The sequence below is a fragment of the Engystomops pustulosus genome, chromosome 6 (genome assembly GCF_040894005.1).
Source record: "Engystomops pustulosus chromosome 6, aEngPut4.maternal, whole genome shotgun sequence".
Lineage (NCBI taxonomy): Eukaryota > Metazoa > Chordata > Amphibia > Anura > Leptodactylidae > Engystomops > Engystomops pustulosus.
The window spans coordinates 42337263-42481441 of NC_092416.1; the positions used below are offsets into that span (position 1 = coordinate 42337263).

The 144179-nt window shown below is 44.3% G+C and overlaps 1 protein-coding gene across 2 annotated transcripts; it reads right to left on the bottom strand.

Annotated features, from left to right (window-relative positions):
- Window positions 1–3379: 3379 nt before the first annotated feature.
- Window positions 3380–117910, bottom strand: TTC12 (tetratricopeptide repeat domain 12). 2 transcript variants are annotated; one of them, XM_072155862.1, is made up of 22 exons: window positions 117731–117910; window positions 105304–105366; window positions 103386–103558; window positions 100932–100947; window positions 99300–99377; window positions 94354–94475; window positions 92147–92206; window positions 85409–85480; window positions 84389–84449; window positions 71099–71287; window positions 69229–69298; window positions 62529–62617; window positions 62243–62411; window positions 59821–59913; window positions 54685–54748; window positions 45060–45200; window positions 44067–44171; window positions 42499–42567; window positions 39742–39843; window positions 14017–14116; window positions 10701–10926; window positions 3380–3641 (listed from the first exon to the last, which is right to left on the bottom strand). In XM_072155862.1, exons 2-22 carry the CDS (start codon window positions 105353–105355, stop codon window positions 3572–3574), a joined length of 2121 nt encoding a protein of 706 aa, XP_072011963.1. In that variant the 5' UTR covers window positions 105356–105366; window positions 117731–117910; the 3' UTR covers window positions 3380–3571. The 2 variants fall into 2 exon arrangements, with proteins under 2 accessions (XP_072011963.1, XP_072011962.1); XM_072155861.1 differs by having other exon boundaries at window positions 100932–100950.
- Window positions 117911–144179: the final 26269 nt, after the last annotated feature.

Genomic DNA, 144179 nt, shown 5'->3' on the forward strand with positions numbered 1-144179 from the left:
ATTACAACTTTTCTCCCCTATGCCACCTTCATGCCAAACAAGCGTGGCAGGGCGGGATTGGGCAGGGCCAGGATAGATTATGCCTTAGGATTCTTGCACATGTTCAGCTGGAGAGGCGGAGGGGTGAGCAGTGCTCACCTCTCCCTTCTTCATAGGAATGCATGGTGCCCGGCCGTACATACAGGAAAAGATAGAGCAAACGTTATCTTTTTCCCGGCAACAGTATGTTAGGCTGACATACGTTGTGCTCACCGTACCGTGACCGGCACCAGGGGCGCCTATAGGGACAGATATCCATCCTGCATGTGAAAGGGGCTTTAGGCCATACCAAAATTCTGTGCCAGACAGGCAAGAAATTCTTAGTATATCCAGAACATTGTGCACGTGCAAAGGATGTATCAACTGGGAGCACCGTGTTATAACTTTCCTCCAATATTTACAAGCTGCTCAGCACCTGCTCTATAACATGCTACTTGCAGATAGGACACTATGTAGAATCTGCTCAGCTTTTCCTGCTCTATAACATGCTGCCTGCAGATAGGACACTATCTACAATCCGCTCAGCTCCTCCTACTCTGTAACATGCTTCCTGCAGATAGGACACTAGGTACAATCTGCTCAATTCCTCCTGCTCTATAACATGCGGACTGCAGATAGGGCACTATGTACAATCTGCTCAGCTCCTCCTGCTCTATAACATGCGGACTGCAGAAATGACACCATTTAGAACCTGCTCATTTCCTCATGCTCTATAAAATCTTGCTGGTAGACAAGACACATGCTCCTCCTGATCTTTAACAAGCTTCCTTCATATGGGACACTATGTACAATCTGCTCAGTTCCTCCTGCTCTATAATATTTTGCATTCAAATAAGACACTATATAGAATCTGCCCTTTATCCCTTCTCTATAACATGCTGCCTGCAGATAAGATGATAAATGCAATGTGCTTGTCTCTTCCTGATGTATATTATGTTGCCTGCAGAAACATCACAATATTCAATCTGCTCATTTCATCTTACCCTATAATCTGCTTTCTGGTGATATGACACAATCTCCTCCGTTTCTCCTGCTATTCTGATTGCACAATCTGCTTACCTTTGCCTGCTCTATGACATTCTACCTGCAGATAGGACACTATGTACAATCTGCTCAAATCATATTGCCTACAGATAGGACAGTATATACATTGGGGCACATTTACTAAGGGTCCATGGACCGCATTTGCGCCAGGTTTCCTGACTACAGGCAGTCCTCGGGTTACGTACATGATAGGTTCTGCAGGTTTGTTCTTAAGTTGAATTTGTATGTTAGTCGGAAATGTATACTTTATTATTGTAACCTGAGTCAAAATTTTTTATGCTCTGCGACAATTGGATTTCAAAAATGTTGGGTTGTCATAAGAACCAGGATTAACAATAAAGCTTAATTGCAGGCACCTTTCATGCGACACAAATCGGGGGGGGGGGGGGGGGGCTGATTCGGACTAAGCGCAGGATTTTAAATTCAAATTGTGTCGCAAGATTATGTATGCACTCACATACACCGGTAAGAAGAAGGTGAACTCCAGCGGACCTCAGTGGGGAAGCGACACATGCAGGATATCAGGCACACGATCTTAGTGAATCGCCCCGGACTTCATCCTTGTCGGACAACGCACCTTGGGGATCGCAACAGGACCGGGTAAGTAAATGTGCCCCTATGTGCTAAGAAACTCCTGCTCTATAACATGCTGCCTGCAGATACAACACTATGTACAATCTGCTCAGCTCCTCCTGTTCTATAACATGATGCCTGCAGATAGGACACTATGTACAATCTGCTGAGCTCCTCCTGCTCTATAACATATACACCTATTTATGATAACCCTGTATGATATGCAGCCTGCAGATAGGACACTATGTACAATCTGCTGAGCTCCTCCTGCTCTATAACATATACACCTATTTATGATAACCCTGTATGATATGCAGCCTGCAGATAGGACACTATGTACAATCTGCTGAGCTCCTCCTGCTCTATAACATATACACCTATTTATGATAACCCTGTATGATATGCAGCCTGCAGATAGGACACTATGTACAATCTGCTGAGCTCCTCCTGCTCTATAACATATACACCTATTTATGATAACCCTGTATGATATGCAGCCTGCAGATAGGACACTATGCAGAATCTAAAACACTCCTGCTTGTTTGACTGTGTTTTTTACATGACTGGTTCCCCTGCTCAGAAGAGACTATAATTGGGCCTGGAGGCAGTGACTGGAATACTTTTTCAGTGTCATAATTTTGTAGGTGTTGAAAGCTATTACTATAATGACACTGCTCAAAGCTCCATGTAAAATCCAAGCCCATCGGGCTCAGTGTTATTCACCCCATACTAGCAGGACACATTTATTATGCATATTCATTGATCAGTGTAGTGCACAGAATATTAATGCACTCATGTATTATGTCTGTATTGTGCAGGACACCATTGGAACATGAATATGATTTAGGAAGCATATTGAGATCAGTTACAATGAATGTATTGGAACAATGGTTGCCTAGCAACAGTAGAGAAGCCAATAAAAGAATCATCTGATATGGACAGAATGGAAAAAATAAATACAAAACTGCAGTTTTTCTATCACAGAAGAAAGAGAGGAGTTTCACTTCTCATAGAATATGTTCATAAATGGATTCGGAGCTTTATACTAAATTATTGTATAGGGAACAATAGGAAATAGTTACTAGTTAATGTGTGTAACAAAGGTTTGCATGTGTTCTCATCTATTTGTGCAGTACCAAAACATTTCCAGCAGCTCCTTTTGTAAACCTATGACAAGGTAATGCTCATATGGTGGTCAAAATCCACTGTCAGATAGAAAATCCATGTCAAAATTCACTATGAGATACAATGCCGCCATTAGGGGGAATATCAGGAATCCTGTAATGGGTCCAGCTATAAGAGGGGCCCACAATGTAAGGAGAAGGAAGGGAGCAACAATGTATGGAGGAGGAGGGGAGCATCAATGTAAGGAGGAGGGAGGGGGATGCACAGTGTAAGAAAGAGGAGGGGGGGGGCACAATGTGTGGAGGAAGAGGGGCCACAATTAAAGGAGAAGGGACTCAATGTTAGGAGGTGGAGGGACAGAATATAAGCAAGAGGAGGGGAGTCACAGTGTAAAGAGGGGGAGGGGAGAAGTCATGTAAGAAGGAGGAGGGACATAATGTAGAAAATAGGAGGGGGAACACAATGTATGAAGGAAGGGGGGGGCACAATTTAAGGAGGTGGAGGGGGCCACAATGTAAGACAGATTAATAAAATACATATTTAAATACTGTAGTCCAGTTTATATAACAGGTTATCAAAACTTTTATTGGTTTTACAATAGTTGTAACAAAATGTAACAAAATGAAAGAACAGTCAATAAATACATATAAAACACAATATAAAATACAGCAGCAGTGGTCTAATTAAAGAAAGGGTCCTATAGGCAATGGACCTATGCCACAACAAACTATAAACTGTAGTCTTTGCCGGCTAACACTGTCATGGTCCTTGTATAGGGAGAATGTGGCAATCACTTGATGTATTTCATGCAAGAGTTTAGAATCTCAATCCCGTGAAGTTGTCGAAGTTGCGTCATGAATCTAAAATAGTACAAAGAAAGAATGAATGAGAAGCGTCACCACAAGACGTCATTGCTTGAGGCAAAGAATGAATCAAAATCTTTCTTCTGTCTTGATGGCCGGTAGTTCTACCTGGTAAGAGTCAATTACTACTAAAAATGTAATGTATTACAAAAATGTAGGAACGTTTCACCGTACACAATACTACCGGTAACTACATTTTTCTTGATAGACTTTGTATTCTTGGTTACACATTTATGAAAAGGACCATAAAAGTCTATTACATCTACATTTATGACCCCAAATTAAGCAATTTTACCTTTGTGATCCTATCCTATTAAAGGGGTTTTCCCCTGAAGGCAAGTTACTTGCTGTGAGACACTGAAGGGGTTAACTGTGGATGGGCGGTATGTTTCCCCTAGGTTTGGCTTCTATGCAAGGCCTTAGTGCTGAGGTGGGTTTGTCCAGCACCTTGGACACAGGTGATGGGAACAGCCTAATCAGCCTGGATATAATCACTCAGCAGATCTGAAGTTGTTGTCTCTCTCTGGCAGGAGGCTGGAGGGCACGCAGCCTTGTTCTCTGGGCCTGGAGCAACAAAAGTGTTTTTGTTAGCGGTGAGTTAGAGAACCAATGTTTAGTTAGCACCCTGACGGGTAGGATATTATTTTGTTTGGATGCCTGAATGTGAAGGCTGTTTTATTTTACTTTTGCTGCAATAAACGCAGGCGAGACCTGTTTTGGACTGTACCTTGGTGTCACTGTCTTGAACTGCATCACAGCACCCCGTTACCACAGTCTCTACTGGGCCAAATCTCCACATATGGTGCTTCGGATTGCGGGCAGTTCAAAAAGACACACACCTGAAAGGCTCGCTACATCCTGCAACATTGCATGGCCTGGGTGAAAGCAGCAGGCAAATTGCAGGATAAAGCCAAGATGGAGGACATTATTAAAGCCATGTTCCAGCAGCAGGAGGAGAGGTCCCGCCAGCAGCAGGAAGAGTCCCGGGCTGATCGGCAGCTGCAGCAAGCCATGCTCCAGCAGCAGGAGGAGAGGTCCCGCCAGCAGCAAGCCATGTTCCAGCAGCAGGAGGAGAGGTCCCGCCAGCAGCAGGAGGAGAGGTCCCGCCAGCAGCAGGAAGAGTCACGGGCTGATCGGCAGCTGCAGCAAGCCATGCTCCAGCAACAGCGGGAAGAGTCCCGAGCCATGTTCCAGCTGATGATGGAAAAGTTTTCTGGCGTTATGGCAGCACCGCAAGCGACGACTTCTGAGGGGTCCCATACTGGTTTGCAAGGGTACCCGGTTGTCCAGCATTCCGCACGGGCTGCAGTGCAGAAGGCTTTACAAAAGATGACGGCGACCGACGACGTGGAGGCGTATCTCACTGTGTTCGAGCGAGTAGCTGAGCGAGAGGAGTTACCGGCTGAGCAGTGGGCAGATGTCCTGGCACCGTTCCTGACAGGCGAGTCGCAGAAGGCTTACTACGACCTGAGTGAAACGGAGGCCCGTGAGTACCCCCAGCTAAAGGCGGAGATTCTGGCTCGTCTTGGGGTCACCGTTCAAGTTCGTTCCAGCCGGGTCCACCAGTGGGCTTACTCAGAAAAACTACCCCCACGCTCCCAAATGCATGACCTGATCCATCTTGTCCGGAAGTGGCTCCAACCAGAGGACTGCACCCCAGCACAGATGGTGGAGAGAGTGGTTCTCGACAAATTCACCCGTTCTCTGCCCTCTCGGCTCCAGCGGTGGGTTGGACAGGCCGGTCCCACAAAAGCTGAGGAACTCGTGTCCCTAGTAGAGAGATATCGGGCTACGGAGGACTTTCTACTTACCTCTCCCACACGAAGCAGGGCCAGTGACAGGGTCACCAAACCGTTGGGTAAGGCTACTACTGCGGGAAAGGGGAGGCATGTCAGGTTGGGAGGGGGTTCATTGGGGGGCGTGGATACCCAGAAACCCAGTGAGGCTCGTGACCGAGGTCATAGCTGTATCCAGTGTTGGCGATGCCATGAAATGGGCCATATTGCTGCCAACTGTCCCCTGTCAGTGGAGCCAATGGACTGCAACCAGACCCGGCGAGTGTCACTGTTTGCCCGGCCGGCTCTGGCAGCCGAGTCAGTCACGGATGCAGAACCCCAAGTGTGTATGGTCACAATCGGTGGTCACACGGTGGAAGCCTTGCTAGACTCAGGGAGTCTGGTCACCCTGGTGCGGGGAACTTTGGTTGATCCTGGACTGTACAGTGGGCGGAAAGTGGGAGTGCTATGTATACATGGGGACACTCGCGAATATCCCACTGCCGTCATCAACCTACATACACCTTGTGGTACTGTCACCCATGAAGTGGGGGTGGTGGGGACCCTGTTTCATGAGGCTATTATTGGCAGAGACTTACCGGTGTTTTGGGACCTCTGGAGACGAAGACCCACCTCAGGTGCTGTTGCAGATAATGGGCATCAGGTATGTCCGGCCTTGGCCCCTGAACCCTTTGAGGCCGATGTACCCACACCAGCAGTAGGGGTGACCCCATGTGATGAATTCTCTCCCCTAGAGGTTCTAGCTGGTGAGGTCGAGGGCCACGAGGAGATGGCCGACATGCCGGACCTTGAGATTTCCCGTGAAAATTTTGGGGCTGCACAGCTACAGGACCCTACCTTGGTTAAAGCACGGGAGAATGTTAAGGTGATAAATGGGGTACTCCAAATACCAGGGGCTGATAAAATATACCCCCGAATGGTGATTGTTGGGGAACTGTTGTACCGGGTCGACCAGATACGGGGTGAGGAGGTTGAGCAACTTGTAGTACCCCAATCTCACCGTAGGCTGGTGCTAGAGTTGGCACACAAACATGTGCTGGGAGGGCACTTAGGTGCTGAGAAGACCCGAGAGAGGATCCTGCAGAGATTTTTCTGGCCCGGGGTGTGGGAGGAGGTAAACCGGTATTGTAGCTCCTGCCCTGAGTGTCAACTTACTGCCCCGGTGTCCCACTTCAGGAGTCCTTTGGTCCCACTACCAATCATAGAGGTGCCATTTGAACGGATTGCAATGGATCTGGTTGGCCCCATAGTCAAATCCTCAAGGGGGCACCAATACATGCTGGTTATCCTGGACTACGCTACGCGGTATCCCGAGGCGATTCCATTAAGGAACACCTCCTCCAAAAATATTGCTAGGGAGCTGTTCCAGGTATTCTCACGCACTGGCCTCCCCAAGGAAATCTTGACTGACCAGGGTACCCCATTCATGTCTAGAGTAATGAAGGAGATGTGTAAGTTACTGCAGGTAAAACAGCTCCGCACCTCTGTGTATCATCCTCAGACAGATGGCCTGGTCGAGAGGTTTAACAAGACCTTGAAGGGGATGCTAAAGAGGGTGGTCAGCAAAGATGGGAAGGACTGGGATTGTTTGTTGCCCTATTTGATGTTTGCCATACGTGAAGTTCCCCAGTCCTCTACGGGTTTCTCACCCTTTGAGCTGTTATATGGCCGTTCCCCACGTGGGCTGTTGGATGTAGCCAAGGAGACCTGGGAACAGGAGAGGACCCCCCACCGTAGTGTGATAGAACACGTCTCCCTTATGCAGGACCGCATAGCGGCGGTAATGCCCCTTGTAAAGGAGCACATGACAAGGGCACAAGAGGCCCAGTCTAGGGTCTACAATAGGTCAGCCAGACTCAGGACCTTTAACCCAGGCGACAAAGTGCTAGTTCTGGTGCCCACCGTGGAGAGCAAGTTCTTGGCCAAATGGCAAGGACCATATGAGGTCATGGAGAGAGCGGGGAAGGTAACCTACAGGGTATCTCAGCCGGGGAGGAGGAAACCCGAACAGATATACCACGTGAACCTCCTAAAGCCATGGAGGGAAAGAGAGTCCCTGATGGCCATGGGAGTAGAGGAGGCGTCTGTCTCCAAGAAGGGGACCCCGGAGGTAGGTGTACCCGATGCCAAGGTGCCTGAAGTACGGATCTCGGAGTCCCTCTCCAGGGCCCAGATTCAGGAAGCGAAGGAGTTTGTGCTCCGAAATGTGGATGTGTTCTCTAAATTACCGGGACGTACTTCAGTCATCAAGCATGACATCATAACCGAACCCCACATCCGGGTACACCAAAAACCCTACCGGGTCCCTGAAGCGCGCCGGCTTGCCATATCCGAAGAAGTCAGGCAGATGTTAGACCTGGGGGTTATCGAGGAATCTAAAAGTGACTGGTCGAGTCCTATTGTGTTGATTCCCAAACCGGATGGTTCCCTACGGTTCTGCAATGATTTTAGGAAGTTGAACGAGGTGTCCAAATTTGATTCCTATCCCATGCCCAGGGTTGACGAGTTGATAGAACGACTTGGACAGGCTAGGTTCTTCTCCACCCTTGACCTGACGAAAGGGTATTGGCAGGTCCCCCTGACTGACAGGGCTAAAGAGAAGACCGCTTTTGTTACCCCTGATGGGCTTTTTCAGTACGTGGTACTCCCCTTTGGGCTACATGGGGCTCCTGCCACATTCCAGAGGTTAATGGATCTCGTGCTAAAACCTCACCGGAGTTATGCCTCGGCCTACTTAGATGACATCATAGTCTATAGTAACGACTGGGGGAGTCATCTAGCCAAAGTACAAGCAGTGGTAGACTCCCTGAGGGCAGCAGGGCTGACAGCGAACCCCCAAAAGTGTGCACTGGGACTGGAAGAGGCCCGTTACCTGGGGTACCGTATTGGGCGAGGGGTCATCAAACCCCAAGTAAATAAAGTAGAGGCGATCCAGCAGTGGCCACGACCCTTGAGCAAGAAGCAAGTGAGGGCTTTTCTGGGTATAGTGGGCTATTATCGCCGATTTATCCCCGATTTTGCGACAATAGCGGCACCCCTGACTGACCTGACCAAGGGTAGCAGGGCGGTGATGGTAAAGTGGAGTGAAGAGGCTGAGGGGGCGTTTCAGCGACTTAAGACGGTTTTGTGTGAGGGACCGGTACTGATCACCCCTAACTTCACCAAGACCTTTATTGTGCAGACTGACGCTTCTGACGTGGGCTTAGGGGCTGTCCTGTCCCAAGTAGTGGAGGGTGAGGAACATCCCGTGACATTCCTGAGCCGCAAGCTCACACCTCCTGAGAAGAACTATAGTATAGTCGAGAGGGAGTGCTTGGCGATAAAATGGGCTCTGGAATCCCTGAGGTATTATCTGGTAGGGCGGCAGTTTACACTGGTGACCGATCACTCTCCCCTAACCTGGATGAGTCAGGCCAAGGAGAGGAACGCCAGGGTCACAAGGTGGTTCCTAATGCTCCAGAATTTTAAATTCACGGTGGAACATCGAGCAGGAAAGCTGCATGGGAATGCCGATGCCCTATCCCGTACCCACTGTCTGATGGCCAAAAGTGTTCGTCCCCACAGGGTCAAACAGAGGGGGAGGGTATGTGAGACACTGAAGGGGTTAACTGTGGATGGGCGGTATGTTTCCCCTAGGTTTGGCTTCTATGCAAGGCCTTAGTGCTGAGGTGGGTTTGTCCAGCACCTTGGACACAGGTGATGGGAACAGCCTAATCAGCCTGGATATAATCACTCAGCAGATCTGAAGTTGTTGTCTCTCTCTGGCAGGAGGCTGGAGGGCACGCAGCCTTGTTCTCTGGGCCTGGAGCAACAAAAGTGTTTTTGTTAGCGGTGAGTTAGAGAACCAATGTTTAGTTAGCACCCTGACGGGTAGGATATTATTTTGTTTGGATGCCTGAATGTGAAGGCTGTTTTATTTTACTTTTGCTGCAATAAACGCAGGCGAGACCTGTTTTGGACTGTACCTTGGTGTCACTGTCTTGAACTGCATCACAGCACCCCGTTACCACAGTCTCTACTGGGCCAAATCTCCACATTGCTTATCAGTGTCTCAGTGCTAAGACCCCCACAGACTGCGAAAATGAGGGGTCCGACTTACTCCGCTCCTCAGACTAATAAAGCAGTCGGCCGTGCATGACCATTCTGCTCCATTAATCTCCATGGAGCTGACGGAGATTGGCAAGCGCGGCGCTCACCAATCTCCACCATCCATAGAGATTAATGGAGCAGAATGGTCATGCACGGCCGTCTGCTCCATTAGTCCGAAGAGTGGCGCGGGGTCAGTCGGGCCCCTCACTTTCGCAATCTGTTGTGGTCTCAGCACTGAGACCCCCACTGATCAGCAAGTTAGGCTCTCTATCCATACATCAATGAAAGCTAGTGATGACTTTACAGACAGTCGCTTGTGTAATTTGAGAAAATAGTCCTTAGGCATCCAAAAAGATAATCTTTAGCCTTCGTATCTATCAGAGGTGGACCAGCTCTGAATGCTTTTCGATGCACTACTCACTACAGAAGAGAATGGTACAGAAAAGCCATTTTTTTTAAAGAAGAATAGTAAAAGGTTTACTATTCATCTACTCCATTCATTTCCGAAATAAAAAGAAACTTCAAAGGCTTATTTACTCAGTAAAGGAAATCTATCAAAATCCATCATGATAAACCAGAGGCACTTACTCATAGATCCAGGCACCGTGACTGTGGTAATATTCCTACATTTGTTATCAGTGCCCTATTTCCTTCAAAAATCAACTAATAAAATTAAGCAAAATTAGTCTGAGGGGCTACCCTAGCCCCCCCCCCCCCCTTCATGATCTGGTGTTATATGGTCTCATCCTCTCCCATGCTCCCTCACCGAGATTACAGCAAAAAGTGCTCACTGCACAAGTGCTGAGGGAGCAGGGGGGAGGGTGAGACAGAGTAACAGCCTGTAAATCCAGATCACAGAAGGGCTACAGTAGCCCCTTGGGATCATTGACATAATTTTAAAAGTTGATTTTAGAAGGAAGAAAGCCATGGATAACAACTATAAGAAGATTAGCACAGTCAAAGAGTCTGGATCTAAGTGTCCCTGGTTTAATCATGCTTGATTTTAATGGTAGATTATGCAAAATGACATAACTTGGACTGATTTGGCAAGCTGCATGGAATTAATTAGGGTTTTGCTATCCATGCTATTTATTACACTCTCTGTGAAGCAATCCAGAACATGCACAGATACCCAATTGTTGTTTTTGTGAAAGTACAATGTACTACTTACCTTGGCTCTGCAGAAGAGAGTTTACCCAGTGCTATGGCAGCGTTCTGTATTACAGCGGGTGCCCTGGAGTCCCCACCGGCATGGATCAGAAGAAGCCTTAGGATATCAGACTGCAGCAAGGTCGAGGCTGCTCCAGGTATATCAAAGCAGTTTCCCAAACACAGAGCAGCGTTCCCCACTGTTATCTCATCGTCAGAATGTAGTAGGTTAACCAGGGTGCCAAAGTCTAACAAAACGCAGGGATTCGTGTTTAGTAAAAAAAAATATGAAGTCATTGTGCAAAATGCTTTGTTGTTTTGTCTGACTCTTTATATATCATCTTATAAGGATGCTGCTTATGTTACATACATGAACCGACATTCTATCAGGTCATAATACTAAAACCAAATCAGATATTTATGCATTGATCATAGCAAAAACTTCATGGTCGTTGCAGTTAGAAAAGGTTTCTTAGCCACAAGATGAAGTAATTTGTCCTCCACATCATGGGGCTTTTGCCTACCTGTAAATCCCCACTTCAATACAATGGGGCACATTTACTTACCTGTTGCGATCCCGCTGTGCATTGTCCGACGAGGATTCGGGTCTGCCGCGATTCACTAAGATCGGCGTCCAATTTCCTGTATGTGTCGCTTCCCCCGCTGAGGTCCGCCGGAGTTCACCTTCTTATTCCCGGTGCATGTGAGTGCTGATCTTGCAACACAATTTTCTTTCTAAATTCCACGGTTTGTCCGAATCAGTCGGGATGTCCGACAACAACGCCCCCCGATTTGAGTCGCATGCTGATGCGACACAATCCAATCACGTGCGCCAAAAACCCGGGGAAATTCAGGGCAAAACAGAAAAAAAATGAGAAACCCGACGAAAATGCGAAATGCAGACCCTTAGTGAATGTGCCCTTATAGGTTGTACTGGATTATAGGGAATGAAAAGAGCCAGGATTGCACATCTACCACTTATGTCCCTGCAGTAACAAAAAAATGTACTCAAGATTTACCCCCTGGATTCATGGGTGCGGGGCAGGTGTGGCAAAATTATCAACGTTGAACAAATCAGTTATCAAAATTGATGGACCCACTTCTGATAATGAGTTGCTTCCTCAGTCCTGGGAACAACAAAGCAAGTGACTTCCTACGTTCAGAGGAAGAAATGTTCTGTGCTCCGAGGAGGCCCTTCCTTTACCATAAACATGTCAGATGACACCACCCTGAAACCCGCAGGTGGGGACTATTCCTGGACAAACAATTATAAGGTGGTTGGCCACTTTACCTCATGTTCTTTGTGTTAGGGCTCATTCACACAGGTGTGTACTAGCCCAGACCGGATCATGGGTGAGCACAGGGCCGTGAGGACGAGTGAGCACTTGTCACCTCTCCTCCCTCCATAGGCAGAAGTGCAGCCGACACAGTTACAGTGTGGTGAAGTACTGTATGCTCACCGTGCCGTGACCTTGAGCCATTGAGATCTGTGGGGCCATGATCTGGTCGCAAATCATGCAACCGGATCACAGCCCCCATTGCGGCCATGTGAATGTACCCTAAGTGTAGGGGGCAGGATATTAGGTAATTTACCAATATACATCTATTAGAAGTTCTGCTAGTCTTTCCTGATATGTAAAGTGAAGCCACCAGTCTAATAACTTATTATACCACAGACCTGACCATAAAATGACCGCAGGAGGGTCATGTGATGTCTCTAAATGTCCATGAGCAATCCCCCTGCCAGGACCTTACTAATATCATAAGGTCCTGGTAGGGTGATTGCTCCTGGACATATTGGTAAATTACCAAAGTGTACCACCACCTTACAGTGGTTTTCCAGGAATAGCCCCATGTGGAGGTTTCATGGCCAACTCTCTTAAGTTCATCAAATATAGTCCTCCTTTTACATCTTCAATTGTTCACTTAACATATGAACATTCTCAAGGCTCATTTCAACTATATTGGTAGAAATATAAATGAAAGGATTATATATATTCTCTCTTTCTCTTCTGCTTACGGACAGTAAAAGTGCAAACATGGTTCACTTCACATATTTATATTTAGACCAACTTCACAAGTCATGATAAATCTTCCCATAATGCTTGGGCAGTCAGACAATATGTTTCCTGTTGCTATACAATCCAGACATGCAGAACATACTGCCAATAATAATAACACTAACATAGCAGTAGTGTCACATGACAGAGCATGCTGGGAAATATAATTCCAAACAGCTGGGGGGTCACAGGTTCCCATACAACCATGACAGGAAGCATTATCACATACATTATATATGTCTCCCGTTACATTCCAGGTGATTTTCAACCCCACACCTGCTGGAAAGTGGTATTATTGTCATATAAGGGGATACGTTTCTAAAATTCTATCAAAAACAAACCATTCCACTAGGAATTGGTTAAATGTGCAGTTTCTAATCTAATGATAAATAAATGAAGAGCTGATTAAACTCCCTCATGTTCAATAACTAATTAGGAAATAAGCCACGACTTCGTTTTGTACAATTGCTTGGACGGAATAGATAGTAAATTATGTGCGGTGAAGACGGATGAGAGATACTGTCTGCATCAGCATCAGATCTCACAGATTTATAACTTTTTATAGGACAGGTAGTCTCTATAGGGCTATAAAGGGCTGAGGTAAAGAGGATCCATCAGCAGACATCGATACTATACAGATTGTGGGCCCTCGCGAGCAGGGGCGGATTAGGACTAGCATATGCCCTGGGCTGTATGAATATTATTGCCCCTACAAGTCTGGAATCACTTCCTACATGTGGTACTACAATCAGATTCTTGGTGAACGGAGGATGTGTCCTTCTGCTGCTATTAATCTGCGGTTTCTAGACCTTTGGGGGACCTTCAAAGGTCCTGAAATGGCTCTTGTGTACATTGTATTAAGAGCAGGAAAAGATGTAGGAGATTTCATGGTTGATGGCCCTTCTCTGTATCAAATTTGACAGGTGGAAGGCTTGACCCGTAGAAGGGTTGGGCCCCAGGCTACTGCCCAAATGGCCTATATAAAAATCCACTACTGCTCTTGAGTAGGATCCTTCTTCTACTTTTGTCTTTTGTAAATATTTCTCCTTGAATTTATGTAATGTATGTGAACCCCTAAATTTATATCATTGTGAGATTAATGCTGCTATGAATAATAATGATATTAATAATAATAATAATATTATTAATTGTATTTGACATGAAAAGTTGCAAAAGTTGTAAACTGTACAATGTTTTTTTGTTGTGTAACTGTAGATTACCCCACACGGAAGAAGCAGGGAGCACAGTTTAGTTTCCTATTACTCAAGTTCCACTTACTTTTATCATACTTGAAAATGTCTTTCCTCGCTTGAGTCTGCTCTTTGGTACACACAGCAAGGACTTTTACCGCATACAGTGAAGTCTTCTTTCCACCGGCCTATTTGGATGAAAATTTAAAAAAACAGAAAGCACATGGAATTATTATACAATTCTCTCACATAATACCCATAGGCAGAAGGTCAATGCAAAAGCATCAAGCAAGGTTTTACAATTAGTACATACAATATCACTTTATCCATAGGACTGGCGACTCTCAATAGTCACAAGAATAGGTTCCTCGTCTCCCATTAAAACGGTGCTCAATGCTGCGCTATACTGTATAATTGAGGCATAGGACAGGAATGTCTAAAGTGAAGGACATCTTTGTATTTTGGAGCCCTACAATGATGTACAGTGGTTACATGTGATGTTGTACATACAGCAATTACTTATCTATTGCTTTGAGATTACTCATAGGGGCAGATTTACTTACCCGGTCCATTCGCGATCCAGCGGCGTGTTCTGTGCGGAGGATTCGGGTCTTTTGGCGATTCACTAAGACAGTTCCTCCGACGTCCACCAGGTGTCGCTGCTGCGCTGAAGTCCATCGGAATGCACTGAACTTCACCAAGCCGGGCTGGGTGCAGGTAAGTGCGTGTCAAGCGACACTCTTTTTTTTAAATGCTGCAGTTTCTCTGAATCCGTCGGGTTTTTGTTCGACCACGCACCGCGATTTCCAGCGCGTGCATGCTGGTGCCAATGCGCCACAATCCGATCGTGTGCGCCAAAAACCCAGGGCAATTCAGGGAAAATCGGCGCAAAACTGAAAAATTCGGGTAACCCGCCGTAAAAACGCGATTTGGGCCCTTGGTAAATGACCCCCACAGTTTCCATCAAGATGTAATGTTGACCAAGTTGTTTCACACAAGGGATATTCTTCCGCCAATTGCAAGAGAAGTCGTCAATCAGTAAATTTCTGCGCTCACACTGTACATTGGCAAAACTGTACGTCGGGCTATACAGTTTTGATGCCTGATTTTATAGGTTTTATAATATGTGCATTTTTTAGCTCTTGTGAGTATTTTGGAATTACATTTTTTCATTAATTAGGGTTGGAGACTCGCAAGTTGTACCAGCCTTGATTCATTTACGAGACCATACGTGCATCAAGGATCCCTGTACCATGTGTGAGGATTTTGGGTGATATTTTTTGTGATCCTGAGATCTGTATCATGATGTGAGCCACATCCTGGTTGACCACTATTACTATTATTTAACTAAGCATTTGGGGATTCTTAAAGCTCCTCCTGGATATGTCCATTTAAATATTATGGGGCAGATACTACCCGGTCCATTCGCGATCCAGCGGCGGGTTCTCCGGCAATGATACGTGTTTTCCGGCGATTCACTAAGGTAGTGTGCCCGATGTCCACCAGGTGTCGCTGTTGCGCTAAAGTCCGCCGAGGTCCACCGGAGTTCATTAAGCTAGGCTGGGTGCAGGTAAGTGCGTGTCAAGCGACACTTTTTAAAAAAAAAAATATGCCGGTTTTTACGAATATGACGGGTTTTCCGATGGCCACCCCCCCCAATTTCCGTCACATGCATGCAAGCACCGATGCACGACAATCCAATTGCGTGCGCCAAAAACCTGGGGCAATTCGGTGCAAAACGGTCATTTTCGGCCAATCTGCCATAAAAATGCGATTTGGGCCCTTAGTAAATGACCCTCTATGTCCTTTTTATGGTTTTCTATATGACATTTTCTTTCCTTTTATACTGAAGCCATTATGGGGTTTGATAGAGGTTAAAGTTTCTTTGTGACTTCAATTTCAAAGATAACTATAATGCAGGCTCTGGTAACAGTCTAATAACAGAGACATAGATGATGGGCTCCAAGACTAAACCCCCTTCCCAGCTGCCCTGGCCTACCCTAGGAGGTAAAAGACAACTAGTTGTCGTTCTCTTCCAGCACCAAATTGCAAAACACAGAATAAAAGACAAGACAATATAAATATAGAATAGTCTCCAGAGCTAGGTCACAACAAAGAGGCAAACATAGTACAAAACTGCAAGGCAGGAGGATAGTCTGAATAAAGACAAAAGATCGGAATACAGAGCACAGAAAAAAAAAACGGATATCTGGAGCTTATTACAAACTAGATCTGTAGCAGGCACAGAATACTACCTAGGAAGAGCTTTTAATATAATAATGTTAACAGTCTGGAAGGTGAGAGTAGAGTAATAGTGTCAAATACTGAAGAACCAGTGCATAGCTGCAGGAGATGGACGGGTGTGGTGCAAAATCAAGGTAGCCAGTAGGCATAAACCAGTGTCCGCATCAGTAATGTCAGAGTGAAACACAATGGGGGTCATAGGGTGCTAAGTGCTTGCTCATATATTTATGAATAGAGATGAGCGAACACTAAAATGCTCGGGTACTCGTTATTCGAGACGAACTTTTCCCGATGCTCGAGTGCTCGTCTCGAATAACGAACCCCATTGAAGTCAATGGGAGACTCGAGCATTTTTCAAGGGGACCAAGGCTCTGCACAGGGAAGCTTGGCCAAACACCTGGGAACCTCAGAAAAGGATGGAAACACCACGGAAATGGACAGGAAACAGCAGGGGCAGCATGCATGGATGCCTCTGAGGCTGCTTAAACGCACCATTATGCCAAAATTATGGGCAACAGCATGGCCATGACAGAGTGACAGAATGAAGCTAGATAGCATCTAAAACATGCAATAATTGACCCTGACACTATAGGGGACGGCATGCAGAGGCAGCGGCAGCAGGCTAGAGAGTGTCATGGCGACATACCCTAAATGGACTCAGGCTTCAAACCAATGGGTGGCAGAGAGGAACCAAAGGAGGTGAGCAAGAAGTGCTCAAATAATATCGGTACATGATAAAAGTTTGCCAGTATATTTTGTGGATTACACAGCAGGGTGGCGACAAAGTTAACATGGAAGCCATGAAAACAACCCAAAATTCTGCCTGACACAGCTCGTTTGATAAGGGGACCATGTATGGAGGCAGTGAACTAGTAGTAGATTAAAGGTGCTGCAGTTAAAACTATGTTAGTTGGATCTTGGCATGGAGCTGGCGCTCCGCTGCCAGGCGAGCTTTCGCCAATCCAAGCCCCTGTCTCTAGGCTACTCCCCAAACAGCACTTCTAAGAACCTTTTGTATAAGATCAAGTGTAGTAGCGTTCTTATAAGTTTAGGATATGCCGGGTGAGGGGAATGTAAACAGATGCGCAAGAAGCGCATGATGCGCATGGAGCTGGCGCTCCGCTGCCAGGCGAGCTTTCGCAAATCCAAGCCCCTGTCTCTAGGCTACTCCCCAAACAGCACTTTTGTATAAGATCAAGTGTAGTAGCGTTCTTATAAGTTTAGGATATGGCGGGTGAGGGGAATGTAAACAGATGCGCAAGAAGCGCTGAAATAATATCCCTAAATGGTAAAAGTTTGCAAGTATATTTTGTGGATTACACAGCAGGGTGGCGACAAAGTTAACAACTTTGATGTGGAATCCATGAAAACAACCCAAATTTCTGCCTGACACACCTCGTTTGATAAAGGGACGATGTATGGAGGCAGCTATATGGACGACTTTTGGAGGTAGGAATGGAGACAACGTGTGGAGGCTGCTATGGAGACAATTTAATTTGGATAGTGCCTGTATGTGGCAGTCCCAAACATTTTTCAAACCAGAGGAGCAGGTAGGTGGCCCTCCAGTAAAATGGGATAGATTGAGTGCCTGTATGTGGCAGTCCCAAAAATTGTTCAAACCAGAGGAGCAGGTAGGTGGCCCTCCAGTAAAATGGAATAGATTGAGTGCCTGTATGTGGCAGTCCCAAAAATTGTTCAAACCAGAGGAGCAGGTAGGTGGCCCTGCAGTAAAATGGAATAGATTGAGTGCCTGTATGTGGCAGTCCCAAAAATGTTTCAAACCAGAGGAGCAGGTAGGTGGCCCTCCAGTAAAATGGGATAGATTGAGTGCCTGTATGTGGCAGTCCCAAAAATGTTTCAAACCAGAGGAGCAGGTAGGTGGCCCTCCAGTAAAATGGGATAGATTGAGTGCCTGTATGTGGCAGTCCCAAAAATGTTTCAAACCAGAGGAGCAGGTAGGTGGCCCTCCAGTAAAATGGAATAGATTGAGTGCCTGTATGTGGCAGTCCCAAAAATTGTTCAAACCAGAGGAGCAGGTAGGTGGCCCTCCAGTAAAATGGGATAGATTGAGTGCCTGTATGTGGCAGTCCCAAAAATGTTTCAAACCAGAGGAGCAGGTAGGTGGCCCTCCAGTAAAATGGAATAGATTGAGTGCCTGTATGTGGCAGTCCCAAAAATTCTTCAAACCAGAGGAGCAGGTAGGTGGCCCTCCAGTAAAATGGAATAGATTGAGTGCCTGTATGTGGCAGTCCCAAAAATTGTTCAAACCAGAGGACCGGGTAGGTGGCCCTCCAGAAAAATGGAATAGATTGAGTGCCTGTATGTGGCACTCACAAAAATTGTTTCAAACAGAGGACCGGGTAGGTGGCCCTCCAGAAAAATTAAATGCATGAAGTATAGCAAGAGCCAGTGGGCCCTGTCAAAAAATAGCCATTTTCCTCTGCTTTACTGTACAAAGAGGAGGAGAAGGAGGAAAATGAGGAGGAGGAGGAGGAGTGGATCAATTATTCAGGTTGAGCTTCCTTCACCTGGTGGAGATTGGAAATTCTGAGAAATCCAGCCTTTATTCATTTTAATAAGCGTCAGCCTGTCAGCGCTGTCAGTCGACAGGCGTGTACGCTTATCGGTGATGATGCCACCAGCTGCACTGAAAACCCGCTCGGACAAGACGCTAGCGGCAGGGCAGGCAAGAACCTCCAAGGCGTACAGCGCCAGTTCGTGCCACATGTCCAGCTTTGAAACCCAGTAGTTGTAGGGAGCTGTGTGATCATTTAGGACGATGGTATGGTCAGCTACGTACTCCCTCACCATCTTTCTGTAAAGATCAGCCCTACTCTGCCGAGACTGGGGACAGGTGACAGTGTCTTGCTGGGGTGACATAAAGCTGGCAAAAGCCTTGTAAAGCGTACCCTTGCCAGTGCTGGACAAGCTGCCTGCTCGCCTACTCTCCCTCGCTACTTGTCCCGCAGAACTACGCACTCTGCCGCTAGCGCTGTCAGAAGGGAAATACTGTTTCAGCTTGTGCACCAGGGCCTGCTGGTATTCATGCATTCTCACACTCCTTTCCTCTGCAGGGATGAGAGTGGCAAGATTTTGCTTGTACCGTGGGTCCAGGAGAGTGAACACCCAGTAATCGGTGCTGGAATAAATTCTTTGAACGCGAGGGTCACGGGATAGGCAGCCTAGCATGAAATCTGCCATATGCGCCAGAGTACCAACGCGTAAGAATTCACTCCCCTCACTGGCCTGACTGTCCATTTCCTCCTCCTCCAACTCCTCCAACTCCTCTTCTTCTGCCCATACACGCTGAACAGTGAAGGACTCAACAATGGTCCCCTCTTGTGTCTCGCCAACATTCTCCTCCTCTTCCTCCTCATCCTCCTCCACCTCCACCTCCTCCGATATGCGCTGAGAAACAGACCTCAGGGTGCTTTGGCTATCAACAAGGGAATATTCTTCCCCCGTCTCTTGTGACGAGCGCAAAGCTTCCGACTTCATGCTGACCAGAGAGTTTTTCAACAGGCCAAGCAGCGGGATGGTGAGGCTGATGATGGCGGCATCGCCACTGACCATCTGTGTTGACTCCTCAAAGTTACTCAGCACCTGACAGATATCAGACATCCACGTCCACTCCTCATTGTAGACTTGAGGAAGCTGACTGACCTGACTACCAGTTCTGGTGGAAGTTGACATCTGGCAGTCTACAATCGCTCTGCGCTGCTGGTAAACTCTGGATAACATGGTCAGTGTTGAATTCCACCTCGTGGGCACGTCGCACAACAGTCGGTGAGCGGGCAGTTGGAGGCGGCGCTGCGCTGCCCTGAGAGTGGCAGCATCTGGGCTGGACTTCCTGAAATGCGCACAGATGCGGCGCACCTTCGTGAGCAAATCAGACAGATTGGGGTATGTCTTGAGGAAACGCTGCACTATCAGATTTAACACATGGGCCAGGCATGGCACATGTGTCAGTCTGCCGAGTTGCAGAGCCGCCACCAGGTTACGGCCGTTGTCACACACAACCATTCCCGGCTTGAGGTTCAGCGGTGCCAGCCACAGATCAGTCTGCGCCGTGATGCCCTGTAATAGCTCTTGGGCGGTGTGCCTTTTGTCGCCTAGGCTCAGCAGTTTGAGCACCGCCTGCTGTCGCTTAGCGACGGCACTGCTGCTGTGCCTAGAGCTACCGACTGATGGCGCCGTGCCCACGGATGGTAGTTCGGAGGAGGAGGTGGAGGAGGGGTGGGAGGAGGAGGAGGCATAGTAGGCCTGAAACACCTGGACCGAGGTAGGCCCCGCAATCCTCGGCGTCGGCAGTATATGAGCAGCCCCAGGGTCAGTCTCGGTCCCAGCCTCCACCAAGTTAACCCAATGTGCCGTCAGCGATATATAGTGGCCCTGCCCGGCAGCACTCGTCCACGTGTCCGTGGTCAGGTGGACCTTGTCAGAAACGGCGTTGGTCAGGGCACGGATGATGTTGTCTGACACGTGCTGGTGCAGGGCTGGGACGGCACATCGGGAAAAGTAGTGGCGGCTGGGGACCGAATACCGAGGGGCGGCCGCCGCCATGAGGTTGCGAAAGGCCTCGGTCTCTACTAGCCTATAGGGCAGCATCTCCAGGCTAAGCAATCTGGAGATGTGCACATTAAGGGCTTGGGCGTGCGGGTGGGTTGCACTATATTTGCGTTTCCGCTCCAGCGTCTGGGGTATGGAGAGCTGAACGCTGGTGGATGCTGTGGAGGATCGTGGAGGCGACGATGGGGTTTTTGTGCCAGGGTCCTGGGCAGGGGGCTGACTAGCAGCTGACACAGGGGAAGGAGCAGTGGTGTGCACGGCCGGAGGTGAACGGGCTTGTTGCCACTGAGTGGGGTGCTTAGCATTCATATGCCTGCGCATACTGGTGGTAGTTAAGCTAGTAGTGGTGGAACCCCTGCTGAGCCTGGTTTGGCAAATGTTGCACACCACAGTCCGTCGGTCATCCGGTGTTTCCTTAAAGAACCTCCACACTTCTGAAGATCTAGCCCTCGCCGCAAGAGCCCTCACCACGGGAGCTTCACTAGTTGACAGTGGCGCTGATGCACCAGCTCTGGCCCTGCCTCTCCGTCTGGCCCCACCACTGCCTCTTCCAACCTGTTCAGGTCGAGGACTCTCCTCCGTCTCAGAAGCACTGTGTTCACCCGGCCTCTCAACCCAGCTTGGGTCTGTCACCTCATCATCCTCCGATCCCTCAGTCTGCTCCCCCCTCGGACTTCCTGCCCTGACAACAACTTCCCCACTGTCTGACAACCGTGTCTCCTCATCGTCGGACACCTCTTTACACACTTCCACTACGTCAAGAAGGTCATCATCACCCACAGACTGTGACTGGTGGAAAACCTGGGCATCGGAAAATTGCTCAGCAGCAACCGGACAAGTGGTTTGTGACTGTGGGAAGGGTCCAGAAAACAGTTCCTCAGAGTATGCCGGTTCAAATGGCAAATTTTCCTGGGAGGGGGCAGACTGGGGGGGAGGAGGCTGAGGTGCAGGAGCTGGAGGAGTGGGGATTTCGGTGACATAGGTGGACTGCGTGGAAGACTGACTGGTGGTGGACAAATTGCTCGAAGCATTGTCAGCAATCCACGACATCACCTGTTCGCACTGTTCTGGCCTCAACAGTGCTCTACCACGAGTCCCAGTAACTTCAGACATGAACCTAGGGAGTGTAGCTCTGCGGCGTTCCCCTGCTCCCTCATCAGCAGGTGGTGTCTCACCCCGCCAGGACCACGGCCTCTGACCCCTGCAGTAGTTGGACGCCCACGTCCCCGCCCTCGTCCTCTACCCCTAGCCCTGGGGTTAAACATTTTTAAAATGAGAGTTATAACTTTTTTTTTTTTTTTACTTTTTTTTTTTTTTTTTGTGTGTTTTTTTTGTGTTTTTTGTTTTTTTTTGTGTTTTTTGTTTTTTTTTGAGTTTTTAGAACCAAACAATCCTATCCTATTGCTATGGCTATTTTCTAGCCAAGTATCAAAGGAAGCACACTACTATGCCAGATGAGATGACACTGAGTTATTGCCTAATAGAAATCCAACCCCTACTGAATTTTGCCACTTCAGCCTTTGCTATGGATATGTGCGCCACTAAGCGCAGAACACAGCGGTCGCAAGTCTCACTACAAATTGCTCAGAATTGGCAAGTACATGCACTGCAGAAACTACAGCCACCAGCAGATCAACCAGAAATCAAATATATAGAATGCTACTGTAGGCTTCAAGAAGCTATTTGTATTCTCCTATGGCTATTTTCTAGCCAAGTATCAAAGGAAGCACACTACTATGCCAGATGAGATGACACTGAGTTATTGCCTAATAGAAATCCAACCCCTACTGAATTTTCCCACTTCAGCCTTTGCTATGGATATGTGCGCCACTAAGCGCAGAACACAGCGGTCGCAAGTCTCACTACAAATTGCTCAGAATTGGCAAGTACATGCACTGCAGAAACTACAGCCACCAGCAGATCAACCAGAAATCAAATATATAGAACGCTACTGTAGGCTTCAAGAAGCTATTTGTATTCTCCTATGGCTATTTTCTAGCCAAGTATCAAAGGAAGCACACTACTATGCCAGATGAGATGACACTGAGTTATTGCCTAATAGAAATCCAACCCCTACTGAATTTTCCCACTTCAGCCTTTGCTATGGATATGTGCGCCACTAAGCGCAGAACACAGCGGTCGCAAGTCTCACTACAAATTGCTCAGAATTGGCAAGTACATGCACTGCAGAAACTACAGCCACCAGCAGATCAACCAGAAATCAAATATATAGAACGCTACTGTAGGCTTCAAGAAGCTATTTGTATTCTCCTATGGCTATTTTCTAGCCAAGTATCAAAGGAAGCACACTACTATGCCAGATGAGATGACACTGAGTTATTGCCTAATAGAAATCCAACCCCTACTGAATTTTCCCACTTCAGCCTTTGCTATGGATATGTGCGCCACTAAGCGCAGAACACAGTGGTCGCAAGTCTCACTACAAATTGCTCAGAATTGGCAAGTACATGCACTGCAGAAACTACAGCCACCAGCAGATCAACCAGAAATCAAATATATAGAACGCTACTGTAGGCTTCAAGAAGCTATTTGTATTCTCCTATGGCTATTTTCTAGCCAAGTATCAAAGGAAGCACACTACTATGCCAGATGAGATGACACTGAGTTATTGCCTAATAGAAATCCAACCCCTACTGAATTTTCCCACTTCAGCCTTTGCTATGGATATGTGCGCCACTAAGCGCAGAACACAGCGGTCGCAAGTCTCACTACAAATTGCTCAGAATTGGCAAGTACATGCACTGCAGAAACTACAGCCACCAGCAGATCAACCAGAAATCAAATATATAGAACGCTACTGTAGGCTTCAAGAAGCTATTTGTATTCTCCTATGGCTATTTTCTAGCCAAGTATCAAAGGAAGCACACTACTATGCCAGATGAGATGACACTGAGTTATTGCCTAATAGAAATCCAACCCCTACTGAATTTTCCCACTTCAGCCTTTGCTATGGATATGTGCGCCACTAAGCGCAGAACACAGCGGTCGCAAGTCTCACTACAAATTGCTCAGAATTGGCAAGTACATGCACTGCAGAAACTACAGCCACCAGCAGATCAACCAGAAATCAAATATATAGAATGCTACTGTAGGCTTCAAGAAGCTATTTGTATTCTCCTATGGCTATTTTCTAGCCAAGTATCAAAGGAAGCACACTACTATGCCAGATGAGATGACACTGAGTTATTGCCTAATAGAAATCCAACCCCTACTGAATTTTGCCACTTCAGCCTTTGCTATGGATATGTGCGCCACTAAGCGCAGAACACAGCGGTCGCAAGTCTCACTACAAATTGCTCAGAATTGGCAAGTACATGCACTGCAGAAACTACAGCCACCAGCAGATCAACCAGAAATCAAATATATAGAACGCTACTGTAGGCTTCAAGAAGCTATTTGTATTCTCCTATGGCTATTTTCTAGCCAAGTATCAAAGGAAGCACACTACTATGCCAGATGAGATGACACTGAGTTATTGCCTAATAGAAATCCAACCCCTACTGAATTTTCCCACTTCAGCCTTTGCTATGGATATGTGCGCCACTAAGCGCAGAACACAGCGGTCGCAAGTCTCACTACAAATTGCTCAGAATTGGCAAGTACATGCACTGCAGAAACTACAGCCACCAGCAGATCAACCAGAAATCAAATATATAGAACGCTACTGTAGGCTTCAAGAAGCTATTTGTATTCTCCTATGGCTATTTTCTAGCCAAGTATCAAAGGAAGCACACTACTATGCCAGATGAGATGACACTGAGTTATTGCCTAATAGAAATCCAACCCCTACTGAATTTTCCCACTTCAGCCTTTGCTATGGATATGTGCGCCACTAAGCGCAGAACACAGCGGTCGCAAGTCTCACTACAAATTGCTCAGAATTGGCAAGTACATGCACTGCAGAAACTACAGCCACCAGCAGATCAACCAGAAATCAAATATATAGAACGCTACTGTAGGCTTCAAGAAGCTATTTGTATTCTCCTATGGCTATTTTCTAGCCAAGTATCAAAGGAAGCACACTACTATGCCAGATGAGATGACACTGAGTTATTGCCTAATAGAAATCCAACCCCTACTGAATTTTCCCACTTCGGTCTTTGCTATGGATATGTGTGCCACTAAGAGCTAAACACAACGGTAGCAAGTCCCCCTGCTAATTCCTCACAAAATGGTAAAAGATGCAAATTAAAATAAAAAAAGTAGAACGTTATTGTAGCCCTAAGAAGGGCTGTTGGGTTCTTTGAGAATCACTCCTGCCTAACAGTAAGCTAATAGAACACCCTAACGCTTTCCCTGACCAGCAGCAGCTCTCTCCCTAGCGGCATCCAGAGACAGAATGATCCGAGCAGCGCGGCCAGCGGCTAGTCTATCCCAGGGTCACCTGATCTGGCCAGCCAACCACTGCTATCGACGTGTAAGGGTACCACGTCATGCTGGGTGGAGTGCAGAGTCTCCTGGCTTGTGATTGGCTCTGTTTCTGGCCGCCAAAAAGCAAAACGGCGGGAGCTGCCATTTTCTCGAGCGGGCAAAGTATTCGTCCGAGCAACGAGCAGTTTCGAGTACCCTAATGCTCGACCGAGCATCAAGCTCGGACGAGCATGTTCGCTCATCTCTATTTATGAAGTATCTGCGTCAGTTTTGTGGAATGCCTGCACTACGTCCGCCGCCCCACAAAATCCTTTACCTAAAGGGGCGCTCTGCTGCCAATTCAGACCGTGCACTTAATTTATTACAGCAACTTTACAGAATTGTGTCGCACAATCTATGTTAAAGATGAACATTAAAAAAGATGGTCCACAATTCCCGAGCAGTGCAGGTGGCTCCAGAACATTGTAGACCATGCATTCAATAATCTGGGGCACCCTGTACACTAGGAAGGCAAACTGTGCGACTTTTGATAAATCTGGCTCGATATGCATATTGAGGTATTGTCCCCAGAAGTAAGAATATACATTTGGTTCTCAGAAGAGTCTATGCAGCAGTACACTATCAACTTAGGCATTTGTCTTTGCAGCCATGAATACGAGCTCTGCATATTAGTAAATTTATGCAAATAATCAAAAATTTGTACTAATACAGTCCATATGAATAATTAAGTCATTGCTGTAACACGAGATCATGAGTTTTCCCTTTTCTAGCAAAAAAAATTATAAAAATCATGAATTTTTAATGTCCAGACATTTATTAAACATTCATTAAAAAAAAGAGAAAATCTGCAATAATTTTACAAATTTTTGCTGTGTTTCTGTGGAAAACATTAATGCTGCTTGTCATGCACATTTCTGCGCTGCGATTTAGCTGTGGGCTCATACATTGTTCTTCCTTCCCTATTACTGTACCTACTGCGCCACAGCGTTACAGCTTCCTCCCTAATGCTTAGATCTGCAGTGTATGGTATCAGTAATTACTCTGATGTAAAAGGTCCCTGGTCCTCTCCAGGAATGACATTCTGCTATATAGTTATTATAATGAGATAAAAGTATCAGGAAGACTTAATCCGGAGAAGCCAATTCCCTCCTACAGAGAGTCTTGTTATGTTCCTCTAATGGAATACATTTTATATCTATATTTTGCTCTTTACAGCATCTACAGGTATTCTATGTATTCAAGGTAAGAGAATAATAGATTCGAGATGCAAGTTTAACTTTGCTGAAACTTTGCCAAATTTTTCAAAGATTCTATTCTGATCTAAACTGATCTGGCATTAATTGACCTGGAAATTGGTCTATAACCCCCTCTAAGGACCCCCTCTAATCCTCAAAAATGTTTTTTTTTTAATAAAAAGTTAACAGAAGCCAAACTGATGTGGTGCAAACGGTTAATAATGGAAACAATTAAAGGTCCACTTAAATCAATGAATAATTTAACACATTCGTTAGACTTTTGTTATTATTATACAGGCTGTCCCCGGGTTATGTACAAGATAGGGTCTGTAGGTTTGTTCTTAAGTTGAATTTGTATGCAAGTCGGAACTGTATATTTTATCATTCTAACCCCAGCCAGAATTTTTTGGTCACTGTGATAATTGGATTTTAAAAATGTTGGGTTGTCATAAGAACCTGGATTAACAATAAATCTTCATTACAGACACATGTGATAGCTGTTACAGCTGATTATTGTAGCCTAGGGCTAAAGTACAGTAAATTACCAACATCCAGAGGTTCGTTTGTAACTAGAGGTCGTCTGTAAGTCAGGTGTTCTTAAGTAGGGGACCGCCTGTATATATAAATGTCTGAAGCAAATCAAAAAATATTTGGATTCCATTAGCTGCCTGAAAATCCCCATATACCTACCAAATCTACTAATCAACAAATAGATTTGCTCATCTCTAGGGAAGACCTTTCATGTACTCACAACTTGTAGTGTTTGTCAATTTTTTTGTGTATTTTTGGCAATGATCTTGGAATTTTGAAAAAAAACATCATGTATACATCCAGCTTTTTGGAAATATTATAACATCCAGGAACACTCCGCCAAAAATGTTTATCCATGAAAACTATTAACCCTTATGTTTTCCCAATGCTGCCATTTTAGAGGCTCCCTATCATTCTTTACCAGTTTAACTGAAGCATGCAGAGGTATGTGTCTGCTGTGGGGTCATTGGAGACTGTGGGACAAGCCATAGCTGGATCTATTTCTGTTCTTGTGTTTCCTACCAGGTAGGCCAGGTAGTTTTTGTCCATGCTGGCGTAATCATCATGAGTAAAGTATCACCAGACTGATAAGCAAAGTGAACTTTTATAATAATTCTAGACATAAGACAAAACCTCAAATGTGTAAAGGACTGGGCCAATAGCGGATCATTGGGAGAAAGTCAGTCCACAAGCAATGTCAATACATTTCCTAATTTACAGTAGAAGACATATGTTGAAAGTGGTAGGACAAGTTTTTGAAAAAACACCTTGGCCCGAATTTATTATAGTCCCTGCACCAGTTTTCTGTCTGACTTTGCACGTTCTTTTCAGTGCAAACTGCTTTCACATGTATTTACAAATGTGGCTGCACTAAACCCGAGGCAAAACAAAATTCTGCACGTAAAGGTCTGCTCCGGTGCACAGTCGGACCATACACCACATTTATCATGCAGTGTCCTATAGAATTGTGTTGCATGCTCTATGTTAAAGGCGCACCAAAAAAAAAAGTGGGTGCACTCTGTCGGAGCAGTGACAATGAATTTTATATGAGCTTTTGCAGACCTTTGGTAAAGTACAGTTCGAAAGATCCTGCTTTTTACTCCTTTTGACCTCCAGTCGGTTCCTTCAGCATGTTTTAGCAAACAGAAGGGAATAGTAGTCACCTAAAGCTAAAGTAGGTCAGTGTATGGCCTAACGCCTGTTACTGGTGGCTCATCTGACAGCAACGAGGTAAGCAGCACTCCATGGGAAGTGACTGTCAGTGCCTCAAAGATGGTCCAGTATAGGAACTGCCCATCTTTTGTGGTGCGGGCGGGCGGCATGATCACTGTGCCATGTCTCTTTACATTGTGAACATGCCCAGTAGATGGCTTTAGGGCTGTGAGATTGTAGCTCAAAGCTTTAGCACACCTTTGTGTGATGTTTCATCTTCTCAATCCTATGGGGGTCATTTACTAAGGGCCCGAAACGGCGGGTTACCCGAATATTTCCGATTTGCGCTGATTTTCCCTGAATCGCCACGGGTTTTTGGCGCACGCTATCGGATTGTGGCGCATAGGCGCGGACGTGCATGCGACGGAAATCGGGGGCGTGGCCGAACGAAAACCCGACGAATTCGGAGAAACCGCCGCATTTAAAAAAAAAAAAAGTGTCGCTGGACACATGCATACCTTCACCCGGCAACGGATCGTGACCTCTGGCAGACCTCGGCGGACTTCAGCGCAGCAGCGTCACCTGGTGGACGTCGGAGGAACTGCCTTGGTGAATCACCAGAAGACTCGAATCCACCGCAGAGAACGAGCTGTTTGATCGCGAATGGACCGGGTAAGTAAATCTGCCCCTATATGTCCTATTTAAGTCCATAGATCTGTCATAAGAAAGCTCTGTAGAGGGTTAACCATTTAGTTTACAACTAGAAGGTGGTTCTGAGGAAATCACAGCCTGATTAAAGTAAAATATGGTAATTCTCCTAGAAAAAAGTCCTTCTCCAGTACTGGCATGAGTATTAATATTTGTGAATGAGCCAGACTTCACCTTTAATTTATTTTTGTAGGAAAAAACATAATTTCTTAGATTGATCTGCTTATAACAATATAGGAGACACATTGTAACTAGAGATGAGCGAACATGCTCGTCCGAGCTTGATGCTCGGTCGAGCATTAGGGTACTCGAAACTGCTCGTTGCTCGGACGAATACTTCGCCCGCTCGAGAAAATGGCAGCTCCCGCCGTTTTGCTTTTTGGCGGCCAGAAACAGAGCCAATCACAAGCCAGGAGACTCTGCACTCCACCCAGCATGACGTGGTACCCTTACACGTCGATAGCAGTGGTTGGCTGGCCAGATCAGGTGACCCTGGGATAGACTAGCCGCTGCCCGCGCTGCTCGGATCATTCTGTGTCTGGATGCCGCTAGGGAGAGAGCTGCTGCTGGTCAGGGAAAGCGTTAGGGTGTTCTATTAGCTTACTGTTAGGCAGGAGTGATTCTCAAAGAACCCAACAGCCCTTCTTAGGGCTACAATAACATTCTACTTTTTTTATTTTAATTTGCATCTAGTACCATTTTGTGAGGAATTAGCAGGGGGACTTGCTACCGTTGTGTTTAGCTCTTAGTGGCACACATATCCATAGCAAAGACCGAAGTGGGAAAATTTAGTAGGGGTTGGATTTCAATTAGGCACTAACTCAGTGTCATCTCATCTGGCATAGTAGTGTGCTTTGATACTTGGCTAGAAAATAGCCATAGGAGAATACAAAGAGCTTACTTACGCATACAGTAGCGTTCTATATATTTGATTTCTGGTTGATCTGCTGGTGGCTGTACTTTCTGCAGTGCATGTACTAGCCAATTCTGAGCAATTTGTAGTGAGACTTGCGACCGCTGTGTTCTGCGCTTAGTGACGCACATATCCATAGCAAAGACCGAAGTGGGAAAATTTAGTAGGGGTTGGATTTCAATTAGGCACTAACTCAGTGTCATCTCATCTGGCATAGTAGTGTGCTTTGATACTTGGCTAGAAAATAGCCATAGGAGAATACAAAGAGCTTACTTACGCATACAGTAGCGTTCTATATATTTGATTTCTGGTTGATCTGCTGGTGGCTGTACTTTCTGCAGTGCATGTACTAGCCAATTCTGAGCAATTTGTAGTGAGACTTGCGACCGCTGTGTTCTGCGCTTAGTGACGCACATATCCATAGCAAAGACCGAAGTGGGAAAATTTAGTAGGGGTTGGATTTCAATTAGGCACTAACTCAGTGTCATCTCATCTGGCATAGTAGTGTGCTTTGATACTTGGCTAGAAAATAGCCATAGGAGAATACAAAGAGCTTACTTACGCATACAGTAGCGTTCTATATATTTGATTTCTGGTTGATCTGCTGGTGGCTGTACTTTCTGCAGTGCATGTACTAGCCAATTCTGAGCAATTTGTAGTGAGACTTGCGACCGCTGTGTTCTGCGCTTAGTGACGCACATATCCATAGCAAAGACCGAAGTGGGAAAATTTAGTAGGGGTTGGATTTCAATTAGGCACTAACTCAGTGTCATCTCATCTGGCATAGTAGTGTGCTTTGATACTTGGCTAGAAAATAGCCATAGGAGAATACAAAGAGCTTACTTACGCATACAGTAGCGTTCTATATATTTGATTTCTGGTTGATCTGCTGGTGGCTGTACTTTCTGCAGTGCATGTACTAGCCAATTCTGAGCAATTTGTAGTGAGACTTGCGACCGCTGTGTTCTGCGCTTAGTGACGCACATATCCATAGCAAAGACCGAAGTGGGAAAATTTAGTAGGGGTTGGATTTCAATTAGGCACTAACTCAGTGTCATCTCATCTGGCATAGTAGTGTGCTTTGATACTTGGCTAGAAAATAGCCATAGGAGAATACAAAGAGCTTACTTACGCATACAGTAGCGTTCTATATATTTGATTTCTGGTTGATCTGCTGGTGGCTGTACTTTCTGCAGTGCATGTACTAGCCAATTCTGAGCAATTTGTAGTGAGACTTGCGACCGCTGTGTTCTGCGCTTAGTGACGCACATATCCATAGCAAAGACCGAAGTGGGAAAATTTAGTAGGGGTTGGATTTCAATTAGGCACTAACTCAGTGTCATCTCATCTGGCATAGTAGTGTGCTTTGATACTTGGCTAGAAAATAGCCATAGGAGAATACAAAGAGCTTACTTACGCATACAGTAGCGTTCTATATATTTGATTTCTGGTTGATCTGCTGGTGGCTGTACTTTCTGCAGTGCATGTACTAGCCAATTCTGAGCAATTTGTAGTGAGACTTGCGACCGCTGTGTTCTGCGCTTAGTGACGCACATATCCATAGCAAAGACCGAAGTGGGAAAATTTAGTAGGGGTTGGATTTCAATTAGGCACTAACTCAGTGTCATCTCATCTGGCATAGTAGTGTGCTTTGATACTTGGCTAGAAAATAGCCATAGGAGAATACAAAGAGCTTACTTACGCATACAGTAGCGTTCTATATATTTGATTTCTGGTTGATCTGCTGGTGGCTGTACTTTCTGCAGTGCATGTACTAGCCAATTCTGAGCAATTTGTAGTGAGACTTGCGACCGCTGTGTTCTGCGCTTAGTGACGCACATATCCATAGCAAAGACCGAAGTGGGAAAATTTAGTAGGGGTTGGATTTCAATTAGGCACTAACTCAGTGTCATCTCATCTGGCATAGTAGTGTGCTTTGATACTTGGCTAGAAAATAGCCATAGGAGAATACAAAGAGCTTACTTACGCATACAGTAGCGTTCTATATATTTGATTTCTGGTTGATCTGCTGGTGGCTGTACTTTCTGCAGTGCATGTACTAGCCAATTCTGAGCAATTTGTAGTGAGACTTGCGACCGCTGTGTTCTGCGCTTAGTGACGCACATATCCATAGCAAAGACCGAAGTGGGAAAATTTAGTAGGGGTTGGATTTCAATTAGGCACTAACTCAGTGTCATCTCATCTGGCATAGTAGTGTGCTTTGATACTTGGCTAGAAAATAGCCATAGGAGAATACAAAGAGCTTACTTACGCATACAGTAGCGTTCTATATATTTGATTTCTGGTTGATCTGCTGGTGGCTGTACTTTCTGCAGTGCATGTACTAGCCAATTCTGAGCAATTTGTAGTGAGACTTGCGACCGCTGTGTTCTGCGCTTAGTGACGCACATATCCATAGCAAAGACCGAAGTGGGAAAATTTAGTAGGGGTTGGATTTCAATTAGGCACTAACTCAGTGTCATCTCATCTGGCATAGTAGTGTGCTTTGATACTTGGCTAGAAAATAGCCATAGCAATAGGATAGCATTGTTTGGTTTTAAAAACTCAAAAAAAAACAAAAAACACAAAAAAAAAAAAAAAACACAAAAAAAAAAAAAAAAAAGTAAAAAAAAAAATAAAGTTATAACTCTCATTTTAAAAATGTTTAACCCGAGGGCTAGGGGTAGAGGACGAGGGCGGGGACGTGGGCGTCCAACTACTGCAGGGGTCAGAGGCCGTGGTCCTGGGCGGGGTGAGACACCACCTGCTGATGAGGGAGCAGGGGAACGCCGCAGAGCTACACTCCCTAGGTTCATGTCTGAAGTTACTGGGACTCGTGGTAGAGCACTGTTGAGGCCAGAACAGTGCGAACAGGTGATGTCGTGGATTGCTGACAATGCTTCGAGCAATTTGTCCACCACCAGTCAGTCTTCCACGCAGTCCACCCATGTCACCGAAATCGCCACTCCTCCAGTTCCTGCACCTCAGCCTCCTCCCCCCCAGTCTGCCCCCTCCCAGGAAAATTTGGCATTTGAACCGGCATACTCTGAGGAACTGTTTTCTGGACCCTTCCCACAGTCACAAACCACTTGTCCGGTTGCTGCTGAGCAATTTTCCGATGCCCAGGTTTTCCAACAGTCACAGTCTGTGGGTGATGATGACCTTCTTGACGTAGTGGAAGTGTGTAAAGAGGTGTCCGACGATGAGGAGACACGGTTGTCAGACAGTGGGGAAGTTGTTGTCAGGGCAGGAAGTCCGAGGGGGGAGCAGACTGAGGGATCGGAGGATGATGAGGTGACAGACCCAAGCTGGGTTGAGAGGCCGGGTGAACACAGTGCTTCTGAGACGGAGGAGAGTCCTCGACCAGAACAGGTTGGAAGAGGCAGTGGTGGGGCCAGACGGAGAGGCAGGGCCAGAGCTGGTGCATCAGCGCCAAATGTGTCAACTAGTGAAGCTCCCGTGGCGAGGGCTCCTGCGGCGAGGGCTAGATCTTCAGAAGTCTGGAGGTTCTTTAAGGAAACACCGGATGACCGACGGACTGTGGTGTGCAACATTTGCCAAACCAGGCTCAGCAGGGGTTCCACCACTACTAGCTTAACTACCACCAGTATGCGCAGGCATATGAATGCTAAACACCCCACTCAGTGGCAACAAGCCCGTTCACCTCCGGCCGTGCACACCACTGCTCCTTCCCCTGTGTCAGCTGCTAGTCAGCCCCCTGCCCAGGACCCTGCCACAAAAACCCCATCGTCGCCTCCACGATCCTCCACAGCATCCACCAGCGTTCAGCTCTCCATACCCCAGACGCTGGAGCGGAAACGCAAATATAGTGCAACCCACCCGCACGCCCAAGCCCTTAATGTGCACATCTCCAGATTGCTTAGCCTGGAGATGCTGCCCTATAGGCTAGTAGAGACCGAGGCCTTTCGCAACCTCATGGCGGCGGCCGCCCCTCGGTATTCGGTCCCCAGCCGCCACTACTTTTCCCGATGTGCCGTCCCAGCCCTGCACCAGCACGTGTCAGACAACATCATCCGTGCCCTGACCAACGCCGTTTCTGACAAGGTCCACCTGACCACGGACACGTGGACGAGTGCTGCCGGGCAGGGCCACTATATATCGCTGACGGCACATTGGGTTAACTTGGTGGAGGCTGGGACCGAGTCTGACACTGGGGCTGCTCATATACTGCCGACGCCGAGGATTGCGGGGCCTACCTCGGTCCAGGTGTTTCAGGCCTACTATGCCTCCTCCTCCTCCCACCCCTCCTCCACCTCCTCCTCCGAACTACCATCCGTGGGCACGGCGCCATCAGTCGGTAGCTCTAGGCACAGCAGCAGTGCCGTCGCTAAGCGACAGCAGGCGGTGCTCAAACTGCTGAGCCTAGGCGACAAAAGGCACACCGCCCAAGAGCTATTACAGGGCATCACGGCGCAGACTGATCTGTGGCTGGCACCGCTGAACCTCAAGCCGGGAATGGTTGTGTGTGACAACGGCCGTAACCTGGTGGCGGCTCTGCAACTCGGCAGACTGACACATGTGCCATGCCTGGCCCATGTGTTAAATCTGATAGTTCAGCGTTTCCTCAAGACATACCCCAATCTGTCTGATTTGCTCACGAAGGTGCGCCGCATCTGTGCGCATTTCAGGAAGTCCAGCCCAGATGCTGCCACTCTCAGGGCAGCGCAGCGCCGCCTCCAACTGCCCGCTCACCGACTGTTGTGCGACGTGCCCACGAGGTGGAATTCAACACTGACCATGTTATCCAGAGTTTACCAGCAGCGCAGAGCGATTGTAGACTGCCAGATGTCAACTTCCACCAGAACTGGTAGTCAGGTCAGTCAGCTTCCTCAAGTCTACAATGAGGAGTGGACGTGGATGTCTGATATCTGTCAGGTGCTGAGTAACTTTGAGGAGTCAACACAGATGGTCAGTGGCGATGCCGCCATCATCAGCCTCACCATCCCGCTGCTTGGCCTGTTGAAAAACTCTCTGGTCAGCATGAAGTCGGAAGCTTTGCGCTCGTCACAAGAGACAGGGGAAGAATATTCCCTTGTTGATAGCCAAAGCACCCTCAGGTCTGTTTCTCAGCGCATATCGGAGGAGGTGGAGGTGGAGGAGGATGAGGAGGAAGAGGAGGAGAATGTTGGTGAGACACAAGAGGGGACCATTGTTGAGTCCTTTACTGTTCAGCGTGTATGGGCAGAAGAAGAGGAGTTGGAGGAGTTGGAGGAGGAGGAAATGGACAGTCAGGCCAGTGAGGGGAGTGAATTCTTACGCGTTGGTACTCTGGCGCATATGGCAGATTTCATGCTAGGCTGCCTATCCCGTGACCCTCGCGTTCAAAGAATTTATTCCAGCACCGATTACTGGGTGTTCACTCTCCTGGACCCACGGTACAAGCAAAATCTTTCCACTCTCATCCCTGCAGAGGAAAGGAGTGTGAGAATGCATGAATACCAGCAGGCCCTGGTGCACAAGCTGAAACAGTATTTCCCTTCTGACAGCGCTAGCGGCAGAGTGCGTAGTTCTGCGGGACAAGTAGCGAGGGAGAGTAGGCGAGCAGGCAGCTTGTCCAGCACTGGCAAGGGTACGCTTTACAAGGCTTTTGCCAGCTTTATGTCACCCCAGCAAGACACTGTCACCTGTCCCCAGTCTCGGCAGAGTAGGGCTGATCTTTACAGAAAGATGGTGAGGGAGTACGTAGCTGACCATACCATCGTCCTAAATGATCACACAGCTCCCTACAACTACTGGGTTTCAAAGCTGGACATGTGGCACGAACTGGCGCTGTACGCCTTGGAGGTTCTTGCCTGCCCTGCCGCTAGCGTCTTGTCCGAGCGGGTTTTCAGTGCAGCTGGTGGCATCATCACCGATAAGCGTACACGCCTGTCGACTGACAGCGCTGACAGGCTGACGCTTATTAAAATGAATAAAGGCTGGATTTCTCAGAATTTCCAATCTCCACCAGGTGAAGGAAGCTCAACCTGAATAATTGATCCACTCCTCCTCCTCCTCATTTTCCTCCTTCTCCTCCTCTTTGTACAGTAAAGCAGAGGAAAATGGCTATTTTTTGACAGGGCCCACTGGCTCTTGCTATAGTACTTCATGCATTTAATTTTTCTGGAGGGCCACCTACCCGGTCCTCTGTTTGAAACAATTTTTGTGAGTGCCACATACAGGCACTCAATCTATTCCATTTTACTGCAGGGCCACCTACCTGCTCCTCTGGTTTGAAACATTTTTGGGACTGCCACATACAGGCACTCAATCTATTCCATTTTACTGGAGGGCCACCTACCTGCTCCTCTGGTTTGAAAAATTTTTGGGACTGCCACATACAGGCACTCAATCTATTCCATTTTACTGCAGGGCCACCTACCTGCTCCTCTGGTTTGAAACATTTTTGGGACTGCCACATACAGGCACTCAATCTATTCCATTTTACTGGAGGGCCACCTACCTGCTCCTCTGGTTTGAAAAATGTTTGGGACTGCCACATACAGGCACTATCCAAATTAAATTGTCTCCATAGCAGCCTCCACACGTTGTCTCCATTGCTACCTCCAAAAGTCGTCCATATAGCTGCCTCCATACATCGTCCCTTTATCAAACGAGGTGTGTCAGGCAGAAATTTGGGTTGTTTTCATGGATTCCACATCAAAGTTGTTAACTTTGTCGCCACCCTGCTGTGTTATCCACAAAATATACTGGCAAACTTTTACCATTTAGGGATATTATTTCAGCGCTTCTTGCGCATCTGTTTACATTCCCCTCACCCGGCATATCCTAAACTTATAAGAACGCTACTACACTTGATCTTATACAAAAGGTTCTTAGAAGTGCTGTTTGGGGAGTAGCCTAGAGACAGGGGCTTGAATTGGCGAAAGCTCGCCTGGCAGCGGAGCGCCAGCTCCATGCGCATCATGCGCTTCTTGCGCATCTGTTTACATTCCCCTCACCCGGCATATCCTAAACTTATAAGAACGCTACTACACTTGATCTTATACAAAAGGTTCTTAGAAGTGCTGTTTGGGGAGTAGCCTAGAGACAGGGGCTTGAATTGGCGAAAGCTCGCCTGGCAGCGGAGCGCCAGCTCCATGCGCATCATGCGCTTCTTGCGCATCTGTTTACATTCCCCTCACCCGGCATATCCTAAACTTATAAGAACGCTACTACACTTGATCTTATACAAAAGGTTCTTAGAAGTGCTGTTTGGGGAGTAGCCTAGAGACAGGGGCTTGAATTGGCGAAAGCTCGTCTGGCAGCGGAGCGCCAGCTCCATGCGCATCATGCGCTTCTTGCGCATCTGTTTACATTCCCCTCACCCGCCATATCCCAAACTTATAAGAACGCTACTACACTTAACTTGGTGCAGGCTGGGACCGAGTCTGACCCTGGGGCTGGTCATATACTGCCGACGCAGAGAATTGCGGGGCCTACCTCGGTCCAGGTCTCAAAGGCCTACTATACCTCCTCCCACCCCTCCTCCACCTCCTCCTCCTCCGAATTACCATCCGTGGGCATGGCGCCATCAGTCGGTAGCTCTAGGCACAGCAGCAGTGCCGTCGCTAAGCGACAGCAGGCGGTGCTGAAACTGCTGAGCCTAGGCGATAAAAGGCACACCGCCCAAGAGCTATTACAGGGCATTCCACATCAAAGTTGTTAACTTTGTCGCCACCCTGCTGTGTAATCCACAAAATATACTTGCAAACTTTTACCATTTAGGGATATTATTTCAGCGCTTCTTGCGCATCTGTTTACATTCCCCTCACCCGCCATATCCTAAACTTATAAGAACGCTACTACACTTGATCTTATACAAAAGGTTCTTAGAAGTGCTGTTTGGGGAGTAGCCTAGAGACAGGGGCTTGGATTGGCAAAAGCTCGCCTGGCTGCAGAGCGCCAGCTCCATCCCAAGATCCAACTAACATAGTTGCAGCACCTTTAATCTACTACTAGTTCACTGCCTCCATAATAATAATAATAATAATCTTTATTTATATAGCGTCATCATATTCTGTAGCGCTTTACAAATCATAGGAAACAAATACAAATGTAATGTAACAGAGCACAACATTTGTATGGAACAACAGGAGTGAGGTCCCTGCTCGCCAGAGCTTACGGTTTATGAAGATGATGGGGTAACACGAGGTAAAAGAATATTTAATGGTCAAGCCATTCTTCTTAGGGAATAGAAAAAAATATAATAAATGGAATTGCTGTCGCTTGAACCACTCAGCCGTCATCTTATATACCAGGTCCAGGGTGAATGGGACTGCAGAGAAGTCTGGTGCCTGTTGGTTGCTGGATAACAGATGGGAGGACGACACAGGACGGGTTAGTAGAAGAGTTAAAACTTCATGCAGTTAATGAGTGTTATAGGCTTGCCTAAAGAAATGGGTTTTAAGAGCACGTTTGAAACTTTGGAGGTTAGGTATTAGTCTGATAGTCCAGGGCAGAGCATTCCATAGAATTGGTGCAGCTCTAGAGAAGTCTTGGAGACGCGAGTGGGAGGTCCGCACTAGGGTAGAGGTTAATCTAAGATCACTGGCGGATCTAAGAGCACGGGTTGGGCGATAGACTGAGATAAGAGAGGAGAGGTAGGGGGGTGCAGCATTATACAGAGCTTTATGGATGAGGGTTATTATTATTTTAAACTGTATTCGAAAGGAGACTGGCAGCCAGTGCAGCGACTGGCATGAACTGTAAGCATACATGGTCCCCTTATCAAACGAGCTGTGTCAGGCAGAATTTTGGGTTGTTTTCATGGCTTCCATGTTAACTTTGTCGCCACCCTGCTGTGTAATCCACAAAATATACTGGCAAACTTTTATCATGTACCGATATTATTTGAGCGCTTCTTGCTCACCTCCTTTGGTTCCTCTCTGACACCCATTGGTTTGAAGCCTGAGTCCAATTAGGGTATGTCGCCATGCCACTCTCTAGCCTGCTGCCGCTGCCTCTGCCTCTGCATGCCGTCCCCTATAGTGTCAGGGTCAATTATTGGATGTTTTACATGCTATCTAGCTTCATTCTGTCACTCTGTCATGGCCATGCTGTTGCCCATAATTTTGGCATAATGGTGCGATTAAGCAGCCTCAGAGGCATCCATGCATGCTGCCCCTGCTGTTTCCTGTCCATTTCCGTGGTGTTTCCATCCTTTTCTGAGGTTCCCAGGTGTTTGGCCAAGCTTCCCTGTGCAGAGCCTTGGTCCCCTTGAAAAATGCTCGAGTCTCCCATTGACTTCAATGGGGTTCGTTATTCGAGACGAGCACTCGAGCATCGGGAAAAGTTCGTCTCGAATAACGAGTACCCGAGCATTTTAGTGTTCGCTCATCTCTAATTGTAACACATCTATCACTTTACACCATAAACACAATAAATTCCATCATCAATGACAAGTGGATGGAAATTTTTTTGCCCACCTCATATGACACAGCCGGCGACTCACCTCTTTAAATAATCATCATTATGCATAGAGCTAAACACAATGGGGGTCATTTACTAAGGGCCCGATTCGCGTTTTCCCGACGTGTTACCCGAATATTTCCGATTTGCGCCGATTGTACCTGAATTGCCCAGGGATTGTGGCGCACTCGATCGGATTGTGGCGCATCGGCGCCGGCATGCGCGCGACGGAAATCGGGGGGCATGGCCGAACGAAAACCCGACGTATTCGGAAAAACCGCCGCATTTAAAAACCGAAAAAGTGTCGCTTGGGGAGCGCTTACCTTCACCTGGTCCGAGGTGGTGCATTCTGGCGCGATGAGATGACTTTCAGCGCAGCAGCGCCACCTGGTGGACGGCGGAAGAACTACATTCATAAATCCCGGCCGGACCCAAATCCAGAGCAGAGAACGCGCCGCTGGATCGCGACTGGACCGGGTAAGTAAATGTGCCCCAATGATAAAAACGTTCAATTATCTACAATTTCACCGTTTTATATCAGCTCCTGCAGACCTTCTCTACGGCTTCCCTACAAAGCCTGGTTGAAGATATCACAGCCATTCTAATGATCAATGCTGACTTCAGTATCCCAATGTCCCATGATAATAGATCGACTTACCCTAAGCAGTTTAATTAGTTTTTTAACAATACCCTCTTTGACTGACAGGTCTACTGCTGGTGTGCATTGTGGGAGAACTCTGCTAAGAACACCCACGGATCTCTAGAAAGGAAAAAAGAGACAGGATTTAAGTGGCAAATTACTTACAATAGGTAGTAGTATCAATATCTAATATATCTAATATCTAACTAATATCTGGTACTATAATTCATGAAGTTACTACATAATAATGACATTGCACTAGTGATGGACCTGTTAGAATTCAGGACCCATTAGAATGTAGAAATTTAAAAATATCCTATTCCGCCTAAATATTCATAGATAAATTGACAACTGGGTGTTACCATTCCATAGGGGTGGATCACTTCTTAGCTTGACAGTGCTAGAACTGACAATACACTGTCAGTGTGGGTAGTAACACAACCCATACCATTATAGGTGTTGTCTGGGATTGGACATGTTGCTTTAATGGGTCCAGAGGCTCAGTGGTGATGTTGTGTTGACACCTCACACTGTGGTTGTATAACCCTCTGTATACCAGCAGAGCTTAGTGTGACGGGAGGTGCCAGGCTGGGCAACCCCATTAATGCAAAGTCGTCAGTTTAACCACTAATATCAAGGAGTAACATGGGACAATACAAATTTACAATACAATAAAGAGTTGTACAGAGCTCATAAGTAAGATCAGTTAGATTTCACAAAAAGTACTGTATTTACAAAAGATTGATATGACAAAAGAGCTTAAAGGGGTATTCCAGGAATCAGCATAATTCATGTACAAATGGGTACTCAAAATATTAGCTAATGTGTAATTAGTTGTTATTTAAAATTTTGCTCCCCTATGCTATTGGCCCTATAATCAGTCCGTTAATTTCCTCCGCGCCGAGTCGGACACAGGACAGAAGATGGCCGCTGGTCAAATGTCCACATCACATGTCCTTCATCTGCCTGGCAGGTCATGTGGTCACCACTAGGTTTGGCTGTAGTCGGTTGGTTGCAGAGCATCCAGTATGGCCTATGTTGTGGTGATGTGCAGGGATGGCAGTTACTCATCATTACTATGGTAACAGAGCAAGAAAGTCTGTTATATCATCACTGGGAGCACAGCATAAGAGGGAGGAGCTGTTACTGAGAACTAAAGGATCATGGGACTTGTAGTTTCCACTGGCAGCCATCTTAGTGATAACTCAACCTACTTTAAAGAGGCCATACATTTTGTAAATCATAAAATAAAACTAAGCTCCGTTTTGTGACTAATGACGTTCAGTATTGTTGTATTCATTTATTTATATCATCATGGGTTTTTCTGTCAGACATTCATATTCCCGGAATACCCATTTAAACATCTACTTTAAGAGTTGATATTGAACGATGAGTTGATGAAATGCACTGGCCAACCATGTAATGAATGGACAAGGCAAGCTCTCTAGAGTCAACCAAACGAGATAAACCAAGCAGTGGTGGCGAACCTATGGCACAGGTGCCAGAGGTAACGCTCAGAGCCCGGTTTGTGGGCACCCAAGGCTTTGCCCCAGCATCTCATTCAATGGACAGCTCGTGATGTGCAGGAGAAGCGAAGAGGTGTGGACCATCATTATCATTACTATTATCATTCTATCATTCATACCAACATTCTTCTTTTTCAGGGGGACCCTGGAGGAGTACAATGAAAATCCAAATTTCTCCTTCTTTCAAAGGCAATGGTTGGGCACTCTGGTGCATATTTATTAGGCCTTCTGTGCCACGGCAGTGGCATAGAAGCCCTAAAATAATCGCAAATGCTAACTTAGTGCTAGCACTTGCAATTATTTAGCCCAATCCGTCACCTTCGCGCTAGTGGGGCGTGAAAAGGGGAGCGCAGCCAGCCGAACGGAGTGGTATTACTGTCCCAACGCCTGCACACTCGCTGCAGCTGGCGACTTTTAACATGTGAAAATATGCCGGCTGCGTATATTTGTATGCCAGGCAGGGCCTGTCGTAAAAATAAGCGCTGCGCAGGACCCGCCGGATACATCAAGAGGCTTCAGCGCTGTGCAAGAGCAGTGGTGGGGCTATCATATGCCGCACACAGACAATGGCGTATGAGAAATATACCCCTCTGTCTCTAGAAGGTTAGCAATCACTGACCTATAGTATATGTATTTATCTCTTTAGTGCCTCTCTTGTACAAAACTAAACCTAAAGGAATTGTGTCACTCTTAAACTTAATTCCCTGAAATCTCACCATGAATCACAGAAAGGGGGATGGCTGGACCCCTGACCTGCTCCATAAATCCATTAAGCTGATCTAGAAGTCTCATAGAAGTCAATGGAACTCTCTGAATATCTATTGATTTCTATGGGACATCTGAAACCTGACATGGAGCAGGTCAGGTCGCCGCCATTCTGCAGATCACAGGGGATCTAGGTCGGAGCCTGCGCTTATAAATGTATCTCCTGTTCTGATCAGATGTCAGATTTGCCGAACACTCACAAGTTCTATCTTCTCAGTATCCGCTTTCCAGCAAGCAGGTGGAGTCATTTAGTGCAATAGCGCATACAGCTTGCAAACCTGCTGTTTTATTAGGCAATATAATATCTTCCTATTAATAAGGCCTATGAATTAGACTATTGCGTATAACATACCGGTAGTTGTATTGACTTCCAGTGCTGCAGATAATTAGAGTATAAGTCATTTAGTATCGCAGCTGTGGTTCTGCTACAGTGGAAATACATTTCTAATTGACGTATAAATATAAGAACAATTAAATTACTTACAGTTAGAACGATTCCCTCTTTACTGCTAAGCAGAGACAAACATCTTCTACTAATATCCACCCCGTGCTCCTGCAAAATCAAATCACAGAAAATTTCTAATAGTTTTTATGGGGAAACTATTCTAGTGTTGCCACAGATATGGCACAGGCTTTACTTTCCGCTCCACTATATGAAAAAAACCCATATAGCTGGTATTACCTAATATCTGATAAGGCAACCAGTTAATTCATTTAACAGGAATGGAGAATTTGATAAAAAGAATGGGGTCAATGTTTTGTGTGCTAGACATCAGCTAAGGGCAGTGAGGCCAGAGAACTGAGGGCACTCATGTGAATGTGCAAAAACAGCTCAGCCAATCAGGACACAGAATCAGTGTTAAGGATCAGCCAATCAGGGAAGACACAGAGCTGACAGCATATAGCACTGGAGCTCTGCATCATAGTAAGAAATGAACATACAGTAACCTACTACATCACAAAGAAAAAGATACATGTTCAACTACACTATAAAATACCTACAATGAAATAAGAAGATGACACATCGCAGTATATGTAGATACTGTAGATAGATTGATAGTAAGATAGATACACACACAGTGAAACTTCTCCAGAAGACCAGCTCTTTGAGAAGACCCTCCCTAAAAGACTGTTTTTTTGTCAATGTCTGATTATTTATTTTTTTGCCATTATACTCTATGAAAGCTGCCCCCTTTCTTCAAACCACCCCTTTCCTATGAAAAAAGGTTGCACTGTGCAGTGTGTGCAGGATCTGATAAGTATTCATTAAAATTGATAGGGAGCCTAAGCTCTGTCTTTATTTGACCATTCCAAACTCATACACACATTTCTGCTACATTAAAACTTTCAAACACACCCAGCTCTGCTATATTCCATTCATGTAGCAATGTACAAAGACTTCCTCTTTATGATTGGATGACCTGAAACATGTAACGTAAGTCAAGGTTCTGGAGTTCTTTTCATATTGCAAGCAAGTATCAGGAGTCTGCACATCTGCTTGTGCCCCTCGCAACAAGGTCCACCCACCTTCTGCTCCTCCCCAGCTACAGATATACGGTTTCCCATGGCCACCAACAGAAACAAAGGCAGAGAGAGCAGCCTGGGGGACAAGATAAAAGCCCTGCTAGCAGGTAATGGCTGCAGATAGCTAATGAGTGTAAATTAGAGAATTGCTCTAAGGCTGGTGCAAAAGATATATAGAAAAATTGTTAAATGCTTCCTAAAGGTAACTGCACATGGGCACAGTTCACTCCAGGTACAACAGTAAGTCTGCATTCAATAAATGTGAATCTGCAGCAGACTTTTGTCTTTATATTTCTATGTATTCACAGAGATTTTTTCTATCATTAGAAAAAGTTAAATCTGCTGCAGCATATTGTGCCTAAAAAAATTAACTTGTACTTGTCTCTCTGGTCCCTCCTGGTGTCTTGTGCCGCTGTCATTCCAGGCCGTGCCCCTGTGCTCAGACCAGATTTAGGCCTGCCGCTTGCCTCTCTGCCCCCCCCACCGCCACAATTTTGCTTTTTGTAGGTCTCGCCCCTGATGTCTTACCTTGATTTCTGAATTTGCTTCAAGTGAAGCATTGAACATGAGTCCAAGTATTGTTGCCAGAATATCCCAGTGCCCCTCTCCAAGCGCAGGTATGTTGCACTCATCCTAAGAAGACGAACATTGTGAATATTAAGATCTGTGAAAGGAAACCTGATTAAAAATCCATCATGATAAACCAGGCGCACTTATAGATCAAGGCAGTGTGACTGTGGTAATCGTTTTATATTTGTCATCCATGGCCTTTTTCTAAAATCAACTTTTTAAATTATGCCAATGAACCTGAGAGCTACTGGGGGACTGACCAGAGCCCATCTGCGCTGCAGTTTCACAGGCTGTTACATTGTCTCTACCTCCACCTGTTCCTTTAGCACTTCCTCCCTCCCACTTTGTGCTGCAATGAGATTATATCAGGCAGAGTGAGGGAGGCATCAGCAGGCATAAAATTATAGAGCAGGAGGAGCTGAACAGTTTGTACAGTGTCCTATCTGCAGGTAGCATATTATATAGCAGGAGGAGCTGAGCCGATTGTACATAGTGTCCTCTATGCAGCCAGCGTGTTTTAAAGCAGGAGGAGCTGAACAATATGTCATTAGTAAAATTATTCAAGTTAAAGACTTACAAGTAATGAAAAAAAAATAAAAGTTGCTATGATATGTAAAGCAGTTCTTAAGTTAAAGAGCAAAACAGAACTGTAAAAATTGACCTGGACATTAAGGCTCCAGTGACTAGTCAGGATGGGGTTATACTCATACATAGAAGGGATTTATACCTCTGTATGATCTAGTATATCTATAAACACCACGCTCTAGCATTGATTTCATACAGAGACATATCAGGTATTGTCAGATTCCATCAGTAGGAAATTGTCGCCTAATAATGACGGGAATTCGCAGCATTTTATAATTCTTCTGTCTGTGGATCTAGTATTAACAAAGTAAATGCTGACACATAATGTATAAGTGTTATAAAAGCAAACCCTCTGGGGTCACTTACCACACCTAGTAAGCAGGAATCCCAGAACTCAGATGAGGCGGCCATATGCTTCCTAATAATTTCATCTTCACTAAGTTGCCCCATTACAGAGATGCAGCGGAGACCTTCTTCCATATTTACTACAGCTAAAGGTTGCTTCTTCTGTGACAGATAAAATAACAAATGTAGAGATGACAGAAGATGTGTGCTGTTCCACAGCTTTGTATCCTGCAATCCATGTGTATGTAATCCTGGACAGTCCCTAAAACATAACTGGGGCTAACAAGAGAACAGCTATGGGACAGTTGAACAATTGTTACAGTGATATTGGAGAGGGGCAAAATAAGAGGTAACTTTTATATGAGGTGGAGCTTGGCGCACATTATTTAAGGGGCTACAATGTGACAGAGCCGGGGGGACACAAAGTGAGTGGAAGATGGTGGGCACAAATGGGAAAATGATACTGCGTGGGGTTAGCATGGGGCAGAGCAAAAAGCATGGCTTAGCACAAAAAAATAAATATATTGTTCCTCTTTCTCTAATACTTGGAACTGGCGCTTTTGTGTGATAACTAATTGAGTTAATAAATGTTGGGGGGGAATTTTGTAAGATGTATCTTATAGATACAGGTACAAGTGCTGCATTTCAGAACTAATAGCAGGTCTGATATTGCATCCGGTGGAGACTATACTAATCCCGGGCTGGGTGTTTACTCACTTTTCTCTCTTCGCTCCCTACCTGCTCCATGACATGTCCAAAGTGGTGTGTGGGTCTGGGAAGCCAGGAAACCAAAGGAGAAGGCATAATGGATCTTTCCCTATATGTCATGTTAAAAAGTACTACATCTGTAGATGCTCTTTGGATTCAATAAATAAGGAATTTTCTGTCTTATAATTATTTTTGTCAAGATACGGGATGTCAGGAATCTCCTGATCACTGACTGGAGCTGATTTAGGTTCAGGAAGGCAGCCTGCCTGGTCTCACTGGACACTGTTCTGACAGCTCTCCGCCCTCCAAAAACCTGAGTGATTTTAGCTGCTACCATACACCATATATAGGCTGTCGAGACACCTAGAATATATTATGCACCAATATAATATTACTTTCACAAACGAAGCAATCAATGTAGGTAACGTCTCTTCAGAGTTATGGAATTGTTAGAACACAAGAAGATTCTTATTAAATGGAAGTTTAATATCAAAAGGGCAGTGCTTGCAATTACAAAGGGTTATTATTAGAGATGAGCGAGCACTAAAATGCTCGGGTACTCGTTATTCGAGACGAACTTTTCCCGATGCTCGAGTGCTCGTTTCGAGTAACGAGCCCCATTGAAGTCAATGGGAGACTCGAGCATTTTTCAAGGGGACCAAGGCTCTGCACAGGGAAGCTTGGCCAAACACCTGGGAACCTCAGAAAAGGATGGAAACACCACGGAAATGGACAGGAAACAGCAGGGGCAGCATGCATGGATGCCTCTGAGGCTGCTTAAATGCACCATTATGCCAAAATTATGGGCAACAGCATGGCCATGACAGAGTGACAGAATGAAGCTAGATAGCATGTAAAACATCCAATAATTGACCCTGACACTATAGGGGACGGCATGCAGAGGCAGCGGCAGCAGCGGAAGGCTAGAGAGTGGCATGGCGACATACCCTAAATGGACTCAGGCTTCAAACCAATGGGTAGCAGAGAGGAACCAAAGGAGGTGAGCAAGAAGCGCTCAAATAATATTGGTACATGATAAAAGTTTGCCAGTATATTTTGTGGATTACACAGCAGGGTGGCGACAAAGTTAACATGGAAGCCATGAAAACAATCCAAAATTCTGCCTGACACAGCTGGTTTGATAAGGGGACGATGTATGGAGGCAGTGAACTAGTAGTAGATTAAAGGTGCTGCAGTTAAAACTATGTTAGTTGGTTCTTGGCATGGAGCTGGCGCTCCGCTGCCAGGCGAGCTTTCGCCAATCCAAGCCCCTGTCTCTAGGCTACTCCCCAAACAGCACTTCTAAAAACCTTTCGGATAAGATCAAGTGTAGTAGCGTTCTTATAAGTTTGGGATATGGCGGGTGAGGGGAATGTAAACATCTGCGCAAGAAGCGCTGAAATAATATCCGTAAATGAAAAAAGTTTTCCAGTATATTTTGTGGCTTACACAGCAGGGTGGCGACAAAGTTAACAAGTTTGATGTGGAATGCCCTGCAATAGCTCTTGGGCGGTGTGCCTTTTATCACCTAGGCTCAGCAGTTTGAGCACCGCCTGCTGTCGCTTAGCAACGGCACTGCTGCTGTGCCTAGAGCTACCGACTGATGGCGCCATGCCCACGGATGGTAATTCGGAGGAGGAGGAGGTGGAGGAGGGGTGGGAGGATTTGGAGGTATAGTAGGCCTTTGAGACCTAGACCGAGGTAGGCCCCGCAATCCTCTGCGTCGGCAGTATATGACCAGCCCCAGGGTCAGACTCGGTCCCAGCCTGCACCAAGTTAAGTGTAGTAGCGTTCTTATAAGTTTGGGATATGGCGGGTGAGGGGAATGTAAACAGATGCGCAAGAAGCGCATGATGCGCATGGAGCTGGCGCTCCGCTGCTAGGCGAGCTTTCGCCAATCCAAGCCCCTGTCTCTAGGCTACTCCCCAAACAGCACTTCTAAGAACCTTTTGTATAAGATCAAGTGTAGTAGCGTTCTTATAAGTTTAGGATATGGCGGGTGAGGGGAATGTAAACAGATGCGCAAGAAGCGCTGAAATAATATCCGTAAATGGTAAAAGTTTGCCAGTGTATTTTGTGGATAACACAGCAGGGTGGCGACAAAGTTAACAACTTTGATGTGGAATCCATGAAAACAACCCAAATTTCGGCCTGACAAACCTCGTTTGATAAAGGGACGATGTATGGAGGCAGCTATATGGACGACTTTTGGAGGTAGCAATGGAGACAACGTGTGGAGGCTGCTATGGAGACAATTCAATTTGGATAGTGCCTGTATTTGGCAGTCCAAAAAAGTTTTTAAACCAGAGGAGCAGGTAGGTGGCCCTCCAGAAAAATGGAATAGATTGAGTGCCTGTATGTGGCAGTCCCAAAAAATTGTTTAAAACAGAGGACCGGAAAGGTGGCCCTCCAGAAAAAGTGAATAGATTGAGTGCCTGTATGTGGCACTCCCAAAAATTGTTTAAAACAGAGGACCGTGTCGGTGGCCCTCCAGAAAAATTAAATGCATAAAGTACTATACCTAGAGCCAGTGGGCCCTGTCAAAAAACAGCCAGTTTCCTCTGATTTACTGTAGAAAGAGGAGGAGAAGGAGGAAAATGAGGAGGAGGAGGAGGAGTGGATAAATTATTCAGGTTGAGCTTCCTTCACCTGCTGGAGATTTGAAATTAGGAGAAATCCATGCTTTATTCATCTTGATAAGCGTCAGCCTGTCAGCGCTGTCAGTCGACAGGCGCGTACGCTTATCGGTGATGATGCCACCAGCTGCACTGAAAACCCGCTCTGACAAGACGCTAGCGGCAGGGCAGGCAAGAACCTCCAAGGCGTAGAGCGCCAGTTCGTGCCACATGTCCAGCTTTGAAACCCAGTAGTTGTAGGGAGCTGTGTGATAATTTAGGACGATGGTATGGTCAGCTACGTACTCTCTCACCATCTTTCTGTAAAGATCAGCCCTACTCTGCCGAGACTGGGGACAGGTGACAGTGTCTTGCTGGGGTGACATAAAGCTGGCAAAAGCCTTGTAAAGCGTACCCTTGCCAGTGCTGGACAAGCTGCCTGCTCGCCTACTCTCCCTCGCTACTTGTCCCGCAGAACTACGCACTCTGCCGCTAGCGCTGTCAGAAGGGAAATACTGTTTCAGCTTGTGCACCAGGGCCTGCTGGTATTCATGCATTCTCACACTCCTTTCCTCTCCAGGGATGAGAGTGGAAAGATTTTGCTTGTACCGTGGGTCCAGGAGAGTGAACACCCAGTAATCGGTGCTGGAATAAATTCTTTGAACGCGAGGGTCACGGGATAGGCAGCCTAGCATGAAATCTGCCATATGCGCCAGAGTACCAACGCGTAAGAATTCACTCCCCTCACTGGCCTGACTGTCCATTTCCTCCTCCTCCAACTCCTCCAACTCCTCTTCTTCTGCCCATACACGCTCAACAGTGTAGGACTCAACAATGGTCCCCTCTTGTGTCTCGCCAACATTCTCCTCCTCTTCCTCCTCATCCTCGTCCACCTCCACCTCCACCTCCTCCGATATGCGCTGAGAAACAGATCTAAGGGTGCTTTGGCTATCAACAAGGGAATCTTCTTCCCCTGTCTCTTGTGAGGAGCGCAAAGCTTCCGACTTCATGCTGACCAGAGAGTTTTTCAACAGGCCAAGCAGCGGGATGGTGAGGCTGATGATGGCGGCATCGCCACTGACCATCTGTGTTGACTCCTCAAAGTTACTCAGCACCTGACAGATATCAGACATCCACGTCCACTCCTCATTGTAGACTTGAGGAAGCTGACTGACCTGACTACCAGTTCTGGTGGAAGTTGACATCTGGCAGTCTACAATCGCTCGGCGCTGCTGGTAAACTCTGGATAACATGGTCAGTGTTGAATTCCACCTCGTGGGCACGTCGCACAACAGTCGGTGAGCGGGCAGTTGGAGGCGGCGCTGCGCTGCCCTGAGAGTGGCAGCATCTGTGCTGGACTTCCTGAAATGCGCACAGATGCGGCGCACCTTCGTGAGCAAATCAGACAGATTGGGGTATGTCTTGAGGAAACGCTGAACTATCAGATTTAACACATGGGCCAGGCATGGCACATGTGTCAGTCTGCCGAGTTGCAGAGCCGCCACCAGGTTACGGCCGTTGTCACACACAACCATGCCTGGCTTCAGGTTCAGCGGTGCCAGCCACAGATCAGTCTGCGCCGTGATGCCCTGTAATAGTTCTTGGGCGGTGTGCCTTTTATCGCCTAGGCTCAGCAGTTTGAGCACCGCCTGCTGTCGCTTAGCGACGGCACTGCTGCTGTGCCTAGAGCTACCGACTGATGGCGCCATGCCCACGGATGGTCGTTCGGAGGAGGAGGTGGAGGAGGGGTGGGAGGAGGAGGAGGCATAGTAGGCCTCAAACACCTGGACCGAGGTAGGCCCCGCAATCCTCGGCGTCGGCAGTATATGACCAGCCGCAGGGTCACACTCGGTCCCAGCCTCCACCAAGTTAACCCAATGTGCCGTCAGAGATATATAGTGGCCCTGCCCGGCAGCACTCGTCCACGTGTCCGTGGTCAGGTGGACCTTGTCAGAAACGGCGTTGGTCAGGGCACGGATTATGTTGTCTGACACGTGCTGGTGCAGGGCTGGGACGGCACATCGGGAAAAGTAGTGGCGGCTGGGGACCGAATACCGAGGGGCGGCCGCCGCCATGAGGCTGCGAAAGGCCTCGGTCTCTACTAGCCTATAGGGCAGCATCTCCAGGGTTAGCAATCTGGAAATGTGCACATTAAGGGCTTGGGCGTGCGGGTGGGTTGCACTATATTTGCGTTTCCGCTCCAGCGTCTGGGGTATGGAGAGCTGAACGCTGGTGGATGCTGTGGAGGATCGTGGAGGTGACGATGGGGTTTTTGTGGCAGGGTCCTGGGCAGGGGGCTGACTATCAGCTGACACAGGGGAAGGAGCAGTGGTGTGCACGGCCGGAGGTGAACGCGCTTGTTGCCACTGAGTGGGGTGTTTAGCATTCATATGCCTGCGCATACTGGTGGTAGTTAAGCTAGTAGTGGTGGAACCCCTGCTGATCCTGGTTTGGCAAATGTGGCACACCACAGTCCGTCGGTCATCCGGTGTTTCCTTAAAGAACCTCCAGACTTCTGAAAATCTAGCCCTCGCCGCAGGAGCCCTCGCCACGGGAGCTTCACTAGTTGACACATTTGGCGCTGATGCACCAGCTCTGGCCCTGCCTCTCCGTCTGGCCCCACCACTGCCTCTTCCAACCTGTTCTGGTCGAGGACTCTCCTCCGTCTCAGAAGCACTGTGTTCACCCGGCCTCTCAACCCAGCTTGGGTCTGTCACCTCATCATCCTCCGATCCCTCAGTCTGCTCCCCCCTCGGACTTCCTGCCCTGACAACAACTTCCCCACTGTCTGACAACCGTGTCTCCTCATCGTCGGACACCTCTTTACACACTTCTTCCACTACGTCAACAAGGTCATCATCACCCACAGACTGCGACTGGTGGAAAACCTGGGCATCGGAAAATTGCTCATCAGCAACTGGACAAGTGGTTTGTGACTGTGGGAAGGGTCCAGAAAACAATTCCTCAGAGTATGCCGGTTCAAATGGCAAATTTTGCTGGGAGGGGGCAGACTGGGGGGGAGGAGGCTGAGGTGCAGGAGCTGGAGGAGTGCCGATTTTGGTGACATTGGTGGACTGCGTGGAAGACTGACTGGTGGACAAATTGCTCGAAGCATTGTCGGCAATCCACGACATCACCTGTTCGCACTGTTCTGGCCTCAACAGTGCTCTACCACGAGTCCCAGTAACTTCAGACATGAACCTAGGGAGTGTAGCTCTGCGGCGTTCCCCTGCTCCCTCATAAGCAGGTGGTGTCTCACCCCGCCCAGGACCACGGCCTCTGACCCCTGCAGTAGTTGGACGCCCACGTCCCCGCCCTCGTCCTCTACCCCTAGCCCTCGGGTTAAACATTTTGAAAATGAGAGTTATAACTTGTATTTTTTTTTTAACTTTTTTTTTTTTTTGTTTTTTTGTGTTTTTTAGTTTTTAAAACCAAACGATGCTATCCTATTGCTATGGCTATTTTCTAGCCAAGTATTACAGCACACTACTATGCCAGATGAGATGACGCTGAGTTATGAAAAAAATAAACGTAAAATAAAAAAGGAAATGGCAGACTGTGCCTAGTTGAAATACAACCCCGGGCCCTAATAAATTTTCCCACTTCGGTCTTTGCTATGGATATGTGCGTCACTAAAACACAGTGGTCGCAAGTCTGACTCCAAATTGCTCCCAATTTGATAGTAGATGCACTGCAGCAAGTACAGCCACCAGCAGATCAACCAGAAATCAAATATATATAACGCTACTGTAGGCGTAATTAAGACGTTTGTATTCTCCTATGGCTATTTTCTAGCCAAGTATTACAGCACACTACTATGCCAGATGAGATGACGCTGAGTTATGAAAAAAATAAACGTAAAATAAAAAGAAACTGGCAGACTCTGCCTAATTCTACTCAAACCCCTAATAAATTTTCCCACTTTGGTGTTTGAGGTGGATATGTGTGTCACTAAGAGCTAAACACAACGGTAGCAAGTCCCCCTGCTAATTCCTCACAATATGGTACTAGCTGCAAATAAAAAAAAAAAAAAATTATAACGTTATTGTAGCCCTAAGAAGGGCTGTTGGGTTCTTTAAGAATCACTCCTGCCTAACAGTAAGCTAATAGAACACCCTAACGCTTTCCCTGAGCAGCAGCAGCTCTCTCCCTAGCGGCATCCAGACACAGAATGATCCGAGCAGCGCAGGCAGGGGCTAGTCTATCCCAGGGTCACCTGATCTGGCCAGCCAACCACTGCTATCTACGTGTAAGGGTACCACGTCATGCTGGGTGGAGTGCAGAGTCTCCTGGCTTGTGATTGGCTCTGTTTCTGGCCGCCAAAAAGCAAAACGGCGGGAGCTGCCATTTTCTCGAGCGGGCGAAATACTCGTCCGAGCAACGAGCAGTTACGAGTACGCTAATGCTCGATCGAGCATCAAGCTCGGACGAGTATGTTCGCTCATCTCTAGTTATTATACAAATAGGGTGACACATAAACATACAATGCAAAAATAATGTTTTGGTAAAACAAAAAGGGATAAAGAAAACTGAACTTAATACATTACGTGACAATATAAGTCTGGTGCCTGGGGAATCAGAAAGGCCTGTTAAAACTGACCATGAGGGACCCCCAAAAAACGACCATTTTTTAGATGGAGACTTTTATCTAAATAGATTCTAAGATTCCCTGTGATGACACCAAGAGGCCTGGCATAGAATAATTGACTTTTGTCACTATGAGGTGTAAACTAACATTGTCTGACTCTTTCTTGGCTGATATCTTGCCCTGTGGGCATCCTATACTCTTTGTTGTAATTCCAGCTTCTTCCTCATACCCTGCACGCATACATACTATGCATGAGGATTTTAGTAGTAATAGTTTAGGGGTTATGTAATTGCTCCCTGTTGTAGTAAAGCCACCTCTCAACAGGTAACATAGTTACTGTAGAAGCCTGCTTGTAATTATTAAGGACATTTGTGAAATATGGATTATGCCACATTTTCCTTTGATCTATAAATCAAGATGGGGACTTATACCTCTGACCTTTAGTGAGTAGGCCATAACCTACAGAATGAAATGCAGGTGCAAGTGCTTGAACCACACTGCATTCTCTACTAAGGGACATTCAGGACTTTGCCTAGAAGTTAAATAAAGACAAGGGGGGACTTACCAAAGTGAACCTAGTTGCAGACAGCATGAGGAGCTGAGCAGATTGTACATAGTGTCCTATCTGCAGGCAGCACATTATAGAGCAGGAGGAACTGAGAAGATTGTACATATTGTCCTATCTGCATACAGCATGTTATAGAGCAGGAGGAGCTGAGCAGATTGTACATAGTGTCCTATCTGCAGGCAGCATATTATGGAGCAGGAGAAGATGAGCAGATTGTACATAGTGTCCTATCTGCAGGCAGCATGTTATAGAGCAGGAAGATCTGAGTAGATTGTACATAGTGTCCTATCTGCAGAGAGCATGTTATAGAGCAGGAGGATCTGAGTAGATTGTACATAGTGTCCTATCTGCAGAGAGCATGTTATAGAGCAGGAGGAGCTAAGCCGAATGCACATAGTGTCCTATCTGCAGGCAGAAAGTTATAGAGTAGGAGGACCTGAGCAGATTGTACATAGTGTCCTATCTGCAGAGAGCATGTTATAGAGCAGGGGCAGCTGAGCAAATTGTACATAGGGGCTTATTTACTAAGGGTTGCACTGCTCACTTTCTTTGGACTGTTCACAGTTTTCAGGATTTGCGCAGCTTTGACATGTATTTAACAGGGTTTGCGCTGGGATTGTGTTGCACGTGATAGGATTATGGAGCGGCTGCGCTGGCTTTCATGCTCCAGAAATCTGGGGACGTGCCGTCGGGTGATCTGACTGATTCAGGCTGAGCGAGGGATTTATCTTTCAAATTGTGTCGCAAGACAATGCACTTACATGCACCAGGAAGAAGAAGGTGAACTCTGTCGGACCTGAACGGGGAAACAACACATTCAGGATGTCGGGGGCACAATCATAGTGAATTGCGGCAGAGTACATGATCGTCAGAAAATGCACTTTCGTGAACTCCGCGGGACTGGGTAAGTTAATGTAGCCCCATAGAGTCCATACATGTTATAGAGCCAGAGGAGATGATCAAATTGCATGTGTTGTAAAGGACAAAGTCCATAGCATTAACCATTGCCGCCCATATTTCTTATAAAGGTAAAGAAGGTGACGTATTATGTACTGCATATTGTACAATGTATACTCCATACTTACAGTATACGACTTTGACAATTTAGGTTCACAGGATGAAACTATTCACATTAAAACATCAATAACGTATAGTAGTTTATCTCACCAATAAAGAAGTGAATGAGGGCAGTATTTCTTCTGTAAAGTTGACCCTGAAATGTGACCTCAACCTGCAAAAAACAAATCAAGAAAGACAGCCTGAGGAATGAAGATGGAGGAGCGTCTGACGTCTGAATCAGTGGGGGAATTTATCATTGGTTTTTTTTGTCTATAGTTGGCGTTGTTTTGGCGCAGTTGTGGTACAAATGCAGTTTTGCGTCTTTCCATTGCACCAAATCAGATAAGACTCTGAAATAGACCCTGTGTGCACCAAATTCATTATTTGCACAGACGTGTTTTAACCCCTTAAGGACGCAGGGTTTTTCGGCTGATTTCTCGCTCTCCAACTTCAAAAATCCATAACTTTTTCATTTTTACGTGTACAGACCTGTGTGAGGGCTTATTTTGTGAGTAACAAATTTTACTTTCCCGTGATGTTATTTATTTTAACATGCCATGTACTGCGAAGCTGAAAAAAAAATCAAAATGTGGAAAAATTGAAAAAAAAACACGTTCTTATGGGCTCAGTTTTTACGACTTTCACTCTTCGCTCCAAATAACATGCCTACTTTATTCTTTGGTTCGGTGCGATCGCGGTGATACCAAATTTATATAGGTTTTATTGTGTTTTAATACATTTTCAAAAATTAAACGATTGTGTACAAAAAAGAAAAAAAAATGTTGCCATCTTCTGACGCTAATAACTTTTTCATACTTTGGTGCACGGAGATGTGTGAGGGGTAATTTTTTGCAAAATGAGGCGACGTTTTCATTGCTACCATTTTGAGGTCTGTGCGACATTTTGATCATTTTTTATTTCATTTTTTATGTTATGTAAAAAGGTGTAAAAGTCGCATTTCGGACATTTGGGCGCCAATTTCCGCCTCGGAGGTCACCGCCGGTCGTAACCGTTTTTATATTTTGATAGATCGGGCATTTTGGGACATACCTAATATGTCTGTGATTTTTACTGTTTGTTATGTTTTATATCCGTTCTAGGGAAAGGGGGGTGATTTGAACTTTTAATATTTTATTAATTTTTTTTTATTTTTTTTAAACTTTTTTTTTTTTTCTTTTTTTTCACTATCTTTTAGACCATCTAGGGTACATTAACCCTAGATGGTCAGATCGCTCCTACCATATACTGCAATAATACAGTATTGCAATATATGGCATTTTTGCAGGTCATACATTACACTGAGCCACTGGCTCATTGTAACGAACCTGCATAAGCCATGTAGCCTCGTGTCAAAAGAAGACCGGAGGCTACCGATCGCCGCCCCCCCCCCCCCGATGACGTTCGGGGGCGTGGCGATCGGAAAAAGATGGCGGCGCCCGGCGGCGTTTAGAGGGTTAATAGCCGCGATCGGTGCAAGCACCGACCGCGGTTATTAGCGGTGGGGGTTTTGTGCAAAATGCAAAAACCCCCACCTCTGTATGAAGAGGACTCAGCCCGTGAGCCCTCTTCATACATCCCTTATACCTCTGCGCCGTAGAGCTACGGCGCAGAGCGTTAAGGGGTTAACAATACTGAATGCGATTTGGCACAAATTTACGTTTAGGTGCATGTTTTGGCGTAAAATGACTCCAGTAACCCCCAGGCGCAAAGATACAAGAAAAAACACAACCAAATTTATGAAGACCAATTGCTCTTTAAATGGACTTGTGCGCCAAAAAAAAAATAACATTATGCGAAAAAAAAACAATATTGTGAGACAAACAAAAAAAATAAAAAACAAATACTCACTTGATGAATTCATATGAAACAAAAATGGAATTGACAAGGCATAGACAACAAAGTCAAAGAAATTGGAATGATAAATTCCCCCGTACCCAGCTCTTACAAGTGTCAAATAATAGAATTGATATCTCTGAGTTCATATCAGGACAATTATTTGAAGTGAATTTGTCTCTCCAGTAAAAACCTACATCTCTGACTCCTGAGACAAGAGACTGGACTGTTTTCTAGTAAGGCCAGTTATAAAATCGAGACTGACATTTATAAAACTGTTTTCATTTCTCGCCTCCACAATACACAATAGTCGATCCGTCTTATTAATTGGATGGAAACCCGGAGAATCAGACACAGCATTAGAAACGGAAGGCAAAATTTTTCAAAGTAACAATCTGTTCCATTTCTCATAAATAGGTTCTTTTGGACTCTCTGGTATTCTTTCCAACAGAATTGACTTAGGGACCTGTTACTGAGTAAAAATAAATCTTTCATCAAAATCAAGGGTGTGTGGGTGTTACCAGTGCTACTCTGTGTTGCAGCTTTGTAGGCTGTTTGTTACACTAGGCAGGAGCACTTCCCCCCTTTCACTGTGTGTTGAAATGTCCTTTGCTGCAGTAAGATTACATCAAGCAGAGGGAGGGGGGAGTGTAAGGGAGCAGAAGAGGAGAGGAGACAGTGTAACAGCCTGTGAATCCACAGCACACAAGGGTTCTGGTAAACTTCAATGTAATGTAATGTAAGACCTCATGCACACAACCGTATATGGAGGTCATTGACTTGTATTATGCACAGTCACAGTGCAGTGAGGACACCATGTCTCACTACAACCTAACTGAGCCAGGTCACCAGGAGGGGTGAACAGCGCTCCCCCTGCCAATCTCCCCTGGCCAAAAACAGGCCACAAACTTTCTCCTGTTTGCGGTCTATTTTGGACTCTAATATCATATAAGCTTCTAAGAATTCAATGTCTTAAAAAGGCATGGACCCACACCAGAAATTGGGTAAGTATACCTAAAATAATGGGGCACATTTACTTACCCGGTCCTGTCACGATCCCCGATCTGGACTGTCCGATGAGGATGAAGTCCGGTGCGATTCACCAAGATTGTGCGCCCGAGATCCTGCATGTGTCGCTTCCCGCGCTCAGGTCCTCCGGAGTTCACCTTCTTCCCGGTGCTTGTAAGTGCTTGTCTTGCGACACAATTTGACATGCTAAATCCCGCGCGTTGTCGGAATCCGTCGGATCGTCCGCCCGCCCCCCCGATTTGTGTTGCGTGAAATCTGCGGCCGATGATCCAAAATCTGATTGTGTTCGACACAATCCCTGGCGCGATCCCCGAAAAAGTTGGAAAACCCAATGGAAATGCGGCCGCGGGACCTTAGTAAATGAGCCCCAATGTTTAAAAGTACTGCTGTAAAGTAAGAATGCCTTTTCACTATGCGCTCTTAATGACATGTCTCCTTTATTTTTTAGGTCGGTACTATCATAGGGATACCAAATTTATACATACTTATATACATACTTATAAAAAATGTTAACATTCCGTACAAAAAAAAAATACTTGATTTTGCCATATTCTGCTGCTTATAACATTTTCATACTTTGGTGTGCGGAGCTGTGGGAGATGACATTTTCATTGCATCCATGAGGATTGTACGGCCTTTTTATCCCTTTTCATACACATTTTTATATATTGCAAGAGGGAAAAAAGTAGAATATTGGGCACTATTTTCTGTTATGGGGTTAAACGGCGTTTATGGGGTTAACATTATATTTTGATAGATCGGTGTTTATTTTTATATCAGTTCTAGGGAAAGGGGTTAACATGAAATTTTAGAGTTTCTTTATTTACTTAGCCAGCAGTGATCATAGAGTTAACACCTGTAATCGGTGGCAACCAGTAGGTGTTTGCTACAACATGCAGAAAACACTAGCCTTGTATGCATAGGGCTCAGCCCGTGAGGCTACTCTATACACCCGCATCTGACGTATGACGTATTAATACGGGATTAAGAAATGGTGTACAAACACTGGATAGCATTAACCTTGTCCTACTCCATGATTATGTCATCTCACTCAGTTCAACCTCGCAACAGCTAGTCTCCCTTAAGTAAAGGGGTTAAACTTCATTTAGGGTCAAAGCAAGGTCGTTAAAAAAACAAAAAAACAAACTTATCCTGTTTTGCTCCAGTACATCTGGTTTTCTAATGTGTGTGGGGGGGGGGCTTAAATGATTGGCCTCCTCTGAGAAAAGTGGAATTGACGTCATGTCGCCAGAGAAGGTTACTCATCAGACAAAGCATATCCAGGAACAGACCCCCAGGAACAGTGTCCAAAACCAGCAGTAGTTTGATCATATGGGAACCAGGAGGCAGAGCAGAGTAACTGCACTTTCTTTTGATTTACCACCTTTGCCACGGCCACAACAGGGTTTTCCAGAATTCCTTAAAATTCATTTTGGTCTATGGAGATTACCTGTTACCAGGCAGAGCTAAGTGAGATGATATGGTGTTGGGTCTGCTAAACCACAGGATCTATGGCAAATGCATGGTCGACCACCATTGCTAAAAGGACATCAACCATCAATTTTACTGATGGTAGACGTGACTAAGAAGCAACTGGCCTTTTAATTTATTCACTCCCCCATTCCGATACAAGTCCTGCCTGGAACCCGCCATCACGTGGTCTATGCACTGTGGTGGGGTGAGTGAATAATTTTAAAGACAAGGTGCTCTAAGGTGCTCCGGTGATGTTGCCGAAGGCTAATTAGCATCATTTTTATAATTCTATATTGCTGCAATCGCAGTGTATAGAGTTATAATAAAAGCAGTCCTGTGGAACAATGATTTATGCACCATATAAGAAAACTTTAACTTTCCTTTTTATTTTGTTAATTGTGTGTCAATTTAAAGTTGGCTGTAATTTTATATTTAACATAAGTGTCAACTACTAACTAGTAATACACAACAATAAAGGGGTTGGCCACTCACCTCATGTTTTTTGTAATGGGTGTGTAAGGGTGGGGGGCAGGATATTAGGTAATTTACCAATACACATCTTTTAAACGTCCTGCTCTGCTTTCTTGATATGTAAAGTGAAGCCTCCTGTATTTTACCTCATCAGCCAGACATTCCTGACCATAAAATGGCTGCAGATGGAGGGTCATGTGATCTCTAACTGTCCATCAACAATCGCCCTTCCAGGACCTTAATCTTATATTCTTGAATACTATCATAAAGTCTTCACAGGAGCGATTGTTCATGGACATATAAAGAATACAAGACGCTTTGCCTGGCTGACGAGGTAAAAGATAGGAGGCTTTACTTATATCCTGCCTTCCTCACATTACAAAAAAAACTTCTCATCGGTAAAGAATCAAAACTGTATATTAAAATATCCCATATTACCTCTCCTCCTGTGTTAGACTGTATAATAGATCCATTGCTGTACGAGCTCTTGCGTCCTTGAATGTTACATATTTGATGAGACTTTCAAACAACCTATAAAATAGGAAAAAAGTCACCTAAACAATCTGCCTAACTAAATGTAAAAATGTAATTTCAGACATAACTAGAAACATTTATTTTGCAGATACTAGTGGAAGCCCTATACAATATACGATGGGGATTCATTAAGAATGGTGTTTATTACTCCAGTATAAAACCTCCTTCCCCGGGGGTCCGGCGCCCACATACATTAAGAGACTCTGACCTCTTTGTGAATATGGGCGCAAACTCTGATCGGAACTGGCAGAGTTTTCTACTATAGGAGACTATGGTAAATGTTACAGGCCCATGCTACTCCGAGGAAAGGGAGATTCATATGGTTACTATACGAATCTCCCCCATTGTTTCTATCCAATGCAAATCTGGAGTTTTTAGTATTTTCCATGATTAGTAGTGCTAGTTTCTGTAAAATAAACTGTACCATAGCACCAACAGGACCAACTTCAGGGTCACACCCAGTCACCTAATCTGGGTCTCCAAACAATACCAACATCTGATATTAATGACTTATCCTATGAGTATAAGGTACAACCCCAATATGACTTTTGGACATTGATTAACTGAAGCCAAGACCTTCCATCTTCCAACTACGAGAGTAGGGAAATTTGTGAAGTTTTTACAAAGTTCATTTTCACTATTATTCCAGTTCCAGTTGTGTTACCACTTCTCCTATACTCCTCAAGAATCAATCCAAGAATCAATTATCAATTTCAGTTATTATCATAGTCTTCTCAGTATTTTATATTCTATATCTTTTGTGATTTCTTTCCCCCCTCAGATCTGTAGCACCTGACATCAGGCTTACATCCTGTTCCATGTTGAGGCACAGCAGGAGGTTTTCTTTATCAATTTTAAAAAATGTCTCTGTTGGAATCATGAATAAAATGTGACTGTGGTTTGATCTTGTTCCTGTTTTCTTTGTTATAAAGTACATACATTGTAAACCTGGGAAGAGAAAATTATAGTATATCCATGCTGGATACCATTCATAGACTGAGTTATTATTCTTTAAGTACAGGTTGGGGTCAGCAAGTTACTGCATAGGACTTGCCTATACTTCTCGGACTGAACATGATGAAAACGAGACGAATAAATCTATTTTCTGGAAAAACACAATTATACTTGAAAGATTACTTTTTCTCTATTATAGGGAACCTGAGGTTGTTTGCAGCTATAACATTGGTGGTCCTGGTAGCATGTTACCTTTCTCAGAGGACAAATCTTTGTTTCCTCCTACTCCGATTTCAGGGCTGGCTGCCCTGCTCATTGCTAACCACAGCTCTTTACATCAGGCACCAACATGCCTTATCAGTCAATATAAAAGTCCAGTGATGCACTCTGTAGTTCTAAGTACATCCCCGACAGTCCCCTTAAACATGTTTGACCCCCGCTGACTTAATTTCTCATTGTAGCACTTATGACTCTTGGTGATGACCTTGACTTGAATTAGAATCTGTGCTGTCCGTCCTGACCTAAGACTGTCAAATTGACTGTTCTGGAACTCTGACCAGATCTCACCTTGTTCTTGACCATGTCTGACTCTCTCCAATTTTAGCTGCCATCCATATCGAGGCTTGTTTGAGAAATATAGACATAGTGGTCCCACTACAGTGAAATTCAGATCATGTGTAGTTATAGGGTGAAAACTAACTTTGTCGCTTAGACAATTCACTTGGGAAAAAACAAACTTCACAACCCCAATTTCAGGATGCCAGTTTTCTTTTATCCACTAGGGACAAAAAACAGTTTAGCTTAAAAACAGCAGCATCACAGGCACTTTTATACTGGGTAGGTGCATGTAATTATCTGACACATCCTCAGAACAGCACTAGCCCATGCCAGGAAATCAATGCGTGACAATCCAACCCAATAGTTGGGTTGACACTTAGTACTGAAAGTACAATTAATTTGCACAAAGATGTGTTTTAAGCTGTTTTAAGCTAAGTGCTAATAGTGCTTTTAGGCACTTCCTCTTTGACATCTTATTGTGCAGGTACTCTTTTTTTTTTTCAGTAGAAAATAGACTTTCGTAGATGAACATTAGTTATTATCCTGTCATCGCTTGTGACCTCAAGAGTTCTTATTCTTGCGGTGCAGCTTTTAGCCTGTATGACCAATGCATCCAATTTAGTTATTCTATCCAGAAACTACTGTGAAAAACAGACCATAGAAAGCATTATTTTACGAGGCTCGTCTTCCATTGAAGATTGGTTCTGCTCTGCCGGTATTTTATAAAGTTATTTCTCACTGTAACAACATATAGCAATTACTTCTGATTGCCCTCTCTACTTGCCATCTCTCACAAAGAACAGTATGGACATACCTGGATGGTTTTAAATGCTTCAGAAGCAAAGATCTTCCTTCATCTGTTGAGGAATACACATTAAGAAGAGCCAAAGTCTTGCTCTGTATCTCAGGGATCTTTGAGGTCAGCATGAAGAAGATCAGGCTGTTCACTTTAGGGTGGCTTATGAATACACACTGATTCTCATCTAACAGAAAATAATTTGCACTTAGAGAAGCATTCAACATAGAAATGTTTTCATGTAGACATTAAATATTATGAGAAATGTAAGAAATATTGGGTTTCTTAAGTAGTACTCATTTACCGTTTTCATTGCAGACGACTTTCCATAAGGAAAGGACCGATAGGCACAGATCAGTTTCTAGGACATCTTCTTGTTCCGAGACCAAGCTCCTGAAATACAGTACAGGTGTATATCTAAATTAGGAATTTCAATATATTACTCTACACGCAAATGTATCTGTGCTAACATTCTTCTTGCCTTGACAAATCCCAAGATAATTGATAAAGTATCATGATCATGATACTCAAGAGTCTGTACAGTGATTATCCAGCAAGATATAAATCACCGTTACAGCTTAGTCGTTCCTCCAATTCTGGCTGCCATGCCCGCGTGAAAAATTAATGGCGTCACTATGCACGGATGATTGCTGGCTGGACTCCAGAGTATCCACTGATGATCCAAAAAATTTAGCACTGTGATAAAAATTTTCAAGCTTTTTTTTCACTTATTTAAATCTTTTTCATACAAGTAAGCGTATTTGGCTTGTAAAGGCTCAAAAAGAGTCAGCCATATGCGCTTACTTGTATTAAAAAGATTTATCAGGGTCTGTATTTAGTAGTTTTGTGAGCACCTAGCACCCTTAAAGGGAGTGTAACACCTTTCAAATCCCTAATCATGTAAAGCCAGCTTTGTGTAGGGCACTTTATGAGCTTTATAGACATAAATTTCCCATTTTCCAGTTATTTTTCAAAAACTTCTAGTAAGAAGAAAAAGGAGCACTGTGTACAGCAAGCAAGGCCGGCACCAGCACTGGGTATACCTGGGCAGAGCTGCTGTGGGGGGGCACATAAGGCTTTACATAAGGAATCCATGTGGGTGAAGGGGGCTGTATCTAATGAATTCATAGGGTAGGAGGGGACTTATATGAAATAGCCATGAGGGGGCTGTTAGGTATGATAAAATAGGGAACAGGAGACTGTTTTAGTTTCTGAATTTTTAATGCCACCACATGAGTTCAATGCAAAGGGGCCCACTGATGCTCTGTCACCCAGGGGCACACTGAACCCTGGAGCCGACTCTGACAGCAAGAAGCGAATTTAAATACAGATAAAAAGAGAATTTTCGGCAAAAATGAAAACAAGGAAAGTATAACTGAAAAGCTTATAATATTACTCAATAGGCTTATGTAAAACTATAGGCTTTACATGTGAGCTAATTTGGGAGTTGCTAGAGTGGCTTTAAGAAAATGTGCAGGAAGGTAAGAATGGACACTATTATTTTAGTGTTTAGTAATAACCATGGAATTCCACTAAATAAAACCACCATTTGCTTCTTTCTTCTTTTGTATGACATTTACTTTTTACTTAATCTATCTTGATATGCCAAGATAGACTGTCAGCCTACAGAGATATCAGATTATAGCTCCGTATAGAAGTGTATGGAAAGATAGAGAGCTTTATGAGAGATAGGGAGCCATAATGTCACAGACACAGTTAGAAACATATGATATCAACAGTAAGCACTAATCTGGGCATCAGGTACAGGAACACAAAGAGGATAGTGAACCCAAAAGGTAAGGCCCCATAAGGCACTTGCTACTTGCCACTTATACCCTAAGTAGTACGGGACAACTGGAAGACGGTTCCTCTTTGCACCAAAGTGCAGGACAAAAAGGACACACAACACAGGAAAGAATAATTGACAAGCCAGGTCACAACACATAGCAAAGAATTACCAAATTGCAGAAGTGGAAGAGTACACTTTGACAGGTACCAAGCTCAAAATGCCAGGAATACAGAAAAAAAGAGTCTTTCTCAAGCTATGGAGATAGAAAAATTGAACTATAACCAGCTCTGAACTGAATGTGATGAAAATACTTATCAGAAACCATGGTTTCTGTCCTGGAGAAAAGCTCTGCGAGTCACAAGGACTGTTGCAGGACCAAAGCAGAGGAGAAGGGTGTGGTGCAATCATCTTCTAAACAGCTAGTAACCTAAGCCTGTGTTCACACAAACAATGTACAAAGGAATCACATCTCCTCAGCCGCACTCCATGGAACGAGGATGAAGCTGTTACAAATGTTACATAAGCATCCTATCCTAGTGGTTCTGCTAGTACAACTCTTTTTGGTTATTATATGGGAGAACAAATTAGGTGCAGAGTCTTGTGGTTTTCCATGTCCTGTATATTGGAATCTAGACATCCAGCAGCTCAAGGAACTAATAAACTAAGAATGAGTGATAGAGCCTGAATTTAGCAAATCTGCTAAAACATGGAGTCACATAATGAGCAGAATTGGTGTCCTCCTCAGTTACACACCTTGGTATGCTATTGGAGATCAAATATCTCTGATTATTTTGGTCTTGTGTAACTTCCTGCTTGTTTGCTTGTTCTCCATTGGTCTACATTCACTTGCTTTCTTATTATTATAAAGTTATCATTAACCACAGTATTGTTTTTTTTAAATAGAGCTGAGCATGACAACGACAATACAGAGCATGTAACACTGGTTATAACACCCAGAAAAATGTATGAAATTTAGATAGTTTCATAGTTTCATAGTTTCTACGGTTGAAAAAAGACACTTGTCCATCAAGTTCAACCAAGGAAGGGTAGGGATTGGATGAGGAAGGGATTTAGGGGAAACAATTCTATATAACATAACCATCAATGTTATTTAGGTGTAAAAAGGCATCTAGACCCTTCTTGAAGCTCTCCGCTGTCCCTGCTGTGACCAGCTCCTGAGGCAGGCTATTCCATAGATTGACAGTTCTCATAGTAAAAAAGCCCTGTCGCCTCCGGTGATTAAACCTTGGTTTCTCCAAACGGAGACAGTGCCCCCTCGTCTTTTGATTTGATCTAATCTGAAACAACTTACCACCATATTTTTTGTATGGACCATTCATATATTTATATAAATTAATCATGTCCCCTCGTAGTCATCTCTTTTCCAGACTAAATAAATCTAGTTGTTTTAATCTTTCCTCATAACTGAGACCCTCCATACCCCTTATCATTTTTGTGGCTCTACGTTGAACCCTCTCCAGCTCCAGGGCATCCTTTTTATGGACCGGTGCCCAGAACTGGACAGCATATTCCAGGTGTGGCCGAACCAGTGCCTTGTATAGTGGTAATATTACATCCCTATCACGAGAGTCCATACCACTTTTGATACATGACAAGATCCTACTGGCTTTAGAGGCAGCTGATTGACATTGCATGCTGTTATTCAATTTATGATCTACTAGTACCCCCAGGTCCTTCTCAACAAGGGACTCTCCCAGATTTACTCCCCCAAGGACATATTTTGCCTTTGGATTATTGGCCCCCAGGTGCATAACCTTACATTTATCCACATTAAACCTCATTTGCCAAGTGGATGACCAAACATTCAGTTTGTCCAAGTCACCCTGCAGCCTATGAACATCCTCCATAGACTGTATTACACTACACAGTTTGGTGTCATCTGCAAAAATAGACACAGTGCTATTACTTCCTACCTCTATATCATTAATAAATATATTAAATAGTAGTGGGCCAAGCACAGAACCCTGGGGTACACCACTCATAACTGGTGACCATTCCGAGTAGGAATCATTGACCACAACTTTCTGGATACGATCCTTCAGCCAGTTTTCAATCCAATTGCAAATGATTTCTGTCAAACCAATAGCCCTAATTTTACCCATCAGGCGTCTATGAGGGACAGTGTCAAATGCCTTTGCAAAGTTCAAGAACACAATATCCACAGCTGCTCCTCCATCCAGGCATCTGCTCACCTCTTCATAAAAGCAGATAAGGTTAGTTTGACAACTTCTATTCTTAGTAAACCCATGCTGGCTGTCACTTATTATACTATTTGATGTCACATACTCCAGTATGTAGTCTTTTACTAACCCTTCCAATACTTTCCCCACAATGGAAGTTAAGCTTACAGGCCTGTAATTGCCAGGCGAAGTTCTAGAGCCCTTTTTATATATTGGCACCACATTTGCCTTGCGCCAGTCACTTGGCACCACACCAGACATTACAGAATCCCTGAAGATTTTAGCCAGCGGTACAGCAATAACAGAACTGAGTTCTTTAAGAACTCTGGGGTGTAACCAATCTGGTCCAGGAGCTTTGTACACATTGATTTTATTGAGCTTAGATTGGATAATGTCTACATTTAGCCAGCCTAGTATATCACAGGATCCATGACCCGCACTGGCACCATCCAAGTCAGAAGTTCTCTCTTCTATTGTATAAACGGAGCTAAAAAACCTATTAAGTATCTCCGCCTTCTCCTGGTCTCCAGTCACCGATGCCCCATTTTCAGAATAAAGGGGTCCAACCTGTTGTGACCCATTTTTTTTTGCATTGATATACCTAAAAAATTTCTTGGGATTTGTTTTGCTATCTTTAGCTACCTGTCTTTCATTTTGTATTTTGGCTGATTTGATTTCTTTTTTACAGATTTTGGTAAGTTTTTTGTAAGTATTGAAAGCCTCAGGTGACCCGTCAGATTTATATTTTTTAAATGCCCTCTTTTTCTCATTAATTGCCCTTTTTACTGTAGCTGTAAGCCACGCATCTAGCCCGTCTATACTTGTTACCTATTGGAATAAATTTAGAAGTATAAAAACCCAGGATAGATTTGAATTTCTCCCATTTAACATTAGTATCATCATGTGACAGTATCTGATCCCATTCTATATCCTGTAGTGCAGCCCTGAATTTTTGGAAATTAGCCCTCTTAAAATTCAAAGTTTTCGATTTTCCCAACTGTTTCTGCTTTTTAAAGTTTAAGAGGAAAATAATTATATTATGATCGCTGTTCCCAAGGGGTTCCCTGATACTGACATTTTGGACAATCTCCTCATTGTTAGAAATCACAAGGTCCAACAATGCGTCACCTCTTGTGGGATCTTCTACAAGCTGCAACATAAAATTATCCTGCAGAAAGTTGATAAAATGTCTCCCCTTCATAGATGAAGACGAGCCCTGACCCCAATTTATATTTGGAAAGTTAAAGTCTCCCATTATCACTACGGTCCCCTCCTGTGCAGCCCGCTCCATCTGTTTATATAGGTGACCCTCTATTTCCTCAGAGATGTTAGGGGGTCTATAAATTACACCAAAAATAATTTTCTCAAAGCTCTCATGGCTTTGAATTTCAACCCACAAAGTTTCAGCCTCCTCACACTCTGAGACCACTGACTCATTCACAATCGCTTTTAAGTCTCTTCTGACATACAGACATACACCACCTCCCCTCCTATTTGCCCTGTCTTTCCGAAAGAGTGTAAAACCTTGAATATTAACAACCCAATCATGCGATGCATCGAGCCATGTCTCTGCTACACCAACAACATCTAACTGTTCCTCTAATATCAGAGCCTCAAGCTCGCCCATTTTGCCTGAGATACTTCTGGCATTTGTGAACATACAATTTAATTTTCCACAGTTATTTATCTGATTTAAAGTAATTTTACTGGCACATATATCCTCACCACTGTTCTGCAACTTGTGGATCTCCTTATCCACTGCCTTAGGCCCCCATACACAGCCCACATCACCACCCACCAACATAACCTGCCCCCTCTCTGACCTGTCTACCCCTTCAGTGTCTTCCTTTTCCTCCTCCCCCGAGCCTAGTTTAAATACTCCGCCACCCCTGCTAGGATCTTCTCCCCCAGCACAGCAGCCCCCCTTCCACTTAGGTGCAAGTTATCTGCAGAAAACAGGTTGCACCCTAGTGAAAAGTCAGCCCAATGCTCTAGGAACCCAAATCTCTCTGCTCTACACCAGGATCTGAGCCATGCATTTAACTCCCTGAGCTCCCGCTGTCTGCTCTGTGTAGCGCATGGCACAGGTAGGATTCCGGAGAATACTACCTTGGAGGTCCTTTCCTTAAGCTTTGAACCTAGTTCTTTAAAATTATTCTTCAGGCTCCTCCACCTACCATCTATTCTGTCATTGGTACCAACATGGACCACGACAGCTGGGTCATCCCCAGCCCCTCCCAGTAATTTATCCACCCTTTCCACCACATGCCGAACCCTGGCACCAGGGAGACAGCAAACCATTCGGTTGAGGCGGTCTTGGCGACAAATTATTCTATCCGTCTTCCTGATTATAGAGTCCCCTACAACCACTAGCTGCCTTGGCTTACCTGCACTCCCATCCACCCTACTACTAGCTGGTCTGCTCCCCCGGCTGTGAGGGAGAGCAGGATCCGCTAGGGCTGCCATTTCTGACACTGACGTCCTTACATCATTGCACAATTTTGCAATTTTGCTTGGATGTTCAGAGTCAGAGTTGGCCTTCCTTTTCTTTGACCCCTTCCTACCCCCTCTAGTTACAGTAACCCAGCTACCCACCTGGCCCTGCTGGCTTTCCTCTCCACCCTCCACTTCTACCCCGCTTATTGCTTGCTCAGTGAGCAGCATACTCCTCTCAAGATTGTCAATTGCTCGCAGCCGTGCAATATCTTCCTCCAGATCTCTAACACGAGCTTCTAGTAGAAAAATATGGGCACATCTGTCACAGCGGTATTCACCCTCGAACTCTTGCTCCAGCAGTGTATACATGCGGCAGAGTGTGCACTGGAGCATACCACCAATCTTGCTAGCCATATCCTAGTAACAAAACAGTGATAAGTATATAAATCAAGAGATTTTAAAATGTAGGTTACTTACAGTTCTGTGGACTTCTCTTTTTCAAACTCCGCTTTTTTCAACTCACTTAAGTTCACTAGCCACTTAAAAAACTAATCTACAGGTAGTTTGGTAATTCTTACCTATTTATTATACAGTTTTCTCCTATAATACTGAATCCATTGTTGATTCTAAATAATGTTTGGGCTGTACCTGGTATAAAGAGAAACACAAAAATTAATATGGAGCTATCATACAGCAAAGTATACAAAGAGATTGTGAGCAGAGCCCTCACTCCTATTCCCAGTATTTGTACAGTACTCTGTAATGTAGTACCGTATTTTATTTGTATATGTCCCCTATAATCTGTAAAGAGCTATGGAATATGGCGGTATATAATAATAAAAGATTATTATTATTGTGTGTGAAAAGGTTAGAAATACTGTACATACTTGTAAAGTCACATAGAAGGTCAGCCTCTTTCCCACCATTGGAGATAAGCTGTCAGGACATGATGGTTAAGGGATTGTAACCCCTAACAATAAAACTACCAAACTGTCCCAGCTCATTTAGAGCTGCTTTACAACCGCTCTAAATGATGGCTCCCAACCGGGGGATGTTCCTAGGAAGAAATTTATCTGACTGGGGGCAAAGGAGGAGTCTGTTAGAGCAGAATTGTACACTAGGTAAGAGTACTGGAACAGTATTCAAGCCAAGATCAGCACTTGGATATTATATCATAATCCAAAACATTAGATAAGAGATAAACCAAATCCACTTCTAAACAGAAGATTATGTTGAATTACAAATGAGAATTTCAAAGAAAAGTCTTAATAGCCAAAAGGTCCAAATCAGTCCAGGAAACTAGGACATCGAGTGGCACCTAGGACACAGGCATCTAGGACATTGACTGGCACCTGGTCAATGCTCAAGCTTTCACCAAGCAAAATCTTACATAAGTGTTACCTCAAAAAGGCAGGATTTGAGATATAATTATAAAGCTATAAATCTAAACGAGTATTTCTGAACCAGTTTACCAAAAGTCATGTGTTTTATTGTTATTAGTAAATACCGTATCTGTACATACTGTACTGTATGTGTTCTACAAGAAAAATCCTAAAAGCCTGACCTGATCCTATCATTTTTTGAAGATTTTACTCTGGCTTAGTCAGACTTCAGAGACCGGCACCCACAGTTTGATCTTTACAAGTGCTGCTCCAAGGACCCTATGTAATGCTTGTGAGGAGTTAGTCCTGATGACCCCCACATATATTTAATTCAAGGTTCCATGTTTTAGTTATGAGTGAGTGACCTTCAGACAAAAAATGATGACGTTCAGAGGGTCAATTCAACTGTGGGTTAATTTGACTTTATACTACTGAGTTTAGAGATGATGACCTGATAATGAAGGATATTTATCTGACTGGGGACAATGGAGGAGATTTATCATAAGTCTCTCAGAGCAGAATTGTTCGATTTGCCCATGGCAACCAATCAGATCTCAGTTTCCATTTTCCCACATCTGTTTATAAAAATCAAGCTGAGCTCTGATTGGTTTCCATGGGCAACTACTACAGTTATATCTTCCCCAATGCTTTGTAATATGAATGCAATAACTAACTAAAGGCTTCAATTTAATAAATTGTCCGGATCATTCATAGTATAAACCAACCATGGCCATGAACATATTGCCTTTCTTAGGTCATCTCAGATGCCTCACTTGGGCACATTTACCAAGCTCCATGAGCCACTTTCGTTCTAAACTAGACGTTCTTTCTAGAGCAAACTGCTTGCACAGATATTTAAGAAGGGTCCGCATGCACTGAAGGGGGCGATCCAATGCATAGTTGTAACGTGCACCAGATTTAACATACAAAGAAACAGAATTGTGTGAATACAGGACAATACACAAGCAGAAATCCTCAAGTGGATAGTATGAAACATGTCAGAAGAAGCCCTCTTGAAGCCTCAACACACCGTATGCCTTGTGACTACATTATGGTGGACACTTACAATCTTTTATAGCTTCCACCAGAAGCTGTATCCCTCCGGAGTAGTAGAGAGGGCTCTGTTCTTCCTTACACAGTTTTGTAAGCAGCTGTGTAACTGATACTGCATCTTGATTTCCAGCCGCCAGCTCCTGCAAGGCTTTCTGCTCTTGGTTGTCCTTCTTTTCTTGAAAGTCGACTTGCTTCAGGTAGCCTGTGAGATATGATGAGACAGACTATACTTCTTTGCTATATTTCTCCAAAAATATTTTAAAAACTGGTTGTCCAGGATCTGTATTATTCAGGCGTTGTTGGCTACAACGCCCTACATTGTGGCTGTGTTTAGTACTGCACACAAACTATTTGACACATGAAAGTGACATCACTGGCCTGAAAAGTGCGATTGGTGATCAATTACCCCTTTCATTTAAGTTTGGTCTGGGGTTTGCATTTATTTGTTTTGTTCTAGATCAGTGGTGGCGAACCTATGGCACGGGTGCCAGAAGTGGCACTCAGAGCCATTTCTGTGGGCACCCAGGCCTTCACCCCAGCACAGAATTTGCTAGATGTGACTAATGGCTTTCTCTTGCGGTCCAAGACAGCCATGGACATGCCATGCTAAAGCGACACCTCCTTGGCTGCCAGGACTACACAAGAAGCGAGAAGGTGTGGAAAGAGATGGATTTTCATTGAAGCTCCTGCTCTGAGTCCCCTAATTGTTTCTCTTCAGGGGAACCTGGAAGGAAGCTATAATTTCATCATCTTCTTTCTGTTGCATTGGTGTCCTCAGGACGCCAATACGATTGGGATCAATAGGTCACTGCTTAAATTGTTATGTTGGCACTTTGCGACATAAAAGTAGGTTTTGGTTGTAGGTTGGGCACTCTGTCTCTAAAAGGTTCGCCATCACTGTTCTAGATGCTGGGGATGGCCGTAGATATTTTATTTGCTGCTAATACTTGTGATGACATTTCACTATGTAAATGAAATTTTAAAAACTAAAAAAACATAAATGAACACTGCTGGCAATGAGATGGATAAAACAGACACGGATTAGGGAATGGATCCAGCTCCGACCAATCATTTTATTTCATAGCCGTGAAACTGACCTTATTCCTTCCTCCTTGGGTTATGAAACGGCCGAGCTTGTGGTGACTCTCACAGCGCGCTGGCCATGATATGAAGGCCTGGAGGCTAGATATATTTATGTGCTAGGAAGAGAAACCTCTCAGGCTTATCTTATAAAAAACATGGTGTCAAACTAAATTAAGGACTTCAGTAGTCTCTGTTCACTGTGTGTTAAATGAGATAAACCTTACATGATATATATATATATATATATATATATATATATATATATATATATATATATATACCATCTTTATCTAGAAGTAATGGCATCTAAAGAAATAACAGCTGTGCACTAAAGCCTTTGCCGTCTAAAGCTGAACACACACATGAGATGTTTCATCAATAACTATTGTATATAATAATACTTCTTAATCTATATAGCGCACACAGATTACGTAGCGCTGCACAAAGCTTGTATATTTTCACAATATTGCATTGGTTGAGTATGTTTGCTCATTTCAATGAACGAGGCTGCCTATGACTAGTTGGAGGGGCTCATCTCCAGTAAAACAAACACTTAGGAATGGTTCATCATGGAGTGGTATTCAGTTAGATTTTTTTCCCATAATATTGAACACTTGATGGTTTTTGTCAGGATAAACACTTCAGAATTCGAGGAACCGATGGATTTGAGTCTTATCGATCAGCTACATAAGAATGATTATATAACATTATTATATGACCCAGCTGAGATTGAATGAGACATCTAGTTTTAGTAAGTATATGTTGTTGTTTGTATGAAGAGAATTTATACAATTTTCCAATATACCATATAAACCGACCAGAGTACAAGCCAGGAACCCAATTTTACCACAAATACTGGGAAAACATATTGACTCGACTAAAAGCCTAGGGTAGGAAATGCATTAGTCACAACCTCCCCCAGTAATGAAATTCCCAGCAGCCTCCCTCAGTAATGTAAAGCCCCGCAGCCTCCCCCAGTAATGTAAAGCCCTGCAGCCTCCCCCAGTAATGTAAAGCCCAGCAGCCTCCTCCAGTAATGTAATGTGATGCCCAGCAGCCTCTTCCAGTAATGTATTGCCCAGCATTCTCCCCCAGTAATGTAATGTAATGCCCAGCAGCCTCCCCCAGTAATGTATTGCCCAGCAGCCTCCCCCAGTAATGTAATGTAATGCCCAGCAGCCTCCCCCAGTAATGTAAAGCCCAGCAGCCTCCTCCAGTGATGTAAAGCCCAGCAGCCTCCTCCAGTGATGTAAAGCTTAGCAGCCTCCTCCAGTGATGTAAAGCCCAGCAGCCTCTCCCAGTAATGTAAAGCCTAGCAGCCTCCTCCAGTGATGTAACGCCCAGCAGCCTCCTCCAGTAATGTAATGCCCAGCAGCCTCTCCCAGTAATGTATTGCCCAGCATTCTCCCCCAGTAATGTAATGTATTGCCAGCAGCCTCCTCCAGTAATGTAATGCCCAGCAGCCTCCTCCAGTAATGTATTGCCCAGCAGCCTTCCCCAGTAATGTATTGCCCAGCATTCTCCCCCAGTAATGTAATGCCCAGCAGCCTCCCCCAGTAATGTATTGCCCAGCATTCTCCCCCAGTAATGTAATGCCCAGCAGCCTCTCCCAGTAATGTATTGCCCAGCATTCTCCCCCAGTAATGTAATGTAATGCCCAGCAGCCTCCCCCAGTAATGTATTGCCCAGCAGCCTCCCCCAGTAATGTAATGTAATGCCCAGCATCCTCCCCCAGTAATGTAAAGCCCAGCAGCCTCCTCCAGTGATGTAAAGCCCAGCAGCCTCTCCCAGTAATGTAAAGCCTAGCAGCCTCCTCCAGTGATGTAAAGCCCAGCAGCCTCCTCCAGTAATGTAATGCCCAGCAGCCTCTCCCAGTAATGTATTGCCCAGCATTCTCCCCCAGTAATGTAATGTATTGCCCAGCATTCTCCCCCAGTAATGTAATGTATTGCCAGCAGCCTCCCCCAGTAATGTAATGTAATGCCCAGCAGCCTCCCCCAGTAATGTAAAGCCCAGCAGCCTCCTCCAGTGATGTAAAGCCCAGCAGCCTCTCCCAGTAATGTAAAGCCTAGCAGCCTCCTCCAGTGATGTAAAGCCCAGCAGCCTCCTCCAGTAATGTAATGCCCAGCAGCCTCTCCCAGTAATGTATTGCCCAGCATTCTCCCCCAGTAATGTAATGTATTGCCAGCAGCCTCCTCCAGTAATGTAATGCCCAGCAGCCTCCTCCAGTAATGTATTGCCCAGCAGCCTTCCCCAGTAATGTATTGCCCAGCATTCTCCCCCAGTAATGTAATGCCCAGCAGCCTCCCCCAGTAATGTATTGCCCAGCATTCTCCCCCAGTAATGTAATGCCCAGCAGCCTCCCCCAGTAATGTATTGCCCAGCATTCTCCCCCAGTAATGTAATGTAATGCCCAGCAGCCTCCTCCAGTAATGTATTGCCCAGCATTCTCCCCCAGTAATGTAATGTAATGCCCAGCAGCCTTCCCCAGTAATGTATTGCCCAGCATTCTCCCCCAGTAATGTAATGTAATGCCCAGCAGCCTTCCCCAGTAATGTATTGCCCAGCAGCCTCCCCCAGTAATGTATTGCCCAGCAGCCTTCCCCAGTAATGTATTGCCCAGCAGCCTGGGCCCAAAGTACTGACATTAGAGATGAGCGAACACTAAAATGCTCGGGTACTCGTTATTCGAGACGAACTTTTCCCGATGCTCGAGTGCTCGTCTCGAATAACGAACCCCATTGAAGTCAATGGGAGACTCGAGCATTTTTCAAGGGGACCAAGGCTCTGCACAGGGAAGCTTGGCCAAACACCTGGGAACCTCAGAAAAGGATGGAAACACCACGGAAATGGACAGGAAACAGCAGGGGCAGCATGCATGGATGCCTCTGAGGCTGCATAATCGCACCATTATGCCAAAATTATGGGCAACAGCATGGCCATGACAGAGTGACAGAATGAAGCTAGATAGCATCTAAAACATCCAATAATTGACCCTGACACTATAGGGGACGGCATGCAGAGGCAGCGGCAGCAGGCTAGAGAGTGGCATGGCGACATACCCTAAATGGACTCAGGCTTCAAACCAATGGGTGGCAGAGAGGAACCAAAGGAGGTGAGCAAGAAGCGCTCAAATAATATCGGTACATGATAAAAGTTTGCCAGTATATTTTGTGGATTACACAGCAGGGTGGCGACAAAGTTAACATGGAAGCCATGAAAACAACCCAAAATTCTGCCTGACACAGCTCGTTTGATAAGGGGACCATGTATGGAGGCAGTGAACTAGTAGTAGATTAAAGGTGCTGCAGTTAAAACTATGTTAGTTGGATCTTGGCATGGAGCTGGCGCTCCGCTGCCAGGCGAGCTTTCGCCAATCCAAGCCCCTGTCTCTAGGCTACTCCCCAAACAGCACTTCTAAGAACCTTTTGTATAAGATCAAGTGTAGTAGCGTTCTTATAAGTTTAGGATATGCCGGGTGAGGGGAATGTAAACAGATGCGCAAGAAGCGCTGAAATAATATCCCTAAATGGTAAAAGTTTGCAAGTATATTTTGGGGATTACACAGCAGGGTGGCGACAAAGTTAACAACTTTGATGTGGAATGCCCTGTAATAGCTCTTGGGCGGTGTGCCTTTTATCGCCTAGGCTCAGCAGTTTCAGCACCGCCTGCTGTCGCTTAGCGACGGCACTGCTGCTGTGCCTAGAGCTACCGACTGATGGCGCCATGCCCACGGATGGTAATTCGGAGGAGGAGGAGGTGGAGGAGGGGTGGGAGGAGGTATAGTAGGCCTTTGAGACCTGGACCGAGGTAGGCCCCGCAATTCTCTGCGTCGGCAGTATATGACCAGCCCCAGGGTCAGACTCGGTCCCAGCCTGCACCAAGTTAAGTGTAGTAGCGTTCTTATAAGTTTGGGATATGCCGGGTGAGGGGAATGTAAACAGATGCGCAAGAAGCGCTGAAATAATATCCCTAAATGGTAAAAGTTTGCCAGTATATTTTGGGGATTACACAGCAGGGTGGTGACAAAGTTAACAACTTTGATGTGGAATCCATGAAAACAACCCAAATTTCTGCCTGACACACCTCGTTTGATAAAGGGACGATGTATGGAGGCAGCTATATGGACGACTTTTGGAGGTAGCAATGGAGACAACGTGTGGAGGCTGCTATGGAGACAATTTAATTTGGATAGTGCCTGTATGTGGCAGTCCCAAACATTTTTCAAACCAGAGGAGCAGGTAGGTGGCCCTCCAGTAAAATGGGATAGATTGAGTGCCTGTATGTGGCAGTCCCAAAAATGTTTCAAACCAGAGGAGCAGGTAGGTGGCCCTCCAGTAAAATGGAATAGATTGAGTGCCTGTATGTGGCAGTCCCAAAAATTGTTCAAACCAGAGGAGCAGGTAGGTGGCCCTGCAGTAAAATGGAATAGATTGAGTGCCTGTATGTGGCAGTCCCAAAAATTGTTCAAACCAGAGGAGCAGGTAGGTGGCCCTGCAGTAAAATGGAATAGATTGAGTGCCTGTATGTGGCAGTCCCAAAAATTGTTCAAACCAGAGGAGCAGGTAGGTGGCCCTGCAGTAAAATGGAATAGATTGAGTGCCTGTATGTGGCAGTCCCAAAAATTGTTCAAACCAGAGGAGCAGGTAGGTGGCCCTGCAGTAAAATGGAATAGATTCAGTGCCTGTATGTGGCAGTCCCAAAAATTGTTCAAACCAGAGGAGCAGGTAGGTGGCCCTGCAGTAAAATGGAATAGATTGAGTGCCTGTATGTGGCAGTCCCAAAAATTGTTCAAACCAGAGGAGCAGGTAGGTGGCCCTGCAGTAAAATGGAATAGATTGAGTGCCTGTATGTGGCAGTCCCAAAAATTGTTCAAACCAGAGGAGCAGGTAGGTGGCCCTGCAGTAAAATGGAATAGATTGAGTGCCTGTATGTGGCAGTCCCAAAAATGTTTCAAACCAGAGGAGCAGGTAGGTGGCCCTCCAGTAAAATGGAATAGATTGAGTGCCTGTATGTGGCAGTCCCAAAAATTGTTCAAACCAGAGGAGCAGGTAGGTGGCCCTGCAGTAAAATGGAATAGATTGAGTGCCTGTATGTGGCAGTCCCAAAAATGTTTCAAACCAGAGGAGCAGGTAGGTGGCCCTCCAGTAAAATGGAATAGATTGAGTGCCTGTATGTGGCAGTCCCAAAAATTGTTCAAACCAGAGGAGCAGGTAGGTGGCCCTGCAGTAAAATGGAATAGATTGAGTGCCTGTATGTGGCAGTCCCAAAAATGTTTCAAACCAGAGGAGCAGGTAGGTGGCCCTCCAGTAAAATGGAATAGATTGAGTGCCTGTATGTGGCAGTCCCAAAAATTGTTCAAACCAGAGGAGCAGGTAGGTGGCCCTGCAGTAAAATGGAATAGATTGAGTGCCTGTATGTGGCAGTCCCAAAAATTTTTTAAAACAGAGGACCGGGTAGGTGGCCCTCCAGAAAAATGGAATAGATTGAGTGCCTGTATGTGGCACTCACAAAAATTGTTTCAAACAGAGGACCGGGTAGGTGGCCCTCCAGAAAAATTAAATGCATGAAGTACTATAGCAAGAGCCAGTGGGCCCTGTCAAAAAATAGCCATTTTCCTCTGCTTTACTGTACAAAGAGGAGGAGAAGGAGGAAAATGAGGAGGAGGAGGAGGAGTGGATCAATTATTCAGGTTGAGCTTCCTTCACCTGGTGGAGATTGGAAATTCTGAGAAATCCAGCCTTTATTCATTTTAATAAGCGTCAGCCTGTCAGCGCTGTCAGTCGACAGGCGTGTACGCTTATCGGTGATGATGCCACCAGCTGCACTGAAAACCCGCTCGGACAAGACGCTAGCGGCAGGGCAGGCAAGAACCTCCAAGGCGTACAGCGCCAGTTCGTGCCACATGTCCAGCTTTGAAACCCAGTAGTTGTAGGGAGCTGTGTGATCATTTAGGACGATGGTATGGTCAGCTACGTACTCCCTCACCATCTTTCTGTAAAGATCAGCCCTACTCTGCCGAGACTGGGGACAGGTGACAGTGTCTTGCTGGGGTGACATAAAGCTGGCAAAAGCCTTGTAAAGCGTACCCTTGCCAGTGCTGGACAAGCTGCCTGCTCGCCTACTCTCCCTCGCTACTTGTCCCGCAGAACTACGCACTCTGCCGCTAGCGCTGTCAGAAGGGAAATACTGTTTCAGCTTGTGCACCAGGGCCTGCTGGTATTCATGCATTCTCACACTCCTTTCCTCTCCAGGGATGAGAGTGGGAAGATTTTGCTTGTACCGTGGGTCCAGGAGAGTGAACACCCAGTAATCGGTGCTGGAATAAATTCTTTGAACGCGAGGGTCACGGGATAGGCAGCCTAGCATGAAATCTGCCATATGCGCCAGAGTACCAACGCGTAAGAATTCACTCCCCTCACTGGCCTGACTGTCCATTTCCTCCTCCTCCAACTCCTCCAACTCCTCTTCTTCTGCCCATACACGCTGAACAGTGAAGGACTCAACAATGGTCCCCTCTTGTGTCTCGCCAACATTCTCCTCCTCTTCCTCCTCATCCTCCTCCACCTCCACCTCCTCCGATATGCGCTGAGAAACAGACCTCAGGGTGCTTTGGCTATCAACAAGGGAATATTCTTCCCCCGTCTCTTGTGACGAGCGCAAAGCTTCCGACTTCATGCTGACCAGAGAGTTTTTCAACAGGCCAAGCAGCGGGATGGTGAGGCTGATGATGGCGGCATCGCCACTGACCATCTGTGTTGACTCCTCAAAGTTACTCAGCACCTGACAGATATCAGACATCCACGTCCACTCCTCATTGTAGACTTGAGGAAGCTGACTGACCTGACTACCAGTTCTGGTGGAAGTTGACATCTGGCAGTCTACAATCGCTCTGCGCTGCTGGTAAACTCTGGATAACATGGTCAGTGTTGAATTCCACCTCGTGGGCACGTCGCACAACAGTCGGTGAGCGGGCAGTTGGAGGCGGCGCTGCGCTGCCCTGAGAGTGGCAGCATCTGGGCTGGACTTCCTGAAATGCGCACAGATGCGGCGCACCTTCGTGAGCAAATCAGACAGATTGGGGTATGTCTTGAGGAAACGCTGCACTATCAGATTTAACACATGGGCCAGGCATGGCACATGTGTCAGTCTGCCGAGTTGCAGAGCCGCCACCAGGTTACGGCCGTTGTCACACACAACCATTCCCGGCTTGAGGTTCAGCGGTGCCAGCCACAGATCAGTCTGCGCCGTGATGCCCTGTAATAGCTCTTGGGCGGTGTGCCTTTTGTCGCCTAGGCTCAGCAGTTTGAGCACCGCCTGCTGTCGCTTAGCGACGGCACTGCTGCTGTGCCTAGAGCTACCGACTGATGGCGCCGTGCCCACGGATGGTAGTTCGGAGGAGGAGGTGGAGGAGGGGTGGGAGGAGGAGGAGGCATAGTAGGCCTGAAACACCTGGACCGAGGTAGGCCCCGCAATCCTCGGCGTCGGCAGTATATGAGCAGCCCCAGGGTCAGACTCGGTCCCAGCCTCCACCAAGTTAACCCAATGTGCCGTCAGCGATATATAGTGGCCCTGCCCGGCAGCACTCGTCCACGTGTCCGTGGTCAGGTGGACCTTGTCAGAAACGGCGTTGGTCAGGGCACGGATGATGTTGTCTGACACGTGCTGGTGCAGGGCTGGGACGGCACATCGGGAAAAGTAGTGGCGGCTGGGGACCGAATACCGAGGGGCGGCCGCCGCCATGAGGTTGCGAAAGGCCTCGGTCTCTACTAGCCTATAGGGCAGCATCTCCAGGCTAAGCAATCTGGAGATGTGCACATTAAGGGCTTGGGCGTGCGGGTGGGTTGCACTATATTTGCGTTTCCGCTCCAGCGTCTGGGGTATGGAGAGCTGAACGCTGGTGGATGCTGTGGAGGATCGTGGAGGCGACGATGGGGTTTTTGTGCCAGGGTCCTGGGCAGGGGGCTGACTAGCAGCTGACACAGGGGAAGGAGCAGTGGTGTGCACGGCCGGAGGTGAACGGGCTTGTTGCCACTGAGTGGGGTGCTTAGCATTCATATGCCTGCGCATACTGGTGGTAGTTAAGCTAGTAGTGGTGGAACCCCTGCTGAGCCTGGTTTGGCAAATGTTGCACACCACAGTCCGTCGGTCATCCGGTGTTTCCTTAAAGAACCTCCACACTTCTGAAGATCTAGCCCTCGCCGCAAGAGCCCTCACCACGGGAGCTTCACTAGTTGACAGTGGCGCTGATGCACCAGCTCTGGCCCTGCCTCTCCGTCTGGCCCCACCACTGCCTCTTCCAACCTGTTCAGGTCGAGGACTCTCCTCCGTCTCAGAAGCACTGTGTTCACCCGGCCTCTCAACCCAGCTTGGGTCTGTCACCTCATCATCCTCCGATCCCTCAGTCTGCTCCCCCCTCGGACTTCCTGCCCTGACAACAACTTCCCCACTGTCTGACAACCGTGTCTCCTCATCGTCGGACACCTCTTTACACACTTCCACTACGTCAAGAAGGTCATCATCACCCACAGACTGTGACTGGTGGAAAACCTGGGCATCGGAAAATTGCTCAGCAGCAACCGGACAAGTGGTTTGTGACTGTGGGAAGGGTCCAGAAAACAGTTCCTCAGAGTATGCCGGTTCAAATGCCAAATTTTCCTGGGAGGGGGCAGACTGGGGGGGAGGAGGCTGAGGTGCAGGAGCTGGAGGAGTGGCGATTTCGGTGACATGGGTGGACTGCGTGGAAGACTGACTGGTGGTGGACAAATTGCTCGAAGCATTGTCAGCAATCCACGACATCACCTGTTCGCACTGTTCTGGCCTCAACAGTGCTCTACCACGAGTCCCAGTAACTTCAGACATGAACCTAGGGAGTGTAGCTCTGCGGCGTTCCCCTGCTCCCTCATCAGCAGGTGGTGTCTCACCCCGCCCAGGACCACGGCCTCTGACCCCTGCAGTAGTTGGACGCCCACGTCCCCGCCCTCGTCCTCTACCCCTAGCCCTCGGGTTAAACATTTTTAAAATGAGAGTTATAACTTTATTTTTTTTTTACTTTTTTTTGTTTTTTTTTGTGTTTTTTGTTTTTTTTTTGTGTTTTTTGTTTTTTTTTGAGTTTTTAAAACCAAACAATGCTATCCTATTGCTATGGCTATTTTCTAGCCAAGTATCAAAGGAAGCACAGTACTATGCCAGATGAGATGACACTGAGTTATTGCCTAATAGAAATCCAACCCCTACTGAATTTTGCCACTTCGGCCTTTGCTATGGATATGTGCGCCACTAAGCGCAGAACACAGCGGTCGCAAGTCCCACTACAAATTGCTCAGAATTGGCAAGTACATGCACTGCAGAAACTACAGCCACCAGCAGATCAACCAGAAATCAAATATATAGAACGCTACTGTAGGCTTCAAGATCAAGAAGCTGTTTGTATTCTCCTATGGCTATTTTCTAGCCAAGTATCAAAGGAAGCACAGTACTATGCCGGATGAGATGACACTGAGTTATTGCCTAATAGAAATCCAACCCCTACTGAATTTTGCCACTTCGGCCTTTGCTATGGATATGTGCGCCACTAAGCGCAGAACACAGCGGTCGCAAGTCCCACTACAAATTGCTCAGAATTGGCAAGTACATGCACTGCAGAAACTACAGCCACCAGCAGATCAACCAGAAATCAAATATATAGAACGCTACTGTAGGCTTCAAGAAGCTGTTTGTATTCTCCTATGGCTATTTTCTAGCCAAGTATCAAAGGAAGCACAGTACTATGCCGGATGAGATGACACTGAGTTATTGCCTAATAGAAATCCAACCCCTACTGAATTTTGCCACTTCGGCCTTTGCTATGGATATGTGCGCCACTAAGCGCAGAACACAGCGGTCGCAAGTCCCACTACAAATTGCTCAGAATTGGCAAGTACATGCACTGCAGAAACTACAGCCACCAGCAGATCAACCAGAAATCAAATATATAGAACGCTACTGTAGGCTTCAAGATCAAGAAGCTGTTTGTATTCTCCTCTGGCTATTTTCTAGCCAAGTATCAAAGGAAGCACAGTACTATGCCGGATGAGATGACACTGAGTTATTGCCTAATAGAAATCCAACCCCTACTGAATTTTGCCACTTCAGCCTTTGCTATGGATATGTGCGCCACTAAGCGCAGAACACAGCGGTCGCAAGTCTCACTACAAATTGCTCAGAATTGGCAAGTACATGCACTGCAGAAACTACAGCCACCAGCAGATCAACCAGAAATCAAATATATAGAACGCTACTGTAGGCTTCAAGAAGCTGTTTGTATTCTCCTATGGCTATTTTCTAGCCAAGTATCAAAGGAAGCACAGTACTATGCCGGATGAGATGACACTGAGTTATTGCCTAATAGAAATCCAACCCCTACTGAATTTTGCCACTTCGGCCTTTGCTATGGATATGTGCGCCACTAAGCGCAGAACACAGCGGTCGCAAGTCCCACTACAAATTGCTCAGAATTGGCAAGTACATGCACTGCAGAAACTACAGCCACCAGCAGATCAACCAGAAATCAAATATATAGAACGCTACTGTAGGCTTCAAGATCAAGAAGCTGTTTGTATTCTCCTCTGGCTATTTTCTAGCCAAGTATCAAAGGAAGCACAGTACTATGCCGGATGAGATGACACTGAGTTATTGCCTAATAGAAATCCAACCCCTACTGAATTTTGCCACTTCAGCCTTTGCTATGGATATGTGCGCCACTAAGCGCAGAACACAGCGGTCGCAAGTCTCACTACAAATTGCTCAGAATTGGCAAGTACATGCACTGCAGAAACTACAGCCACCAGCAGATCAACCAGAAATCAAATATATAGAACGCTACTGTAGGCTTCAAGAAGCTGTTTGTATTCTCCTATGGCTATTTTCTAGCCAAGTATCAAAGGAAGCACAGTACTATGCCAGATGAGATGACACTGAGTTATTGCCTAATAGAAATCCAACCCCTACTGAATTTTGCCACTTCAGCCTTTGCTATGGATATGTGCGCCACTAAGCGCAGAACACAGCGGTCGCAAGTCTCACTACAAATTGCTCAGAATTGGCAAGTACATGCACTGCAGAAACTACAGCCACCAGCAGATCAACCAGAAATCAAATATATAGAACGCTACTGTAGGCTTCAAGAAGCTGTTTGTATTCTCCTATGGCTATTTTCTAGCCAAGTATCAAAGGAAGCACAGTACTATGCCAGATGAGATGACACTGAGTTATTGCCTAATAGAAATCCAACCCCTACTGAATTTTGCCACTTCAGCCTTTGCTATGGATATGTGCGCCACTAAGCGCAGAACACAGCGGTCGCAAGTCTCACTACAAATTGCTCAGAATTGGCAAGTACATGCACTGCAGAAACTACAGCCACCAGCAGATCAACCAGAAATCAAATATATAGAACGCTACTGTAGGCTTCAAGAAGCTGTTTGTATTCTCCTATGGCTATTTTCTAGCCAAGTATCAAAGGAAGCACACTACTATGCCAGATGAGATGACACTGAGTTATTGCCTAATAGAAATCCAACCCCTACTGAATTTTCCCACTTCGGTCTTTGCTATGGATATGTGTGCCACTAAGAGCTAATTTTACTAAAAGGAATTGGACCAATTGTCAGGCAGGGTTCCACTAAGAGCTAAACACAACGGTAGCAAGTCCCCCTGCTAATTCCTCACAAAATGGTAAAAGATGCAAATTAAAATAAAAAAAGTAGAACGTTATTGTAGCCCTAAGAAGGGCTGTTGGGTTCTTTGAGAATCACTCCTGCCTAACAGTAAGCTAATAGAACACCCTAACGCTTTCCCTGAGCAGCAGCAGCTCTCTCCCTAGCGGCATCCAGAGACAGAATGATCCGAGCAGCGCGGCCAGCGGCTAGTCTATCCCAGGGTCACCTGATCTGGCCAGCCAACCACTGCTATCGACGTGTAAGGGTACCACGTCATGCTGGGTGGAGTGCAGAGTCTCCTGGCTTGTGATTGGCTCTGTTTCTGGCCGCCAAAAAGCAAAACGGCGGGAGCTGCCATTTTCTCGAGCGGGCGAAGTATTCGTCCGAGTAACGAGCAGTTTCGAGTACCCTAATGCTCGACCGAGCATCAAGCTCGGACGAGCATGTTCGCTCATCTCTAACTGACATACTTATCCTAATAAATCATTACCAATAGAGAAGTCATTGAAGAAGCCTCTTACCTTTCACAAGCTTCTCCTTGCTAATGTCCAAGTCTATTATCTTCTTATAACAATTTCTTGCCTATGGAAAAAAATATGGCATCTACAGTACAGTATTACATGTTTTGAAAGGTTTTAATTACCTCTGCATACTAATCTACCAACCATGGAAAGGGCAAGACCTGTTCCCCCACATAAATATGAAGTCTCATGCAAATATTTTTTATTCCATGTTATGTTCCCAGCACTTTGGTTTGTGAATTCTTGAGAATTCTTGAGAGTTTTAGAAATGGTTCAGAAATATCTTTTACCTCATCATCAGCTATTCCTCTAAAATGGAAATTTGATCCTAACTGTCCATGACCAATCTACCTCCCAGGACCTTATGATAGTATTCATGGATACAAGCATAAGGTCCCGGAAGGTAGAAGAAAAGTGCCCAACCCCTTTAATAATATCAAGAAAATTATATATACTGTTTAAACAGCCTCAGTGTCCATAAGATTTTATTTTCATAAGTTCAACCAAGGAGAAGTGTTAAAGGGTTGAAGTACTGAATGAGCAAATCTTGTAAACCATAAGGGCTTTATGAACAAAATATCCATATACAGGCGGTCCCCTACTTAAGAACACTCGACTTACATACGACCCCTAGTTACAAACGGACCTCTGGATATTGGCAATTTATTCTACTTTAGTCCTAGGCTACAATAATCAGCTGTAACAGTTATCACAGGTGTCTGTAATGAAGCTTTAGTGTTAATCCTGATTCTTATGACAACCAAACATTTTTAAAATCCAATTGTCACAGAGACCAAAAAAGTTCTGGCTGGGGTTACAATGATAAAATATACAGTTCCGACTTACATACAAATTCAACTTAAGAACAAACCTACAGACCCTATCTTGTATGTAACCCGGGGACTGCCTGTATATTAATTATACAGTGAATGAGACTTGTATGCTATAGCTATAAAATTCCTTTAAGATTCATTAGTCTTTGCTCATTACTAAGACCACATTGCTATATTCAGGGCTTACCTTTAGATAGTTTTTCAGGCCCAGGTGAGCTTTCCCCATATGGACGTAAGCCTTTACACACGTCTTATCACACTAAAAGAAAGTCATAGAAATAAAGGCTGCACAGCACTAATAGCTCAAACACACTTGAGAAATAGAAATACAATTCATGAATCAAAACTCTTTAATTTTAATTACTATTATCCTCCCTTTGGCTTGTACTGTATGTACAGTATAGAATATTATGGTATAGAAAATATACATATTGGGGCACACATGTCAATTTTTAGCTTGCCTATTTCTTTTTTTGAGACTTTTCATGGTTCTTGTGCTCATTTGGGACTTTTTTTGCGCCTAGCACAGTCTACTTTTATATTTCCCCATTGTCTAGTTTTCTGCAGTGTTCCCTGAGTTATCATCTGAATCCAGATGTAAAAATTATAACTTACATTTTAAATCTACAGCTGAACCTGGACCAAGCCATAGAAATTAGCTTAGAACTCAACATGACTTTTGAAAATTTTTTGTGGCTTTTGTTTTAAAAAATTGCAAATTCCCTAAAGTCCAAACGCTGCATGTATCGATAAGGAAAAAACGCTAGGATACATCTGACCAGCAGAAAAGCCAAGAAAAAAAACAAAAACAAAGCCTGACTTATGCATGTGCAACATTGGGCTCAAAACTAATTTGATATTTTTGAGCCTAACCCAGAGAAGGCGAAAGGGTATTTACGCAAAATCTCAGTCTACGGCCCCATCTATGGCAGCTGTATGCTAGCTGTATGTACTGCAGCTAGCATACGGCCGTCATAGGAGTGCATTGTGCATGGCACGGTACGGTGAGTACCCACGTGTCAATGTACTGTGCCATCGTCAGAAAAAGATATAATGTGCCTTTATCTTTTGCCATAACAGCGGCAGGCAGGATGTCTCTATATGGAGAAGGAAGGGGTATCAGCGCTCACCCCTCTACCTCTCCAGCCAAACATATGCTACACCCAGGTCCCAGCCCATGCATAGTACACGTTCGTGTGCAAGAAGCCTTACCAAGATCTACAGTATGGGGTGGAACTTTCAGATCATAAGAAAGTCAGCCGCCCATCCCACAGGTAAGATCATCCTTTGGTGTTGATTCTTTATGCTTTATTCATAATTTTAAGCTTTATGTAAGCCTCAACGCATAACTTATAAATACAGTAAATTACTATAGCTCTGGCCTTACTACCACCATGGGAGTAATATTAAATCAGGTGAATTGCTGCATCTGTGGTTTTTACTACACCTCAGGAGGACTCATAAATTTTGTAGGTTGCTCTGGCGGTGATGTTTACTGTACCCACTGGAGTACTTATAAATACTGTATGTACCATATTATAATTATGCCGACTCCTTCTATAGGATAGACGGTCATTTTAAATCATGGATTTAGGAGTCTGAAAAAAGTCAAGACAGCATATGGTCAAATGTCATATATTTGCAATAAATCCATGTAGCGATACTAGAGTATGCCATGGATTTAGTTGATATTATGTATGAATTTCTTTTATAATACTTTTTTTTTTAGCCACATCATAAACTACTTTCCAGAGTATTCGGTCTCCTTTTTAGGCTATTATTTGATTGCTTTTACCGGTTGGACTTGATGGACCTCTAGTTATTTAAATTTTTTTATGGGTCAGGTAAAGTTTGGTAAAAGATTCAGTGGTTGCCTTTTATCGTCTTCCATAACACTGTGTCAGGATTCGGGGTGTATGAATACCCTGGACCACCGCGGGAGGTGGTACGAGCCGACACCTGGGACCGGAGTCCAAGTGGCACCTGGTCTTCACCAGAGCCTGCCGCAAAGCGGGTTGGACTTGCTGGGACTTGCTGCGGCAGGATACCACCTGGTCGTTCCACAAGTGCGACTGGCCCGCGGTGGCAGCCGAGGTCTAGGTACCTTAACAGGAGACAGTCTCGTGGTCAGGTCCAAGCACAGGGTCAAGGCAGGCGGCAGAGATGAAGGGTCAAGTCCTATCCGGGGTCAGCAACGGGAGGTCCAGGCAGAAGGGGACGGGAACACAGGCACGGGAACACAGGCACAGGAACACAGGCACAGGAACACAGCAACACGGGGGAACACAGGTAACATGGCAACACAGGACTCGGGAGCAGGAACACACAGGAAGGCAGGGAGGAAAGCTGGAGGACACAGAAATGAAGGAATACTCGCAAGGAAGCTTTCTCTTAGGCTGTGAGGCTCAAAGATCCGGCAAGGGTCACAGAAAGGAGCAGAAACGTATAACAGGCCAGCGCCAATTATTGGCGCGCCTGCCTTTTAAATCTTAGAGTGACGGGGTCCCTAGGAGACGGGGACGCGCGCCGAGCTGCGGGAGCCACAGAGGACATCGCGGGAGCCAGGGAAGGTGAGCAGGGCCCGTGACCGGGGGCATGCAGCAGGAACACGGGTGCGCCCGCGATCCGAGACAGCGATCGCGGGTGCACCCGTGACACACTGTCAGAAGGCTGAAATGTGCATAGCTTTTACTATTTTCCAACTCTCTTTTCTATAATATCTAGATAGAGAGCCAGAGGCCGTGGTACAAAAAAAAAAAAAAAAAACCATATTTACCATTCTCCAGCCCTCCAGTTATGTCCCTGCCTTTAACACTAGTAGGTATATGTATATTGCTTCATGTATAGTTCTACCTTAAGAAGCAATTTTCTATTTAAGCAAAGCTAACTCTAAGGTAATGTAGAAATGTAGAAATACTAATCACAGATGGGTCTCACGGCTATAGTGATATGGCCTCCACTGAAATTTTAATTAACTCAATTGAATTGACATAACGTTTCTCTGAGCCACCCGAATTTGGAGTTAGTAGAAAGTTTGCATTCATGGGAACAGCTTTTTATGTAGTTAAAATGGCTTTTTAAAAATTTCCATTGACTGTAGGGGGAAATAAGCTTTAATTGAAAAGTACTTAAATTACTTTCTATTACCTCCCAAGGTGTGTGCAGAATGTGCAATAAGAATTTCTCAGTGAAGGTAGATGTTTTATGATTCAATTTCGAAAAGGTATTAATCCGTTAATTGTAGGATTTAAAAGCCGCCCTGCAGTTTACTTATTTTAATATGTTTTTTCATTATAAACATCAACCAGTTTGTTTAATTCTAAATATGTATTTTAGAAATGACCTTGGAAGACAAATCTTATAAAGTTGGATTTTTACCCAGAATTCAGAACTCATATGTCCTTTATCTTGATCAACTTATGTGTCGAGAAAAATATCAGCTTCCGGGGGAAAGAAATGATTATTATACTATTCACTATGTCAACATTTTTTATACTATGTTACTTTTACAGTGTTTACACAGAGTAAGGCAAAAATATGAATTCTGTCCTGACAAAAATTCATGATAGTATGAATTTTATTTGTATGTTTCCTCGATGAGCTCATAAATGACCCCTGGGAGACTTTGGGGCTCATTTACTTACCCGGTCCTGCCGCAATCCCGCGGCGCGTTGTCTGGCGTGGATTTGGGTTCTGCCAGGATTCACTAAGGTCCATGCGCCTGATATCCAGTAGGTGTTGCTGCTGCGCCGAGGTCCGCCAGAGTTCACCTGCTTCTTCCCGGTGCATGCAAGTGCTAGATAATGCAACACATTTGGTTTTTTAAATTCCGCAATTTTTCGGAATCCGTCGGGTTGTCCAACGGCTACGCCCTCCCCCCGATTTCTGTCACGCCGAAAGACGATTGCATGCGCCAAAATCCCAGCAGAATTCGGTGCAAAACGGAAAAATTCGGGAGCACTTAGTAAATGAGCCCCAATGTATAAGAGCCCCAATTACAGTGGGAAAAGGGCAACTCTGTGGAAACTTTTCACACCTTGTGATCAAGTGATCATTGCTTGATTCTAACTACAGATGAGTGAAATTTGTTATTTGTATGTTTCCTCGATGAGGTCATAAGTGACCCCTGGGAGACAATGTATGAGAGCCCCAATTACAGGGGGAAAGGGGCAACTCTGCGGAAACTTTTCACACCTGGTGATCAAGTGATCATTGCTTGATTCTAACTACAGATGAGTGAAATTTGTTATTTGTATGTTTCCTCGATGAGGTCATAAGTGACCCCTGGGAGACAATGTATGAGAGCCCCAATTACAGGGGGAAAGGGGCAACTCTGCGGAAACTTTTCACACCTGGTGATCAAGTGATCATTGCTTGATTCTAACTACAGATGAGTGAACCATACAAGATTGAATGTGCCGAAGCTCCGCCAAAGTTTTAAATTGATTCAGTTTGGGTTCGAATTGAATCGGTCCAATTATTACTATTATTTACTCTGAAACTGAAGGATTTTGCTGCAAGAAAACTATGTAACCAAGGGCAACTGTTCCGAAATATTATGCTTAAGTTGCAAAATAAAAATGTATATCCTGAATATCCTCAATATCCCAATACCTCACACAAGTCAGCTTGTATATATACATGATCCATCCCTTTCACACAAACAGGTTATAATTAATCACACTAGTGACGTCAGTAAATATCTATAAGATATATCTTCTACCTCTGGGCAGTGTAACTGTATAGAATTATAAACGCGAATGGAAAAAGTACCACAAATAGATAAAAATAAAATCAACAGGAAAAAGAAACATTTCATATGTCACGCCACGTTTTTGACTAAATTGGATGCAGAAAATATAGGAATGCAATTACTAATACCACCATAAACAGGTTTTATAAAGGCAGATGATTGAGCAAGAAGACAACATATTAGGGCCCTGACAGCTGGAGTGTCGTACAAAGGATGAATGAATGCTTTAGTTATGTAATTGCAGGTTGCTGATCTAATGTCTCTACTTGCCTGCGTCATTTCCTCCCCCACAGTGATATATTCAGCCTTTAAGTCAAGTATTTCGTAGAAACTGCTAAAGGCACATGTTCCCCTGCTTACGTCCGATAAAAGAATATTACAGTTACAATACTGAACCCTACAGTATGTCTGGAATCTGTCAAAAATTTAGCAAGACATAAAATACCCTATATCAGCGGTGGCGAACCTATGGCACGGGTGCCAGAGGCGGGACTCAGAACCCTTTTGTGGGCACCCGGGCCATCGCCCCAGCACAACAGACAGAATCTTCCTGCAGTTCGAAGCAACTTAGAAGATGCTGCTTTCAGTCATATTTTGATACTTACATCGCTACTTGGGACTGTGGGAAGAGGGAGAATGAGTAGACAGGGCCAAATTATCTGTTGAGAACCTCCTGCTGGCCCCACGATTCTCTGTGTACAGAGGGAAACTGGATAGAAGCTAAAATGGTGCGAATTTTCCATCTTTCTACTGTGTTGCTGTCCTCAGGAGGCCAATATGATTGAAAGTTGTTAAACAGGGAGCAATAAGTTTCTGCTTTAATTTTTGGTTGGCACCTCACGATAAATAAGCAGGGTTTGGGGTTGCAGTTTGGGCACTCGGCCTCTAAAAGGTTCACCATCACTGCACTATATTGCCCTAAGAATTAAGTAGAGCAGCTTAAATAGGCAATTGATGACACTGACCTGAAACTGAAATAGTTACCTGCTGGAGATCCCACCTCTAAGACCTTCACAGATTACAATAACAGGAATTTGGAATCTCGAAATTACATGACTACAGTATGGAGGCGGTTGAGTTGAGCAATGGTCACATGTGCTCTGGTTGCTTTATTCGGTGGCACTCTGCTATCCCAATCATTGCCCATAAATTGGAAATAGTTCATTTAAATAATTCCATGCCTTAGATGTGACTTTAATCTTTAAAGAAAAGACAAGTTTTGACCCACTCTGTTCAACAAAGGCTTGAGATGGTGTAAAAATGTCCTCATTATATGCTTATGGCTTTTCAATGAAGAGCAAAATCAATGCATTCTATCGGGCCACATAAAAATTGAGCATTAGGCGGCTGTCTTTGTAGATTTCATACACTCTGGATGCAGTCTCCATACATTAGCCCAGATTTATTATTAGTGAGGCAAACTGCACTATGGGCAGATAAATGAAGACCGGCACACAGTCTTCATTAATTTGGTGCCACAATTATGTGAGGCTTGCCGAATGCGAATGTGCACGCCTAATATAGTGCACATGTATTTATGTTCAAACTCCCCCAGAATACTGTCTTCTTCAGTCAAGAGATACATGTGATTTGAACTACCTTTGTAGGAATCAGTGTCGGTTCCTAATATTTACAGTTTTATTACCTTAAAGTGAACTTGTCACCAAGAATGTCATTTTTAGCTGGTGACAAGTTCCAATAGTTTATGATATGCTGATTTAAAAAATGCCTTCGTCAGGATTCTGAATCACATCAGAATTTCAGAATTCTTTACTTTACATTATCTCGCTCCCTACCAGCAGCAAGTGGTGAGTCCCAGCGGGTAGCTGCAGCCTGTGTCTCCTCTCCTCCACACTCATACAGCTCACAACCCCTCCCCACTTCCTGTTATGTGCATTGGGGAGGAGACTGAGACATGAGCACACACAGGCTGCAGATGCCACCACCTCCCCCTTGGACTCACTACATGCTTCTTAAAGAGGGCCAGGATAAAGTACTGAAATAATTCAATCTATCAACAAATCAAAAGTTGTGGATGTTTGAAAGAAAAAGTTTTGAAGATAAGATTTTTTTTCCTTTTAATTGATCTATAAAAAGCATAGTTGTGCATCACATCAAGTGTAAATAATTTACTTTAGACATAGCTAATAGTAAATATAAGGAACAACTTACCTTCAATGCCCACTCACAATCACGTATAGCATTTTCATACTGTTTTAGTTTTATGTAGGTCTAATAGAATGAAAAATACACATAAATTACATAAGTTATGGGGTGTGTTAGTTACAGCATTTTTGCACAATCTTTATCTAACCTCCATTAGTTTCAGATGTGCCATAATCAAGAGTTACATAATAAGCCTGTATATATAAGCTATTCATGCAATCATACTTCACTAGTCCCCAGGTGATAAAAACACAATACATTTGTATTACATATGGTGTAGGGATCAGCTGCAGAAACTACTCAAGGCTAATGAAGCATTACTTGGTGCTCTTGTTTATCAAGGGGGGTAGCTGCAAATGTTTAATATAAATGGGTATGATCTTGGATTGGCAAGAGAATGCAAGGATCACTAATCTCTCCATACCGAGGATAAACTCATTGCTTCATTTGATAATGTGTTCCCCATTTGTAACTTTCATTTTGGAGTGAGAAACTTGTTGGGACTTCTAAGCAACGTTTTAGTCAAAATATCACAAATCCACTCCAAACGTCAACACCTGGGTGGTTATTCTTCATAGTATGGTGTGCCAGATATTTCTAGGTTCCAGCCCCTGATCAGGCAAACGGCAGTGCAGCTAGGAACAACTTGCTTTAGCTACTACACAGCCCGTCCCATCACCATTCACAGCCCCCTACACACCCACTTGGCGTGGAAGTTATGTAAGGCAGGAAATATTTCAGGGCTTGTTCTGTACCTGTATAAAACCAAATGTATAAAGCGGCCTAAACTCTAATAATAAATGAACTGTGCAAGAGCCATCTAAAGAGCTCCTAACCTGCTCCACGTAAGATACTTTCTAAATGATAAATGTGTTCATTGGCTTGAGTTGCGTCAATTATATACCAAGACGGACTTAATGAGGACACTGGACTCAGGGACAACAGTTACAATAGTGCACCCCAAAGCTCCAGCGCCCCCATCAGCTCTGTCTTATTTATCATTACGCTGCTCCTTGGGACAGTTCTATGTATATTTTTGGAGCTCCGGAGCCATCAGATTCATTAATGTTGCTTTGGTCTTTTAATAAATGTCCTTATGGTCTACTTTCTTTTTGTTTTTTTCAAAAAGTCCCCAAAAAAGTCTCAAAATGCATAAAAAGTCCCAGCACCTACACCAGAAAGGGGCTGGAGTAACTTTGAGACTTTGTAAGGGACTTTTTGCAAAAATTCCAAGTCATAAATTGGGCTTTGGTGTTGCACTAGAAGTAACTCTACCTTTTGCCAGATTAATGAAGAGGTGGAAATAGTCCTGTGAGACTTTTAACCAGTGAAGTTCCAAAAGACCTCAATGTGACTTTTTTGACTTTTTTGAGATCAGGACATGCTAGTCTTAAAGGAAACCTACCACCACAAATCTACCTATAAAGGTAGATCGGGTGGTAGGTGAATCAATGGGACGTGAGGATAGCCCTTTTAAGGGCTAATCCTCACGTCGCCGCACTTTTTTGTAAACTTTTATTACCCTAATATGTTAATTTTGTTATGCGGCTACTTGGGTGTGGAGTAGCCGCATCTGAGGTTACACGAGGCGGCTACTCCACGCCCCGGTAGCCACTTTACCCCTCCTACTCACCATGTTCGGCGCGCAGCTGCTCGTAGCTGCGCGCCCTCGTCCGCCGATCCTGCCGTCTGCGCATGCGCAGAACAGCAGGCCCGCGCCTGTGCGGTCACTGCTCCGAAGCCGGGGCTGCACAGGCGCGGGCCTGCTGTTCTGCGCATGCGCAGACGGCAGGATCGGCGGACGAGGGCGCGCAGCTACGAGCAGCTGCGCGCCGAACATGGTGAGTAGGAGGGGTAAAGTGGCTACTGGGGCGTGGAGTAGCCGCCTTGTGTAACCTCAGATGCGGCTACTCCACGCCCAAGTAGCCGTATAACAAAATTAACATATTAGGGTAATAAAAGTTTACAAAAAAGTGCGGGGACATGAGGATTAGCCCTTAAAAGGGCTATCCTCACGTCCCATTGATTCACCTACCTCCCGATCTACCTTTATAGGTAGATTTGTGGTGGTAGGTGCCCTTTAATCAATGGTCCAGCACAAGCACACTATTCAGACTGCAGAAAAACAAGCGAGTCACTGAGAAATCAGCAGGTTGTGACTATTTACCTTAAATGGCATTCTAGTCATATGTTTATTTAGGTTTTATCCTTACCTGAGCTCGATTAGTATATAAGACCTGCATGTCTTTCATTTTTTCGAGTCCTTCACTGTAACGTTGGATTGCAGTTTCATAGTCACCTTTTGCAAATGCCTCATTTCCTAGATCTTTTAGAGCTGTGAAAAAAGAGAGTCTGAGATTAATATCTCATTAGGCAGTACAGTACATCACGTCTGGGTATAGATTGGTGAACAAAATACTGATCACATTTGGCCCTGATTGTAGCCAGCATAGAAAAGCTAAGACAGCTGAACATCGCACTTGAACATCGTACTTGCGAGTGTGATGCACTGAACTTGCATCTTACTCGCAGCGGGTGCTGCCTGGATCGCCCAGCCCAAATGATGCAAATCGGAACCGAACTCAGCATGTCAGTTCAGTTCTGGTTTGTAGCGTTTGGGCCGGGTGGTCTAGGCAGAACTCACTGTGAGTGTGATGCGAGTTCAGCATATCACACTTGCAAGTGTGGAAGGGGCCTAACTCTTGGGAATTTACCACGTGCATTCTGTTTTTCTGTTTTTTTCTTTTTAACAACTTGTTTTGGCACATTCTTTGATTTGCAGGTTTTCTTTGCAACAATGACACTCCACCTGCAGAGTTCCACGCAACTGAGTTTTCTAGTATTGCTTCTGATATATCATCCAAATACAGATGTTGAAGTCTATTTAAAGACGTGCAACAAGTTAAAAAGTCACAAATTTTGCCGCAAAACCACAACAATCCCCTCCTGGCATAAGAAATAGATTCAAATGAGTAGCGTGAATACACCACAGACCTAATGATTAATTACATAAAAAATTTGAGATTTATGTGTGGCTAACCCACTACCTCTTCTTGGGTGAAAAGAATTGAACTTCTGTTGAGAAGAAAGGACAAATGAAGTCTCCACGTCGTAATGACTCCAAGTGATATGAACATGTGTTCTACCTGCTATACATTATACATTAGAAGTGCTTTGTACTAAATAGATCAGGATGTTCAGAGTGTGTTGCATTCACCAAAAACCGGGGCAATTCAGGTAAAAACGGCGCAAATCGGTAATATTTGGGAAACCCGATGAAGAATAGCGATTCGGGCCCTTAGTAAATGACCCCCATAGTCTCTTCCATTAACACAGAGGGAAAAAAAAGTCAAGAAGAACTGGAAGATGCCTTCTCCTTTAACACTATGGAGATTTTTTGGCTTTCCAATTTCGATGCTGAAAACAACACATCAGTTGACTTATCTTGATTGATGATGAGCTGTATCATGGTTGGTCCTCAAAGGCAACTAAATATTTAAAAGTTTTTATTGTTTAGTGTATGAACAACCTCTAAAAAGAAAATGACTTGTTGTTTTCCTGAATCATTTTCACCTTTAATGCCTAGATTCTCAGACAAAAGTAAGGTCTATTGAACATCTATCATTGAACATTTTTTTACCGTCAGCAGTAATAGTTGCTATAAAGCTGAAAATTGCTGTATGAATTATGTTTGTGCACTTGATAAGTGCTTCATAAAAATCCTCTGATAAAATGATCTGAATCAGACTTTGGTTCATGGAAGGACACCAGGTTCTCATGTTCCTGATAAAACATTGTCTGTGACCTTATCAGACCGCAATATTTTTTTTTTTTGATTATTCATAATGAATGAAACAACAGTAGCTTTGTCATATTTGCATTGTGATACTTCTTCATTGAAAAAAATGTGACCTTATGCTTTGGATAAAAAAGATCAGGAAAAGTTTTAAATATCAGATGCCACAAAATGCTTGTAACTCACCAGATGTTGGTTATTTAGAACTTTAGAACTCATTATTTAAAGAAGTTGTTCAATTTAATACATTTATAGATAAGAGGCTCTTCAGGGCAACAGAGAAATAATAATTTATTGCTTCCCATTATCCTTGCCCTCACATTACCGATCCTGCTGTTCCTTATTGTACTACACTTCCTGTAAAGGCAACACAGTAACTATGCTGCTCAACCAATCACTGTTTGAGTCTGGTCATCATCCCAACCAGTGATTGGTTGAGCCACTTCTTCTAATGTTTCCTGTAATGTGTGGATGATATACAGAAAGGTAAGTACAGAGGGCACCATGGGTTAAATAATGTAACAGTGGAAGTGTGCAGAACAGCATTGTATTGAGTCCATTTGCCTATATTTTTGTATCTCTTTTTCACTGAAAAATAATAGAAAACATGTCTCGCGTGATATGGGTCGCGGGCTCACCCGTGCGCACCTGTGCCCGCTGGCGTGGTGCATGCATTGCTCACCCCTCCCCACTCCTGATTCCTGTCCGTCTCCTAGGCCCGCACATCGACTTCAGGAAATTTAAAGGGCCGACGCACCGTTAATTAGCGCTGGCCAATTCCTAGAAATCTACTTAAACCTGCCTCTCCCTGCACACCCTGCCAGATCTTTGTGCTCATGCGTAAGAGAAAGCTGTTTCCAGTGAGTTATTACCTTGTATTGACCTCCCGTTGTGATCCCCGACCTGATCCTGATCCTCCGCTGCCAGCCCTGACCTCCTGCTCCATCTCCATCTCTGACCCTGAACCTTTGCCACCTGTCTTGACCTCCTGCCTGTCCCCGACTACGAGATTGCCTGCCGACGTTGTACCGCGACCTTGGCTGCCACCGTGGACAAGTCAATTTTGTGGAACAACCAGGTGGTACCAGGCTTCAACAAGACCAACCTGCTTTGCGGCAGGCTTTGGTAAAGACCAGGTGCCATTTAGATTCCGGTCCCAGGTTTCGGCTTGTTCCATAGTCCATGGTGGTCCTGGGGGTTCACTAACCCTGAGCCTTGATAATACACATCACTGAGTATTATGTACTAGTAGAAAAGAATGTGAGCTCAAAACAGAAAACATTAAACCATAATAAACCCACCTCCTGTTTTAACCCCTGTAAAACAATTAAAGGGTTAACAAACTTCATAAAAGTTGTTTTACGTACGTTGAGGGGTGTCGTTTCTATAATGGGGTAATTTATGGGGTATTACATTTATTTAGGCCTCTCAAAGTGATTTGAGCAGGTCCCTCAATAGCAGGATTTTGTGTTTTTTATGAAAATGTGAAAAATCGCACCTAAAGTTCAAAGCCCCATAACATCCTACAAAAATAAGAGTATGCATAAAAAACATGGAGGCATAAATAAGAGATTCGGTGAATGTTAGTTATTAAGTATTTTTGCGGTTATGACTATGTATGGAAAAAGTAGAACATTTTGAAGTTCGAAAATCAAGAATTTTTCCATATTTTTACCAAATATCTGATTTTCTCATAAATAAATGCAAAACATACCACCAAAATTTTTCAACTAACATGAAGTACAAAGTGTCACGAGATAACAGTTTCAAAATCAATTGGACATGTTAAAGCGTTCCAAAGTTATAACCACTTATAGTGACACAGGGAAGATTTGAAAAAATGGGCCGTGTCAGGAAGATGAAAAGTGGCTTCGGCGTTAAGGGGTTAACTGTCTAGTGGCCATTATTGGGTACTGCATTTCAGTCCCAGGTGTAGCACCGACTATTATGACTGGTTTAACCCCTTCACGCTCCGTGACGGATATATCCGCCACGGAGCTGTGAAGGTTGTATGAAGAAGGCTCACGGGCTGAGCCTCCTTCATACAGAGATGGGCTTTGCTGCATATCGCAGCAAAGACCCATCGCTTGCACCGATCGCGGGTGTTAACTTTTTCTTTGCCGCCGGCAAAGTCGCCGGCGGCACTTTAAATTTGGCGGCGCGTGGGCGCCGCCATCTTACCTCCGATCGCCGCTCCCCCGAACGTCATCGGGGGGCGGCGATCGGTTGCCATGGTAGCCTCGGGTCTTCGTTTGACCCGAGGATACATGGCTTCTGCATATGCATTACAATGAGCCTGTGGCTCATTGTAATGTATAGTGAGCAGAAATGCCATATACTGCGATACAGCAGTATTGCAGTATATGGCAGGAGCGATCAGACCATCTAGGGTTAATGTACCCTAGAGGGTCTAAGAAATAGTGGGAAAAAAAAGAAAAAAAAAAGTTTAAAAAATGTAAAAAAATAATAAAATATTAAAAGTTCAAATCACCCCCCTTTCCCTAGAACTGATATAAAATATAATAAATAGTAAAAATCACAGACACATTAGGTATCGCCGCGTCCCAAAATGCCCGATCTATCAAAATATAAAAACAGTTATTGACGGCGGTGACCTCCGGAACGGCAAATGGCGCCCAAATGTCCAAAACGCGACTTTTACACCTTTTTAGATGACATAAAAAATGTAATTAAAAATGATCAAAATGTCGCACAGTCCTCAAAACGGTAGCAATGAGAACGTTGGCTCATTTCGCAAAAAATGACACCTCACACAGCTCCATGCGCCAAAGTATGAAAAAGTTATTCGCGTCAGAAGATGGCAAAATTTTTTTTTTCTTTTTTGTACACATTCGTTTAATTTTTGAAAATGTATTAAAACGCAATAAAACCTGGATAAGTTTGGTATCACCGCGATCGCACCAAACCAAAGAATAAAGTAGAGGTGTTATTTGGAGCGCAGAGTGAAAGTCGTAAAAACTGAGCCCACAAGAACATGACGCACATGCAGTTTTTTTCAATTTTTCCACATTTGGAATTTTTTTGCGGCTTCCCACTACATGGCATGGAATAATAAATAACATCATGGGAAAGTAAAATTTGTTACGCACAAAATAAGCTCTCAGACAGCTCTGTACACGGAAAAATGAAAAAGTTATGGATTTTTGAAGATGGAGAGCGAGAAATTAGCGAAAATACCCTGCGTCCTTAAGGGGTTAACTCATTAATCAGACGTGACAACTCTGTAATTTTAGTTAATACAGGAAACAGCCCATTTGATGTGTTAAGTTAGTATCTAAACACACTAAGGCCACGTTAACCAGATACACGTATATGAATAATCTGCTTCCTGATTCCATTTACCAGTTGCTAGAGCTTTATTCTGTCTTCTTTTTTCTGTACGTTCACTGGCATCTTTTTCCAGAAGGGCAATGAAGCTTTCTAGTGGAAGAAATACGAAGGACATTATTATATTTGTGCATTTTACCAGAGTAGATGTACAAGAGTCAATGTTCATCCCTACCACATAGTTCTAGGAAATAATGTAGATTTACCACTTTATGACATGACTTTCCGTAACATAATATCATGATATTCTGAACATAAGTCATTGAAACGACATCTGGCGGAGTAACTAAGAATCTAAGCATTTATTTAAAGAAATTGTAATATCCTCTGTCAGTTACCTGATCAGTAAAACACGCAGGCACAACCAGAATTGGCACAAGCTATCAGACTGGGAAGCGGTGGCAAACTCACCCTGCAATGCTTCTGCAGGCTACTTCCCTGCCTAAAGCAGATATAGCAAACCAATATCAGTAACCTAACTAACAAACACTGCAAGGTGAATAAGGAGAGCTTACTTTGTCTAGCAACTGCTGAATCGTGGAGCAGTTGGGTGGGATGATACCAGCGAAAAACCAGCATACACACATGGACACAGAGGGACAAACAACAGATACAGACAAAGAAGAGGAGTCGTCCAGAACTGGGTCTAACTAGAGAGAAGTTGAATAAATGTAGCAGAGGTAGAATACAAAGAAAAGCAAGGTAGCAAGATGCAGAAATAGGGAAAGTGTATGAGGAGACTACTAGAACCAGCAAGATGACATGGGACCAGACAAGTATATAAAAAAGTTCCTGAAGGCCTCCTCTAACAGCTGACTGGATCAGCCATCCATCACTCTAATAACCCCTGCTGGTCAGAGCTGGGCGGCCAAGAGCAGGGTGTGGCTTAATCAATCAGAACACATCAGTAGCCTAAGCCACAGATCACACAAAACACAAAGGAAAATTAATTCCACCTACCTAAGCCTCACTCTGCGGACAGAGGAAGACTTGGCATGGATGTTCACATATCTCATTAAAGTTTTTTTTCCCCTAAAACACATTTATCTTCACAGGATGGAGGATGGAAGTATAAGTGGGATCAAACTGCTGCACCCCCCCCCCCACACACACACACAATCAGAAACATGGGGGATGCAAGCCTTGAAATGGAAACTTCCAGCAGTGGGTCAGAGTATAGGTCTTGCAGGAAGTCTACTGAATTCAGTGGGATTTACGGCATGGTTCTTAAGCTGACCTCTTCCCAACCCAACAAGACCAGCACAGACATTCAGACTTTCCTCCCTGGTGCCATACAATGACCTCCGATGCAAAGGCTATACACCGGCAGACACAATGGCGCTCTTTAAAAAAATTGGCTGTACCAGTTTTCCGGAGCATTTTGCACATACATATATACATACATACATACATGTGCAAACTGCTTACACATGTATGTATGAAGTTATTGAGCCAGTTTTGTGTCGCGGCTGCACTGTGTCCACCACAACACAAAACCCGGAAACTAATGGGGCGCCCCAGTGCTGATTTGCAAAGGTTGCCACATTTATGTCAAAAGTCTGGCCATTAAGTATTTGCATACATTTTGTAAGTGTGTAGTTTTTTTCCTCTAGTCTTGAAAAATCCCTTTCAGCTAGATATTCTTACCTTGACTCATCTCAGACTTCTCGATTGCATAAAAGGGAAGGAAAGAAAAGAAAAATCAATTGATGTTCATTGGAGATAATTTTAAGCAAGTGTTAAATAGTTACTTTCTACCTATTTCTATCCATACAGAGGGACTCTGGTCTGCTATATCCAGCTTTGACGTAGTTCAGATTTGATTATGATTCATAAAGTAATCAGTGGTGTATTCAAGGTAACTACCACCTCGAGGACCGTATACTAATCCAAGCAATTGTAAACCACAAATGCTTATAATAACAGAGTACATCACCTAATGTTGTAACCTTCACAACCTCATTACTTTCATTGTTAAATGCAGCAGATCCGGTAGGGTTCGTCTCCTGTCATAACATCCCCCCCCCAAAATAACAATTTTAGAGCAGCTTTTAAGAACTTTTCACTGTACCATTCTGCTGCAATTACTCCCAAAAATGTAGGAATGCATTGAACAACTGGCCTTACCATTAAGGGTGTGTCCCTGCACAGTCTGATGTCATCCAATTAGAGTAGTGAGTACCACAGGCACACCCCCTTGACAAGAGAGATGGCCACACTTAATTGTCAAGTTTTTTTTTAGGAAAAGATGCTACAGTGGCTTATTTAGTCAGAAATATAGAAAAAATGTCATAGATGCCAGGCAAGGAGACAGGTTGTCTTTTAAGAACCTGTCATTCAAATTAACCCACCCAAAAAAATGTAATTAAACACTATGTTAAAAAAGCATTCCCTTATCTCTAAATGGTTAATTTCAACAGCTGCAATGTTAAAAAAATCACTTTGTTAACTGAAATGCAACTCACCACTAATTGAATCCTGCATATTAAATTTGAATTGCATTGCCCTGCCTCCTTGTTCCTGATTGACAGGTCTAAGTGCTATGATATTCTGCTGGGTGGAAGAGAGAGAGCTCTGTTACATCATTGGGCACTTAAAGTCATGTGACCAGGATTACATCATCCTGTTACATCTGCAACATCTACCTCGTGTATGTATCAGATCACATGAAATTACAGCAGTCTCCATGGAGGATGAGGAGGAGTAAGTGTCCATGGAGGCATGGGCAGGAATTGTAGTTCATGGAAGTGTCTGTGTTCATGTGATCAGATATATGAAGGGTGTATGGTTTGCTAATGTTAGGAGGGTAAAAGACCTGTGATGATGTCACCCTGTTCACATGGCATGCTGAGAAGAGGCATGGGACATGGGGAGGATTAGATGGGAGGGGCCAGCTGAGCATGACAAACCTTCTCTGATGCCAGGATATATAACTTAAAGTTGATTTTTGCGGATGTAAGGAAAACAATTTTTAGCTAAAAGAAGGGTGTCTGTTAGTTAATAGGACTATATAGGAATCTGTTACTAGCTGTATATGTGCAAAAGTGATGACAGGTTCTGTTTATAGACTAAAGTGAGTTTTTCGGTTTCATATCTTAAGTGTGGCATAGCCCCCATAGCTGCATCCCTTTAATCTGTATTTTTTAAAACGCACAATCCTTATCCATACAGAACTTAAAGCATTACTAAATTTTCAACAAAATTGCAAAAATCAATAATACAGATGATGTTAAAAAAACTTTGTAATATACTTTGTTAAATATATCTGTTCCTGTGACATTCTTTATCAACTCCCTTTCTGCCTTATTTAATCAGCGTTTAATATTATCATCTTCTTTATTGATTTTTTAAATAAATTAAAAATGATTAACATAAAATATAGACTTGTAACTACACAATTTTTACTGCAATGATAGGGAAGGGGGGGGGGGGTCAACCATTTTGTCAGTGTTAAAAATAACTTTTCTGGGAAATGTAACCTAGCACAAAAGTACTGATAAGACTCTTACTACATACCTCCAAAAATTTACAGTTTTCTTTCAGTTTAATGGTCATCTACCACCTGGATGAAACACTGTATGTAAATGAGACTCAGGGGCTCCAAGTTCCATTAACAATTATGGAGCTGGAGCCCCTCAGGCTCATTTGCATACAATCCTTCATCTTGGTGGCAAATTCCCTCACCACTTACCCACCCTGGAACAGCCACAAACTGGGCATACTCTCCACTTTTATGCAATGTTTGTAAGACTGAGTTTCCTATGGTTGATGAGCTAGTGCAACAGGTGAAAGGTGGGGTTAGTATTTCTGTAATATTTTTTTTAACCATTGTTAGTTTTTGATAAAACATTTAAAGCAGTGGATAGCCCCTTTGAACCGCTAAAAATAATGGGGCAGATTTATCAAGCAGTCTGAAAGTCAGAATATTTCCAATTGCCCATGGCAACCAATCACAGCTCCCCTTTAAAATATTCATGAGCACTGGTGAAATGAAAGCTGAGCTGTGATTGGTTGCCATGGGCAACTGGAAATATTCTGACTTTCAGACTGCTTGATAAATCTGCCCCAATGACTAGAAAACAGAAAGTATACAGATCTTACAGATGGAAGAGATGAACGACCAGACGTATTGATAAGTGTCCTGTTACTCTTCGTTCTGATTCCATCTTGATCTTCTTCTTCCTTCTTTATTCGAGCAAGTTTTTGATCAGCTTTTAAGATGGCTCTTTCTTGAGAAGACATGTCTTCAGAGTTTAGAGCATGTAAAATATCAGCTGTAGAAGAGAAAAATTTGTAATTGAAATGGAAAATTGTTTGTCCTTATGAACTAAATAATAAAAATAAATTCACTAGTTGTTGCAATCCTGCTTCATCCAAACCGACCATCTGATCCCTTTTTATGCCATGAGTATTAAAATGTATATCACTATCTTGCCTAATAACCCCTTGAGGAAGCATGACTACACGGAACGTGCGTTGGGGTGCCTAATCCACTTCCTCTAGTCCTACACTAGATTAAACAAGGTAATTATGAATGCTTGGTTATATTATGTAGGTTGATATGTATAGGCTTTATTCTATGTATAAATATGGATAGAGGACTGGTTATTGTGGCATAATACAGTTAGAATGGAAACAACCATTTGGTATTTTGTTGACCAAGTGTATGTTTTTATAAGGACAACATAAAAGATGTCATAGGAAAAACTTTAGAAGAAGTTGCAGAAGAGTTTGAGACTTTTGTGCGACTTTTGTACAACTTTTTAATAAAAAGTTGGAAAACCTTGCAGACTAAGCTGGCTGATATATTACCTTCTCAAATAAATAAAACAAGTCCAAAACCTTAAAATAAAAACACAAGAAAAGAAACCCACAAATGTCCTGGTGGTGGGGAAGAGGGGGGTCTGTATGTGCTTTAGGGACAAACTAAGGAGAGCTTCATAGCTGCTCCTGCACACAGGACACTAAATGGTTAAAGAAGACTAAGACAGGGAGAGAATCGGGGGAGGGGAGGACTTATCTGTGTCCGATTCCCGATCTGCTATGGAGGCTACTTCTTCTCTCCACATGCTGCCATTCTCTCTCTCTCCTCTACATCAAGCTGAGTCTCCCGTGCTGCTGACATTGAGAGCCGGGATTGGCTACAGGCAGTCAGTCTCCTCCTCTCCCTCTCTCTCCCTCCTGATAACCTGTACAGAGGAGCCTACTGCAAGGAGCAAGAGGATGGTGGCCACCACTAAATTCAACTCAGTGTGCGGTTTCAATAATACCACTGTGCTGCCCTGCCCATTACATCCAGGGGCGTAACTACAGCCAGGGCCACAACAGAGGCCCGGGACTCACTGCCAAGTACGGGCCCGTGTCCCTGGCGGGCCCCTTGGCAGTTGCTATGACTCTTACATCTGCAGGACTTCTGGTGAGTTGCAACGATTCTCTGGAATGCCCTACACCTGACATGAGACTAATACCCAACCTCCAAAGCTTCAAACATGCTCTTGAATCCCATCCACTCAGAAAGGCTTATTACATTCCCTAACTGCATGAAACTTCAACTCTATTTTCACCAACCCACCCTGTGAACTCTTCCCTCACTGCAGGCCCATTCAGTCTATATGATGGCGGCTGATGACGGGTTCAAAAAGCAGAATTATTTCTTTATCCAATTATTTTATTTATTCTGATCTTTTATAAAGAATGGCTGGAGCATTGTACAAGTGTCAACATGTTTTCCTCATAGAATGTAAATTCTTGGGAACAGGGCCCTTACTCCTATTATTACATATGACAATGTTGTTACTTTGCTTGTAATGACCTATTTTCTTTGTATATACCCCCCCCCCCATAATCTGCAAAGTGCTGCGGAAAATGGTGTTGCTATTTAAATAAAAAAATATATATATAAACATTATATGAACATAATCTAACTGATTCAATTACCAGTTTGAAAAAATTTAAACCTAAAAACCTAATTTAAAAATTACAAAATAATCAAAATAATTATAAATTATTAGCCACTTACAGATCTCATCCACTTCGTTCAAGAACTTCTCTAGATTCTGATCTTCAGACATTTTGTTGAGTCCTAAAAAGATCAAATAGCAGTTTATTGCAAAATCATTTACATCCCTATATGCAAACTAATTGTAATTTACTTATCCATTCCCCTTAAGGGTTTTTTCACAACTTCCCACTTAGGACCAAATTGTTCTGTAGAAAGGTATTTAAGACTGTAGCTTGAATGTACTTCGAACTCATGGACATTTGGTGGAAGATGGTTCTTCTACCGAGGGCTTCAAAACTGCATCTGAATGTTTTTTGAAGTGTCAATAGACTAGTAAGTTTAATGGCACTTATTTCCTGTTTCTGTAACTCTGCAACAAAATTTATATTTTACCATACCTCTCCGCGATCCTGCTTCCGTCCAGGCTAGGCCGAGCGTATCCCCGCTCCCTAGGGCGCGCGCACCGGCACTCAAAGGTTTAAAGGTCCAGCGCACCGCTGATTGGCGTTGGCAACTTCCAGGTTTTCCTTAAAGACCGGCGGTTCCCATCATTCCCCGCCGGATCTATGGGCTCACAGCCTAAGAGAAAGTTGTGTTCCTGCACCTGCCTTGCCTTGATCTCCTGTTGCCAACCCCGAACCTGAACTCTGACCTCTGCATCTCTGAAGCCAGCCCTGACAACCTGCCTGTACCCAACCGTGAGCCTGAACACTGATTCTGTACCGCAACCTTGGATGCCACCGCTAGTCGCACCTGTGGAATGACCTGGTGGCGCCCTGCCGCAACAAGTCCATCCTGCTTTTGTCGGGCTCTGGTGAAGACCCGGTGCCACTTAGACTCTGGTCCCAGGTGTCGGCTAATACCATCTGCGTAGGTGATCCAGGGGGCTCACTGGCCCCAAACCCTGACACATAGCTGGTTGTATCGTTTTGTCCTGGTCTACATGTTTTGCACTTTGGTGAAGGGAGGGATTGTTTTCTAGTTGTCTACAGGTTGGACAGGATAATAGGAAGTGACAGTTGGGAAGAGGATTCGTTTTATGATCCACTATCTATGTCCTCTGTTCCCAGACCCTGTGTTACATCTGCACGCTAATTTACTTGTCCAAAATTTTAGACTTAATCTATGTTGGAGACTGCTAAACGAAAATGGTGTTAGTGACCTGTAAAATATGCATGCACCCCTTCCTTGTCTTACACCCTCCGTAGACTTACATTCTGAAGACTAACCTTTTAATTGGACAAACAATTGTGTGCAGTAGTTTGTCTGAATTTGCCTGAATTTGTCTGAAGAAGCCGTACACCTCAACACAAGCCTTTCTTGCTCATATATTTTAATCAGAGAACCACCTCCTATGTGTATTTCTGCTTTCTTCTTAGTTGATATAGGAAGCACTCTACACATGTCAGCCACCACAAGGAAGTGATTTACAGTGAGGTTCTGTGTGATTCTGATGGATTGGCAAAAGAAAACAAATTGCATTGCACCCAAATGCTTACAGATCCATTGCCAACCATTCACTACTTAGGACTTATGATGATTTGTTACAGAATTTGTGGAATGGCAAAATAATGGTTTCAATGTCAAAGGTAATATGAGACGTCAAAGACGCATGAGCTACCCTAGACATGGTGGAGAAAACAATTATTGTCTATGGCACTTAAGTTTTAATAGATTTATTTTTCTGTTCTCAGAAAAACTGAAGCAGATAAATGGAAAAGAGTGTTTTTTATTTGTTCCCTCCACCGGGTCAGAATGGGTCAGTGCTCAGTAAATAATTGATTTTTGGTTGTCTCGTGGACCGATTAACCAAGAATGGTCAAGAAAAGTTAAAGCTCTTTTCAAGATCAATCTTTTTTTGACATAAGGTCACATAACCATCACCAATCCCCTATGCCAACACTTCCCGATCCCCAGCCAAACTGCTCTACCTTTTACTTTTTAGGATACAGGATATTACCGGCATGGCACCAAGGCAAAGGGCAGCAGAAATTAAGTGAGCTGAGAATGGTTTATTATATTATGTTACATCATTTTCAGACTATTTTCACTAATTTTCCAACCCCCTTTATCTGTGATAATCTATTGGCTATAGTTCTGACTTTGGGGTACATATACTAACAACAAAGCAAACTGCACTGAATGCAGTTTGCCTGTGTAGTGTGCAGGGGGCGCCAGATTCAGGATTTCTGCTGCACATTCTTTATGAATCTGGCGCCCCCTTGCACAGCTCTGATGGAGGGCACATTTAATTTTTGAAATTATGCAAATGAGCCAGAATGTCTCTGGGGGATGTTACAAGAGCCTCCAGAGCTCTAGCTTCATAAGTCGTTACTCTGTACAGAAGCACTCTCAAGTCATAACTTGTCAGTACAGTCCTATAGGAGAAGTATCATTTCATACATAACAGAATTCATTGTAACTTGGGTTTATGTAGCAGAACCAGTTGCAAATGAAAGCTGCTGTATAACATGATACTGACCTGGGGTAGTTAGAGCCTAGATCAGTGATGGCGAACCTATGGCACGGGTGCCAGAGGTGGCACTATGAGTCCTTTCTGTGGGCACCCAGGCTGTCTCCCCAGAGCAAAGTTCATCAGAAAAGACTTGGATCTTCCTGCAGTCCCAGACAACTTGAGATGCTGCTCCCAATGTTCTTTTACGGTGACACATCCTTGACTGATTGGAAATGCAGCAAGAGTGAGCAGGTGTAAACAGGGTCGGAAAATTTTTGGAGCTCCCCTTGCTGGCCCCATGATACTTCCTATATAGAGAGACCCTGGAGAGAAGCTACAATGAATTTGCCCTCCTGCTTTCAGCTGTATTAGAGGCCTGAGAAGGCCAAACAATTGAATGTTGTGGAAGAACAGGGAGCAATAAGTTACTATTAGAGATGAGCGAGCACTAAAATGCTCGGGTACTTGTTATTCGAGATGAACTTTTCCCGATGCTCGAGTGCTCGAATAACGAGCCCCATTGAAGTCAATAGGAGACTCGAGCATTTTTCAAGGGGACCAAGGCTTTGCACAGGGAAGCTTGGCCAAACACCTGGGAACCTCAGAAAAGGATGGAAACACCACGGAAATGGACAGGAAACAGCAGGGGCAGCATGCATGGATGCCTCTGAGGCTGCTTAATCGCACCATTATGCAAAAATTATGGGCAACAGCATGGCCATGACAGAGTGACCGAATGAGGCTAGATAGCATCTAAAACATCCAATAATTGACCCTGACACTATAAGGGACGGCATGCAGAGGCAGCGGCAGCAGCGGCAGGCTAGAGAGTGTCATGGTGACATACCCTAAATGGACTCAGGCTTCAAACCAATGGGTGGCAGAGAGGAACCAAAGGAGGTGAGCAGGAAGCGCTGAAATGATTTCCTATGTGAACAAAAGGTTGACGGTATATTTAGTTGATAACACAGCATGGTGGCGACATACTGACTAAGTTCCATAACGTATCTGGTGAAACACCCAAAAAATGAGCCTGACACAGCTCTTTTGATAAGGGGACGACATGTGGAGGCAGCCATGGAGACGACTTCCATGATTAAGAGCGACAGTATGGGGCATTCAAATTGCGCTGCTATGATTGCAACTTCAGGTCTCCAGCATGGCGGCGACAGATGGGCCGAGTTCCACTATGTATCTGGTCAAACACCTGAAAATTCTGCCTGAAACAGCACGTTTGATAAGGGGATGATGTGCTGCATAGCCTCTCGTGCTCCAGCATCTGGGGTATAGAGAGTTGAAATGAGACATTGGTGGACGCTGTGGAGGATCGTGGAGGCAAAATGGACAGGAAACAGCAGGGGCAGCATGCATGGATGCCTCTGGGGCTGCCTAATCTTTGGATGGAGCTGGCGGTCCACTGCCAGGCGAGCTTTCGCCTGTCCAAGCCCCTGTCTCTCGGCTCCTCCCCACCCAAAATGGGCCTGGGGGCCAGAAGCGTTTACTTTGAAAAAATTATAATTTTCAAATCAGGCTGGGTCGTTTGAATATTTCACCTAGGAATAATGGAATAGCATAGTGGTTCTATTTTTAATTGTTTTTATGGAAATGGTTCCATGATTAAGAGCGACAGTATGTGGCATCCATATTGAGCTGCTATGATTGCAACTTCAGGTCTCCAGCATGGCGGCGACAGATGGGCCGAGTTCCACTATGTGTCTGGTGAAACACCTGAAAATTCTGCCTGACACAGCTCGTTTGATAAGGGGACGATGTATGGAGGCAGTGAACTAGTAGTAGATTAAAGGTGCTGCAGTTAAAACTATGTTAGTTGGATCTTGAGATGGAGCTGGCGCTCCGCTGCCAGGCGAGCTTTCGCCAATCCAAGCCCCTGTCTCTAGGCTACTCCCCAAACAGCACTTCTAAGAACCTTTTGTATAAGATCAAGTGTAGTAGCGTTCTTATAAGTTTAGGATATGGCGGGTGAGGGGAATGTAAACAGATGCGCAAGAAGCGCTGAAATAATATTGGTAAATGATCAAAGTTTGCCAGTATATTTTGTGGATTACACAGCAGGGTGGCGACAAAGTTAACAAGTTTGATGTGGAAGCCATGAAAACAACCCAAAATTCTGCCTGACACAGCTTGTTTGATAAGGGGACGATGTATGGAGGCAGTGAACTAGTAGTAGATTAAAGGTGCTGCAGTTAAAACTATGTTAGTTGGATCTTGAGATGGAGCTGGCGCTCCGCTGCCAGGCGAGCTTTCGCCAATCCAAGCCCCTGTCTCTAGGCTACTCCCCAAACAGCACTTCTAAGAACCTTTTGTATAAGATCAAGTGTAGTAGCGTTCTTATAAGTTTAGGATATGGCGGGTGAGGGGAATGTAAACAGATGCGCAAGAAGCGCTGAAATAATATCGGTAAATGATAAAAGTTTGCCAGTATATTTTGTGGATTACACAGCATGGTGGCGACAAAGTTAACAAGTTTGATGTGGAATCCATGAAAACAACCCAAAATTCTGACTGACACAGTTCGTTTCATAAGGAGACAATGTATGGAGGCAGCTATATGGACGACTTTTGGAGGCAGCTATGGCGATGACGTGTGGAGGTAGCAATGGAGACAACGTGTGGAGCCAGCTAAAAAGACGACATGTGGAGGCTGCTATGGAGACAATTTAATTTGGATAGTGCCTGTATGTGGCAGTCCAAAAAAGTTTTCAAACCAGAGGAGCAGGTAGGTGGTCCTCCAGAAAAATTAAATAAATTGAGTGTCTGTATGTGGCAGTCCAAAAAATTTTTCAAACCAGAGGAGCAGGTAGGTGGTCCTCCAGAAAAATTAAATAGATTGAGTGCCTGTATGTGGCACTCCCAAAAATTGCTTAAAACAGAGGACTGGGTAGGTGGCCCTCCAGAAAAATTAAATACATAGAGTACTATAGCTAGAGCCAGTTGGCCCTATGCTTTAGTGTACAAAGAGGAGGAGAAGTTGGACAATGAGGAGGAGGAGTGCATACATTATTCAGGTTGAGCTTCTTTCACCTGGTGGAGAATGAAAATCCGGAGAAATCCAGGCTTTATTCATCTTGATAAGCGTCAGCCTGTCAGCGCTGTCAGTCGACAGGCGTGTACGCTTATCTGTGATGATGCCACCAGCTGCACTGAAAACCCGCTCGGACAACACGCTAGCAGCAGGGCAGGCAAGAACCTCCAAGGCGTACAGCGCCAGTTCGTGCCACATGTCCAGCTTTGAAACCTAGTAGTTGTAGGGAGCTGTGTGATCATTTAGGACGATGGTATGGTCAGCTACGTACTCCCTCACCATCTTTCTGTAAAGATCAGCCCTACTCTGCCGAGACTGGGGACAGGTGACAGTGTCTTGCTGGGGTGACATAAAACTGGCAAAGGCCTTGTAAAGCGTACCCCTGCCAGTGCTGGAAAAGCTGCCTGCTCGCCTACTCTCCCTTGCTACTTGTCCCGCAGTAGTACGCCCTCTGCCGCTAGCGCTGTCATAAGGGAAATACTGTTTCAGCTTGTGCACCAGGGCCTGCTGGTATTCATGCATTCTCACACTTCTTTCCTCTCCAAGGATGAGAGTGGAAACATTTTGCTTGTACCGTGGGTCCAGGAGAGTGAATACCCAGTAATCGGTGCTGGAATAAATTATTTGAACGCGAGGGTCATGGGATAGGCAGCCTAGCATGAAATCTGCCATATGTGCCAGAGTCCCAACGCGCAAGAATTCACTCCCCCTCACTGGCCTGACTGCCTATTTCCTCCTCCTCCAACTCCTCTTCTTCTGCCCATACACGCTGAACAGTGAAGGACTGAACAATGGTCCCCTCTTCTGTCTCGCCAACATTCTCCTCCTCATCCTCCTCCACCTCCTCCGATATGCGCTGAGAAACAGACCTAAGGGTGCTTTGGCTATCAACTAGGGAATCTTCTTCCCCCGTCTCTTGTGAAGAGCGCAAAGCTTCCGACTTCATGCTGACCAGAGAGTTTTTCAACAGGCCAAGCAGCTTGATGGTGAGGCTGATGATGGCGGCATCGCCACTGACCATCTGTGTTGACTCCTCAAAGTTACTCAGCACCTGACAGATATCAGACATCCACATCCACTACTCATTGTAGACTTGAGGAAGTTGACTGACCTGACTACCAGTTCTGGTGGAAGTTGACATCTGGCAGTCTACAATCGCTCTGCGCTGCTGGTAAACTCTGGATAACATGGTTAATGTTGAATTTCACCTCGTGGGCACGTCGCACAACAGTCGGTGAGCGGGCAGTTGGAGGCGGCGCTGCGCTGCCCTGAGAGTGGCAGCATCTGTGCTGGACTTCCTGAAATGCGCACAGATGCGGCGCACCTTCGTGAGCAAATAAGACAGATTGGGGTATGTCTTGAGGAAAAGCTGAACTATGAGATTTAACACATGGGCCAGGCATGGCACATGTGTCAGTCTGCCGAGTTGCAGAGCCGCCACCAGGTTACGGCCGTGGTCCTGGGCAGGGGGCTGACTAGCAGAAGGAGCAGTGGTGTGCACAGCCGGAGGTGAACGGGCTTGGTGCCATTGAGTGGGGTGTTCAGCATTCATATGCCTGCGCATACTGGTGGTAGTTAAGCTAGTAGTGGTGGAACCCCTGCTGATCCTGGTTTGGCAAAGGTTGCACACCACAGTCCGTCGGTCATCCGGTGTTTCTTTAAAGAACCTCCAGACTTCTGAAAATCTAGCCCTCTCCACGGGAGCTTGACTACGGGCAACATTTGGCGCTGATGCACCAGCTCTGGCCCTGCCTCTCCGTCTGGCCCCACCACTGCCTCTTCCAACCTGTTCTGCTATAGGACTCTCCTCCGTCTCAGAAGCACTGTGTTCACCCGGCCTATCAACCCACCTTGGGTCTGTCACCTCATCATCCTCCGATCACTCAGTCTGCTCCCCCCTCGGACTTCCTGCCCTAACAACAACTTCACCACTGCCTGACAACCGTGTCTCCTCATCGTCCGACACCTCTTTACACACTTCTTCCACTACGTCAAAAATGTCATCATCACCCACAGACTGCGACTGGTGGAAAACCTGGGCATCGGAAAATTGCTCAGCAGCAACCAGACAAGTGGTTTGTGACTGTGGGAAGGGTCCAGAAAACAGTTCCTCAGAGTATGGCGGTTCAAAAGCCAAATTTTGCTGGGAGGGAGCAGACTGGGCGGAAGGAGGCTGAGGTGGAAGAGCTGGAGGAGTGCTGATTTCAGTGACATGGGTGGACTGCGTGGAAGACTTACTGGTGGACAAATGGCTAGAAGCATTGTCCGCAATCCACGACATCACCTCTTCGCACTGTTCTGGCCTCAGCAGTGCTCTACCACGAGTCCCAGTAACTTGAGACATGATGAACCTAGGGAGTGTAGCTCTGCGGCGTTCCCCTGCTCCCTCATCAGCAGGTGGTGTCTCACCCCGCCCAGGACCACGGCCTCTGACCCCTGCAGTAGTTGGACACACACGTCCACGCCCTCGTCCTCTACCCCTAGCCCTCGGGTTAAACATTTTCCAAATTAAAGTGTAAACTTTTATTTTATTTTTTTTTTTGTTTATTTTTTTTTATTTTTTTTTTAACAAAACGATGCTATCCTATTGCTATGGCTAGTTTCTAACCTACACTGACAGCACACAACTGGATTTTGTGCTGTGCCTGATGACTTTGAGCTATAAAATGAAATAAAGGTAAAAAAAAAATAAATCAGCAGACTCTGCCTAATTCTAATCAAACCCCTAATAAATTGTCCCACTTCGGTGTTTGAGGTGGATATGTGTGTCACTAAGAGCTAAACACAACGGTCGCAGGTCTCCCAGCAAATTCCTCACAATATGGTACTAGCTGCACTACTAATGCCAGCAAGCCCAGCCACAAGCAAACAAAAAAAAAGAAAATATAACGCTATTGTAGGCCTAAGTAGGCCGTTGGGGTTCTCCTATGGCTATTTTGTAGCCTACACTGAAAGCACACTGTTTTGCAAGATGAGTTTGAGCTATAAAATGAAATAAAGGTAAAAAAAAAAAAAAAAAATCAGCAGACTCTGCCTAATTCTAATCAAACCCCTAATAAATTGTCCCACTTTGGTGTTTGAGGTGGATATGTGTGTCACTAAGAGCTAAACACAACGGTAGCAAGTCCCCCTGCAAATTCCTCACAATATGGTACTAGCTGCACTACTAATGCCAGCAAGCCCAGCCACAAGCAAATAAAAAAAGAAAGTATAACGTTATTGTAGCCCTAAGAAGGGCTGTTGGGTTGTTGTACAATCACTCCTGCCTAACAGTAAGCTAATAGAACACCCTAACGCTTTCCCTGACCAGCAGCAGCTCTCTCCCTAGCGGCATCCAGACACAGAATGATCCAAGCAGCGTGGGCAGGGGCTAGTCTATTCCAGGGTCACCTGATCTGGCCATCCAACCACTGCTATCGACGTGTAAGGGTACCACGTCATGCTGGGTGGAGTGCAGAGTCTCCTGGCTTGTGATTGGCTCTGTTTCTGGCCGCCAAAAAGCAAAACGGCGGGAGATGCCATTTTCTCGAGCGGGAGAAATATTCGTCCGAGCAACGAGCAGTTTCGAGTACGCTAATGCTCGAACGAGCATCAAGCTCGGACGAGTATGTTCGCTCATCTCTAGTTACTATATAAGTTGTCATGTTGGCACTTGATGGAAAATAAGTGGGTGTTGGTTTGCCATGACTGGCCTAGATGATCCCTTATCAAGGACAGTCACCCCTGGTTGATGTTTTGCCTGCTCAATGATTACTGTACAGAAACAGTAGCCTAAAAAGCATCTGCAGTGGGTGTCTGGATTTTACACTGAACATAGAAACTGGCCACAAAAATATCATCAAAATAAGACCAGAAAAAAGTGGCGATTTTCTATATTTTGCATATCCACTGTGACTCAAGCAAATACACCAAAGTCTCCATTTTCATGCAGAAATCATCAGAAACATTTCATCAGAATTTGGTCAGTGAAAATATGACAGTTTTCTGTCAGATTTTGGTCAGTTTTTCATGTGCAATTTCGATCCGTATTTATAGCGTTATTCACGATGGTAGAATGTGGCTTATGTTTTCTACAGGATAAGAGAATAAATGTATTGGACTTAAATTTTGTCGGAGTGCAAAGGGCTTTTGATGCATCCTGCCGCAAGTATCAAGCAGCAGTGCAAGTGTTTATGAGAAAAGCTAATTTCTGAATTAAGCCAATCTAAATAAAATGGCTAGAAGTCCTGTCCATCACAAACCCATGTGTGACCCGCTAAGACTTGAAGCGGAAATGTATTCATAGATGTGTTTTTATGTAACATAAAAAGTCCATTCAAACTATAGTAACGGATCAATGATGTTGCAATCTGACACAATGCAGATAGGGGCGTTCATTAATAGTGCCGCATGGTCCGCTGTTGTGACGCCTGGATCCTGAGATAATTTAGATTGGGATGTTGGTTTTTGCGCAAGGGCTTAAAGAAATGCTGCAAGGGTCTGAACTGACCTTCAAATTCATGAAGGTGAAATAGAACTTGTTGGACCAGCTTTTAACTGGTCCAATTGTGCGCCAAATATTGTACCAAATAAAGTGTAAATCGAGTAGTGCAGGGAAAGTGTCAGATTGAGCGACCGGAGAAAAGGCGTGAGTGTCGGAAAAATATATTGTGGCGTAGACACCATAAATATGGTGCTCAAGGCGCAGCAAGAAAATCAAAAAAAATCTGCAAAAACCTTTTGGAAAGTCAATAATAAATGCCCCAAAGTGTTTTTCACTGATCCATTAAACACATTTACACATTCACTGAGAACAGGAAACACATTTAAAACTGATAAACATCATGGGGCATATTTATCAGGACCTCTGCGCTACGCCTGAAATAATCGCAAATGCTAGCTTATTGCTAGCTTTTGCGATTATTTGCCCCGATCCGCCACCTGCCTGGCGTAGGGTAAACACTGTGCAGCCGGCTGTCCTGATACATCAAGAGGCGGAAACCAGTGTATGATAAATATGCCCCCATGTGCGAAAATAAAACAACACTCTGCGCCTAAAAAATGCCGGGATCTTTTGTTTTTTTTGGGCGCAGAATTGTTGCAGATCATTTATAATGCTGAGTTTGCGCCAGAAAGAACAGATGTTTCTGACTATCCCGACTTCTCCGTCTTTTTTTTTTTTTGTGCAAGTGGGCGTGGCCTAACTTTTCCACATTATCCGTCACATTTATGTGTATTTTGTCAGCATTTCTAGGCGCAATTTTTGCCGCACAGTAAAAAACTAGGAAAAAAATTATCAGAGAGAAAAATTAAGGTGCAGTCCATGTAAGATTTTGGCGCACATCTCATTGATGTCGGCATTTTTATGGCGCACGACTGATTATTACCATCTACCCATTATTTACTTACAGCCGTGCGCCATTTTAATAAATCGGCTGTACAGGCGGTCCCCTACTTAAGGACACCCGACTTACAGACAACCCATAGTTACAGACGGACCCCTCTGCCCACTGTGACCTCTGGTGAAGCTCTCTGGATGCTTTAAAATAGTCCCAGATTGCAATAATCAGCTTAAAATTGTCTGCAATGAAGCTTTATTGATAATTCTTGGTCCTATTACAGCAAAAAAATTTGAAACTCCAATTGTCACTGGGGCAAAAAAAAAAAATTGTCGGGAACTACAATGATAAAATATACAGTTTCGACTTACATACAAATTCAACTTAAGAACAAACCTACAGTCCCTATCTTGTATGTAACCCGGGGACTGCCTGTACTTTCCGGAGACTGATCTCTGATGTCGACAGTCGTACTTGCGCCAGAATTAGTAAATCCCCCATGGGGCACATGTATAAGTTCAGCTTTTTCCAGCAGTTTTTTTCAGACTTTTCTTGACTTTGCTGCTAATCAGTGGTGTCTTAGCCTTTTTCCAAATTGATACATGTGGCGTTTGATCTTTTAGTGAATATGCAACTTTTTAGCACAAAATTCTCCAAAGGTCACAATCACTCCTAAGCTAATTTCTAGATCTGGTCAAGAGCAGCCCTTAGATTTGTGCGAAAATTTGTGACTACTTTAAAAAAAAAAAAAAAAAGTTGCAACTTTCACATCTAGATTCAGGTGATAACTCAGGGAACACTGCAGAAAACTAGACAATGGCGAACTTTAAAGGGAGACTCGCAGAAAAAAAAAGTTGTAAATGAGCAGAAGTTCCATGAAAAGTTACAAAAATGAAAGAAAAAGGCAAAATACATGTGTCCCGTTGAGCAAAATCTTACAGAAAACTGAATGAGATCTGATGGAAAACCCCTTTCACACAAGCGTTTTTCCCACGTGAGTTCTGCATGTGTTTCTGACATGCAGGACTTGCATTGAACAATGACCCATTGTAGTCAATGGGGGTCATTTATTATCCCAAAACGGAAAACTGGGAGTTTTTTTTTTTTTCCGCCTCTTGTTCCTTCATTTGTGAAGTGTCAGCGCCACAATACTGGTGTTTTCTGACACTCTCGACTTATTCTTTCTTTTAACTTGTTTTCTGGCGCTTCTATTTTTCCGACTCCTTTTTTTGGGGGCGCAATTTGTGGCACAAAAAGAGAGCATTTAAAATTAAGTCTAGGTAGTTCTAAACATTTTAGTCTGTGTGCCAATTCATCAATCCCTTGCGCCACAAACTCACATCCCACTAAAAGTTATAGCACGGTTCCAGCGCCTCCCTGCGCCACAAATTAATAAATGCCCCTTTTTTTGACAGAGATGCTTTTTTTCCACTTACACAGCATGCTCAACTATTGCAAGTCAGGGTGTAAAATGTCGGTTTTTCACAGACCAAATCCTGATCGAAGTCTGGTGAAACAATACAACATTTGTGTGAAAGGAACCTTAAAAATACATTTTTGGATACACATAAAATAAATTACGGAGTTCTGGTAGCAAACAAAGCAAATAAAATGAGTTTTTGGAATTACCTTGTAATTAATAAGAAGCTTCTGAATGGTAGTATTATGTACCCCTAGTAGCAGTGTCTCCTGTCCTCACAGGCACAGCACAGTCTCAGTTACACTGCTGGATCAGAGATGCGTCACCTAGCAACATGTAAACAAAGCCGAGGCCTAGTAGTAAATTACACAGCACACTCCTCCTCGTATTGTACTCCCATACAGACACACCCAGTTCTGTGCACACCTCACCCCTCCACACTATTCACATGGAGATGAGAACTTTATCAGTTCCCTTTCACTAACCAGAATGGATTTATTGCATTAGCTTTATACAGTACAGTGACCAGACTGACTACAAGCCAGAGACACATATATCATGAGCAGATTTCTTTCTTATGTTTTTGATTGTTTACATGGTGATTTGCTTTAGTTATAAGTTTGTTTTTAATATAAAAACAATTACAATATAAAGTTAGAAAAACAAGAACAAAATGTATGCCGTTCTATAAGCACAGATAATAATAGACAGTGATGCCACAGTACAGACATAATAAACAGAATTATGTCATAATAGAGGAATAAGGCATGTGATTTTATAGGACAGGAAATACAATCAGCGATGTCACAGTACAGTGATAATACACACATTGATGTCACAGTACAGGGATAATACACAGTAATTTCACAGTACAGGCAGTCCCCGGGTTACATACAAGATAGGGTCTGTAGGTTTGTTCTTAAGTTGAGTTTGTATGTAAGTCGGAACTGTATATTTTATCATTGTAATCCCAGACAGAACTTTTTTGGTCTCTGTGACAATTGGATTTTAAAAATGTTGGGTTGTCATAAGAATTAATATTAACACTAAAGCTTCATTACAGACACATTTGATAACTGTTACAGCTGTTTATTGTAGTCTAGGACTAAATTACAATAAATTACCAATATCCAGAGGTCCGTTTGTAACTAGGGGTCGTATGTAAGTCGAGTGTTCTTAAGTAGGGGGCCGCCTGTACAAGGATAATACACACAGTGATGTCACAGTACAGGGATAATACACACAGTGATGTCACAACACATGGATAATACACACAGTAGTGTAACAGCACAGGGATAATACACACAGTTATGTTACAGTACAGGGATAATGCACACAGTGATGTCATAGTACAGGGATAATACACACAGTGATGTCACAGTACAGGGATAATACACACAGTGATGTCACATACAGGGATAATACACACAGTGATGTCACAGTACAGGGGTAATGTATACAGTGATGTCACAGTACAGGGATAATACACACGGTGATGTCACAGTTCAGGGGTAATACACACAGTGATGTCACAGTACAGGGATAATACACACAGTGATGTCACAGTACAGGGATAATACACATAGTGATGTCACAGTGCAGGGATAATGCACACAGTGATGTCACAGTACAGGCATAATAAACACAGTGATGTCCCAGTACAGAGATAATATACACAGTGATGTCACAGCACAGGGATAATGCACACAGTGATGTCACAGTACAGAGATAATACACACAGCAATGTCACAGTACAGGGATAATACACACAGTGATGTCACAGTACAGGGATTATACATACAGTGATGTCATAGTACAGGGATAATACACACAGTGATGTCACAGTACAGGGATAATACACACAGTGATGTCACAGCACAGGGATAATACACACAGTTATGTTACAGTACAGGGATAATACATCCAGTGATGTCACAGCACAGGGGTAATGTACACAGGTAATGTACACAGTGAGGTTACAGTAAATAGATAATACAGTGATGTCACAGTACAGGGATACCACGCACAGTAATAACAAAGTACAGGCAGTCCCCTACTTAAGAACACCTGACTTACAGATGACCCCTAGTTAAAGACGGACCCCTTTGCCCACTTTGACCTTTGGTGAAGCTCTCTGGGTGCTTTACTATAGTCCCAGACTGCGATGATCAGCTGTAAAGTGTCTGTAATCTACAATCCACCCTTGTCTGGATCTACAATTATAAAATATACAGTTTTGACTTACATACAAATGCAGAACAAACCTATGGAACCTATCTTGTACGTAACCTGGAGACTGCCTGTACAGGGAAAATGCACACAGCAATGTCACAGTACAAGGATAATGTGCACAGTGCTGTTACAGTAAAGGGATAATACACACAGCAATGTCACAGTACAGGCAGGGATTAAGACTACCATGGGTCCCGGGCTGTATGAATATTGTAGCCACAAGTCGGGAATCACTTCCTACATATGGTACATATGGTTCTTGGGGGGGGGGAGCATGTGTCCCTTCTGTCTGCTTTCGTGAAACGGCTTTTGAGTACAAATGTGAGAATTCTGTATACAAAAAGAGCATTTCATAAATATAACCCAACATATAAGCTAAAACAAGCAAAGTATTGATGCAGCAAGAGCACTAGGACACAGTCCTGCTCTACACAACAAGCCATTCATCCAGTGACGCGTCTCCACACAGGGTTCAATGAAACCTGCCGTGCCCATTCCTTCAGGCCTGAACAAACACATGCGGATAAAGACTCACACATCCACATGGGATGTTATCAGTAATTTCCTTATGGTCGTTTAGTGTTCTTTGAGAAATTACAGGAAAGGATTAACCTTTGTTCTCACATTAATAGTAAGACTATAAAAACATTAACAATTTACATATATGTCATATTGTGGTTGGTGTCTTAGCCTCAGAATAAAATTCCTATTTATTCAATCTGGATGTTTGTACAGAGGTTACTAATGATCTAGTAATGAAGTTGTAACAGTACTATAACTGCAATGCGAGATTACAGCATAGCCTAGGGTAGTGGTGGCGAACCTATGGCACGGGTGCCAGAGGTGGCACGGGAGCCCTCTTTTTGGGCACCAATATAGCACTCTACATAGAACTCAAAGAATCATCCTGCAGTCACAGGCGACTCAATAACTGCTGCTCTCAGTGATATTTAAAAGCAACACATTCTTGATTGCTTGGGACTGCAGGAAGAGGTAGAACATGTGCAAAGGGGAGGATTATCTTTAGAGCTTCCTGTCCAGGGGGACCATAGCAAGATGCTACAACATTAGTCCAAATTTGCTCTTCTTCTTTCAACTGTTTTGTTGTCCTCTGGAGGCCGATATGATTAAAAGTTGTGGTAGAACAAGTAGCAAAAATAACTACTTAAATACTTTGCAATAAATAACTGTGTTGTGGTTGTAGTTTGGGCACCCGGTCTCCAAAAGGTTCGCCATCACTGGCCTAGAGGATTAATAGACACAGAACATTACAGCTTTGGACCTTTACAGAAAAGTAATATTACAAACATTCGGATATCTGTGCGTCTTCTGAAAAACCACCATAGGTAATGATTCTGCCTCTTGGTGTATCGGGGCAGACGCTATAGTATAACTTTTTATTATACAAACAATAACATCAATTTGCTGAAATGGGACAACCCCTTTAAGACTACTATGTACACAAGTTCAACCCAGCTGGGGTGGCTATAAGCCTTTTTCGAGTCTGAGTATATTGTAATGTGCCATAGTAGATGCTGCTGCAATCTTGTTTATTTTCTGGTTTAGAAAGCCTATCCTAAAAATTAGGCCAACTTCAATTTAACAAAAAAAAAAAAATTACTAAATTATTACTTACTCCTAATTTTTTTCTACTGTTTTTATCAAAATTACCATGGCATGTACTTTAATACATGCAATATATTTATATGGCAATAGGGGATATATATAATTTTTTTTTGCTAAAAGCCCTGAAATAATCACAATTTCTGGCTTGCACTGTGCCAGCGTATGATCACTAACCCCCACCATGTGTTATAATCTACATATTGTATATGTATCTATTTATATTATTTACATTCATAGCTTACCTTATCTTGGAATTGGGCGGATTGGGAAATTTCTGCTATACATAACAAGACTTCATTTTTAGGATGTCCTTGAGGAGAATGCATGCAAAATCATCAGGTCTAGCTCTGCTCATGTAAAAATAGACCCATGCTCCATGATTGATGGTGGTATAAGCGCTCCAGATTATAGCGGTGTCACACTGATTTAAAACCCAGTTCTCCGGCCACTTCATCTGATTTATCTAGACCGGAGCCAGGTGCTATCCTAATAAGTGGATCACTTACCTGAGTCGCCAAGTAATGAGCCGCATAATAAAGTAGTCACACTCCACATGGTTACAGCTGAGAGACACGCGCATATACACAGCTGTAATATAGTGTGGTGATATGTCGCCTTCCATGACTTTCTCAAGTTGAAATGTTCTTGTACAGTAGCCTGTGCTTGGGACATCAGTATATTGGTATCGGTATATTGTGATAATCTCATGAATTATTTACACATGTACCTATCTACCCGAGTATAAGCCGAGACCCCTAATTTCAACAAAAAAACTGGGAAAACCTATTGACTCAAGTATAAGCCGAGGGTGGGAAATGCATTGGTCAAAGCCTCCCAGGATATAGTCTGCCAGCCCCTGTAGCATACAGCCTGCCCAGCCCCTGTAGCATACAACCTGCACAGCCTCTGTAGCATACAGTCTTCCCAGCACTTGTAGCATACAGCCTGCCCAGCCCCTGTAGCATACAGCCTGCCCAGCCCCAGTAGTAGGAAATAAAAATAACACTGTACTCACTTTTCCGACATCCCCCGAAGGTCCTCTTATGTCTCAGACTGTCTCAGACAAAAGAGGACCTACGGGTGATGTCAGAAAGGTGAGTTTTGACTTTATTTTTTTAGTTGACTCGAGTATAAGCCGAGTTAGGGTTTTTTAGCACAAATTTTGTCCTGAAAAACTAGGCTTATACTTGAGTATATATGGTAATTTTAAGATTTATTCTACAAATAATAATCTTTATTTATATAGCGCCATCATATTTCATAGCACTTTACAAATCAGGGGGGGGGCATATACAAATATAATAAGACAATACAGAGTAATAACATAGGTGTAGGGCATTCCAAAGAATTGGTGCAACTCGGGAGAAGTCCTGGAGATCGGAGGTAGAAATTAAGGAAGAGAATAAACGAAAATCGAAGAGCACTGGTTGGGCAATAGACTGAAAAGAGAGAGTACAGGTAGGGAGATGCAGCATTGTGCAGAGCTTTGTGGATGAGGGTGATTATTTTAAACTGTATTTAGAAGGAGACGGGCAGTCAGTCCAGTGACTTTCATAGACTGCAGGCACTTGCAGAATAGATTGTAGAGGAGAGAGTTTAGTGAGTGAAAGACCAATTAGTAGGTAGTTACATCAGTCTAGATGAGAGGTAATCAGAGATGGTGGAAAGACAAAAAGTTCAGTCAAAATATAGATAATATTTTCAAGAATTTATTTAAGTAGGGCAAAGATTTTGTTAGTGGCCCTAACAGTGGCAGATTATCATATAGGTGTTTTGTGCACTTGCCCAGGGGCCAAGGCTACCAGAGGCCTCATGACCGCTCCAAAGTTTCCATATGAAAATACTTTGCAACTACTACAGTACTACTACAGTATCTCTTATGTTAACCCTGCCTAAGAAGCAAGTTACTGACCGAGCCTCACCTCGGCTTGTACCTCCAACTCCTCACAAAACTTTACTGCAGCCCATGGAAGAGATGCAGCTGCCAGACAGTGAAGCTATAAAAGCGTGCCAAAGGAAGGTACAGTAAGTGGATACAGTGCCGCTGTGTGGGGGAAGGGACGTCAGGTAGTTTGTGTAGTTGCACAGAGATCCTGCCATCTACCTCCTCCACCTCTACAGTACACCCTCCTCCTTCCTACCCACAAGGATACTTACAGCTGCCATGCACTCTAGTCGCAGCAAAACCCTGCTCTGTACCTACTAACACTTCTTTGTAAGGCATTCTGGCTTCTCTTCCACCAGCTTTCTTAGGGTGGGGGTGACACCTCTCTCCCCATTTCTCAGCTATATACTCCAGTATACCCTATTCCTCAGCACCTAAGGTTCTTAGTTGGTCTAGTCTTGCTGTATAGTCTTCTGACTACACATATTTTACCCTTGGCTTGTTCTCTGACTATGTTCCTGTTTGTATGACCCCAGCTTTTATCTAATCCTTTTCTGCTTGACTCAACCCTCTGCTTGTTACCTGACCTTACTCTCCTGCCTGCATTGACTTCGGACTGACCTTTGCATGCCTGATCCTGCGGTGTCATACGCTAATGTCTTGCCACCTGATCCACACCGCAACCAACACAGGAGGTAACAGCCTTGCAAACTCTCCACAAACTCAGCCAACCGTTGTCTTTAAATACTAACATCATGAAAAACCTGCTTACTTGATTTTGCAGGACTCTGAGGCCACATGTTTAATTTTAATACAAATAAGTTCCAATCTTGAATAGTCTAGGGTCCCTGATAAAATGGTCATTTAATGTGTAAATAATAGATCAGTGAGATCTATTAACTCTGACTCCTATCTGTCACAGGTGCTCCTGCGACCCATGTACCCGGTTGCAGGTGCACCCGCACCCCTCCCTGTGCCCCAGCGTTTCCCCAGGCTCACTCACTTGTCCACGCTCCTGATTTAAAGGGCCAGCACACCTTTATTGGCTGACCACTCCCAGACTTCTAATAAACCTGACCTCTCCCTTCACAACCCACTGGATCTTTGTGCTTTATGCCTTTGAGAAAGTGTTACCTGTCTGCTTGTGTGATTTCCATTGTGACCTCTTGCTACATTCCTGACTTTGTTCCCATACCACCTGTCCCGACCTACCGCTATGTCCCTGACTCTGATCCCATGCTGCCTGTCAAGACCTTCTGCCTTACTACAACTCTGATTTTGCCTGCCGACTCTGTACCTTGCCTTGGCTGCCACCGGAGGCAAAGTCATGCCTTGAGGAGCGACGTGGTGGTACCACGCCGCAGCAAGTCCAACCCGCTTTGCGGTGGGCTCTGGTGAAAACCGAGTGCCACTTAGACTTCGCACCCAGCTATCGGCTTACGTCATCGTCCGCGGTGGTCCACTGGTTTGACTACCCCTGGTTCCTGACACTATCAGTATTGAAGACAGCTGTAACCTTTTGAAGGTCCCACTTATGTTCCTAAAAAAGGAGCCATTTGGACAACAATGTAAAAATATCCCTAAATTCAAGAGCGTTATCGATATTATGAAAAGTCAGAGGTTGTGGAAAATTCCTTGTACTATTCCTTTTTAATTCCTTTTAATGATAATTTTACGACAGATAAACAGTAGTAGACCATAAATAACAGATATTTGGTGTAAGCCAAGTGATGTTTGACGGCCGAATTGCATTTTTCCAATAAAGTTTGCAAATATCATTACATGGAAAATGCAATAGAACATTAAATCTGAATTAGAGGAGAAGCTTCTGTTGTTTTCATTCTGCGAGATGATCAGGGGCCCTTCAAAGTTAATCACAGAAAAAATGAACATAAAAGTGATAGGTACAAGCCACCGGTGGGAGGTTAAGTCAACAGGAATTATGAAAGAGTGCCTTCACTTATCAAATGAATGTCTTCTCCCCAGAATACTAATTCCATGGCTATAAGTGACTAAAAGGCTCATCTAGCTGATGGTAAATAAATATACTGCAACCACTCGCAGTCATTATGTCAGACTTATTAAATTATGCAGATTAATGACTAACACGTTGTGAATTGTTATTATAAAGCGCTAGGGATCCACTAACAACATCTGATGCTGTGATTGCTCCCGTAACACATGCCAAGTACCGTTCATTCTCCATAATGATGCAGATTATGAAATTTGTTTTTCCAATGAGACCATGCCGAGCTATAATACATCACCTTGTACAATGTGGAGCCCTGTGCATATCAGAATAACAGAAAGCATCCCCTGATATTACCATAACTAAGGCAGAGTCCACATCTGTGTCAGAGCTTCCAGTACAGATTCTGTCAAAAATGTTGAAAAAAAAAACATGCAGCAGTATTTACTGTTTGATGGTATAGAGCTTGTGGATTATCTACAACCTCACCGTAGCCTAGTGGCACTGCCTCATGTCCTTCTCTTCTGTGCACTACTGTCTGCATGCACAAGCTTTCAAAAAATGTCACGATCCATGTTTTTAGAACTGGTCTGAGAGGTAGGCAAGGGCTATAATGTTGATTGGATTTCTCTGGTGACTCTCAGCCTCACTCATTAGTAATAAAACTGCCCTTGTGGCTTGACTTCTCTGCCAGTGATTTGGTTTACCTACCTGTGTTTTTATATTTATATTGCCTGACTTGGATTTGAGATTAATTTGTTCTTTCTATATCTGACCCGCCTTTGCGTCCTGATTCTACAGTGCTTTACTATCTGGTTGTGACCTTGGTTTGTATTTAACATCCTCACTTGTTTTGACATGACTTGCTGACTTTGGTTTTACCTTCTCCCTAATTCTCACATTATTCAGTGTAAGGAATTTCATTCATTCGGGGCTGTCGTCTCGTCTACCGTCCTAGCAGAGTGTTGGTATGGACAGAGAATTAGCAAGATAATCATGGCTTCTTTAATATCTTAACCCATTCAGAACTATTTTCAAAAATGTTTTGTTAGTTTAGATATCCCCTTTAAATGAAAGATTTTGGCTACCTGCAGGTTCCAGGGTGAGCTAACTGAATACATATTTATATAGCTCAGATATATATATATATATATATATATATATATATATATATATATATATATATATATGCAAGAAGCCTCCCCTAGTAGTGACTACATACATAATATTATAAGTTTTTAATATTCTAAGATCCAACATTTCTTATTGATTTTCACAGGGGTAAGACTACTGTGACCTTCACTTATCCTCACAATAAAATGATTGTATCCTTTTGGGTAAACATACAGTAGAAATCATGGAGCCCCTCAGCAATATATATATATATATATATATATATATATATATATATATATATATATATATAGATCCAACAAACAAAAGTTTGGGAGCAGCACCGCGTGAAGAAAAGGAGAAAAACCCGGGTGCAGGTCTTCACATCGGGGTCCACTCAGGGCCCGTGTATGTAGGAGAAGAAAAGATACTGAAGCAGCACTCCGTAAAAGTGATTTATTCCACCTTCAAGATGCGACGTTTCGTCCATTCAATCAGGACATTCTCAAGCATGCTTGAGAATGTCCTGATTGAATGGACGAAACGTCGCATCTTGAAGGTGGAATAAATCACTTTTACGGAGTGCTGCTTCAGTATCTTTTCTTCTCCTATATATATATATATATATATTGCCTTTTCTTGGGGCCTGGAGGCAGCCGGGGCCCAGAATACTGGAGTGGCTGGCGGTTGCAGCCTAGGCACGCTAGTGTCACAGTGCTTGGTATGTCCTATAGCCTGGCAGGTCTCCAATGGGTGGTGTTTGCAAGAAATTAAATGAGGGAGAGGCTGTTGTACTGCATAAAAATAACTTACAGTTCTTTATTCGAACCAACAGCATCAACAGGCCAAAAGATTCTGTACAAAGGCAGATTACTGGAGTGATCTTGGAGAGGGAACCTCAGGAGTTTGGTCACTTGCCTGGTTGCAGATGCGCATTGGCAGGGATGTTGCATATATATATATATATATATATATATATATATATATATATATATATATATATATATAAGGAATATATTTACAGTTCCACATAAAGATTTCCTGTACAGGGTCCTCTTCATGAATTATATGCAGTCCCCCTGTAAAACATGCCCCCCTCATTTACTTATATACACCCCCCTCTGTAGGGTGCCCCCTAGATTTATATTCAGGCCGGTTCTCTGTGTTGAGTGCCCTCTCACAGATCTAATCACAGCTTCCTCTTCAGTCGGCCTCTTCTACCCTAGCTACAGTGGAAGGGGCCGGAGAAAGCAAGCAAAATTTCTTATATTTAATTGCTCCCCTTGTTTGGATCTACCAATACATTGTGGCAAGTCTGTACTTTAAGTGAATTATACCTATAGGGCTAACAGGCTCCTGGGAGGGTTCCACATAAGGCTGTACATGGCGCAAGGAGACTGCATGTAATGAATCCATAGGGGGTGAGGGGGGCTTATATAAAATAGCCTTCAGGGGGCTGTTTGGTATGATAAACTAGAGAATATTTTAGGGAACAGGAGACTGTATTAGTTTCTGAATTTTAAATACTGCCACATGAGTTCACTGCAAAGGGGCCCACTGAGGCTCTGTTGCCCAAGAAACCTGGAGCTTTGGTGTGTTCATAACTAATAAGAGGCAAGTTTATTTGTGCTGTGCAAACACAGATATGCTGCCGGAAATCAATCTAGATGTAGGGGAGGTAGGATAAATAGGATAGAGCTTGTATCCCCTCTATTCTACTCTGGTGTGATAAGCTGCTACAAACAACTGATAGATTTTATCAGTGCCCCGCCCCTGCCCTAGGATCACATGACCTAGTAGCCCCATATTTCTTCTTGCCTGAAGATAATACTGTCCCCTAGTTATAATGTAGAGCAGCTCAGGTTATAGTAGAGAGAAAACACTAAAGAAATGAGAAATGTGAAGAGATAAAACAACTCTCTGCCTTCATCTACAGTAACTTTCTTCCGTTATTGTACACATCTCGGATGTGATGTACTGACCCGTATAACTATATTTCCATCTAACTGGATGATGAACAGTTCCTTCCAAACTGGAAAAGATAATAGGATGCGTAGAGTATTATTTTCAGTTCTGGCGGTTCACAACGTTATTGGGTTTTATAGAAGCTGTTTCCAGGGTAAATTTCCATCCGCAAGATTGTGAGGCTCATCTTAATGCATAAATCTCAATGTTCTTACTATTCTTTAGTCACGTGGAATATGGAGAACAGATTTGAATTATTTCCAATCAATTTGTGTGGTTGTACTCTTCTCTTTCTGATTTTGCCGTTGGCAGTCATTTCTACATTCAATTTGATATCTATTGGACAGAGAAGGATTTGTTTTCGTTAAAGGGGTGTGCAGAAAAGTTATAGTATTTCCTTTTATATAATATTTTTTGTTTGATATCTCAAGATTTCTGCTGGCAAAATTGACAGCATTTGAACATTCTTGCACCCTAAATACTTTACCATCAAAGCATGGATAAATCAGGAACCTACTTGACCTTGCTAATCTTCTTATATTTATTATCAGTGGCCTACTTCCCTCTAAAATCAACATTTTAAATTATGCTAATGAGTCAGGAGGAGGCAGCATTACCAGAGCTCCTCCATGATGTAGCTTGACTTCCCCTCTCTCATTGTATAAGATTACTGGAGGCAGAGGGGGGCTGGGGGTGAGACAGCATGTGAACCTGCAGCGCGAAGGGCCTCTGGTAACACCCCCAGATGCCATACACTAATGGGGAAGGTGTTATACTTCTTATCTCTTCACGCCTCCCGATTAGAGATGAGCAGGTCCAACAGTTAGTTTTGCATTCGGGTTTGGCCACCTAACCAGTACATATTGCCAGCCAAACAACTAGTCCAGCATATTGAGGCACCTAGCCATGTCTATGATTGGTCAAGGGAACTCCTTGTAGCTCTAGGGGTGTCAATTTACTGGATTGCCTCTTCGGCTGCCAATATGGCACTGGGTCAGACGGCCAAACCCAACTGTCAGGTGCATGCATCTCGACTCCAGGCTCATTCCCATGGCTCCATCATCTGCTGTAAGATAACCTGGCAAGGTTTCTATTCATCCTATACATCCTATGGTGCCCCTCACTAGGTTTTCTGTTTTTATAAACTAAAGTTATAGACATTAGACCAGTATATGAAAATTTACCTTGGTGGCAACTTAGGACAGGGATGACAAAAAAATAAAATGAGTGTACAGGCAGTCCCCGGGTTACATACAAGATAGGTTCTGTAGGTTTGTTCTTAAGTTGAGTTTGTATGTAAGTCGGAACCGTATAATTTATTATTGTAATCCCAGTCAAAATTTTTTTGGTCTCTGTGACAATTGGATTTTATTAATGTTGGATTGTCATATGAACCAGGATAAACAATAAATCTTAATTACAGGCACAATTGATAACTGTTAACGCTGTTTATTGTAGCCTAGGACTAAAGTACAGTAAACTACCAAAATCCAAAGGTCCGTTTGTAACTAGGGGTCATATGTAAGTCAGGTGTTCTTAAGTAGGGGACTGCCTGTAATTACCCTGCTCCAGCTTCAGTACTCCTGGTTCCTGGCTACTGCACCCAGTCATAAATGCAAGGGTGTGATCTAAACCACTTCGGCCAATATGTCGCTTCAACGCACCATGGGACATTTCCACTGACAACATAAGTGATTTCCAGTGATACGATGTATAGGGAGCCATGGATTGGTTAGGTCGATGTGGGTCCATGGTACATGCAAAGTGACCAAAAATCAGGAACCAGGAGCCGTAACAGGGTAAGTACTTTTTTTTTGCCACGTCTGACAGAGGCTTCAACTAGTAATGGAGGTAGGGGGTAGCTTCACCTAGTTATGTAGGCATCGTGCTGAACAAGGCATGAACTGGTTGATAATTTAGGAGCGTAACAGTAAGATTTCAGTGGTGAACACGGTAATCACACCTTGCATTATTTATAGGCCCTAATAGAAAATAAAGTCCTGTTAAAAAAGTTCAAAAGTTTTGAAATAATAAATTTTAAAAGTGAAACATGATTTCAAATTAAAGTTTTGTAAAAAAAAAATCTTCTTTATGTTTTTCAGTTCCACCTTCGACAAATCTTTACTACACACTGCGAATAATAATTATGCACCGCACAAGCATCTTGTCTGATTATGAGAGACCCTGTATTAGATTTGCAGCTTAGTTTGACCTGTAACATTAAAATATCATAGTCGAGTGTCTGTACGCTGGGTTGTGAGGTGCTTTATATCCTCTTGAAGGAGCCCAATTAAAATTTGATAGCTCTCATTGCACAGCCGTTAATTATTTAGGACAATACAAGTACATTTTTCCTTCCCTCAGTGGAATAAAGTTGCAAATAAAAACTCACACATGACAAATAATTTATTTCAACTTCCTACAGAGACGGATCCAGCCAGGTTCCATGTACAAGAGTACACGGTGTTTAGTGTCCTTTCTTTTCAGACTGAGTCCTACGAGACAATGGGGAAAGCTTTTAAAATCACTTTTGTTTGGATGTCACTTCTCAGGAAAAGGCATGGATGTGGCGTGGATTGTCTGAGCGGATAAATTTATCATGAGTCGGAATATCAAATCATAGTTGAATGAAGGTTCAACACAGAATGTACTGTAGTTTTAATGAGAATCAGAGGGATACGGTATGATGGTGGCTCCAGGGCATTCTCACACAGTTCAGAGCCCCGGTTATGGGCTACTTGCTCATTCTCTACATATTGTACTTATCCTGAGATAAACCAGTGAGTTAAAGATTTGATGACAAGTCCTATGGAAATAGATGTAGCACTGGTTATCATGACACCCCACTAGCATTCCAGTGCCCATATCTACTGAAAGGCTTTGTAGATTCAAGAGCAGTCTCTGCCGGTCGAGACTATGGTAAATATGGCCGGCCGGGGTGTTCACGTGATGTCACTTGAGAGAAATATCCTGAAGAGGACAAGTCTCTGACAGTTAGTCTGTATAGACTGTGTCTCCTCTCCTAGTTGATTGGTGTGACCTCATTACTAATGTTAAGAAGAGCCAAATTGCAAAATGACATACATGATATGCTGCACATTATACAGAATAATATGTATGTAACATATATGTGATGTACATATGTGTGTGTATCTGTGATGTATATGTGCTGCATGTGTGTGTATGGTGTGTATGTATTGTATGTGTGTATATGTGCGGCATGTCTGTATATGGCACTGTATGTGTGTGTGTATATTTGATGTGTATATGCTCTATATGTGTATCCGGATTGCATCCAATGTCTCAGGAGGGTTGCACTGGCGATAATTCTACACCAGGTCCTGCACATGCCATAGACTTGCACTATATCCTGTACCTGTACTGATGGCTTTAGCTAGTGAGCATAAAGGGATGTCCAGTACCAGCCCACTCTGCTGCCCAGCATGGCCCCCTCATGCATCTTCATACCCACTTGGCATGGAGGTAGTTTAAAGGGATATTCCCATTTTAGCAACATAATGTTATTGTGTTCATGATAAGAAGTTATACAACTTTCCAATATACTTTCTGTATCAATTCCTCATGGTTTTCTGGATCTCTGCTTGCTGTCCTGCTATAGAAAGCTTCTATGTTACATCCAGTGGACAGAAATCTGACCATGGTCACACAGGTGCACGGCTCATTAGTATCACAGAGAGTTATCAGAGTTGTGTGATATAATGAGTCGTGCACCTGTGTGACCAGGGTCAGATTTCTGTCCACTGGAAGTAACATAGAAGCTTTCTATAGCAGGACAGCAAGCGGAGATCTAGAAAACCTTGAGGAATAGGTACAAAAACGATATTGGAAAATTGTTAAAGTTTTTATAATACAAACAGTAACATTAATTTGCTGTAATGCAAATGCCCCTTTAAGAAGAAAATTAATTCATGGTTTATACGCAAGAATATTTGACGCTGACACAGGTGTTACAGACCAAACAGCAGAACTGACACTATAAGTGATGACACTGCTGTTCGGACGTCAGTCTGGAATTCCTTGCATCCTATTTCTATATGATGCATGGACTCCCATTCACCGCACTGTGTACAGTCTGTCGAATTTCAATGGACCAGACACGTTCGTGTACAGCCAACCTAATCCAGTGAGAAGCATGGGAAAAACAGAAAGGGCTACGGCAGCAGGATCAGACTACATAAGAAGAGGAGTAAAAACTTGGTGGACACTCCTGTCACTTAAATGTATTTGGTTTCATTAGGTTGCCTTGATATGGGAGATTAAGTTACACAATGGGGCTCATTTACTAAGGGTCCGCCGGTCCACCGAATTGCCCAGGGATTTTAGCGCACGCGATCGGATTTTGGCACATTGGCGCCGGCTTGCACGTCACAGAAATCAGGGGGCGGACCGTCGGACAACCCGATGGATCCGGACAACGCCCGGGATTTAACAATTAGAAATGTATATTTAAAGTAAGAAAGTTGGATGTGAAAAAGTGGCTTGAATCAAAAACTAATTTCAATATTGCAAAAATTTATTTGTTATTTAACACAGAAACACTAACATTTAAAAACACTTAAAAACAGCACAAACGAGTGTTGTGTTGTGTGCAGTGCATGAAGATAACATGCTCTGAGCTATCTCCCCCTCTATTTACAAATCTGAGTAAATCTCTGCTTGGTGTCTCAAAAAATGAAAAAATATATTGTAAACATTGGCTGGCTGTAAACATTAATAGCTAGTGCTAAATAAGGTGCAACAGTAATCCCGAGATCAATATTCAATGCATATATCAGAGTTGAGCACAGTACAGCGAACTGTCAATGTAGGTAAATAAAGTGATATCACCAAGTTCGATGAGGGGGAGATGCAGTGCCCCACGCGTTCCGCCTCAAGTGTGGCTTCCTCAGGGGTATATGGTTTAGTGTTTCCAGGCGATATATATATGCCATGGTGATTGGGAGAGTGATCTCACCTGTTCGGATGCGTGCCGCGCAATGGCTGGATGTAAGAGATAGTCACCAACATTAGAGGGGGAGACACTACCCCCATCCTACTACAAAGGGAATCCAGATGGATATACAACTTAAATTCCATGACACCAACAGGACTAAACGAAGAGCTTCTGTTCACGGGATTCTATAGAAATATTTAATATTCCCGAAGAATCAGGTGGCAAAATACATGGTGAAACCACATTGAACAACTGGGAACAGCTGAAAACATCCAGTAGTGAGTATCACAATCTACTAATCAGCATCTATTGGTAGTTATAGAAACAACAGGGGTAATGCCAACTCCCGAGAATATACATTGTGGGCCAGAACCACAATTGACTAATATACACCCATCATTTGCTATTAAACAATAGGGATTATGCTAACCTCTGTGAATTCACACTGGGGTTTGGAACCATTTATAGTGGAATCAATATTAGGGGCTAAAGTTACAAAGATAGTATTTGCACGAGTGTTCACATGTTTGGTATGCAATTATTAATTTTTCTCTCTTTATCTATCACCCAGCACAGTCACCAGAAAACTATTCAAATATTTAATGGTCTTTTGACACAAGAAACACCGTCCAGCACCTAAAATGGGATGTCTTCAACTATTCTTTATCACATGATCACTATGAATACCAGCAACTATGAAGAGCCCAACATCTGGACTCAATTGTCATGCATCACAGGGAGAAAACGCAAGTCGAACAACAACACAAAAGGCACAAAAAGAAGAAGAGAAAAAAGAGAAAAAAGAGAAAAAAAGAAAAAAGAAAGAAACAAAAGGTTTTTCACAGTATCACATAGAGACTCACCTCTATCCTATATTTTGTACCTCCACACTTCTATGTTCTTATTCCCCTACTATATGTCCACCCATTAAGGTTACACACTATATTAACATCTTCTACCCGGAAGCATAACTGTACATAGTCCACATATTTGTAACTACCTTTGTTTACACAACATTGCCGAGATCTGTATACATTATAGTGAGGCGGCACATACTTACCTCTATGATATTTACCCAGTTACATTGACATTTAGCCGGCGGGACGCTGGGGGCGTGCCCACCGGGTGACGCGCGGCTGACACAAGTTGGAGGCGGAGGATTGTGTCGGCCGCGCGGCGCCCGGGTGTGCGCATGCGCGCGGCTGTTCATGCCGGCAACACATATCTCTTACATCCAGCCATTGCGCGGCACGCATCCGAACAGGTGAGATCACTCTCCCAATCACCATGGCATATATATATCGCCTGGAAACACTAAACCATATACCCCTGAGGAAGCCACACTTGAGGCGGAACGCGTGGGGCACTGCATCTCTCCCTCATCGAACTTGGTGATATCACTTTATTTACCTACATTGACAGATCGCTGTACTGTGCTCAACTCTGATATATGCATTGAATATTGATCTCGGGATTACTGTTGCACCTTATTTAGCACTAGCTATTAATGTTTACAGCCAGCCAATGTTTACAATATATTTTTTCATTTTTTGAGACACCAAGCAGAGATTTACTCAGATTTGTAAATAGAGGGGGAGATAGCTCAGAGCATGTTATCTTCATGCACTGCACACAACACAACACTCGTTTGTGCTGTTTTTAAGTGTTTTTAAATGTTAGTGTTTCTGTGTTAAATAACAAATAAATTTTTGCAATATTGAAATTAGTTTTTGATTCAAGCCACTTTTTCACATCCAACTTTCTTACTTTAAATATACATGTACTGGGATGTGAGGCATCTAGAGTTGCCTATACTTACATAGAATTACAATTAGAAATGTGACGCAAGACACACACTTACAAGCACCGGGAAGAAGCAGTTGAACTCCGGCGGACCTGGGCGCAGAAGCGACGGATGCAGGAACCCTGGCGCACGAGCTGTGTGAACCGCGCAGACCAGAATCCTCATCGGACAATGCACCACGGGATCGCAACAGAACCGGGTAAGTCAATATGCCCCAATCTGATCAAAATGTGGGCTATACATCCCCCATTTTATTTTTTAATATATTTAAAAGTATATCAATAAGATTTTTAGGTAGAGAATGTAAAACTCCCCCATCCTGCAGCGCTTTCATCTCTTAGTATGTTTTTCATAGCCAATGCTTTATTATACACCAAGGAATCTTTCCCAACAAAAGAGCTTTCCTATAATAATAATCCTTAAGCCTTATAGCTTTCATTATTTTTCTTTATTTCTTTCCCCTTTTTATAAATGACAGCTTTCAACTAAAAGGAAATATATCAAACTCTTAGCATTAAATATGGAGTCTAGTTAAAATTTGCATAAGCTAAAGCTGGTAAAATATACATCAAAAGGTTATAGAAAATACCCTTAGATGTAATATTATGACGTTCCACGCTGAGTTACCACGTTCCTTGGCCCGGATGACAAATGAAGACAATAAAATACACAAGACAACAGGCGACACAAACCGAAGCTGACAACAAATGGATGTGATGGAAGACGAGTGTTTGATCTGTAATACATAGAGAACTGTCACTCGTGAGGAAGAAGACCTGACCATGGAGCTAGACATGTACACATCAAGGGAACTGTCATGTCTTGACAGTGGAAGTAAGACAATTAGCAGTGATGTTCTCTATGAAGAAATATTAGCAGAGGGGGAAATCCATGGATTGTAACATGAAAGTGATAGGTTCTAATCCAGTCTCGCTGGCTAAATCCTAAATTACATCATTACATACTGCATTAACCGAGTGATTTTGAAAACACTCATCAACACTGGTTATATGTAACATAGTAACAAAAAATATCTTAGATAGTAGGTCCCGACCATTGACTTTTTTCAGTAGCTACTATCTAATATCCGGCTCTAAAGGCTTAGAAAATCTAAATTTGAGGGTCATGTCTGGTGAAAGAAGTGGTTAATTAATTAACTACTTCCCATCAGCATTCAGTGTTTTAAACAGTATGGTAGCTCAGTGGTTGCACTACAGTCTTGCAGTGCTGGGGTCCTGAGTTCAAGTCCCATCCAGGTCAACATCTGCAAAGAGTTTGTATGTTCTCTCTTTGTTTGTGTGGGTTTTCTTCCGGGTTCTCCAGTTTCCTCCCAAACTCCAGAAACATTTTGGTAAGTTAATTAGATTGTGAGCTCCATGGGGCAGGGACCAATTTGGCAAGCTCTGTGCATGTCTGCAGAATCTGTAGGTGCTATATAAATAAAGAATTATTATTATTAACTGTCTAATTTCCATTTCCCCCACCCGAGGGCATACACTATGGGGCACGTTTACATACCTGTCCTGTCGCCATCTCCGAAAGTGCATTGTCGGTCCGGAATGCACTCTGCTCCGATTCACTAAGATCGTACGCCCAATATCCTGCATGTGTCGCTTCCCCGGTTAGGTCCACTGGAGTTCACTTTCTTCTTCCAGGTGTATGTGAGTGCATGTCTTGCGACACAAATTGAATCTTAAATCCTGTGCTCAATCCGACCAGTTGGATTGTCCATTGGCACGTCCCCGATTTCTGTCGCATGAAAGCCAGCGCAGCTGTGCCACTATCCAAAATTTGCGTGCGACACAATCCCCGGGTGCGCAAATCCTGAAAGATTTGAAAATTGAAAGTGCGATTTTTTTGGTCTTGTGTCATAGGAACATTGCAATGTATTTTGCAATATTTGTATTATGAATTACTATTTGGACAACAGCCCTGCACGGGTGTTGGTGTTTTGATGGCTTATACTCTGTGTATACTCATGGGGTATTTTAAGTGTTTTTAGCTCCGGGCAGCTTATTACACACGCCCCCTTCATGACATCACCAACCTCTCTATCATTAGAGAGGGAAACATCTATCACGCAGGAGGTGTGAATTCACGCCTTTTGCGCCTTCCTCCCATGCTGGGAGAGGGAGTTGCAGAGGCATGCATACTAAGCAGCCAGGAGCGCTGCACATCTCATCTTTTTTTGTAGGTGATCCCAGCCTGTTAAAGAGGGCCCGGCACCACCCCAAACTTATCAAATCGAACATAACATACTTGCGAGATCATGCTGTGTTCCATGTGCTGAGCAGAGCAGCTGTGGGCACCCGGCAGTGCCGAGCGATTATGCCAGGAGCCCTCAGCGGGAAGAGTGTTCTCTGACAACGTCCGCAACTAATTGGATGGGGAAAGAGAAAATTAGCATATTGACACACGCCCAGCCATGCTTCAGCTCCTCCTCTCTGATCATACTGAAGATTGAATAGTCAGATACCGAGGCTCATATCTCAGGAACAGAGGGCGCTAGAAGAAAAATTCTAATTGCCCCTGAATGAGTGTACAAGCCCCTACATGCTGGTATGTTAGATTTAATAAGTTTGGGGTGGTAAAAGGTCCTCTTCAAGATTAGCAAAGACAAGCGCCGGAATCAAGATAAAGTGGAGCGTAGGTGAGTATCTGTAAATGTTTTTTAGTTTTTTTTTAAATGGTAGATTTCATTTAAACCAAACTCACAGCGATAGGGCTCACACTGCACAATTTATCTCCAACAGTTTATGTGTTTCTTACATTATCTAATAATTTCTCACAGTGCAGCATCATGGTTTTTTTCTTTTACCTTCAGTGATTTCTGCTTATAACAATACAAAGGGTGTCAATTATACATTCATGCTTAGATTCGTCTTTAGGTTTTTGGAATGCCATTACTAGCATATTACTTCTTCTTTCTTCAATTCCTGTAAAGTATGATCTTACCACCACTGAGGAACTAATTTGTCTTGAAGAAGACACCAGAACACGACCGTTTCTACCTGCTTATTATGTCCCCTGGAAATAAATTACTTCTCCGACACACAATGAAACAGCAAGATGGCTTACTTATAAAGCTACAAAGACTCAGTAGAGGAGGATACACTGCTCCCTCATGCTTCAATATTAATATGTTCTGAGAAGACTATTGTAACTGGAAAGATTGCAATATGAAGCTACTGACAAGCTGGAAATCACTTAATGTCATGACGCACAGGAGATTCTTCATGACCCAGAATAGTACTCACAGTATACTCATACATTCTTAGTGTTTAAGAATTTATTTATGTGCAATTTCTTAAACGATGTTCTGAATTACAAAATTTTGTCTGTTCATACATGATTTTTTGGGAATTGTGTGAGCGAATAATGATACTTTAGCAGTACAGGAAATGTAGACAGGTAGAGAATAGTACAATGCACATGTTACAGGCAGAGAGCAGTACAGTACATGTAGTACAGGTAGAGGGCAGTATAGTACATGTAGTACAGGTAGAGAGCAGTACAGTACATGTAGTACAGGTAGAGGGCAGTACAGTATATGTAGTACAGGTAGAGGGCAGTACAGGACATGTAGTACAGGTAGAGAGCAGTATAGTACATGTAGTACAGGTAGGGAGCAGTACAGTACATGTAGTACAGGTAGAGGACAATACAGTATATGTAGTACAGTTAGAGAGCAGTACAGTACATGTAGTACAGTTAGAGAGCAGTACAGTACATGTAGTACAGACAGGGAGCAGTACAGTACATGTAGCACAGGTAGGGAGCAGTACAGCACATGTAGTACAGGTAGAGGGCAGTAGAGGACATGTAGCACAGGTAGAGGGTAGTACAGGACATGTAGTACATGTAGAGAGCAGTACAGTACATGTTATACAGACAGGGAGCAGTGCAGTACATGTAGTACAGGTAGAGAGCAGTACAGTACATGCAGTACAGGTAGAGGACAACACAATACATGTCGTACAGGTAGAGGGCAGTACAGCACATGTAGTACAAGTAGAGGACAGTACAATACATGTAGTACAGGTAGAGGGCAGTACAGTACATGTAGTACAGGTAGAGGGCAGTACAGTACATGTAGTACATGTAGAGGGCAGTACAGGACATGTAGTACAGGTAGAGGGCAGTACAGGACATGTACTTTTGGGAGGGAGCAGTACAGGACATGTATTACAGGTAGAGAGCAGTACAGTACATGTAGTACAGGTAGAGAGCAGTACAGTACATGTAGTACAGGTAGAGGGCAGTACAGTACATGTAGTACAGGTAGAGAGCAGTACAGTACATGTAGTACAGGTAGAGGGCAGTACAGTACAGGTAGAGGGCAGTACAGTACGTGTAGTACAGGTAGAGGGCAGTATAGTACATGTAGTACAGGTAGAGAGCAGTATAGTACATGTAGTACATGTAGAGAGCAGTACAGTACAGGTAGAGGGCAGTACAGTACGTGTAGTACAGGTAGAGGGCAGTATAGTACATGTAGTACAGGTAGAGAGCAGTACTCACAGTATACTCATACATTCTTAGTGTTTAAGAATTTATTTATGTGCAATTTCTTAAAAGATGTTCTGAATTACAAAATTTTGTCTGTTCATACATGATTTTTTGGGAATTGTGTGAGCGAATAATGATACTTTAGCAGTACAGGAAATGTAGACAGGTAGAGAATAGTACAATGCACATGTTACAGGCAGAGAGCAGTACAGTACATGTAGTACAGGTAGAGGGCAGTATAGTACATGTAGTACAGGTAGAGAGCAGTACAGTACATGTAGTACATGTAGAGAGCAGTACAGGACATGTAGTACAGGTAGAGAGCAGTACAGGACATGTAGTACAGACAGGGAGCAGTACAGGACATGTAGTACAGGTAGAGAGCAGTACAGTACATGTAGTACATGTAGAGAGCAGTACAGTACAGGTAGAGGGCAGTACAGTACATGTAGTACAGGTAGAGGGCAGTACAGTACAGGTAGAGGGCAGTACATTACATGTAGTGCAGGTAGAGGACAGTACATGTAGTACAAGTAGGGAGCAGTACAGGACATGTAGTACAGGCAGAGAGCAGTACAGTACATGTAGTACAGGTAGGGAGCAGTACAGTATATGTAGTACAGGTAGGGAGCATTACAGGACATGTTGTTGACCTCCCCTTTGTGTTATTTGTTTGTCTGTCTTATATGTTACATGTCCACATTTTTGCACAGTAAGGAACCATCTCCGTGGTTGTCCTGTATCACCTAGGATACACAAAGGCAAGCAGGCAGGGCTGTTGGAGGGCTGGAGTTTAAGGATTCACTGTCTCGTCTGTTGTCCCTGGTTCTAATGTCCCCATTACAATAAGCTTATCTTTCATACTGTATCAAGCTTGTGGCTCTACAGAACCAGAGATACAGGCAGATAAATTCAGGTAAAGTTGGGAATGTACACTGCACATAAATATACAATTCCTGCCTTTTTATTTAACTACATTTATCTTTAGTTCGGTAGTTCACAGAAACACAATACAATGCAATTTAAAAGATGAGATTCTCTTATTTAATGTGATACCAGAGTTTTAGAGTATTACCATAGAACCCACAAAATAAGGTTAGTACATTTAAATTGACCCTCCCACTACAGCCTTTGAAACTGACTCATCTTCTCCTGAGAGTCAGGCTAAGAGATTGAAGGGGTTCATGGGTACGTAGAACCATGTTTCTGCTATCACATTATGGCTACCTGCACATGCACGCTGGAGAGGAGGAGGTGTAAGTTTTTCGCTCCCCCTCCCTCTCCATTGGAATTCATTGTGCACGGCCGGCCACATGAAGAAAGTTAGAACATATTGGGGCAGATTTACTTACCTGGCCCATTAGCGATCCAGCGTCGCATTCTCTGCGGTGGATTCGGTCTTCCGGGGATTCACTAAGGCAGTTCCTCCGATGTCCACCAGGTGTCGCTGCTGCTCTGAAGAGCATCGGTACGCACTGGAGTTCACCGAGCCTGCCTGAGTGAAGGTAAGCGCGTGTCCAGCAACACTTTTTTTTTTTAAATGCGGCGGTTTCTCCGAATCCGTCGGGTTATCGTTCGGTCAGGCCCCCCGATTTCCGTCGACTGCATGCAGGCGCCGATGCGCCACAATACGATCACGTGCGCCAAAAACCCGGGGCAATACAGGGAAAATCGGCGCAAAACGGAAGAATTCGGGTAACACAGTGTGAATATAGCCTAAATAAGTGAATCTCATCTTTCAAACTGTATCAGGACTGTGGTACTGTGAGCTATAGAAAGTGAGATACATGTGCAACATCCCCCACCGGGGCCTAGCCCTTGAGGTGAGGCCTGGAGACAGCCGGGGCCCGCGGTACCGGAGTGGCTGGCGGTTGCGGCCTAAGCATGCTATTGTCACGGTGCTCGGTACGGGGGAACCGGAGGGCTGTCCTACAGCCTGGCGGGTCTCCAGCAGGGTGGTGTTGGCAAGAAATGATGAGGGAGAGGCTGCTATAGCGGATCTCCCTGGGGCAACCCCTTAGTGTCCCGAGTGTGAGTCTCTGGGCGATGGACAGGGTGCCGGTGATGAAGGCAGCCGTATTAGCAGGGACCAGACGGAGACAGAAGTTGAAGAAAACAACTTACAGTTCTTTATTTGAACCGCAGGAACTGCAGCAAACGTGCCTTTAACAGGTAGGTAGGGTGCCGAGATGTGAGTTGGAGGGAGCCTCAGGAGATAGTTCACCAGCCTGGATGTAGAGGGCAGGCTGGGAGGCAGCTGTGTCCTGGTAGGAAGCTTCAGCTTGTCCTGTAGGGCTTCAAGTATCACCTTCAAAGGTAAGATGATACCCCTTTCCTCACTACACTAACTCTAGTCTGATGCTCCACTCTTCAGAGGCAGGGGCTAAGCTCTTCCTGCTCTGGTATGGGCTAGACAGAGATTTCTCACTCACTCACTGATTCTCCTAGGATTCCACACTAGAATAATCATCCAGAACATTCCTGGCCAGAGGTTTTATTACCTCCCTTTGGTCAGGTGGTGGCTGCTCCTCCAATCACATCTCAGCTTACAGAGCACAGGATGTAACACATATCATTGGATAACAGCATTGGATAGCATTATACAAAATACTTAACCTCTGCCTTGCCAGGCAGGATTAACCACTGCAATATCCCTATGTCCTATCAGAACCATGTTGTGTAATGGGATTACATGCAGGTGGGACGTATTCGCAAACCCTACCTCGCCATTGCATCGGCGAGGGTGTTGCATACCCCGGGGGCAATTGAAAGAGCCGCCCTCGGCTCGACTACAGATGGTTTGGGGCACAGAGGGGGCTAAGGGCACTTCGAGGAAGTGCAGGCTATGTGAGGTGTAGGGACAAACCGCCCATGGTCCTGGAGACAGGCACCTGGGTTGGTGTCGGACTAAGACAAAAATATGTAGCTGTATGACAGTTGGTCGCTGACGCCGTTAAACCGAACTGTACAGTAGGAAAGGTGTGGTGTCATGTCCTGTAATCCACTCCTTGCACCAAGGCCTGTATATTTGTTATGTAAACACTTCTTCCCTGGCGGCAATTATATAGTGTCTGTATATGCATTGCGTTAGCATATGCGACACGAGTACCTCCTGACTGGCATCCTTACCCATGTATGGGTGGCATCCAGGTGCTATCTCTGTAACACCCCCGGTCCCCTAAAGACCCGCAGTTTACGGACTACCCCCATGTGCAAACCTCAGTTTGAGGGATCAGGTAGCGGTCAGTGTTTTACAAGAAAGACGGTCCGACACAGCCACACTACAACCTGAAAAGCCTATGAAAGGGTTAATGCAGACTACTGACATAATTGACAGTGTGCAAACATTTTGTAAACTCACATTGATTTAGGAGCTCAATGGGTACACATCTTAAACGTTACATAGGTAGACTACTCAGGGTAGCAGAATAGAATGTCTCTTTACCTGAAAAGGAAAAGCATAAAAAGTGCAAACAGAATGTCCGTACCTAAAAGGAAGGCATTAAGTGCAAAATAGTAGTCAATGGCCACTTTTCCCTTGTAGTATCTGGCAAAAGTCTCACAGAAGGTCTCTAATAACAAAGTCCATCTTCTGGGTACAGCCCTTGATGTGGGGAAAAGTGCACTGAGAAGCAAAGGGTCTCCTCTATGTGTAGAGAGACAGAGTCCTTTGAAGAAATCTCTGCGGTGGCCGAGGAAGGGGTGCTATCATAGCACATGACAGTAATCAGTTCAAGGAAAGTCTCTTGACTGAGATAAATAGGGATGAGAGTCTCAGGAAAGTCTCTGGCTCTTTAGGGAAAATGGAGATAAATACAATATGTACATAGTACAGTACCTGAAGTGGGCTACAGCCCTTCAGGGGTTACTCTGCATCTTCTTCGGTGGTAAGTACTTCGGTGTCAGAAAAGCGTACCTGCCTCCTGCTTCTGCGTGTCACCAGCTGGTACTCCTGCAGGTACGCAGGAGCTTTTCCTTTTGTCTCCCTTTGAGACCTTCGAAGTTCCGGCCTGGAGAAGATAACAACCTCCTCATCGTCCTCCTCTGAGTCAGGCGCTGGAGTCAGATTCTCAGCTGCCTCTGATGCTTCAGGGGTTGCAGACACTGGAGCCGGATCATCCTCCACAGGCAGCAGTATTGGAGACTGCGGTGGGGATGATGGTCTCTCTGGGGTACCTTTTACTGGAGTGGAAACAAAACAGAATTGAGGCACAGTCACAAGTTCCAAGAAACTGGGGGTAGGCGAACACAAGGAGGTCTGTAAGTTGGGAGTCAAGGTGAGAGGTGTGGACATAGGGGCAAAAGGACGAAGACATCTCTTCAGCCGGTTCCTATGTACCCAGAGTGGTGGACGGTCTCCTCTTGAAATCTCATAGACTTCAGGGGAGAGACTGTCCCTAACTAGGTATGGCTCACGCTCCCAACGCCCATCTAGCTTACTGGTAGGATGGTTGTTGCGCAGCCACACTCGATCTCCTGGGGCAAAAGGCTCAGCACAGGCATTACGATCGAAGTCCCTTTTTTGTTTCTCTCGGGCCTCTTCCAACCGCAGATCCACAACTTCTCTGGCATCCGCCAGGCGCCTCTGGTGTTCGTGAACC

Excerpts from the sequence above, each read along its gene's own strand:
- TTC12 (XM_072155861.1), bottom strand. The coding sequence starts at position 105,355 with ATGTCTGAAGATCAGAATCTAGAGAAGTTCTTGAACGAAGTGGATGAG. Across the intron at positions 94,476-99,299 it reads GAATAAAGCTCTAGCAACTG|CTCTAAAAGATCTAGGAAAT; the intron begins GTAAATGGAATC and ends CTTTTTTCACAG. Across the intron at positions 45,201-54,684 it reads CCTCATTCACTTCTTTATTG|AAGAAGCAACCTTTAGCTGT; the intron begins GTGAGATAAACT and ends TATCTGTCACAG.